The 144,179-nt window shown below is 42.7% G+C and overlaps 4 protein-coding genes across 7 annotated transcripts in view; 3 read left to right on the top strand and 1 right to left on the bottom strand.

Annotated features, from left to right (window-relative positions):
- The window catches only part of AGK (acylglycerol kinase), a 79,096-nt gene extending 35,763 nt beyond the window's left edge, over positions 1–43,333 (top strand). Inside the window, exons 6-16 of the mRNA XM_089527883.1 lie at positions 680–772; positions 2,962–2,994; positions 8,797–8,891; positions 10,236–10,305; positions 12,897–12,976; positions 15,798–15,855; positions 28,144–28,291; positions 28,610–28,707; positions 30,840–30,910; positions 39,978–40,062; positions 42,462–43,333. Coding sequence (XP_089384009.1) covers positions 680–772; positions 2,962–2,994; positions 8,797–8,891; positions 10,236–10,305; positions 12,897–12,976; positions 15,798–15,855; positions 28,144–28,291; positions 28,610–28,707; positions 30,840–30,910; positions 39,978–40,062; positions 42,462–42,596 — 966 coding nt within the window. The 3' untranslated portion in view covers positions 42,597–43,333. The remainder of the gene's footprint in view (positions 1–679; positions 773–2,961; positions 2,995–8,796; positions 8,892–10,235; positions 10,306–12,896; positions 12,977–15,797; positions 15,856–28,143; positions 28,292–28,609; positions 28,708–30,839; positions 30,911–39,977; positions 40,063–42,461) is intronic.
- Positions 43,334–45,892: 2,559 nt separating this feature from the next.
- On the bottom strand, positions 45,893–94,185 carry LOC149311771 (DENN domain-containing protein 11-like). 2 transcript variants are annotated; one of them, XM_089527881.1, is made up of 9 exons: positions 93,913–94,185; positions 61,339–61,438; positions 59,702–59,860; positions 58,516–58,663; positions 56,406–56,544; positions 54,329–54,460; positions 51,538–51,688; positions 51,120–51,188; positions 45,893–50,044 (listed from the first exon to the last, which is right to left on the bottom strand). In XM_089527881.1, the coding sequence occupies exons 1-9, from the start codon at positions 94,151–94,153 to the stop codon at positions 49,849–49,851; spliced, it is 1,335 nt and encodes a 444-aa protein (XP_089384007.1). In that variant the 5' UTR covers positions 94,154–94,185; the 3' UTR covers positions 45,893–49,848. The 2 variants fall into 2 exon arrangements, with proteins under 2 accessions (XP_089384007.1, XP_089384008.1); XM_089527882.1 differs by lacking the exon at positions 54,329–54,460.
- On the top strand, positions 72,712–131,003 carry WEE2 (WEE2 oocyte meiosis inhibiting kinase). 2 transcript variants are annotated; one of them, XM_089527880.1, is made up of 12 exons: positions 72,712–72,741; positions 99,539–99,900; positions 110,708–110,907; positions 113,447–113,498; positions 117,409–117,581; positions 119,121–119,242; positions 121,950–122,096; positions 123,356–123,457; positions 125,061–125,146; positions 126,239–126,409; positions 126,515–126,657; positions 128,598–131,003. In XM_089527880.1, exons 2-12 carry the CDS (start codon positions 99,544–99,546, stop codon positions 128,779–128,781), a joined length of 1,737 nt encoding a protein of 578 aa, XP_089384006.1. In that variant the 5' UTR covers positions 72,712–72,741; positions 99,539–99,543; the 3' UTR covers positions 128,782–131,003. The 2 variants fall into 2 exon arrangements, with proteins under 2 accessions (XP_089384006.1, XP_089384005.1); XM_089527879.1 differs by lacking the exon at positions 72,712–72,741 and adding an exon at positions 95,891–96,226.
- A 2,078-nt stretch (positions 131,004–133,081) lies between these two features.
- SSBP1 (single stranded DNA binding protein 1) lies at positions 133,082–143,100 on the top strand. 2 transcript variants are annotated; one of them, XM_089526709.1, is made up of 7 exons: positions 133,102–133,240; positions 134,439–134,509; positions 135,503–135,569; positions 135,730–135,870; positions 138,054–138,141; positions 139,911–139,999; positions 142,922–143,100. In XM_089526709.1, the coding sequence occupies exons 2-7, from the start codon at positions 134,486–134,488 to the stop codon at positions 142,963–142,965; spliced, it is 453 nt and encodes a 150-aa protein (XP_089382835.1). In that variant the 5' UTR covers positions 133,102–133,240; positions 134,439–134,485; the 3' UTR covers positions 142,966–143,100. The 2 variants fall into 2 exon arrangements, with proteins under 2 accessions (XP_089382834.1, XP_089382835.1); XM_089526708.1 differs by lacking the exon at positions 134,439–134,509 and having other exon boundaries at positions 133,082–133,240.
- Positions 143,101–144,179: the final 1,079 nt, after the last annotated feature.

The raw sequence follows: 144,179 nt of genomic DNA, 5'->3' as shown, positions 1-144,179 counted from the left end.
TTATTTCTGCAACCTTTTGAGGAAAAAGTGATTACATGTTTGAAATTAAATCATGTTAATTTAAAAGTAGTATGTACTATCTTTACAGTATCTTACCTGAGTATTAGAACCTTTTATAAAAATTTCTATGCATGATATTCTGTAAATGTAAACCAACTTGAAGCATTTCCTGTGGGATGGGGAGGATACCAATTTCAAAAATAAAATTACAGTCAGCCCTTCTTATACACTGATTTTTTATACACGGATTCAAGCATACACGGTTTGAAAATGTTCCAAAAAAGTATAAATTTCAAATATCAAACCTTGATTTTCCATTTTTTATAAGTGACACCATTTTGCTATGTCATTATATTTAATGGGACTTCAGCATACATGGATTTTGTTATACACGGGGGATCTTGGAACCAAACCCCAGCACATAACAAGGGTCCACTGTATACAAACTGCTGTATCGACTTAAGAGTACACACATGCAGCTAGAATGTTTGTCAGCCTTCAACTTGGTAACCTCCAAATCGGTTGGACAACAACTCAGGGTATACTGAGAGTTTTAGTCCAACACATCTGGAGATGATCAGGCTGAGAAATGCTGGCATATATGATTCCACCGACAAACCCTGGTCTGGCTAGGCTGTGCTAAACATATTGCTTTTCTGTGCCCTTTTTTGTATTTTAGACAGATTATGAAGGACAAGCAAAGAAATTGCTAGAACTGATGGAAAACACAGACATGATCATTATTGCAGGAGGAGATGGAACTGTACAAGAGGTACTGTGAAAGTTCTTATTTATGCCTTCATTCCAGCACCTAATGCACATTACAAGTAGAGAAATGTCCAATACAGAGGAATTTTCCAGGGATCCTATGTAAGCATTTATCTTCATAGTGGAGACATTTGTGTAAATAATCTCAAACCTCCAAAGTGCTGCTGTCTGAGCACACAAGATTTAGGTGCTAGAAGTCAAGAGTATAGTGTCTCAGGCATGTAAAGCTAGTTTTTGGATTGTTGTCAATCTCATAATGGTTGGTGGACCAATCATTGTACCAAAAATCTCCTTTCTATAGTAATTGTCCCTGTCAGCTTCTCTTCCATGCTTGCATCTGTTTTACACCATAATTTTCTCTGTATTACTAGCAGAATACATTTCTGAGTCCAAAGATGGTTTGGAAAAAGTGTTTCAGGACTGTTCCTCCATTCTAGCTTCAGATCATTTGTTTTCAAAGGTTACTCCTGCCATGTATGTTGTTCATGATGAATTACGGCCGTTTTCCTATTGAGAAGAGAGCTTGTTGTACAATAAATTACAACAGCACAAATGAGTGGCTTTTCCCTTGGTTGTGGCTAAGGCTCAGGAGCAGATGCAAATATGGCTGCATTCAGAAATTGTTGTTTTAACTGTTTCAAAACAGGATTTCATTGATACTTGCACAAATGTTTGGTTTTCCTGCCTTCTCTGCAACACCTTCTCTTGGAATACATATGTTATTTATTAATCTAGTTCTCTGGTAGCCTCATACCAGATTTATGAGAGAAGGAGCAACTTGTAAAACTGCATCTCATTTGAAAAGGAGCTTTAGCATTGTTGTTTGTTGTTAGTTTTATTTTTTTAGTTTAGGGAACTGGACATGGCGAGTATGCCCTGTTCCTGCTGGGCCTCATGGCAACTTTCAATATCATCAACCATGGTATCTGTGAACACACACCCAACTAAAGGTGGTGGCAGGTTTGGGTGTGCAACACCGGTACCCTGGTGAGATCAAACTCTTCTACCCAAAAACGCTCTGATGCTGAACGTAAAGTTCAAAAAGGGAGAAGTTTAATTTAAAGAACAAAAATAAAGGTTTTCTCCTCCCCAGCTCTAGATAAAAGATACTTTACAGACTTTCAGCAATCTTCAGGGTATCATCTTCAGGGTCTGATCTTGGTTTGATTTCCTCTCTCAATGGAGCTGGTGCAGGGTCTTTCAGCTCCTGAATTCTTTGACTTGAAGTAGGTAACTAATTTCTGGTAACTGATTTGGCTAACGTGTAAGAAATGCCCTTTCCGGCTGCCTGGGCCTGTTTGCCACCAAAAGACAGCTCTCTGCCTGCTCACAACAAAGACTGCGCCAAACTAAAAAGCCTCTAGCTAAAGCAGAGCATGCTGGGAAAGGGCAAACCAAACCTGGAAAAATGCAGGGGATCCTACAGCTCCTCCCACAACTAATACAATGAATTTTCCTACACTAAAATATTCTATGGCCTGAACCAACACGAAAGAAAATGCAGGGGGAGATTCAAATAGTCCTGGCAGGATATCACAGTATCCTTCTGGACCGCTTCTCTGAGATGCGATTGGGGGCACTGTTGTGCAGTGGTTCTGGTCTTTATTAGAAGGACAAACTTAGAAGATGGTGTTGGGGGAATCCTGTTTCACTCCCTGTCATGTGGAGTCCTACAAGGTTCTGTTTTGTCCTCCATGCTTTTTAACGTCTGCATGAAACCACTGTGATAATTCATTTGGAATTCTGGGGTGCAGTGTTATCAGTATGTGGCTAACACCCAACTCTCTCCCCTTTCCAACCAACTCCAATGAAGCTGTCTCTGTACTAAACCAATATTTGCTGTCAGTAATGGACTGGAGGTGGGCAAACAAACTGAAACTTAATCAAGACAAGACAGAGGTGCTCCTGGTCAGGAAAAAGACAAATCAGGGAATAGGAACTTTACCTATACTGGATCGGGTTACACTGCCCCTGAACTCTCAGGCTCACAGACTCAACTCTGAACTTGGATGACCCAGTTTCAACAGTGGCCAGAAGTGCACTAACCTGATAAACCATTTAAACTCATTTCCATCAGGGGTTGGAAATCAGAGCAAAAATGGTGTATCTTTGCTTTGAGAGTGAAGAAAAAATGTTAGTTTAGTTTTTGCTAACTTTTTCAGTGTTAGCTAATATGTTTTCTGCTTGTTTCAGGTCATAACTGGGCTTCTCCGACGGGCAGATGAGGTAGGATGTCGTCTTCTATTGCCTAACAAAGCCTAGGAATCCTGTAATCTTTACTGTCAACTGTAGTTGTGCTTTAGCTAAATTTTTAAGGCCCACAATCTTCTTGCAGTTTTGCCTGTCTGTCTTTGAGCCAGTTCTAAATGAGGTGGAAAACTGGTGACTAATTTATACCACTTTGTACTGCTAGTGATCATTTCTGAAATTGAATGCTTCTGAGTACAAAACTGTTTCCCTCCTCATAGAAGAGTCACACATAAGGGAGAAGACAAGACTAGAACCTTTCTCCCCAGGACACTAATTTTCTGTGTTTTGTGACAAGTGGAAGAGCATTCCTTCTTGTGATCCTCCATCTGCAGTGTGAAGTGCTTCATTCTAGGCATAGGTCTGCCACCCCATTGAAAACAATGTTTTGGAAATGGATTCCTAACTCATTTCTGAGACGTTCCATTTAAGTAAAAGTGGAGAGTCTAAATATAAAATATTTTGAGAAGCTCATGAATGTATATATATATTTGTAATCTCATGAATCAGTCAAAGATCTGAGGACATTGTTTGCAAGTAGAATTGTGCCTGCTATTTTGCTTCCTTGTGGGGAGACAAGATTATATTTCAGCATCAGTGAAAAGAATTAAATTTCTGTCAGATTTTAAGCTCAAATCAAAGCTGTCAAATCCCTATAGTAGAAAAGAAATTAGACAAAAGGAATAACATGCTGTGACAGCTTTGGAGCGAAATGGTAGATCATTATTGGGGCCTGCTATCTCTTCCCCCACCTTTGCAACAAACCAATTCAAGGGTGAACAAACAGAGTATCAGTGCTACAGCATTTTGTAGGCTAGCCTCTGTTCCATGTTTTAATGGCTGAAGTGGCTTGTTGTTGCTGTTGTTGTTATTGTTTGTGTCTTCAAGTTATTTCCAATTTATGGCAACCCTGCAGTTGCTTACAGGTGAACTAGCTATTACAGTAATGAATTCACACAGTCTTTGTGTCCTTCATATCTGGCCCTGTAGCCGGAAAGTCCCTTTGCATGCTTTGAGAGACCAAATGTGCCACCTCTGGGTCTTGCCTTTCAGTTTCCATGCAGCATTTAGTTTGCAGGTGCGAGCTTTTGGGAAGAGAGTGTGTTTGTTACCATCTGTTCAGTTATGTACCTCCATAAGTGTCATCTTTCGGCCTGTGAGGGAGTGAATAGGCTGGCCCAGCTCCATCAGGGCTAGCCTGAAGAAAGAGGCTCCTCCCTCCATAAGTGACATCTTCCGGCCTGTGAGGGAGAGAATAGGCTGGCCCAGCTCCATCAGGGCTAGCCTGATGATAGAGCGACCTCCCTCCATAACTGTCATCTTTCGGCCTGTGTGGGAGAGAATAGGCTGGCCCAGCTCCACCAGGGCTAGCCTGAAGATAGAGCGCCCTCCCTCCATAACTCATTCTTCAGCCAGTGAGGGAGAGAATAGGCTGGCCCAGCTCCACCAGGGCTAGCCTGAAGAAGAAGAGCCCTCCCTCCAGTCCTTCTGCCTTGGTCCAGGCCTCAGAGGGAAAGAAGAATGCTGGACCTGATCCCCTCCCTCCCTCACCATTCCCTTCTCCTTTTGTGTCGTGTCTTTTAGATTGTAAGCCTGAGGGCAGGGAACCGTCTATTATCCCCTCTGTTGTAAGCCGCCCAGATTCCCAGTGATTGGGCGGCATATAAATAAATCCTATTATTATTATTATTATTATTATTAATTTATTATTATTCAGAAACTTCATTTATTTCTCATTTTTCATTGGTAAGGTAATTTTTCATTATTAAGGGCTGCTAGCTGATGAGATAGGATTAAATGGTCCCATGATGATGATTCATTTGAATGTTCTAGCTCTACTCTGATTTAACACGTGTGACAAAATGTCACATGCTTGTGTACAGTTGGCCCTCTGTATCTGCGAGCAGATTGGAGCATCCGCAGATGGCCCTGCCCAATTATTGTCAATGGTGGCATGTGCATGCAGCCCTGCCAACAAGGCCACGCACACGTCAGCACCCATTGACAATAATGGAACATGAAATCCCATTTCACTGCCCTGGCTTTGGAAGGAGAATGGAGGCAGGCACAGCTCCATCTTGCCTTGCCCCAGAAGCAGAGTAAAGGCCCTCCCTCCATTCCAACTGCCACCACCCTGGCCTTGGAGGGAGAGAAAAACCGGCAGTATCTGCTGGACTTGATCCCCTTCCACACTGCCAATCCCTTCTTTTTTGTCATGTCTTTTTAGATTGTAAGCCTGAGGGGCAGGGAACTGTCTAATTAACAATTTGTAAGCCACTCTGAGAGTCTTTGTGGCAAAAGAGCTGGGTATAAATATATTCTAAATAAAATGAAATTATTATTGAGATCCATGGAGACAGCAATCCAGAACCACACTCCCGCCAATATGGAGGGCTGACTATAGTTTACATTAACTTAAAATGTCCTTCATGTGATTGTTCAACAGATGCAAATCCATACCCCAAAGGCTCGATGTGCAATATTAGCATAAACCTCAAGTATAATTAATCTCTCTACTTAGTCTGTATGCAAAGGGATCTTGTAGTAGCCTTGAGACTAACTGAAAGGAAGAAACTGGTAGCATGAACTTTCGTAGGCTTGAGTCTACTTCCTCAGATGCATGGAATGGAGTAAAAGGTCCAACCATCAGACTTATATAAGCAGGCTATGAGTGTGAATGGCAAAAGAAATGCAAAAAGTTTATGGCTATGGAGATAAAGTGACAGGTTAGTTTGTAGTCAGTAATGTAGATATAATTAGTATGTTTGTATGATAGTAGCCTAGCTGTTGTAAGACATGAGCTGATGAAAAAAGAAAATGACACGAGGAAAGGAGATTGAATAGAGGGAATAATAAAAGAAAAAGATATTCGTAAAAGTGATGCAGAAGAAATGGATTGGATTTGCTGACTCACAGTGCTGCATGCTGCAGTATTCTGCAGAAAACCAGGGAGTTGAGGTTGTATAGTCATGAACATTGACTTGCTGACACACTTAAGGGAGCATAGTGTACATGTGTCTGTCTGTCTGTCTGTGTGTCTGTGTTTGTTCTAGTAATGTGGCTTTAACTGTGCCCTCGTCAGAAGAAAAACACAAATAGCGACTTCCAGCCAACAGTTGGTAGCAAACAATCTATCGAGAGAACACAGAGCTGCAGCTAAACTGCTAAGTTCTGTCTTAGCCATGGAATCACTGTGTGCTGCTTTTTAAGCAAATCACTCCTGTTTCCTCAGTGTGCAGAATCATAATTAAAATGATTTTTCCTCTATTGGAAGGAAAGCTCCAACAACCAGAGGCAGTTTATCCACTGTAAAGTCGAAGGCTTTCATGGCCAGCATCCATAGTTTTTTGTGGCTTTTTCGGGCTATGTGGCCATGTTCCAGAAAAGTTTCTTCCTGACGTTTTGCCAGCATCTGTGGCTGGCATCTTCAGAGAAAGTTTATCCACTCTGCAGCATATTAGAGAGCATGAGGATTTCTTGCACAGAGTGGACAGGATTCTCCTGGTTGAGGAACACATAGGGTTGTCTCTGGGGATGAGGTCTTGTTCTCTATATACACATGAGATAGACAGTTGGAGAAGTGTGACATGTAGAAATAGAAGGACCAGGGATCATTCTGTGAGTTTGGAGTTGCACAATCAATTTCAGTGATGATGATGCAAGAACAGCAGAAGTGTCAGTCCTCAGAGAATGTGCTTGAGACCTTGGAAGGTTCAGTATATAAAATGGCTTCTGCCAAATCTCGTAGAAGGCATATAGTAGTGGTAGGGGACTCCCTGCTGAGGAGTACAGAATTAATAGTTTGTGGGCCTGACAAGATGTTTTGAGAGGTGTGCTGTCTTCCTGGGGCAAAAATCCAAAACGTAATAGGGAGGATGACAAGACTCCTCCAGCCCACTTACTGTTATCCCTTTCTTTTGGTTGAAATGGGAACCAATGATACTGCAAGGATTAGCCTTTAGAATATCACGAGGGATTATGAATCTCTGCATAGGAAGCCGAAGCGTCTGGATGCACAGGTAGTTATTTTGTCTGTCCTTCCAATGGAAGGGCACGGCCCAAAAAAGGAGAGAGAAATAGTGGAAGTGAACAACTGGCTCCACAGATGGTGCCTCCAGGAATGATTTGGCTTCCTAGACAATGGTGTGAGGTTTCATGGAGGTGGAATTCTAGCAAGGGTTGGGTTTCACCTCACAGCAGTGGGCAAAAATGTTTTTGCTAAGAGTCTGAAATATCTAATCAGGAGGGCTTTAAATCGAGTTATGTTGGGGCAGGAGACAGTATTCTTCAGGAAAGGAATTGATCACATGCTGGAGTTAATAGCCCAAATGTTATATAGAGAACAAGACAAATAGCACAAGAACAAAGCAGTGGGAGGAAAAAAACCTTTAAAAGGCAGATGGGGGAATGGCCCATGGTCTTAGACATCTCTATACTAATGCACAGAGCATCAAAAATAAACAGGATGAACTTGAACTCTTAGCACAGCAAAGGAAATCAGATATAACAGGCATCACTGAAACCTGGTGGGATGAGTCTCGTGATTGGAATGTAGTAATGGAAGAATATTAACTATGTAATAAAAGCAGACCAAACAGGAAGAGAGGTGGAGTAGCTTTATACCAGGAAAGATTCTAGAGCAGATTTTTAAACAGATACTCTGTAAGCACTTAGAAAGGAATGCCCTGATTACTAAAAGTTGCTTGGGTTTCTCAAAAACAAGTCATGCCAGATAATCTTTTTAAAATGGAATCAAATATATATATTTTGATAGAATTATAAGCTTGGTAGACGAAAGGAACCCTATGGATGTAATGTATCTTGATTTTAGTAATGTCTTTGAGAAGATCTCCCATGATATCCTTGCAAAAAAGCTAGTGTGACTGTCAGGTGGATTTGTAAGTGATTGACCGACTGAATTCAAAGAGAAGAAACAGTTAAGAGGTGATAGCCCTGTATAAATATTTGAAAGGGTGTTGTATTGAGAACGGAGCAAGCTTTTTTCGGCTGCTCCAGAGACTAGCACACAGAGCAATAGATTCAAGCTACAGGAAAAGAGATTTCACCTCAACTTTAGGAAAAAACTTACTGACAGTAAGAGGTGTTAGACAGTGGATTGTGATGCCTCAGAGAATGGAAGGGTCAAAGAAGGAGTTCTTTGGAGGTTTTTAAGCAGAGGCTGGATGGGTTTCTGATGGGAATGCTTTGATTGTGTTATTCCTGCATGGCAGGGGGTTGGACTGGATGGCTCTTGTAATCTCTTCCAACTCTATGATTCTAAAAATTTGTATTCTTTTGAAAAATAAGAGTGTTCATCCCATATTGCCTTGATGCTTTTGAATAGTCTTCTCATTGGCAACAGGTGTGTCTTCATTATTAATTTCTGTCCAAGTGAGAATTTTTTTACTTAGAGATAAGATGAAGCTTGAATGCCACCATGCTTTGGATGCCATCTCCATTCATTTAGTAGATGGCAGGTTGCTGACAGGATCCATATATTGCTTGGAGAAGAGGTGCCAGCCTCTGTGTGTGTAACAATGTGCCTAATGACTACAGAAGGCTGCTTTGTAGCCAGTTGGCACTTAGAAGAGTTGTCCGAAGAGCCTGATTTTCTGCATCATTATTTATTATGCTTCTCTTTCAGGAAGCGCTGCCTGCTTCATGCCAAAGTGTGCATGTCACAGCTGTGCTCCATCAAAAAGAAAAAAAGGGGGGAAGAGAGAAAAAACAAGCCTGAATTCAGCTGTTACTGATGTAATTTTCTTTTGCATTTGTTCCTAGGCAGCTTTCAGTAGGATTCCTATTGGATACATTCCCCTTGGAAAGACTAGCACCTTAAGTCACACTCTTTATCCTGGATGTGTAAACCAAGTCCAGTAAGTTTGCATTTTCACATCTGAACATATTAAAAGGAATAGGTTGATGCGTATGAGAAAACTAATATAGGATTGGTGGGAAGGCTAGCTGTTAATGTGATTTTTTAAAAAAGAAAAAACAAACAAACCCAAACCTATGTTCAGGTGCTTTGCTCTGAGATGCAATATATGCTATTGTTTTTAAAGATCTAGAATTATATTGAATATTTTGGCCTTCACAATCCTTTCTTCACAGTCCTTTCATCTTCATAGCAAATAGCTCTGTAAGATAAGTTGGGCTATGAGAGAGCTACTGCTTTGGGTCACCCTATAAGCTTTGTGGAAGTGGGGGTTTGAGCCTGAGTGCTCTAATCAGAGACTTACACCGCAATTCAGAGTTGAGGAACCTGAAGGGCTAGGCCAGATATTATGGTCCTGGTAGTTTCTCAGTTTCTAAGGTATCTCCGAAAGCCACTCCTTATTCTCCCTAACACTGGCTTCCCAGCTTTAGTACAGCTTTTTCCCACATGGGCAATGCCTCTCTTGAGGCTTAGGTACTGGCAGTAAGAACTTTAAGTAAAGATTTATTGGTATTTTTTGGTCTCACCTTTTTACTTTTGGCTCCAACTATTAGTTGAATGTAGCACCTGGGTACATCTGACAAAAAATTAGCTCTTGGGCTGAAAGAGATTCCTCATCCTTGCTTCTGCTCTTACTACACTAGTTCTCATTAAATGCTGGCCTGGCCTTTATATACATTCAAAACAGCATTGTGGCTTGCTTTTGTTTAAAACAATGAAGCCCAGGAGAACGTTTTCCAACAGATCACTTCCTATTATTATAAATAATATAAATTATTATTATTATTATTATTATTATTATTATTATTCTCCTCAGACTAAGGGAGTTCAGGGTGTGCAACCCTCCCAGCTTGGCCCACTGACCTCCAACAGTTGTCCACTGCTGGTATAATGCTTAGTCACCCACCCCCCCATCTAACCTATTGGATAGAGTTGTTAAGAGAATGAAAATGGGGTGAAGGGCATCTTGAGCTTCTTGGATGGAATGTAATACTAATACTATCCTTCCCCATTGTAGCACCCTCCAGATGCATTGGGCTACAATTTCATCACTCCCTTGGCCTGAGGAGAATAAGAAGAGTTGTATTACAGTACATTGGAAGGCTGCCATGTTGGGGAAAACTGCTTTATGCTCGTTTAGTCTAATGCTGTTAACTCTGACTGACTGTTGTGCTGTTCATGGTTGGTTTTTACTTGAGATACTTGAGACTGAACCTGGGGACTCTCTGCATGCAAACAATGTGCTCTTCTGCTGACTTATATGGTGCTTTCACTTTTTCTTCAGATGTATCACTGATGCTACCTTGTCCATACTGAGAGGAGAGACTATTCCACTTGATGTGTTACAGATCAAGGTACCAGCATGTCAGTAGCCACTCCTTCTGTCTGGAAAGGGCATTTGTGTTGCTACATGTCTGTTTTATTATTGTTTAATGGCATTCAGTTCAGATCAGTTCAGTTCACATGAGAGGCAGATTAACATACAACCCTCAGGCTGCATGGAAGACTGTTTTTATGGGACCCTTCTCTCCAGGACCACCCTTTTCTTCTGGCAAGAAAGAGTGAATTGCCTCTTCTGAAAGCCTCCAGTAAAGACAGTTCATTTTTTAAATTGGACACAGGGCTCTTTTTGCACTGTTAACATTTTTAAAAGACCCATTTTTCAACATCAGTAGATAACTTTTTACTAGTTCTAATTTTATTTCTCCCATTTTTTGGCAGTCGCTATGGGTCCTTGAGAGTCTGAGGGGCAGAAAATTAGCCCCCAAATTACTAAAGTTGCCCATTCATACTATAGAGATTTTTAATACTATAAAATAATTCTTGAGGGAGGAGGATGCCTATTGCAGGGTAGAGGAATGGAGAAAAAATAGAGTTTTAAACTGCAGCTATTACGAGTGAAATAGTATCATGTGTCATCAGGGAATACAGGTGCAAGATAAAATAGAGGTTACATTCACACAAAAGATCATTTGTCAGTTCTCTGTCTTTACTATGTGCCTTTTCTCCTGTTCACACATTGCTCTGTCCAGGAGCACATGTTTTACAGCTGTACATAGCCCTGCTTCTCCCCCTTTCTCAGACTGCTGCCTCAAACACATCTCATTTTAAGGAGTTGTGTTTGGGTATCTGAAGAGTTCTTGGCTCAGCTGCTTTTACAGTAAAAGTAGCCATCCTGAGAAGAAGAGCCTCTACTCCTTCAAAATTCCCTTTTATTCCAGCAGCAATGTAGCAGTCAAGGATGCAGAATGTCATTCATTGCTTTGATCTTCTGGTATTCAAATAATAATGTAACATCTGGTTAAAAAGATACAGCAAATCTAAGGAAGGGAAGTGTAGTACATTGGAGAAACCTACCTTATAGTGGGTCAAACCGCTGGTGCATCTAGTCTCGTATTGTTGACACTGACTAGCAGTCGCTGTCCAGGGTTTCAGACAAGAGTCTTTCCATACCCTGCCTTGTCCTAGGAATATGCAGCTATCTTGTGGAAACAACTCCACTGGCTGCCAATCCATTTCTTGGGGGGTGGGGTGGGGAATCAAAGTGCTGATGATGTCTTATAAAGCTGAATACAGATTGGATTCAAACTATCTGAACATTTCTATCTTCTTACATGAGGATGGCTAATTTCTAGGTGGATTGGAAGATGTCTTCCTTTCTTTCCCAGTATCCTTCAGCTGTACTTGGTGCTACATGAGGGAGCCTTCTAAGTGGCTGCTCCCAGACTATGGTATTCCCTCCCACAGGAGGGTCTGTTGTTCTGCTCACTTTTTACTGGCAGGGAGAGATCTTTTTATTTAAAAAGGCTTTCAAGGTTTTTGGTTGTGCAGAAAGGGTTTAATAGAGTCTTCTGGACTTTTATTATATATATTATATTATATTTTATTATATTATATTATATTTAGATTATTATTATTAGTAGTAGTAGTAGTAGTAGTACAATTAAAACATACAAAAATAATACATTAAACTAGAAATAAATTACTACAGTTATTAAAACAAATGACATATTAAAATATCAAATACTTTAAAAAGATAAAAATGTTTAAAATACATTAAAACAGTATAGTACCCCAGGCCATTCTTTAAAAGCTTTCTGTTTTGAAAGCCTGTCTGAAGAGGAAGGTCTTCACCTGTCGGCGGAAGGCCATCAAGGAAGGGGCCATTCTGCATTCCCTGGGCAGGGAGTTCCATAGTCTAGAGGCAGCCATGGAAAAGGCCCTCTCTTGTGTCTCCACCAACAGTGCTTGTGATGGTGTTCTCCTTCTTTGGAGGTTTTTAAACAGAGGCTGGATGGCCATCAGTTGGGAATGCTTTCATTGTGAGTTCCTGCATGGCAGGGGGTTGGGCTGGATGGTCCTTGAGGGCTATTCCAGCTCTATGATTCTGGTAATGTCAGGGATTGATCCCGGGACCTTGTGTGTACAGAATTCATGCTGTACCACTGAGCCGCAGCCCACAGTGGTGATGGTAATGGGCCTTGCAGTCCATCGACTTGTGAAGGGCCACCCATTCATAATCCCTGCATGGGTCCTTCTCCACAGAAGTATTAATTTGTAATTTCTACCTAATGGAGTTGGCAGCACATTGTTATTCAGCCTGCTGCTGAATATTTGATATCTTTCTGCCAGCAGAAAAATGCCTTTTTATATAGGGAGACCTTTGGTTTTTACCTTATTGCAGCAGCTGGAGTTTTTAATAGTGTGTTGTGTCTGTATTTTATTATGTTCTAAATATTTTTAAACTGTTTTTGTGTTTTACAACCTTTGTGTTAAATGTTTTTAAATTTTACTTTGTTTTAAAAGGTTATAAGTTGCCTGTAAAAGGAGAAAATAAATGTATATTTGATCCATTGCTATTGAGATCACCACAGATTAATGTAATGTAAAGGTTTGGCTGTTTTTGTATAATATTTAATTCATTTTGTTGTGTTTTGTTTTACAGGGGAACAAAGACCAGCCTGTGTTTGCAGTAACTGGTTTACGATGGGGATCTTACAGAGATGCCGGAGCAAAAGTCAGCAAGTAAAGGAACAGCTGTATTTGCTTTGCATTCTCTATGCTTTTGATTTTTATTTCTGACTGTGTTCTTCCCTCCAGTATGCTTTTGAGATGATCTAGAGCATTGTTTTTCCCGATATCTGATATGGGGCACAGCATTTCTTTGTCTATTAGGTCAAATTACTTTTTCTTTCCTGGCAACTCGTCAGGCATCAGCAGTCAATGGCTCAAGCAACAGTTTAGGGACCACCTGTTTAAGTAGCAGTGGCCTAGGGCATAGAGGCTGAAATCTTGGCTCATGTAAATGTAAGATTTCTTGGATGAAATCTTGGCTCATGTAAATACGTTCTCAGAGATTGAACAAGGTTGGTATACTATTCAAAATCCTTTTAGTCTGGTGTAAACCATTGTGCAAGCAGCTGTGCTTTCCGGAAGGCTCCTTACATGGAGTCCTTAAGAGGGAATACATAGAATAGGGAACGCATAGCCATGCTGCCTGTTGTATGATTGGCTGCACAACAGTGCAGTGCAGTAATTCCAGTGTACCATCCTGATCTAAGTTTATACTACACAGTGAGTGGGATGTTGGCTGCAGTATGCGAACTCCACATCATTGTCAGGCATATTTGGTTTGAAAACAGGGACTCTCAACATGATAGAGAGCTCCTCTGTAATTGTAACAGTGGCCATTTTTGTGTACCTGCTATAATTACAAAGGATCTCTCTGTCATGTTATGTTTGTCTATTTCCAAACCAATTATGTAGAATTGGTTTGGAAACACTGATGTAGAATTCATCTAAGCAATGGAAAGTCCTATTGAATTAATGTTATATGTTATGGATGCTGCAAGGAATAGCTTGTACATAATCCTCCACATACCTTATAGGCAATTCCCAATAACCTTTTCTGATTATTAAATTGTGTAGTCCATTTTACATTTATCTCTGATGCTGTTGGGTAGTCCTGAAGTTGGTGCATCCTGAAGAATGAGACCTCCTAGTGAGTTATTCCCAGATGCTCCCAATCCATGAGGATTGTTTTGGAGAGGATTGGGTTTCTTACCGTCACCAAAACCATTTTTGGCATTGTTCTGTAGTTCACAAGTTATCACCGAGAGTTGTAGTTGGGGAGTTTGAAAGACGGAGCAAGGAGGGGGATGATAAGGAGAAGGGACCAGAGAGGGCTAGCAAGAAATAGAAGTTCTACCTTTTAGAAAAAGTTTAACTAAATTGAACTCCTGACTATCACACAGGTAGATTGCAACTCGAAGTAGACAATAGAATTTGCTTCTGCAACAATAAGCATTCAGCTTGGGGCACACGCTTCTGTTCCTCGGAAGTAGCAAAAAATAAAGATAGAAGGCCTGACTCTGTAAAGGTGATATAAAATGGACAGTTGGCAAGGAAGTAGTGCATTTGGGAATAGATTAAAAGCTGTGATGCTAGACTGCTGTTAACTCCTAGTGAATTCGACAGCCACGAATTTAATGAGAAACACAGCAGAAATATATATCTTTGGTAGCACAGATGTAGAGCTAGTCATATTGTGTTGTGTGTTCCTGGGAATCGGGTGTCCCTCAAGGTGCAATACTGTCTCCAATGCTATTCAACATTTACATGAAGCTGCTGGGTGAGATCATCCAGAGACATGGGGCGGGGTGTTATCAGTACGCTGATGACACCCAAATTTGCTTCTCCATGTCTCGGACTGCTTCAGTGATCAAGGATGGCATCTCCCCTCTGAATGACTGTCTGAGGTCAGTAATGGATTGGATGAGGGAAAATAGACTTAAACTGAATCCAAATAAAACGGAAGTACTCACTATAGGCAATCCTAATCCAGGAATGGTGATCTGTTCTCCAGTTCTGGATGGGGTCACACTTCCCCTAAAGGACTGTGTTCGTAGCTTGGGGGTACTCCTGGACTTGTCGCTTCAGCTGTCATCTCAGGTGGATGCGACAGCCAGGAGTGCCTGTTATCAGCTTCAGCTGATACGCCAGCTACGACCCTTCCTGGAACAGGAAAACCTAGAAATGGTTGTACATTCACTGGTAACCTCTCGTCTCGATTTCTGTAATGCACTCTACATGGGGCAACCCTCATGCCACATTCAGAAGCTGCAACTGGTCCAAAATATGGCAGCCAGATTGGTTACAGGGAGTTCAAAATTTGATCCTATTACACCTATTTTAAAATCCCTACACTGGCTGCCTATTGGCTTCCGGGCACAGTATAAGGTGTTGGTCATTACCTATAAAGCCCTGCATGGCTTGGGTCCAGCTTACCTGAGGGAAGGCCTTCTCCCATCCAATCCTTCCCGCACTCTCAGGTCCTCTGGGAAGAATCTCTTGCAGTCTAAGAAAACCAGATTGGTAACAACTTCTCAGAGGACGTTTTCTGTTGCTGCTCCAAAAATCTGGAATGACTTGCCGGAGGAGATCCACCTTATAACATCTTTGGAGGCCTTTAAGAAGGCAATAAAAACGGATCTCTTCCTGCAGGCATTCCCAAGTTGACCTCCTCGGAATGTTCACTCTCCAGTTGGGAACTGTCGTTTTTTAATGGTATTTTAAGGTGGGAGGGAGATAGGGATTTGGATTTTATATGTTTTGCTATGTTTTTTACTTGTGGCTTGTTATGTTTATTTTTATTCTTATGTTTGTTGTTACCCACCTCGATCCAATACAGGGAGAGGCGGGATACAAATAATAATAATAATAATAATAATAATTATTATCTAATGTCTACAGGTTAGGGTGTAAGAAATAGCTTTGTTAGAAATTGCATTGAGTTACCTTTCCATGCTCCAAGTGTATTTTGTGTTTCTATTGCTTTCTTTTTCAGGTACTGGTATCTTGGACCTCTGAAAATCCAAGCAGCCCATTTCTTTAACACGTTGAAGGTAAAGAGATCTCCTGAGGGGTTACTGCCAATTTTCAGATATCTAAGTCTGTGATATCCACAGACTGATACAAACTCAGACAACGACAGCACTATACGTTTGTACTGAATGCAACAAGTGTTGCTGTTTGGATTCTGTGTAGCATATTTAAGTCAGTTTAGCAGGGTTGCAGAACCTCAGGCCCTGGGACTGAATCTGAAACTCCTGGCATTCTCTGGAAGGCTACTGCCTTTCTCCCATTACATTATTTCATGGTTTTCTAGCTTTTGTACAGTTTTTACTCTACTGTAAAAAAAAAAAAAGGCCTGTTCTGAATTATAGCTGGCTAAAACAGAATGATAGCATGCTAAAAACAGCTACACTCATTCCTGGAAGTGTCAGATGTGTCCATAACATATTCCTTGATTATATCCTGTTTTGAGTACTGTAACTCACTCCACTTGGGTCTGCTTTTGGAAACTTTGAAAACTGCACTGGGTCCAAAATTCTGCAGCTAGACTGCTGGCCTGAGCTGGTTGTAGGGAACATATAACTCATGTTGAAAGTTTCATTGGCTGCTGGTTCATTTCAAGGCACAAGCTCATGGTACCAGCTTCTTTGTTTAAGTGAGTGTCAAAGGTGCTGCAAGATCCTTTGGCATACTGATTTTCCAAACTAATACAGCTTTGTCTTTGAATTCTGTTTTTCAAACGGTTTACATTAATACTTTAATTTTTTAAAATTTCTTTTCTTACCAGCTTTTGTATTATTCATTGTTTTCAAAAGCCACACACCACTGCAGAGTGGCTTCTGAAAACCTCTCTTATATTAAATTTCGCCCTCTGGCTGAAAGATTATTCTTGATGTTGCAGAATAGACTTCAGAGTAGTTTCTTTTTAAACATATTCACAGCTGGTCTTCTCTGCAGGGTGGATGTGAGACTTGGATGTATATATTTACTTCTGGCAGAAACCCAGAACTTCTATTAAGCAGAATCCTGGAATGTAGCTGAAATAATATTGCAGTGGTAGAAATTGCTAGCTGGAAGAATACTAACAATGTTGTGGATGGTTAAGGAGCGGCAGTGATGCAGCTGAGACCCATTAGAGGCTACTCTGCTGCCTTCCTCTAGTGCAGGCCTCTCTCATGGTTTTTGTTATGCTAATGATTCACCCTGAGATTTATTCTGTTGACGTAAGTGGTGCCTATAAATAGAGCCTACAGGACTGTTGATAATCTGCTTCTTGCAGTCAGCCTACCTTCTGTAATAAAATGAGCAGAAAGGTTAATTGCTCTAGTTTGAAAGTTCCCAAGTACTGAAGGATTTGACATACATTAAAGGAGCTGCATTTTTTCCTCTGTGCATGCTGTTCTCCTGATTCATAGCAGATGCTAAGCATATAGCACTCTGCTTCACGTAACAGACGTATTACAAAGTTTGAATTCCTGGCGAGGCAGGCACTAGTATGGTCCATGGGTAACCTGGATGAAAGAGCACATGGTCCCTGAACACTTTGTAATTGCCAAGTGCCAACTCGGATTTAGATTGGCTAATTTAGAACCACTTGCCTGCATAGGAAAAAGCATTTTCCTTCCACTCCATTTCCCTAACAAGTGTGGAGTACTAATATGTTGTGAAACAGGGTAGTAACTTGCTTATTATGTATTACAGTGTTCGTTTATTATTCAGAACCATATACTGCATGACACTACTGGTAAACAACCTGTCTTTCTCAGTAGTGTTCTGTGGCATTGAGTTCCATGGGTAGTTATATGTGGCTGGCTATTAAATTATTAGTTTTTATTCCTTGACCTTCCTCCAAAGATCTCTCTTCCTGCTTGTGGCTTTGGCGAGTCAGCTGACCTTCTCTGTAACTTTTGCTGAGTATGATCTGCATTTGTTGGTGGGGTTGGTTTCTGCTGTGTTTAGAAACAGTCATATATACTTGAATATAAATCAACTTCATGTATAAGTCAAGTTTTGAGACCAAAATTATGGATTTTCCAGTGATGGAGAGGAGACATTCTGTATGATCGGTTATGTTCCTTTGATCTGCTGTGAGAGGCAGGAAGTAGCAATAGCAAGTACATTTCTATACCGCTTATCAGTTCACTTAAGCACTCCCTAAGCGGTTTACAAAGTGTAAGCTAATTGTCCCCAACAATCTGGGTACTCATTTTAGCAACCTCAGAAGGATGCAAGCCTGAGTCGAGCTTGAGCCCTTTTGCTGGTATTGAACTCACAACCTTATGGTTTTGAGTGAGTGGCTGCAGCACAGGCATTTAACCACTGCACCACCAGGGCTCAAGGACCTTTTAACTGGGCTACCACTAGAGGAAGTAACTCCTCTGCAACCCCAGTCTAGTTCCTGCCTCGCTCCGAGTAGGTTTCACTTACCTCTCTTGATATGAATTTCAATCTACAGTATTTACCCCTCATCCTATTCCTGCTCTTTGGGCACAGAGGGAGCAGACTATTTCCTCCCAGGACTCTTGACAGGCCAGAGATGTTGTCAAAATCCCTCAGGATCGCAACCACACAGGTTTCCAGCCAGGCCGATCCCCAGGCCTCTGGGGAGCTGTGCGCCATGGCTGCACACATAGAGGAGGGAGATCCCTCATCTCCAGCCATCACCGATCACACCCACAGCCGATGCTCCTGAGATTGGGAGCAAACGACAGAGGAGTGCTGTCCCCACACGGGGGTGAGTAATTTGGGGCAGATTTTTAACCCCAATTTTGAGGCCTTCCTTTCCTCCCTCATGCCCCTGCAATTCAACATGGCAGGGAAGGGTAGGCGGGCAGAGACCCTCGCAGAAAGTGTTCCCTCAGCCTTCCTGAACCTACAGGTGACAGACCAAGGGGCCCACGGAGATAGAGCTTCAAACAAGGCCGGGGAACACAGGCACAGAGAGTCTTCCTCTCCCCCTGCCTTCTTTCATGCATCAGCCTGGTTATCCCCGAGTGTGAGCTGGGCAAGTTCATCCCCAAACCTCCTGTACACAAACTCTGGGGGAAAGGGGGGGGGGGGGACTGGCAGCAGCCATTTTTCCCGAGGCAAAGCCTCAGACTAAAAGAAAGGCGACACCTACTGGCCACCAGGTTAGGTCAAAGAGGCGAAAGATATCAATTTCTTCCCACTCCTCCAATGAGGACGAAGGTGTTTTTTAACAATCTCAAGCAGACTCTGGAAGAGAAGATCTCCCAGGAGGAGGATGAAGCCCGTTTGATTACAACCATAGACTGTCCCATGTACTTGGTTCCACCCGAGGGAACTTTAGTGGCTACTGTTACCCTTTCAAAGACAGCTCTCTCTCATCATTGCCTGGTTCCACTTCCACAAACAGTAAAGAGGTTCTTTCAGTGGTGGACCTCCTCAGCCCTGCAGAGGGGTTGAGCAGTATAGTCAACACAAGTGATCCAACTGACGATGGATGCCAACTTAAGGGGATGGGGAGCCACCTGCAGGCCCCACTATGCCCCAGGAAGGTGGAACCATGAAGAGGCCATATACATCATCAGTTAGTTAGAGCTGAGGGCCATCTGCCTAGCCCTCCTTGTTGATGCAAACATGAGCGCGCAGAGTAAACTTGGAAGCCTGTGTGAAGACAAACAACTGTTAAGCTGCTGGAGCATGCCAGGAAAACAGCTGCTTGAAGAAAGGCAAACCAAAGCTTGGCTTATCTCAGAAGAGGCACTTTGTTTATTTGTTGCAAAGACACACGCGAGAACAATTTCCAACACCATCCACCAACTACAAACCCCACAAACTGTACAAACCGACATCTGGGCTTATATACACATTTGCCATGCGGCCACCTTGTCCAGCCTCTTCCTGTACAAGTTACGGTGAATCTTGGAATATCTTCCCCCTTGCAAAGATGACACAGTATATTTACACATTGCTACATGCTTCTGGCACACACTGCAACCTTGGACATCAGCTGCTGGTTTGAGTCCCAGCTGCAGCCAATTCCAGGCTTCTGCAAAGCGAATAACCATTTCCATTATGTTACATTTGAACATTTTCATACCACTCTATACATTAATACTCCTAGCCTTTCCAGAGCTGATCAAAAACAAAACAGTTCTCATCAGGACTGACAACATAACAGTGATGTCCCACATCAACCGACAGGGAGGTACCAGATCAAGGTCACTAATGAACAAAACATGGTTGCTCCTGAGACCAGGGAGAATGGCAGTTACATCTAGACATCTTTCAGCATATAACAAAAAGATTCGGACATGCACAAGTGGACCTCTTCACCTCTCCAGCGAAATCAAGTCCCAAGGTTCTTTTCCTGGTTTGTGCCTCACTCCTCTTGGCCCAGGGGCCTACTATACACATTTCCTCAAATGGCATTGATTCCAAAATGCATAAACAAACAAACAAAAAGAAAAATCCACCCTGATACTAGTGGCCCTCCCACTGGCCAAGAAGAGCACAAAGTCTCTCGTGACATCCTGATGCAGGGTCAGTTTTACCATCTAGAACCTGAGTGGCTCAACCTCCACATGTGGAAGCTGAACACTCCTGTTTCTTAAAAGATGGAATTCACCCTAAAGTTGTGGAAACCATTCTAAAATCCAGAGAGCTATCTACCACAAGGATTTATGAATACACCCACCATTCATTTGTCAAGTGATTCAATTCAAACAGGGTCAATCACAGTTCCATCTCAGTTTCAACTCTCCGCCTCATCCTTCAAGACGGCCTGGATAAGGGGCTCTGACCCAACACCCTTAAGAGACAGATATCAGCATTAGTATCCTCCCTTCCTCCAAGGAAGGCTGAAAGTATCTCCCCTCACCCTTAGCGTCCCTCATTAAACCTCCCACCATTCACCAATATCCAAACTGGGATCTCCACAAGGTCCTTTGGCCCTCATCGGAGATCCATTTGAGCCACTCAAAAGAGTAGACCTCAAATATTTGACGGAAAACCTTATTTTTGACAGCCATCACTTCGACTAGGAGAATCTCCAAGTTGGGAGCACTCTTGGTGAAGGAAGAATTATGTGTCTTCACACAAGATTCAGTTATCCTTTGCATGGACTTGTCTTGCAGTTTGCAGGAGACCGGACTTTATTGGACAGTTGTTTGGCAAGCTGTAAGCTACATTTCAGAGTCAGAGAGGCTGACTTCCCCACAGATACACATAAGGTAGCTTTTATTATCAGCTTGCTGTCTGGGCCTGCGAGCAAATGGTCAACCCCTTACCTCAACCAAGATAGCCCTATTTTAAGCAGCTTGCAGGACTTCTTGAAAGAGCTCCAAGCTACTTGGGGAGACCCAGTCAAGGCAGAGACTGCAGAACACCAACTTTTGAAACTGCAGCGGGGCCAGGGCTTGGTGGCTGACTACTCGGTGGCTCTTTGCCTCCTAGCCCGGGATGTGACCTGGGATGACAGTGCTTTGCAGGCGATATTTCGTCATGGCTTGGCTCCTGAAATCTTGGACGAACTGGCCCGCTCCAAGCCTTCTGAAACCTTGTCGGCACTGATAACCCAGGCCATCCGCATGGACTACCATCTTGCGGCTTGCCGACAGGCACAACAGGATGACTCTCCACCTTCCCTGTTGCCTGCACCAGTGACCCCTGATGCTCTTTTGGAGGCCGCTTCTCCCGGGCCAGTAGCCAGCTGGGAGGAGCACGGCCTTGGCTCAACGGAACCGAGAAGGAATGGCAGTGGAGAGAGGGCCTTTGTTTTTACTGTGGACTCTTGGGACATTTTGCCACAGTTTGCCCCGCCAAGGGCCGCTGAGTTCACCATCTGGGGGCATCTTTGGAACCCGCCTCCTCCACTTCGGTTTCCTGTAAGGACCCCCTGCTGGTGGCTGCCAACCTGCGGTTCCTGTCTATGGAAGTTTTGCCGGTGGGGGCCATGTTGGATTCGGGGGCCTCCAGTTGTTTCATGGACTTGGCTTTTGCCGTTGTCACGGCATCCCGATGGAGGCGCTGCTCAAGCCCAGGCCGGTGGAGACGATTGACGGGCGGCTTTTCCGGTCCGCCCCCGTGACCCATCAGACTGGTGCTCCACCTCGAGATCCAGGGCCATGTCGAGGAGCTTCGGTTCTTGTTGACGGCGGTCCCTCATTTTCCACTGGTGTTGGGCATGTCGTAGCTCTTGAGGCATGATCTGAACATTTCCTGGTCCTGGCGGGAAATCCTCTTTGGGTCAGAGTACTGCCAGGAGCACTGCTGGCCAAAGTGGATTCCAGCAGTGGTGGTGGTGGAGGCCCAGGAGGGCAAGGTGTTGCTGCCGGAGAAGTACTGGGACTTCGTGGACGTCTTCGACAAGAAGGAGGCGGACCGTCTTCCCCCACACCGGCCCTATGACTGTGCCTTCGATCTGGTGCCAGGGACCCCTATCCCAGCGGGGCGTCTCTACTCTCTCTCAGGGCCTGAGCTGGCAGCTCTGAGGGATTTTTTGGAGAAGAACCTGCAGTAGGGTTTCATCTGTCCCTCCAAGTCCCCTGCGGGTGCCCCAGTTCTATTTGTCCGCAAGAAGTGTGGGGAGTTGCGCCTCTGCAACAACTATCGGGCCCTGAATAAGATCACCGTCTGGAACCCCTTGCCGCTGATTCCGGAATTCTTGGAGTGGCTTCGCCATGCCAAGGTCTTCACCAAGCTGGATCTTCGTGGGGCCTACAACTTGGTGAGGATTCGGGCAGGGAAGATGGCCTTTCAGACTCGGTACGGGCATTATGAGTACACGGTCACGCCCTTTGGACTCTGTAACGCCCCCGCCGTCTTCCAGCACTTTGTAAATGATGTGTTCAGGGACTGTTTGGACAGTTTTGTCATCATTTACATGGACGATTTTTTGATTTATTCGCCAAGCCAGGCGGCCCATGACACCCATGTGCGGGCCATTCTCCAGTGCCTGAGGGTACACCACCTGTACGCCAAGCTGGAGAAGTGCGCCTTTGACCTTCAGGAGGTGGACTTTTGGGATACCGGGTCTCAGCGCAGGGCGTGGCCATGGACCAATCAAAGGTCGAGTCGGTGTTGTCCTAGCAGCCCCCTTGCAACAGAAAGGATGTTCAACGGTTCTTGGGGTTTGCGAACTTCTGTTGGAAGGTTATCGGCAACTACGCGGCCCTCTTGAGCCCCATCTCCCAACTGTTGCAGGGGAAGGGCCGTTTCAAGTGGTCAACAGCGGTGCAGACTTCTTTTGAGGCCCTGAAGGCGCGGTTCACGTCGGCCCCGATCCTGCAGCACCCGGATCCGCGCACACCCTTTGTTGTGGAGGCGGACACCTCGGACATGGCCATCGGGGCTGTGCTGCTTCAGCCCACGGGTCCCCGGGGAGATCTGCTGCCTTGCGCCTTCTACTCCCGGCAGGTCTCTCCTCCAGAGCTGAACTACACCATCTGGGAGAAGGAGCTGTTGGCAATCAAGGCGGCCTTTGAGACCTGGCAGCATCTGTTGGAGGGGGCAGAGCACCTCCAGGCAGCCAGGAAGCTGTCTCAGCGGCAACAGCGCTGGTCGTCCTTTTTTGCCCATTTCCACTTCCAGCTCCAGTATGTTCCCCAGTCCCGGAACCGGCAGGCGGACGCGCTCTCTCGGTAGCCAGAGTACGCCATGAACCCAGAGAGGGAGTTGCGGTCCACCATCCTACGCCTGGAGAGTTTCGCTGCTGCTCCAAGGGAGGCCGCACTGATGGACCAGATCTGAGAACTCCAGGGCCAGGATCTGTTTGTGGTGCAGCATTCGGAGGAAGGGCATGCCTCGCATTTCACCCTGTGTGATGGCCTGCTCTACCATGGGGGCCGCCTGTATGTGCCAGCAGGTCCGTGTCGGGAGGTGGTCTTGTGGCTGTGTCACGACTCCAAGCCGGTGGGGCACTTCAGCTTCTGTAAGACTCTGCACCTCCTCACTCGGAAATTTTGGTGGCCTCGAGTTCGGGAGGAGATGGCCAAGTATGTGGACACGTGCCCAATGTGTCATCAGGCAAAGGACCATCTGGGTCGGCCTGTGGGGTTGCTGATGGTGCTGCCGACGCCGTCAGGGCCCTGGAAGGTCGTGTCCATGGACTTTATCACGGACCTGCCTCTTTCTGCTGGCTGCACCACCATTTGGGAGGTGGTGGACCTGTTTTCGAAGATGGCTCACTTCGTGCCCTGCGCTGGCCTCCCCATGGCGAAGGAGACGGCTTGGATGTTCATGCAGCATGTCTTCCGGCTCCATGGCCTGCCCAAGGGTGTAATTTCAGATCGCAGCAGCCAGTTCACCGCCCGCTTCTGGACCAGCTTGCTCTGGCTCCTGGATGTCGCGCCCCACCTGTCCTCGGCGCATCACCCAGAGTCGGATGGTCAGATGGAGAGGACCAACGAGATCCTGGAGCAGTACCTCCGCTGCTATGCCAGCTACCGCCAGGACAACTGGGTCAACTTGCTCCCGCTGGCCGAGTTTGCCTACAACAACTCGGTCCATGCCTCGACCCAGCAGACGCCATTTTTCGCCACAGGGGGCTTTCATCCATGAGGGTTTCCAGCGGTGGTCCCAGTCTCAGAGGTTCCTGCAGCAGATCAGTGGCTCCAGGAGCTCCAGACGGCACAGTCCCTGCTGAAAGAGCAGCTCAAGGTGGCCAAGGAGGCCTATAAGAGGGGAGCAGATCGGCACCGTCAGGAGGGTCCTCCTTTGCAGGTGGGGGACTTGGTTTGGCTGTCCACGCGTCACCTGCCACTACAGCGGTCCTGTCGGAAGCTGGATGCTCAGTTTGTGGGGCCCTACAAGATCGTGTCCCAGGTGAATCCCGTGGCGTTTCAGCTCCAGCTTCCCTAGCCCTGGTGGATTCATCCTGTCTTCCATCACTCCCTGCTGCTCCCGACCTCCGATGTTCGGCCTGACGCTGGCCTGACACCCCTGCCCGATCCGGTCTTGGTAGATGGGGAGCAGGAGTTCAAGGTGGCCCAGATCTTGGACTCTCGTTGCTGTTAGGGGCGCCTCCAGTACCTGGTCGACTGGGTTGGCTATGGGCTGAAGAAGCGCTCCTGGGAGGACGCTTCAGACGTGCATGCTCCGCGTTTGGTTCGGGATTTCCATCGCCGCTTTTCGGTCAGGCCCCGTCCTCTGCAGTCGGAGGGAGAGCGTAATGGGAGGGGGAATGATGTCATGGCCAGCCAAGAGTCGGACTCAGAGGATGAGATGGAGGATGTAGCTCCTCTGGTGCAAGTGGAAATTGAGGCTACACCAGGTGCTAATCCTGCTCTGCCAGATCCCAGCTGCGACCTCCCAGCTCCAGAGGAGAAGGCTCAGCCAGGTCTTAGTGCTGGAGGGATTCCTCCTGAGGCTCAGCAGCCTCGTGGTGACTCTGAGGAAGAGCCAAGCTTGGAGGTGCCTTCCTTTAAGCAACGCGGGCTGAGAGTGCTTGCATGCGTTGGTCCAGGAGAATTGCTGAGAGACAATTGGCAAACAAGCCTCAGCTGGCATCCAGAAGAGGGTCTCCTACTTAACCCCCTGGGAGAGGCCTACTTGGTGCCAGAGTTTATTGCAGTATCCTTTTGTGCGATTACTGTCAGCACTGGCTCCTTGCTCCCTGGAACCCTGGTTTGCCTTGAACCCTTGACTTTGGAATGGACTGGACTCTTGTTACCTTCTGGCTGCCCTGACCTTGGACCGAACTGACTTCTGTGGACTCTGGAATCCTGATCTTGGCTTTGTTACTGGTGTGCTTCTTGTGGTCTAACGGAAAGGTCTGTAGCCTGCCTTTTAGCTCCTATTTTTGTTAAACAATCCTTATCAGCGTTTGTTTGGACTTGTGCTGGCTGTAGTCCAGGACAGGACTCAACGTTTATCCCCAAGGTCAATTCTATGTTCCAGAGATCTCAAGAGGTCATTCTTCCATCTTTTTGTCCAAATCCTAAGAAGGCCTTAGAAAAACTCTGGCACACCTTAAGCATACAGAGAGCCCTTCACATTTACATCAGCCGCACCAATCAATTTAGACTAAGTGACAGGCTGTTTGTATCTTTTCACCCAGCTTCTAAGGGCAAGAAGGTCTCTTCCACTACTCTCTCCAGATGGATCAGGCCCTATATCTCTACATGCTACCAAACTTCTGGTGATGCCTTATCTAGCACCATTTTTTCTCATTCCACATGTAGTAATGCTACCTTAGCTGCCCTCTCTACCTATGCTCCCCTTTCTGACATCTGTAGAACAACTACATGGTCATCGCCTCTACTTTTGTATGCCATTACCATTTGGATACCTACCAGTCTTTGGAGGCTTCATTCAGTAGATGCACACTTCATTCCATCATAAATCATTGATGTTCCTCAGTTCTCCCATCTAGGTGGGGAAAGCTTTGGTATACCCCATCAAATAGAATGTCTCCTCTCCATCACTGGAAAAATGAAAATTGAACATTGACTTACCGTGTGATGTTTGTTTTCAGCGATGGAGATAGAAACATCCTCCCCACCTCGAACTGAACATTAGCCTAACAAGCCTAGGCTCCTTGTTGGAACTAATTGTCTCATTTTTTTCTGACTATCTCTTTTATTCACACTTTTCTGCCCTGTTCTCCCATGTTCATATTGTTGTTGTTATTTAGTGTTATACAGTTGGTCCTTGGTATACGCAGGGGATCTGTTCTGGACCCCCCCCCCCCCCCGCATATACCAAAATCAGCGTATGCTCAAGTCCCATTGTCCCCAATGTGTGCCGCCACTGGGGACAAAAGTCCCTCCCCTCCCCTCCTGTTTCCCTCCCTCCCTCCCTGCTTATCTGCTCTGTCGCCGCAGAAGGGTCAGGTGGTGGCCTGGAGGCCTCTTGGTCTTTCCTGCGGTGGCAGCGGCAGTGAAGAGGTGGCGGCGGCTGGGGAGGGAAGAGGGAGGGAGGCGGGGAGGGAAGGTAGGGGGGAGGGGAGTGGAGGAGAGGGACTTTTGTCCCCAATGGCGGTGCGGGTGCATGCGCGCCGCTATTGGGGACAACTTATGGGTTTGCCATCCGCGGATGCTCAAATCCGCGCATGGCAAATCCGTGTAAAAGGCGGACCGACTGTACCAGTTTTTATTCATAGCTTAGCTGTAACAAGGACTGGAGTTGCAGAGGGCTTGTCCCCCTAGTGGCAGGCCAGTTAAAAGGTTCTACTTCCTGCCTCTCGGAGTGGATCAAAGGAGCATAACCCATCATATAGGATGTCTCCATCTCCATCACTGAAAACAAATATATCACAAAGTAAGTCAACGTTCATTTTTGATATGACGTGTGGATAAGTTGAGGGTAACCCTTAGGGGCATGTAACCAAGAATCTAAATGATGAAGCAAAGGAAAACTATGCATAACTGTTTGTGCCTACACTAAAGGCTGGATGGATAGGGAAAGGGGTCAGTGCTTCGAAGACATATTACACTCTTGCTTTTTACCAGGGGACGGTTCCTTTTTTTGATAAGAGTTAAAGTATAGTACTTACATTGACCCATGGATAAGTCAACCCAGGTTTTTGGGGTCTATTTTTTGACTAGAATTTCTAGACTTATACATGAGCATGTACAGTATGTGTTCATGCTCTGCCTTGTGATAATGACAAATTTTCTTCATGGTAATAATGGTTGGCAGGAGTAGGAAAACTGCAGACCACATGAAGCCCCAACCCTTCTCTTGTGCTCCCTGATTTCTCTTGAAATTCCCATATGCTCTTCAGATTTGGGGGAGATGGAAAATTACACCCCCCCCCCAAAAAAAAAGTTGAAATTAGGGCAGTTGCTACACCTAAATTTCTTCAGGAACAGTGAAATAGAAAACTGCCTTACATGTGTGAAAAGGCCATCAAACCCCTAGAAAATTTCAACCATGATATTCACTGGTGACTTCTGCCCAAAAATCAACTAGTGCAGTCTGTCACTGGGCTTTTACTAAGGAAAGATTGAACCCTGCTGTGTTTGCCCACTGTTGTTCTAAGAGCTGATTTATACATACAATAAATTAGGATCCCAGTTGTTGTCAGAAACCACCACCCTTTTCAAGGAAGAAGTAAGAAAAGTGTACCTTTTCAGGTAGAAGGGAGAGGGCCCTTGTTTTTCCCTTCACTCAATGCTTTCTGCCTTCTATCTGCTGGACATTTTTCTTTCATCTGGAAACAATACATGTCTCCTTCATTATAGAAGGAAGGGAGAAGCATCTGCCAACAGAACAATTAAGTAGTCCATCCTCTTGTTTATGACCTCCCTCCTGCCAGTTGTCCCTTCTGCTTTGCAACTGTGTAGTGGCAACCAGGATTTTCAGGTCTGTATTTGCTGTGACAAAACCCTTTCAGACAGGATATTTTGCTTTCTTTCTGGTCCATTTCCAAGGAGTGGCCTCAGAAGCATCTCGCCTCTCTTGCCTATTTGGGTCCAACACCAAGGCCCCCTGAAGAACCAGAGCAGAAGACTTCTAGACCTCCTTTATATGTCAGGCTTTACAAGAGGCTTGCACATTATTGGGCACCTGCCCCCACAGGTAAGCTGACATGCGACAAAGTTACCCTTTCAAAAATGATATATGTTAGAAGCACACATCCTTCTCATTGTATCCAGGTAGCATGGCCTTTAGAGATACATCAGCTGATTCAATAGAGTGCATATACTTCTCTTTTGCTTTGTGAATGTACTTTCTCCATCTCTGCTGCTATAGTTTTCATCTACAAGCATGTAATGTGAATTGATAGAAGCCTTGTGAAGTAATTAGGGGGAAAACCCATCTAGGCCTTTGGTAGTCTTACACAACACTGCCTTGTGTCACATTCATCTTAATGATATCTTCACTGTCTGATCTTAGAAACCCCCAAGGAGATGACCCCAGAGGTCTGGGAAGTAATGCAGCTGTCAGCCATTGAATTCTCTGTTACTACTCAGAACAGACATCTTGACTTAAAAGTAAGACTAGAGACATTAAAACGTTCAAATCCTTCCTATTTCATAATATCACTGCACTGTGAGTAGAATAATTGTACTTGCTTTAAGTATGTTAGGTCTTATATATTGGGTTGAAATTGAAAATGATAACAAACTATTACTGATGTGGGGGGTATGTGTGTGTGTTTTTCCTTTAAAAATTCACCAATTGAGAGTCTGTTTACCATATATCTTCTAAGTAGGACATGGTGAATTACACATGCTCACATACAGTATGCATACCAAAGACTGTGTGTCTGTTGTAATTCCATAAAACTAAAGGATTTATATTTCAGAGCAGAATTCTTTGAAGGAAGAAGGGAGATCAAAGTTCCTAGTTGTTTTGGTGTTGTTGTTGTTTTTTTAAATCTTGGAAGTGTGTGGAGAATGTCTGATCAATCAGATAATCAGAGGGGACTCTGCGTAAGATTTCCAGTGATGGGGGAGTTGGCCTTCAGTATCCCATACATGCCTTTCTCCTTTGTATGAGCAGAGCCATAATAAGTAATGCAAATCTTGTGTAACTGGCAGACCGCATTGTGTGAACTAAAATAGGCAATATACATACTTTGTTTACTTTGCTTACTTTGCAAAATATGTCCAGTCCAGCTTTTTATGTTACAACCATTTTGTTTGTTTAGCAGAATTTACATATCCTTATCTATGGTCTAGTCCACAGGAAAGGAACACATGCCACTGCATCTTCCGTCATTCATCCACATTGCATGTGCTAGCAGGAATGATGGGAGTTTCAGTCCAGCAACATGTGGAGGACCATACATTCTCCATCACTGCAGTTGCAAGAGCAATGGCTCTAACACCTAGTTCACCTCTTATATGTACTACATCCATTCTGTGAGTCTGTATTCCCATTCAGATGTGGTACCACATAGGAACTAAAGTTAGTAACTGTGTCCTGCATTGAGTAAATACACTTTCACATACATGCCCAAGTTTAAGTCAAATGCCATGTGAACAGTTTATGTTCAGTTATCAAATGACGTGATAGTACTTGCACTTGTCAACAAGGTCACAGAGATACTCTCTGGATCTCAGTGCTCTATTTGTATTTTAATCCCCCTTTAGAACCTGGGATGCCTGTGAGAAAAAAACCCATGTACATTGAGAATCATAGCTTAAAGTTCCATCCATGTAACACTATGCCACATTTGCCATCTTCCTGTCCTAGAGAACTTCCTCTTGTGCTCTTCCATCATAGCCATTTAGTGACCATTGGAGAGTGGGGCATGTTAGAGAGCACCTGGCTCTGACCTTATAGTGAGATACAGAATGACAACAGCATACTCTGGGACCCCAGAGGACCCTCAGAAAGTCCAGAAGGATGCCTCTGTCATTCTGCATCAGTCTATAGGGTCCTGCCAGATGATTTGCCAATGCTCTCCACCTGGCCCACACTGGTCACTAAAATACTGTGGAAGGAGGACATTCGGAGGAGGAAAGATGGTCTTGATGGGGTTGGGGCCATTGTACAATTGAGAGTGAATTCCTCCACAATGACCAGCAGGCATATGTTACAGAGGTCAGTAAGTGGGTGTCAACCTCTGTTCCAGCTATAGAGACAAGCCTTCTTGTGTTCACTGAGGTGCCCCTACAAGCAGAATGGAAGTACACTCTGGGCTATGCCATCATCTGAGGGCCAACAATTTCTGGGAGGTTGCACCCTCTAATTCTGAGGAAAAGATATCGGGGAAAGAGAAAACCAGCCTGGTCTCACCTGTCATGAAAGGGGCATGTAACATTAAATAATTCTAATTTCACACACATACACTTTAAAAACAAATAATCTTGCTTGTGAGGGTTTTGATCCTCTATATTTGGAAAGAGTCTGAAGGTATGTTCAAATAAAGATAAGGGATTTATGTCTCTGTGTGAGAATGTGCACTCTCTTTAGTTTTTAACCTGGCAGTGTGCTTAAAAAGCACATGCAAACAACTTTCCTGCCTCCCAAATATAATGATTTTCCCCAGGGAAGAGGAGAATCAGATAAAATTTAAAATACAGACAGAAGAGTGAACTTGTTTACTTTTTAGTGGAATATTTATAATGTGTTATGTGTGTTAGTGTTATTTTGTCTTCTTCCTAAACATTTTTAGCGTACTGAAGACTTCATGAATATTTGCATTGAACCTGATACCGTCAGTAAGGGAGACTACATAACAAGAGGGTGAGTACTAGACAATGTGTAAAATGTCTACCTTTTCATAGCCATGGCATTTGCTTGCTTGTTTATTTTTAGTTGGTAGGTAGCTTTTAATAAGGAGTGACAAGTTCTAAATTAGATTCTAGGTTTCACTATCATGCTGAAATCCAAAAAGAGGACTCAGCTAATGTAGTGCTCTTGCGGAAATAAACCTTCAAATGATTCCATTTGTTGTGTCATATATAGTCAGCCAAGACACTAAGGGAAAGGTTCTTGTTGGTTAATCCCAGTCTTTAATTTATGGTTTCCATGATCACTGTCAAAGTGCAGATAATCTCCCTGTTTCCTTGAATCTCTGTAAATCCCTTTTGCTGACATGCAGTGACATTATATATTACTATGCCTATATCTAGAGGACATTGGCATGCGCGCAGGGGGAATAGGGATTATTATTTTTCTAGGAAGAGGGATGCAGTGTGCATGTAGCTATCCAAGTTCTCTTGGGGGGGCGGGTAATCATGAAATCATAGAATTTGGGTTTTGGAAGAGTCTGCAAGGGCCATCAGGCCCAATCCTCTGTCATGGAGGAATACACAATTACAACACTCCTGAAAGGTGTCCATACAACCTTTGTTAAAGACCTCTATTCTGTTGCTGAACAGTTCATACAATTAAGAAGTTCTTACAAATGTTTAGATGGAATGTTATGGGTTTTTTGTTTGTTTGTTTGTTTGTTTGTTTGTAATTCTTTAGTTTCTTTAGACATCTTCCACTTTTCTTCCTTCTTGGGGGTTGTTTGCAGCTGTGCCTTCAACATCTCACCGTTAAGGAACTCCCATGCATCATTAACTCCCTTTCCTTTTAGCATTTCTGATCATGGGAGTTCACCCAGTATTTCCAAAGATTACTAAAATCTGCTTTCTTTAAATTCAGATTGAGTGACTACGTTTGGCTTCCTCTTTCATCTATATAATAAATCCTAAGAGGACACGGTCACTCCCACTTAAGGATCCCACTAGTTCTGTCTTATTGACTAGTTCATCTCTGTTGATTGGGTTCAAATCCAAAATAGCTATTCCCCTTGTTGCCTACTCCATATTCAATACAATGAAAATGTCTACAAGGCTGGTAAGCTCCTTAGCCCCTGACAATTGCCCCACCCCTGTTTTAGACCTTGTGTGTCTGCCCAATCACACAAGCAACCACCTGTTTTTGTAAATTGCAAACTGCCTGGGGAGCCATTATGGCTGAAAGAATGTTGGCAAATACAATTAGCAAGTAAATAAATGAGTGCAATTGACAGTTTAAAAAAAGAGAAGTAGAGTACAGTGGGGTATCAGATATTCACTTCAGTCTCCATAAATACCAGAATATCTAACATAACTAGGAGACTTTTGCTAATGGTTCCATATGTCTGCCACTGGAATGCATGTAATGAGTGCATTGGATTCTTCATACCTTATGTGAGTCTGCAGTGCTGGGAATATTGAATAGCAGAACTGCTTGCTGCAGTTTCAGCAGTTTCTTTTCTTTTCTATAAGAAACCAGCCAGTTGAAGCCTATTAAAGATAGAAGGACAGGCAGGGAAGCAGGAAGAAAGATGCAATGCAAAACTCTGGTGAAAAGATTAAATATAGAAATGGGCAGGGATTAGCCAGCCAGGGCATTTGGATATACTATATGTGCAAATGGATGCTGAAGAATACCAACAAAGGGCAGCTTCCCTTAGATTTTACAGGAAATGTATGCATTATGCACTCAAGTTTGTGTTTCCTTTCTCCAATTCCTAGTATATCTAGAGAGCTTACCAATTGCCTTATCAATTAGAAACCTTATTATGTTCTGACAGTGGCCTCTTGTCCTGAGTACAGGTTGTGCATCAGGATAATCAAATGTTGCATCACATCTACGTATTTCTTTAAGAGCAATGCCTGGTTTTTCATGATCAAAAGAAAAGCTTTGTTATAATCTATAAAGCACAGGGTGATTTTCTTGTGAAATTCTTTGATGTACACCATTAGTCAATATATGTTTGCAATATGGTCTTTGGTACTTCCTTTCCTTATCTGAACCCAGCATCGATATCTGGTATTCCTCAATCCATACATAGCATACATTTTTGTTGTAAAATTTAAAGCATTACTTTGCTTGCATAGGAAATTGATGCAGTGGTCCTATGATTACTACCATCCTCCCCTTGCCACCGGACTCCACCGAGAGCTGCTTTTGCTGCCGGGCAGCCCTTCCCGGGTTGTCGGAGGTGCGCAGCTGCGCACCGGCCCGGGGAGGCCGCCCACGGACTGTTTGTTTTGGATTCCATTCCTCGCTTGCATCTCGGCGGCGGCTCTGGTGAGCCAAATTTGGGACATCTGGGGGGGGGAAGGCAGAGAGAGGGGCGTGTTGGGGCAGCGGCACGCTTAAAGCCAGCCTGCCAGGTCTCCTCCTCCGTCACGCCTCCCCTTGCCACCGGACTCCACCGAGAGCTGCGTTTGCTGCCGGGCGGCCCTTCCCGGGTTGTCGGAGGTGCGCAGCTGCGCACCGGCCCGGGGAGGCTGCCCACGGACTGTTTGTTTTTGGACTCCGCAGCTCTGCAACTGCGCAGCTGCACATTCTTGCAGTGGCGCTTGGGGCAAGAGGGTTGTGCCCATGCCAGCCTTTGAAAAGAGGATGTCTGCTGTGTCATACCTCTGTTCTTCTTGTTGCTTGGTTAGGGGGAGGGGGAGGATATGGATGCAGGGAATGCTTTGGCTGGGGAGGGAGAGAGTAATGTCTGCACGAGTGGAGCTCCCATTGAGGTGGTGTGGGGCAGGGGGAGGTATGGCGGTAGGAGAGTGGACTTGCGTTACAGAGGAAGGCGAGATCAATGCGTCATATCTATCTCTCCTTCCTGTCCCTCTCCTAACCGAAAGGACCTGAGGGTCACTCCAACCGTGCCACAAACCCTGTCTCTGCTCCTGTGCAACGCCAGGTCAAGTAACAACAAGACCCACATCATCCACGATTTGCTGGAGATAGTAAGTGTGACCTGGCTTGCATTACCGAAACCTGGCTTGGGCCTGAGGAGGATGCTGTGTGGGCGCAGGCCCTCCCTGCCGGGTTTTCGGTGAAGGACCAGTCCAGGGTAGGTGGGCGGGGGGGGTGTTGTCTTGGTACATAAGAACACCTTGTCTCTCACCAGGAACCACATCCGTCAAACTTCTCTTATCGAGTGTATTTACTTGACCCTGAAGGCTAGGGACAGTCTAGGGATTTTGTTGGTGTATCGGCCACCCCGTGCGCTAACAGACTCCCTTAACGAGCTGACACAGTTGGTCTCGGAGCTGTTGCTGGAAACACCCAGGCTACTTGTCCTGGGTGATTTCAACATCCCCTTCGCGGCCAACTATGTTCCATCCGGTGCGGCTCGGGAATTCATGGATACCATGGCGGCCATGGGCCTGTCCCAGTTGATCTCGGGCCCAACGCATTTTGCGGGTAATACACTGGATTTGGTCTTTTGTATGGATGCGGAAAATCCGTGGGCGGAAATAACTAATATTTCCCCCCTGTCATGGACGGATCATTTCCTCGTGGAGGCAAAAATCAAGGCTCCTACCCAGATCCCCCCCCGGGGGTGGTGGACCTATTAGGATGGTCCACCCTCGAAGGCTGATGGAACCCAGAAGGTTCCAAGAAGCCTTAGAGGGGCACATGGTTGGATGTGACGGCGACTCTGTTGATGCCCTGACTGGTATCTGGGATACCGGTCTCTCTAGGGCTATACACAAGATCGCTCCCAAGCGCCCTCTCAGGCCTGCTTCCAAACGTAAGCCCTGGTATACAGAAGATCTCCGGGCGAGGAAGTGGGTGCTGCGACGGCTAGAGCATCACTGGCGGAAACACCTACGCTTAGCCGACAAGGTTCTCCTAGACCGCCATTTGGAGGACTACGGAGAGGCGATACGAGCAGCTAAGAATTCGTTCTATGGTGCTCGTGTCGCGTCCGTGGAGTCGCGTCCAGCAGAGTTGTTCAGGGTAGTCAGGGAGCTAACTCAGCTCCCTCCTGCCCCGAACCAGATCCTTGAACCTTCTAAGGCCTGCTGCAACCAGTTTAACAACTTCTTCGTGGATAAAACCTCTCGGATAAGCGAAGGTCTTAACGCCGGCATTAGGGCAGAACCTAGGGTAGAGGTATCCAGAGCCTCTGTGGACTCCATTAAACTGGATCAGTTTGAGTTGGTTAGTACCGATGATGTGGACAAGATCCTTAGAAGCGTTCGGAAGACAACCTGCTCTCTCGATCCCTGTCCCTCATGGCTAGCGGCTCAGGGGAGACCGGTGGTAACCTCGTTGTTACACCGGATTATAAATACATCCTTGAGGGAAGGGCAATTTCCATCCAGCTTAAAATTGGCCATTGTAAAACCGCTGTTAAAAAAGCCCTCCCTCGACCCCCTGATGCATAATAATTATCGGCCAGTTTCGCTACTGCCATTTTTGGGGAAGGTGATCGAGAGGGCGGTTGCAATCCAGCTTCAATCGATGTTGGATGAAACAGATTATCTGGACCCATTTCAAATCGGCTTCCGGGCGGGCTACGGGGTTGAGACGGCCATGGTCGCCTTGGTCGATGATCTCCGTCTGGGCATCGACAGGGGTAGCGTGTCCCTGTTGGTGCTCTTGGACATCTCAGCGGCATTCGATACCATAGACCATGGTATCCTTCTGGAGCGCCTGGCAGTGGTGGAAATCGGGGGCACTGCGCTCCAGGAGTTCCGATCCTACCTCTAAGGGAGGTTCCAGATGGTGCAGCTGGGAGACGTGTGCTCCGATAAGAGGGCCCTTGTATCTGGGGTCCCTCAAGGAGCCATTCTGTATCCCATGCTTTTCAACATTTACATGAAACCGCTGGGAGAGATCATCCAGAGATATGGGGTGCGGGGTTATCAGTACGCTGATGACACCCAAATAGTCTTCTCTATGTCTCCGACTGATGCAGTGACTGAGGATGGCGTCTCTCCTCTCGTGGCCTGTCTGGAGTCAGTAATGGGCTGGATGAGGGAAAACCGACTCAGTCTGAATCCAGAGAAAACGGAGGTACTCGTGATAGGTTCTCCTGGCCCGGGGATGGCGGTGGTTCCACCTGTCCTAAACGGGATCACGCTTCCCATGAAGGACTCTGTACACAGTCTGGGGGTGCTCCTTGACTCGTTGCTCCACCTTACATTTCAGGTGGATGCGATGGTCAGGACCACCTGTTATCAGCTTCGGCTGATTCGCCAGCTGCGTCTCTACCTGGGCCAGAGGGACCTTGAAACGGTAGTACATGCTCTGGTAACCTCTCAATTGGATTTCTGCAACGCGCTCTACATGGGGCACCCCTTGTACCATACCCGGAAGCTACAATTGGTACAGAATATGGCAGCCAGACTGGTCACTGGCATATCCAGGGCCAGCCACATAACACCAGTGCTTAAAGATCTGCACTGGCTGCCTATTCGCTTCCGGGCGCAATACAAGGTGTTGGTTATAACCTATAAAGCCCTAAATGGCTTGGGCCCAGGATACCTAGAGGACCGCCTCTCCCCATACAATCCGTCCTGCACACTCAGAACATCTGGGCAGCAGCTATTGAGAGTCCCTGGGGCAAGATTGGCCTCCACATCTAGGAGGACCTTCACCACCTCGGCCCCGACCCTCTGGAATTCGCTGTCCGGAGAGCTCCGCTCGGCCACCTCCCTAGCCCAGTTCAAGAAGGGATTAAAAACCTTCTTGTTCAAGCTAGCATTCCCAGATACAGGCTCCAGTTAGTCTTCCCACCCCCCCACCCCTCTGACAGCAGTGGCAAGCTGGCCAGAACTGGTTTTTAATTGTGATTTTAATTGTAATTGTTTTTTATTGTATGTATGTATTATGTATTATGTTTTGAATAATGTTGTACACCACCCTGATTGCAAGAAGGGCGGTATAAAAATAAAACTTTTATTTTATTATTATTATCCCTGAAGTCCACTTTCTTGGGGATTGGAATTGGAATGAGCTTTTCCACTCTGTGGAAATCATTTTATTTTCTATTATTTGTTGGCCTATTTTTGTTAAAATTTAAGTGGAAAAAAATGGGAGAACCTTTTGATATAGAATGAGTTAAATAGAATATGGGCCATAGCTTTATCTGAAAAAATTAACACACTAAGTAAAGGTTACAGAGAGGAGAAATAAAATAAATTTTATTTGAGGCCATATGAAAACCATTTATCAGTTATGTGTCAGAGTAACAGCAAATTAAACTACTGTTAGATCAGGTGAGATTTTGGATAAATGAATAACAGAAGATACGATTAACATTAATGAAAATAGACAATTAAATAGTGGTAATTTTTTAAGTAAGAGGGATGGACGGGGAAGTGCTTTGTACAAGTGTATGACTGGGCAGGGGGAGGAAGGGGGCAGATGAGAATAAAGGAAGTTTTTAGATTATTACTTATTGTTGTCTTACACTACAGTGCGCCCGCGCCATACGCGGACTTGAGCGTACATGCTCAAGCCCGCGCGCGCGGGGCAGCGTGTCCCATTCAATTGAATGGCCGCCTGTGCCTGTTGCGCCCCGCGCGCGCCCGCGCCACCGTGCACGAGTCCCATTGTTTCCAATGGGGCTCGAGCATAGGCGGAATTCGCCTTACGCGGAGGGATCCGGAGCGGATCCCCCGCGTAAGGCGAGGACGCACTGTATATGTATTGTACCTTTAATGAATTAAATTTAATTTTTTTGTGTTTTAAAAATTCATTGAAAGTCCATCCAGATGTTTTCCTTTCCTCACTACTTCAAGACGAGCCACTGTATAATGATATCAGCTCTTGGTTCTGTAAATTGTGATTGCATCCTTGGAATATTGATAATAAAACCAGTCATTACTTTACAATTAAAAACAACAATTCCATATCTTTCCCATTTTACTTTTCATTCTCATCTGTCCTCAACTGCTTAAGAGTTTCAACTGTCGTACAATGAGACTTTACTTTCTTTTTTACTTCATAAAAATCTTTTTGCATTCTTCCCTTACATTGTCTTGGGTTCATTCCAGAGTTCTTCTGGGTCCTAGTCAATTAAGCTTGATGGTGCAACTCTTTTTTTAAACATTATGTATAAATTTTACAGGGATGTTCTTCAGGTTATATTGTGACATGGTGATTGATTTAGTGCTCTTCTTTAGCTTTACTCTAATTTTTGATATTTGCAGTTCATAGTCTGTGTCACAATCTGTGCCTGGCCTTGATTTAGCAGAGAGAATAGAGCTTCTCCATGTTCTACTTCTAATTATGTGTAGTCTTTTTTATTCCTATGGTGGCCAACAAGTGACGTTCATGAATACAGTTGTCCTTTAGTTACCTAAAGAATGTAACAGAAAAGGCAGGAAATAGAGGACAACAACTTTTGTCAAATCACCATTATTATGAATCTGTACATAGGATCCACATAATGCTATCACCATTTGTCATGGCAATCTGGATGTGCAGTATAAAATAGGGATGTAAAATTTTCACAAATTTTGAAGGCTTGTTGGAGGGAGGATATTTTTTATTTTGTTTTTTTTTGGGAGGGAACTAGCATTTTTTGGAAAAGTTGAGAAATACTATTTTAGTAGCTTTTATACATTCAAAGTTAGGTTAAATAATAAATAATAATAATAAAAATTTTATTTGTATACCGCCCTTCCAACGATCAGGGCGGTGAACAACATAATAACACAGTATTACAATAACACAGGTTCTTACTTTAAGTCTCATAAAATTGCAATATGTGGAATATCAAAAGTACAGGTTATGTGTACAGTGATTACACATGGATTATACTTGTTTTAAAATGTGCTTTTATTACATATGGAACTACAAGGCTCTAAACTGTAAGGAACACCTGAATCCTTTGGTTTTGCCAGTAATGAGTAAGGGGGGAAGTGAAAAGAGAAGAAACCATCAGCAACAGCAAAATAAAGACTGGGAAAAGGAATTCAGGACCAGGAGTTGCAGCAATCTGATCCTTTATCTCCTGTTGAGTTACTGATTTCTCGTCTTCCTTTTTTTTTTTTTTTTTTAATGAGGAAGATTTGGGAAGATGAGGCATTTAGATATCCATATGGAAAATTGATTTCCATCCACTATGAATTTGTTACAGGGTTTATTTCTTCATACACTCTCATCCTAAATGTCTCATTTAGACACCTTATTTTCATGTATATTTATTAGAAAGACCTAAGTGCTACCTTTTACCATATTACATTTCAGGACAGTGAGCAAAAATATGATGTAATAAAGACCTGAAATTATCTAGGCCACAGACATATCTCCACTTAATTTGTGTTGCTTTGAACTATGTTTTTCTTTGGTCTTACCTTGATGTGCAAGAACATGTGATAGATTTCATTCAGCACCATCCCTCACACATTAATGCCCTCGCTGACCATTTGGACATCAGCGTGGTTATATGACTAGGCTTATACAGTGACTTCAGATGTGACACTGTCAACCTCAAGCTTTCTCTTTCTCTCCATGTTTCCTCTTGATCCTGCACTACCCTTGTACAGTGGTACCCCGGGATACGAATTCACAGCGTTACGAAATTTCCGGGGTACGAAAAAGTTACATTGGAAAAAACTGTTCCGGGTTACGAAAGATTTTTCGGGTTACGAAATTCATTTCGGCGCGAAATTCAAATGTGAAGCGCGGCTAGCGGCTTTCCAGCGCCTTTTCGGGTTGCGAAATGTATCGGGTTACGAACGGCGCCGCGGAACGAATTAAATTCGTAACCCGAGGTAGCACTGTATCTGAAACCCTATTGCTCAAAGCTGTTCAGAAAGGTTTTCCTGCACCTGCACTTCACTCACAGCACTTGAAATGCCTATAAACCACCATATGGGGCTGGTTTAACTGGATCACAGAGAAATTGCTAGAAACAGCTTCCTCCACAAGATGTAGCTGTAATCTGAAAGTTGCTTTGACCAGTCATGGCAGGTTTAACAACAGCCAAAAAAAAAATCACTCCAAACACCTTTTTTCTTATGTATTTAAGCAAAGCCTTCAGAATTTTCTCTGTTCCTCTGCATTTTGTTTTAAACAGAAGTCTAAAGATGCAGGAACCCCACATGTGTCCAGAAGGAAGCCAGTTTCTTCAGGCTAGTAGATGCATCTTGGAGCTTCCAGAGGTGAGAAATAAAAAGAGCCTATTTGCTCTTCATTTTTCTTAAAGGGCATTATGCATGCTGTACAGGGTTTTGTTCCTACCACCATGTAAAAGAGTGATTGTCTACTAAGTCTTTATTAGCTTTTTGGAAGGACTGGAAACCCTAGATTGCTTTATTTTTTGAGAAATAACGAAAGTTATGATTAGATTATTGGTTTTGAAAATTAGTAGAAGTTAAATGAACAAATGAAGTGAAACATCTACAGAGAGTGAGATCGAATTTTAGGAAATACCATGTAACTGCAAAAAAGACAACTGGAAGCCATTTTGTTGTTGTTGTTAAATATTGTACTGTGGGCCCTTGGTATTTGCTGACATTTGGTTCCAAAGTCCCCCATAGATACCAAAATCTGTGGATGCTCAAGTCCCATTAAATACAATGGCATAATAAAATGGTGTCCCTTATATAAAATGGCAAAATTGAGATTTGCTTTTTGGAATTTACACACACATACACATATATTTCAGTATTTTCAAGCCATTGATGATTGAATCTGTGGATAAAGAATCCATGGATCCTTTCTTTCAGTTCAATATCTAGTTTAATTCCTTTCAGATTTACTACTATTTACTATACGAATCCTTGGGTATGGAGAGCCAACTGGTTTCTTTTAGTGTGTCTTTTTGTATTTTATTATACAGATACTATATTTCATTTTGTGTCTCTTTGTGTGTTTTACTCAACTTTTAGCATATGTAGAATTTTAATAAAAATGTTTTTTTTAAAAAAATACAAGGATGGCTGCCCTTCTTTGAACTAGGAAGTAAATTGGAAGTTCCTAACTTCCTTCTTAGGAGAAGATCTCTCCTGGCCCTAAAATGGCCTAGGTGGAATGGTCAAAATGAAAGTGCCTCCCATTTCTCTTAGCAGGCATAGGACATTTTTTAAACTGACCTCCCATTTCATTCTGAAAATGATTTAGAGGGTGCTGGGAGGCAGCAGGAGCCTCACAGATGGCATGGAGTGAGGCACTTTACCCACTCCAGACCTGCACCATATTGTCATTGCTGTTTCTTTGTAAGAAACAACCTTTTTTTTTAAATTGGCACGTTTTTGTATTTGTCGGCTTCTCTTTCTAGATTAGTGTATACTGACTTAACTCTAGAGTTCCAAAGCAAATTAGCTATGTTCAGGTGCATGTGTGGGACTGCACAGAGAACATGAAGGTTAGAAAAAGCCAAAAACAATATTTTTGGGCAAAGCTTTAAATTGGTGGTCCTTTTTTTACATTTAATGTAAATTTTAATTATTTGATACTTTTAGACATTAGGATAAGGGTGCAAAGATATATTCTACAAACTGCTTCATCTTTTATATGGAACCTGTATAGACTACAGTATTTGAACATATCCATGGCTGCTTTGTATCCCATTTCTACTGCTGCTATAGTCTCACCTCTAAAGAATTAAGCAAACATTCTTTAGTGGACAGAGGTTAAATGGAGAGATTCAAGGATTGTTTAAGTCAGGTGTAATTAACCTTCAGCCCACCATGTTTTGTATTTCATCTCCCACAGTTTCTTATCGTTGGTCAAGTAAACGTTTAGAGGGCAACAGTACATCTGCATCTAGAATGATTAAACACTGTCCCTCCCCTAAGCCTGGAAAAAGAATTCAGTTCATTGGTTCAAGGTCTGCACAAAGAGCGGCAGAGGGGCCATGACAAAAATGAAACTATATCAATTGTGCTCTTAGAGTATGCAGACTGGATGGTGCCTCATGGGAAGTGGGAGGCACTGTAAATAGAGAGCGACCAATGAAGTAGCTTAGGCTGCCAAAAGGAGACTTTTTGTAGCAATTGGCTTTCTTATCCACATGAGGATAAATTAGTTCATGATAATATTGCTTGAAATATTCCACACAAGGCTTGAAAAAACAGATAGAGTAGTAGGCATTCCAAACACACTCAAAGTAATGGTTAGAGTGGTCATTGCAAACTGTGTATGTTGTTTGCCTTCAAGTCATTTTCAACTTACAGAGACCCTAAAGTCATAAGGGTTTTCTTTGCAAGTTTCGTCAGAAGTGGTTTGCCATTGCCATCCTCTGAGGCTGAAAGAGTGTGACTCACCCAATGGGTTTTCATGGCCAGGTTGGGATTCAAATCCTGGTCTTCCAGAGTTGTAGTCCAACACTCAAACTACTACACAGCACTGGCTCTCCATTGCAAACTATTAATTTCTTAAGAAATCTTTGGACATCTGACTGGAAACATACCAGAATGAGACATGAATATCAGCTGTTTTTGGTATGTTCCTGTACCACATAACTGTGGACAAACAGCAACTCAGACATAGCCTTAAGAAGCACATATGTTAATCTTTCCTATGTAACCAATTATTGTAAATTTTGATTTTTCTGCAGAATTCAGAGGGCTCATTGTCTATAGACAATGAGGAATATGAAGCAATGCCAGTGGAGGTGAATCTGTTACCCAGGAAACTCCAATTCTTCTGTGATGCCAGAAAAAAGGAGCAAATGCTTCATAGTACATCATAATCCTCTAAGATGTCAACTATTCCATTTTTTAAAACAATGTTCAACTCCTGATTGCCAGGAGTTACAATAAACTGCAGCCATCACCAGTGCCAAAGGAAGCAGATGTTTCTGAAAAAGGTGTTCATTGTACTATCAACTGAACTGTTCAGTGAATGGTCCCTGAAGATTCTGCTCTCTTCAACTATGATGAAAGCCTTGTGTGTAAGTAACTGGATTTCTGCATTTTAAATTCTCTGGCTTGGAGAGAAACAGGAGTTAGTCAAATTTCCTTCTGTTCTGGTATGGTCATTCCATGAAGGAAGAGTTATTCTCTGCTCCTGCTACATCTGTGACAGTTGTGTGTATTTCAAGAGAGTGAATAGTGACACTTAGGACTTCCCCCCCCCAATTTGTTTCCATTGCTAATTGGATTTTTAAAAATCGGGCATGACATGAAAGTGATGCACTGAGAATCCAAGGAGATGACAAAGCCTCTAATATGAATATGTCTTACCTAATCTGTTTCAGAAGCAACTTTGGTATTTCTGTATTCATTGTGATTGGCATTAATGTAAGTTACTCCTACTCTCCACTATAAAGTGAAGATGAAACACTCTAAATGCTAATTGTTATTATCTAAAACACAGGAAAGTCATGGTCTTCCTTTACTAATGTAAAATGCCTTAAAATATCTCTATTCTGGAACAAAATCTGGTTAAGGAATTATGCATGTCTCATAAAAGTTGTTTGAGAATAATCAGTCAGCACAAAGCATAAATGTGTTAAAAGTGAGTTTTAATAGAGTAAAAAACATCATCATTGTATGTACATAAGTCCCTCTTGGGCTGTATGGAGGGAGTGGCAATCCATAAACTCAGTACTCCTCTCTTACTGAAAAATAAAAAAAGCCACTCATACTATTTATACTTCTCAGGAAAGGTGCTTAGTCACAACTTGGTGAGAAGAGGCTAGCTGCCAATCATACCATATTCAACTTTACAAGTTTTCAGCAGAAACATGAAAATCAACACAGCCTGTGTTAGCCATATGGCAACACCAAGATAGCATCTATATACTCTTGAGCCTGCATCATCGACTGTTGAGGGATTCCACAACCATTTGTGCAACCAAGAATATATATATTCTTTTCCCTGGGGCAGAGAAAAAGCACTCTCATTGACACTCATAAGTATATTCAAGTTAATGTGACTGACATCTTGCCAGAAAATATTTCTATTATCAGCAGTATCTTTAGGCCTGAACCTGCTGTATTATGTGGGAGAGCTATGATGAAGCCTCCTCTTTTTAAAAACTTGCATACCTACTAGTGGTTCAAATTTATATTAGGGCAAGTCTTACACAGTGTTGCTAACCTTGATCCAGCTTAGGAGAAACGAGTACATGCTCCTTAATTTTACTTTTTAAAATAAAATAAAGCAGTGGTAGTAGGTCAAATCATAGGTCCCCATGTTTTGACACTTGGCGGCCTTTAGTTATCACTCACAGTAATAACTGGGTTCCTTTCTCTTACATAAGAGTCTGGGTTGAGGATGTGTGTGTGCATATAGCACATTCCATTTGTCCCACAGAAAGCACTGCAGTGAAGCTAGTAGCCTTATTAAAAGAGTGTATATCAAGCAGTTACTTAAAGTACATGTTTTGACTTGGTTCACAAATGTATGTTTATCATTTGACTTGCATGGATTAAGAGGGACATCACAGTCCAAATTTTCATACTGCCGAATGTGACAACTTGCAATAATCATCCAGCTGCTTCCATATCAAATGATCTACATCCATACGTGAACCATCCAGTGATAGGAACCATGCCTATTGTAAGAGTACACCATATCCACTATGGAGTATTGATGCTATGGTCAAGTATGTCTTTCTATATTAACGGAAGATGGGACAGTAGTTCACTGCTAAGGTGATATACCTTCTAGACACATAAAAATACCCAGTGAGCATCTACAGACTAGACTTGCACATCTTGTCCTGCCCAATTTATTATTTGTATCTGAAGAACAAACTTAATTCTCTTAATTTTCTATCCTTACATAGTCACAACTGCGCCATTCATGCAGAAGAGAGAAGTATGCATAGGCTTAGGGGGAACCCCAACATTTGCAGAAGTATGTTCAGAGGACATACAGAATATTTTAACACATGGCTAAAATTCTGTCCAGAAACACTCCCCACAGCAGTTCTTATTGCAAGGCCCATGTTTATCTTCCATTTAAATTCATGTACCACAGTTGAGGTTATAGGACCACCAGTAAAAATGATATTCTCAAGTGCTGAAACATATTTGTATTTGATTTTTTTGAAGCCAAAGAAAGTCTTTTCAAGTGTTTCTTAAATACACGACAGAAAGAAGAAAGTATTGATCCATTACTGAGCAATTTTAAATTTATGTTAGAACAAGGCTCACCAAGACGAAGAACAGCAGTGTGGCTTGGATCCTATGAATTTTCTTCAGCTGTCACAACATAAAAAGTTGAAACTGTATCCATAATTTGATTAGAAGAAAGTCTATCAAATTTCAGCTTTTAATGACATTTCTGCAACTGTTTATTCAAATGTTCCAGTGGCAATCTACGTTGTCTCAGGATGCCAAATTTTATTTACTACTTTACCTGACCCAGTGGCAAAGTTGCAGATGATAAAAGGACTACACATATTGTACATGGTTATAGGTTATCACATACCTGCACTCTTCTTTGGGAACAAAATCCTCTTGTACACAGAGAGGAAACAGAAGTAGCCACTTTCTGCTTACCCAGAGTGAGGAGGACCAGTGAAATAGCAGCCCCTAGCTATGGAAAGGCCACAGAAATAGTCTTTCTGAACCTCTGAAAAAAGAAGCATAGCAAGGAAAAGCAAGAAGGGACAGATTTTAGATTTACGAAGGTCTGCATATTCCTCTAGAGAATTTGTAATGTTTCAGACTAATGTTATTTCCCATTTGAGGCTTCTGCAACCTCCTACTATTGAAGAAGAATTTTTGCAAATGAACAGATTTGGCTTAGCCCAGGACTTGACAATCCCCCTTCAGGTTTAGAAGTGTTGTCTACTGCCCTTGAAGGTTAAAAAGAGTGGCTGTGGACAGAACCTGAAGAAATCCCAGAAGTCAATAAAAGAAAAGATAGTGAGCAGGATTTCTGTTACTTTGGATAAATTGCACACACCCCTGTACCAAATGGAAATTAAAATATTTAAAAATGTGTCTATGCAGTTTACAGTCTTTATTAATTTGGCTTTGATGCTTCAGTTTGTTGCAGCAAATGCTTTTCCACATGTCATATTGTCATAGATGCTAGCTTAAGACATGACTGTGACAGTTTTAGCAAATTATTTCTAACTTTACCATAGATATGATTCCCATCTAAGACCCATGCCAAGTATTCTAACCTGGCACTACAAGCATTCCTTAAATGTGCCTTTTAAAGACCCCAGTATTTGCTGTCACTGCTTCAAGACCTTCCTGTTGTAAACAATTTCTGTTGCTTACAAAGTGTAAGAAGAAGGAATAGACTCTTATGTGTGCACAAACACACACACACACACACACTGATTAATTCAAAGATTTAACCATGTTAGTCTGTAGAATCAGTATGTAGAGAGATCTTGTAGCACCTTTGAGACTAACTGAAAGAAAAGTTGGCAGCATGAGCTTTCGTAGACTTAAGTCTACTTCCTCAGATGCATTTCTTTCTTTCAGTTAGTCGCAGAGGTGCCACAAGATCTCTGTACATACACAATGATTAAGGGGGGAATCTTTCCTAAATAACAGGAAAGTTGCATGGACTGAATCCATGAAACTAAAATGGATATTATCAGATGGGAAAGAGGTCTATGCAGCATGTTTAAAGACAAGACAGGGACTACAAATGAACCTTATGAGCATACTTCGATGATAGCTTCAATAGGTCCTACCTAAATCTTTTAAAATGTGGTCATGCCTCTGCACCTTTAACAATGTGGCCATGCCTCTGCCACACAGAGATTAAAACATGGAGCTTTTTGTAGTATGAAACTATGCAAAAGTACTCTACCTGCTGTGTTTCAAGCAAATGTAAAAATACTAGTTCTGGGTGCCCAGAATCTGATAAACTACTATGAACTTATTTTTTCCCCAAAAGGGTACCTTACAACTCACTCCCAGGCCCTGCAGTGTTAGGTTTATAGGCAACCCAATTTGGGGTATAATATATAAATGCAAGCAAATGACAGAATGCTCCCCCCCCCCCCCCACACACACACCAAATGGTCTGACAAAGGGTCTCTAAAACCTGAGTTTCAAATTAAGGTTATGATCTACTCAACTCTAAGCATGATATTCCAATAGTGAATGTGTTGCTGCATCTTTGCAGTTTGAGAGAGATGTGGAACATAGGCCTGCCCTGTCCATAAATCACCATTACTGCAATGGGTCAAGAGGTGCAACCATAAGAGTTGCTTGAGAGAATCATTTGCTGCTTACTGCAGCAGTAAAATATTTCAATGCTTCTATTTCACAATATAAAATAAGTTACTCAAGTCCTTGCAGAAGATGAATCTCCCCTGCTGACCACCTAAATATGAGGTAGGAATGAAGGGTTAAGATAGAAACTGCCTTTCTTCCATATGGAAAAAAAGAGGAATGCCTTCACTGTTGTGGCCTGCAAATGGATTAACTGCATCATCCATCCATCCTACTTTTAGTACCTTTAATCGGTGTTCTTATTTTAAAAACAAAACACCAAGTACTCCCTACAATTAATTAGGGCAAAAGTCCACCTATGTACAAAGTAAGCAAAGCAAAAGAAATGATTCGAGAAGACTTATTTCTTCTGGTCATTTTTGATGGACATAGTGTGGAAGCCTTTCAGATGTTTTTAAACTTGTAACTTGCAGCATTCATCTAGCTAGGGCTGACATGAGCTGCAGTTCAACATCTGGAAGGACACAGTTGCCTACTTGCATTACATCCATCTCTCTTCCCTCTACAAGGTAAACAGTGACTTGATTGAAAAAACTGACAAGTTAATATGTGACAAAACAACTAAGCTGGGCAGTCTCAAATGTCTACGGAAAACAAAATGAAGGATGACATTTAACCAGACACAGATTTTGAATTTAACAAGGGCCAGCAAATATTAACCCAGTGACCTAATCAGGAGTGGGGACCTGTGACCCTCTAGATATTGTTGGACCTCCAGCCAACACGGGAGGTGGACAGAGATTATGGAATTTCTGGGACAACAGTATCCCTTCCATACTACTTTCAATTAAGTTCAACAGAGTTCTTCGCTTGTTCATTTATCTCAGCAATTCTGGAGTGTCATGAGGATTAAAGATCCCAGTCTATGTGAAATTGAAGGCATTTACAGCTGGCATCCATAGTTGGTTTTTGGTGGGGGGTTTGGGATATGTGGCTATGTTCTGGAAGAGTTTATTCCAGATGTTTCACCAACATCTGTGGTTGGCATTTTCAGAGAACACATTCTCTGAAGATACCAACCACAGATGCTGGCGAAACCTCGAGAATAAACTCTTCCAGAACACTGGCCACATAGCCTGAAAAACCCACAAAAGTCTATCCCAGACTGTCTCAGAACTCATAGATGAGAATAGCAAAAATGCCTAAATATGGGAGTGTGGCACATCTGTGCTTGCTTATCTCTAGCCCAGCCTTCCTCAGATGGGATGGATGATGTTGGCTGCAAATGATCAAAGTTGGAGGATGCCAATTTGGGAAAAGCTGTCCCAGCCTATGAATGGAGGCACTGACTACAAAGTAGCCATGAAAGGCCTTTAGCTCCTAGCCAAACACAGAACTGAGCAGTATTTGCCTATCATTATGGAAACAAGCAGTGAAACTACTACAAAAACCAAGCCACATGTAGCAACAGAACATCAATTGATGTACATTACTGCCTTTGACAGTTTAAACTGAACTCTTTTAACTGTAAAATGCTCTATTCATTAATAAATTATTTCACAGCTTTTAAAATCTTGTTCTCATAAATTGCAAATAAACCACAATATACAAGTCCAGTGCTTTGTGCAAGCAAAGCATGTACAAGTGTGCAGCATGATCACTCTTACCTACCTTCCTCAAAGATAACCCCCTCACTGTATAACAGGCTAAAGGAGATTTTCTATCATACCTCACTGTTGTCTTTTGCCTTTTCAACTAAATCCTACCACTGCTTCTCTAGTTAGAAGCTTACATGTCTTTCTATATAACCAAGCATACAAACTGCTTTGTACAGCCTGTTACTGAAGAAGTAACACAGGTCAACAAATAACAAAGTGATAGCTAGAGCCAACTATCTTCAGAGCTAGCTCAGTGAGACGCAATCCAAAGACTGAAATAACTATAAACTGCTGAGAGATTCTGCAAAGCACTACTGGAAGTAAAGGCTGAGGTCAAATGTGTTGGTTTTGAGCAGGAATAATTTCATTTTGGACCCTACTCCTCAATGAGAGGGTGACTGCAAGGATAAATGTAGCCTAGTGAGGTCTAGCCAGAAGCCATCTCTCCAAGTGGGGTCTTCTAAATAAGGTTGGGACTATGTGTTCTTCCAAATCCTGCTGAACTGCAACTCCCAGCAGTCCTATGCAATTCAGTGGTGATGAAAGCTGAAAGTTGTAGTTCGGCACCTGGGGACTCATGCTTCCACCAGGTGGGTGGAATTCAAGCATTTTAATATGCACAAGGCAAGTGGTAAGAGTCATGTAAAAGAACACAAATAGTAATGGGGTTGCTTCTGGCCAGTTTGAAGAAGTATAACCTATAACCAGGTAACCAGGTAATGAAGTCTTGTCTCAAAGCAGCATTATTTTTTTCATATTGGTCCCCAAGAGAATAAAGTGCTTTCTCCACCCACCCAAATTCTTAGCCAACACATCTGGGCTAGGCTCTCAAAAGCCACTTGTGCTGGGTTGTTCATGAGCAGGTGGGAAGGAGAGGAAGGAAAACCATCAGTTCTACAGAACTCAAAGTAGGAAAGCATGGTTGGGCAGTCTATCCTGGAGGACAAAAATCACATCTTAGTTATGGTATATCTGAAAATGATAGTTCACAGGAGAAATATATATATATAGATAAATAACACTTTCTTTAGAGAATTTTCTTAAATAAAAGGCAATCCTTCATGATACAAGTTGTGATGAGTTCCAGTAAAGCTGCCCTCCTGCATCCCATAGTCTTTGAAGTTGCTGCCATCCCCTCAAATGGAGAAATTGGTGTTCTCCTTTTCTTGCCCTTCCGGCATCCTCTGTTTTAAGTACAGCAAGGGTTATCAATGACCAGCATGACATCAATGCCATAGACTTCCAGTAGGTCCATGAGGAAGCTACGATCCCCTTGGGGGTCCAAGCCCATTCCCCGGGCATGATCAGCTGTCAGTGTCTTGTCCTGGCTGGCTGACACCTCCATCAGTGTCTGAAATATCCGGTTGTTCTGTTCCATGAAGAACCTTCAGAGAGAGAATATAAAAGACACAAGAAACCCAGAGGAGTTCTATGATCAGAAGCCACAGATTTAGATTTAACTAAATTACTTGGCGTTCTTGCCACTTAAAAAGTAACAGCCTTCATAGGCAGCTATACTATAATGGCAGTAGCCATCTGTAGCCTAAAAAACAAATGATCTAAATGCAAAATACATTCCTTAGGAGTTGCACATCTGGACAGTTTTGTATCTCTTTATCATGGCTTCAATTTTCCATTTTAACTGGGACTGCAGAGATAGCCTGGAGCATAGCTACATTATCATTTGATTGCCACTGTGCATTCCCCAATGTGCAATGGACAATAAGCAGGCACAGTCAATTGTGTAATGTCCAGATGTACAATAAGAGTGGTCTAGATCAACCACTGCATAATCCATGAGCACATTAGTGCCATGCAGGATCTGTGCCTATATGTATATATTACCACTTAATTAGCTTGCCTTTCAATCCCTCTGTTCACCATAACTATAGAATATCACTGAGACTGGCATTTCTAGACTTAGAATATCCATTTTTGGTGGCTTAAAATATTCACATCAAATCTTAAGCAGAGGTATAACAAATTCCCCCTATTGCTCTGCTCTTCACCTTGACCACTGAGCTGGAGTCCAAGCAATGCTGACAGGTGGTTTTGGCCTTCCACTCCTAGACTGGCATATTGCTGAAAAGGCACAATCAATCCTGAAAATATAGTTTTCCCAAGGGCTACTCGCAGAAGATCTTGAGGAAACTACATATCTCAGAGGCTACTTTGTTCTCTGTGTGTGCCAGCAGCATGGGTGGAAGAGAATTCACCACTGAAGCTCCAACAGCAGCAGCCAACCTATGTGAAGTGGGAAGAGGTGTGGGGATAAGGATGGCGTCTTGGGTTTTCACAAGAAAGGGCTCAATCTTAGTTCTGAAGGGCTCAGAAAGAAGCTAAATTGCTTCAGTGTTTTTGTTGTGATGAGACTATCTTGGCTAAATTGTGAGCCAATCTGATTCAAGCCCATCCCTAGGATGGAGTAATTCCTTAAAGATTCCTATATGAAGAACTCACAGGATGAAGAGGTCTTCTTCACAAGAGCTGCAATCCCCATCCACCTCCTGGGAGTACATCAGCATCTGTCTGGATGAGAAAAACATAGAGGTCCATCATATCAGGAAGGCAGATAGCTTTTCAAAGGACAACATGTACCAAATTGACTCAAGAAAACTAAGAGCCACTTCCTGGTCATTTGATCCGTACATCAGTGCTGCTAGGGGACATTAGGTTTAGACAGCAAACACTTTATTCTTGACACTTTGTGTATTTATAGCATTTATTTTCAGGCTCTTGAGCTTAAGAACAGTCTTCTCTGAAACCTTTGGAAGAAGAATGAAATGGTCTGAAGTTGGTAAATGCAGCTTTGCTTCCACACTCAAACTACCCATAAATGTAGTAAACATTTTCCCATGCTAGTCTTTGATGCTACTACCTCTGATCATTAAGCCGCCGGTATTTTTCTTTGTCTGCACTATTAATCTTCAGGAGTGGCTGCAGGTGCTCATGGTGTGTTTTCACATTCTGGTTATCCACATAGACATCGTAGAGATCCTGTTTTTCTTGAAAGATTTTCTCTGTCGTGCCTGCAGAAAATACAACAAGAAAATGGGTCTGAATCCAAGCCATTAACTGCACTTAATCCCACTGAATCGAAAAGTATGATCTGAACCCTGCCCATTTACGCAGAAAGTCTTTAAAGCAGACCACCCTTGTTCCTTTGTTTGCAATTAAAAATCCCAACCACCTTATACCTCAGCAGAGCCTTTGAATTCTGAAATTAGGCCAGACTACAGGTTGAGTCTCCCTTATCTGTAATTCTGAAATCTGAAATGCTCCAAAACCCAAAACTTTTTTAATGGCTGGCTGAGATAGTAACACCTTTGTTCAGTGTAGCCAAATTTTGTATCATGCACAAAGCTAATAAAACATGTATAAAATTACCTGTAGGCTATGTGTACAAGGTATATGTGAAACATAAATGAATGTTGTGTTTAGACTTAGGTCCCATCTTCAAGATATCTCATTATATACATATATGCCAATACAGGTATTCCAAGATAAAAAAAAACACACCAAAATCCAAAACACCTCTGGTTCTAAGCATTTTGGATAAGGGAGAGTCAACCTGTATTTCTACCAGCAAGCCACAGATCACTGGAACCTTGTAAATGACTGTCCTCTTAACTCATATACCCCTTTCCATCTTGCTTGCATGTTGCATGATGCTCTTCCAAAATGCATAAAAACAGTCCTTATCAAAGACCTTCCAAGAACCCTGCACGACAAGTCATCTATCAATCCTGAAACTCAGAAATGGCATCTTGCCTGCCTGTTTGCTTTGAACTATCCTGCAAGTTCACAGCTAAGCTAAACAGGGACTTTCTGGTTCTTTCTGTCCACAGAAGGTTTTGGTAAAGGTAAACAGCCCAGATCAAAGGACAAGACAGCTGTATCAGTCTGTCATTGAAGCACAAGGATGAAAAGCCTCAGTGGGTCCAGGGACCAAGAGCATTTCTCCACCTAGCACATGTGTATCTACCCAAATTCAGCACCAAATCACACAAAATCTTTGCAGCAAACTTTAAAAAGGAAACTGCTCAAATAGTTCAACGAAGTGAAGGCAGACAAGTCATGATGGAGACAAAGGGAAAGGAAAGCAGAAGCTGTATTTGGTGAAGGCCTGATGACAGAAAAGAGGGACATTATACTCTGCATTATAGGCTTCAGAAAGCTTCCATCTGACATCCACATAACCTTATAGCACCTTATATTGCATGGGCCCATTGTGTCCCTTGACATAATTTCATGACTCCTATGACCCTTTGCAAGCAAGCAATTTGATCTCCTGGCAAGAAGAATCTGCTTTCTTCCTATAGCTCACTTGGTGGAAGAGGAAAGGATGCTCACAGCCCTTCTGGGCTCTAGCCTTCTTCACTGCTAGCTTTGGCCTCATCCCGGACAGAAAGAGACTTTGCTCATCGGCACTTTTATATGTCTCAGAAGAATCAGAACTTTTGTTGACAGTGGCTTTGACAGTGAGAATGGACTTTCTGTCAGCTTCACTTTCACATATGTTTGTAAGTCCATTCTGTTTCTTTTTTAATTCACACCATAATTGTTTGGCAGGTGTGAACCAGAGTTCAAGAATTCTTCAGAAGCATCCATACTTACAAATGGTTGGGTGGTTTGTATGCTGCAAGTTTGGATGTTCCCTAGAAAAGGAACTAAATGCAGGGGGCACTAAGCATATAAAAACAGTTAGTGGCAAAGATTCATTTGATCCTTCTCATGCCACTGAACTTTATCGCACCATGGGCTGCTGGCATGGGACGAGAACGGAAGGGGCCAGGAACGAGTGGGGGACACATTTTACTGCACACAAAGTCCCTCACTCATTCTGTTCTGTTCCCCATCCATTCCAGAGGGGGCAATTTTTGAGAACTGTTCAAAACAATTCTCAAAAATCTCCTACTCTGGAGACGGATTGGGAACGGAAGGGAAGGGAACGGAACGAGTGAGAGACTTCCTGTGTGCAGTAAAATGTGTCCCCCACTCGTTCCGTTCCCTTCCAGGCCCCTTTTGTCCCGTTCTTGTCCTGTGCCTAGAGCCTGTACGATAAAGTTAACTGTCTTGTACATGCCATTGAGTTTTTGTTACTGTTGGGAAAACGTCTGACACAAAAAAATCCTGAAAGGGTTTATTGTCATGTGCCTTCAAGTTGCTTCTGAATTACGGCAAGCTTAAGATGAACCTATCATGGTGTTTTCTATGCAAGTTCTTCAAAGGGGTATGCTATGACCTTCATCTATTATTATTATTATTATTATTATTATTAACCTTTATAAAGCACTGTAAATTTACACAGCGCTGTACATACAATCTTTTAGTTAGACGGTTCCCTGCCCTCAGGCTTTCATCTGAGGCTGAGAGTGTGTGACTTGCCCAAGGGTCACCCAATGGGCCTTTCTACAGCCAAACAGAGATTCAAACACTGGTCTCCTGGATTCTTAGTCCAACACGCAAACTATTACACCATCCCATAAAACTTTTAGTATTTAATTTTGCTGATTGTATAAAGTGGACCATAGTTGCTTCGTGTTCAGTGCAAAACGTCTAAGACAACAATGGCAGCCGTTAGATTTTCGCCCAAATATTTGTCACTGCAGAAGCGAAGGATCCTAGGGACAAAAGACAACACACATATAGAACATCAGCATACTTACAGGCCACATAGGACACCTCTGTCTCCAGCATTTCAATATCAGCCACATTGACATAGAAGAAAGGCTTGGATTCAGGGACAGTCCCACCAATTCCAGGCAAGGAAACATTAGCAAGGCAACAGCAGCAATAAACTGCAGACATGGACAAAAATTTCATCAGAAGGATGGACAAAATAGCTTCCAATTCTAGCACCCACTTTCAAAAGTGAAGACGTAACAGTTTGAGAAAAATGGCTCCCTGTGAGGAAATATCAACATACAGAAGAAACAACCAAATCATCCTTATTGGATGACATGGCCTTATCTTGAATGATGTAATAAAAGGTTTGTTGATTGCCCAAAATAGTTCTCACACGCAGCAGTTTAGGACTAGGACCCTTAGCTTAGTAAGATAAAATGTACCACAGGAATGGTCATAATGTAGATAAGAATCTATTGATAAATTTTTGGGAAATGATTCAGCAAGGGTCATTGACTTCCAGATATATTAAAATAGCCATTTTAAGCCTAAAGAAAGAATTGGTAAGCTGAGGTATTATTTATTTTTATTTATTTATTTAAGGTTGCTTATGGACAATTCATAAAATACAGTCGGCCCTTCTTATACACGGATTCAAGCATACACGGTTTGAAAATGTTCCAAAAAAGTATAAATTTACCTTGATGTTCCATTTTTTATTAGGGACACCATTTTGCTATGTCATTATATTTAATGGGACTTGAGCATACACGGATTTTGTTATACACAGGGGATCTTGGAACCAAACCCTAGTGTCTAATAAGGGTCCACTGTACTACAGAATTAAAAGCCTACTAACAACTTAATAACAGATAAAACCAAGCAGCAGGTAAAATGGTATCAATTAAATATTCCAGAAATGTCCCCAAACCTGGATGAGTGTCAAAGTCCATTCAATTTATACCCAAGCAATTTATACCCAACATCTAAAGCTGCAATCCTAAACACAGTAATCTTGGGACAAGCCTTAAAAATGAGTTTATGTCTGGACAGACGTATGTAGGACCAAACTATATGTATGATACCTGTATTTCTGATAGCAAAGATGTATACTGATTTTACAGATCTGTGTGTGTGTGTGCGTGCACGCGCGCGCACGACCTATCACTTTATGGCAACCTCATGAATTTCATAGGGTTTCCTTAAGCAAGGAATACTCAGAGGTGGTTTTGCCAGTTCCTCTGAAATAAAGCATACAGCACCTGGTATTCATTGGCAGTCTCCCGTCCAAGTATTAAACAGGGCTGACTCTGCTTAGCTTTTGTGTCCCTTGACATAATTTCATGACTCCTATGACCCTTTGCAAGCAAGCACTTGTGCCTCATGTGTGGGGGCATGCTCCATATAAGCCAATGGGGCTTGAATATGTGTGAGCCTCCATTTTCATTGGGGGGAGGAGATCTGAAACAGATCCTTCACAAAAAGGAGGGCCAACTGTACTGCCTTGGGACTAAACACCATTAGACTCCTTCAGCAAAGGGATCTTGTAGCACCTTTGAGACTGCGCAAAAGAAATTGTAGCATAAACTTTCGTAGACTTGGTTTGTTACTTCAGATGCATGAAAACATAGACCAAATCTATGAAAGTTTATGCTACAACTTCTTTTGCACATGCATCTGAGGAAGTAGGCTCAAGACTACAAAAGCTCATGCTACCTATTTCTTTCTTTCCATTAGTCTCAAAACATGCTACAAGATCCCTTTGCATACTGTCTTCCAGACTAACCAGGCTATGTCTTGGAATTCTAGACTTACTAAAATTTTTACTGTAAGGGTGGAAACAGCCCTATCCGTCACCAAATAAAAGTCTTTTTTCCTCATTAGATAAACTGGGGCAAAAGTTTAGACAACTAAACTAAAACCTGACTAAAATTCAGCAAAGACACTAGGGAACTCAGGGAACTGTTTTGCAAATTGGATCTTGGCTATAAGCCACTAGGTGACCCTAAAATGCTTTCTAAACATCTCTTTGGTGACCCTTTAAACATTTGCAATTTACAACAGGACACAATGTGTTACTTTTGTCAGCATCTGCCACCTGTCCTATTCCAGCCTTACCTCTATAGCAGACCACACCAACAGGTGGTGGTGAAAATATCAAAATGCGTTTGCGAAGCAAGGCAAACTTCCAGAGAGTAAGGATCTGCTCGCCAAAGAACTTGATGAACTGAGACATGCAACCTGCAGGGTGTGTAATCTGCAACCGGAGAAAAACAAGGAAGGAAATGAGTGAGAAAACACAAACAAGATGGCTTTGATTTTGGCATCTGAGGGGGTGGTTGCTAAAACTAAACAAAAACTCCAAGAAGGGATGAGGAGAGCCCTGGAACTCCCCAAGTCACTACCAACTTCTCAGGATTATAGTAGAGAAGTCAAGTTGCTAACAGATTCTTTTCAAACTTGTTGTCCTTCAATAGGCAATGAATAATTGAATACATGTTAGCAAAAAAATTTTGAAGGATTTCCTGGATTTTTTTCATCTCTGCTATATTCTATCACATAGAGTATTATTTTGTAACAGGTCAGAGCCAGTGTGGTGTAATGGTTTGAGAACTGAATTATGACTTTAGAGACCAGGGTCCAAATCCCCACCTTGGACAAGTCATACTCTTTCAGCCTCAGATGAAGGGCATATCAAACCTCCTCAGAACAAATATTGTCAAGAAAACCCATGATAGGTTCACCATAAGTCAGAAACAACTTCAAGGAACACAACAAGAACAGGTATTAAGGAAGATAAGGACTCCTTTTCAACTTGTTTCCATTACTGAAGGAAGCTTATGTTACTGAGAAGGAGCAATTTCCACAGACTGTGTGGTCTATAAATGATACACAGTATTTCTTTCAGTATTAAATATATACCTTTGAGTACAGTGGGCCCTTAGTATCCTTTGGGGTTTGGTTCCAGGTACCCCGTGGATACCAAAATCCATAGATGTTCAAGTCCCATTAAATACAATGGCATAGTAAAATGGTGTCCCTTATATAAAATGGCAAAACCAAGGTTTGCTTATTGGAATTTATATTTGAAAAAAAATATTTTCAAGCCATGGTGGTTGAATCCAGGGATAAAAAAATGTGTGGATACATCGGGCTGGCTGAACTTCCAGATATTCATTCTATTTACATTTTAATTCATTACTTTGAATTTTGTCACATAGCTTTTAGTCTGTGGGAAGTGTGTGTGTTTGTGTGGGTGACAGAGAAGAATGTCCCTTATATAAAGAGTCCCTGAGTGAAATAAATTCGGGAATAGTTTCCAATGCATTTACTTCTTATGATGGCAGAAATACAAGATGCTCTAATCTATTCTCACCTCCCACTGCTGACAGAAACTAGAGCACATAAAGTATAGCCACTGCACACCATGCAAGTGGATCCTGAAGCTGCCAACAGACTGAATGCAGTAAATATATAAGACATGTGTATGGAGGATAAGCAGAGCTGGACTTTGTCAGTGTCTGGATGGGTTTCTGTGGACCCCAAGCATACTATTTGGGATGTTTTGGAAGAAGAGTAATATGCAAATATGACAAATGAAAGATGAAGGGATGTATGGCAGAAAGTTGGGTAGAACATGAGTGAGGGAAACTTTTGGCTTCAAATCTCCATTCAGCCATGAAGCTCAATCCCTTCCCAGACTCAAGCGGCCATCCAACTATCTGTTTTGAGGCAAGAAGTCCCAAATCAGCTTCATCTTGGCTATTAAACTCACCAAGCAATATGGCCTCTATGGAGCATCAGCACATTCTGAAATAGAGCACTATACCAGGAGGGTTTCATAAACAGTAGTCAAAACTAACAGGGGGAGAAGACTCTTCAGAATTTTATGAACTTATTATAAAAATGTGAAAAAAACCATTATAAAAATTATTCTTCCAACCCCCAGTGACTATTATAAGTTTTTCCACAGAGGAGCTTGAAGAACTGGAATATACACTAGACTTTGCACGAGCTATCTTATTTGTATACATGTATATGGTCATATGTTTATTATAAGGTGTTGGTGCAAACAGAATTTGATATAGGAAGTTTTATAGTGTCTTTATTGTCTGTAGTACATGGTACTTAGGGATATATAGTATTTGAATACTTTGTTATTCTTCCCCTGTTAGTTTTGACATCAGTACATTCTGCCACAAAACCATATAACCTGAATGTTCCTCACCTTCATCTCTGGGTACATGTATCTATGGATGGAAGGCAGCCAGTGGATGGGTTGTTGGGAAGCTGAGGTACCAGCAGGGAGAACACCTTTCTTATCATCATAAAATGCTTCTAAGTGAGAGTAATGCCCTGGCATCTCCAGCTGGTGCCTAAAAGACAAGCAATTAAGCAAGGCATGTTGTGAAAGTACCCACAGAATGGCCTTCTAGACATCAAACAGGATGAGTTTCCTAATCTGAATTATCAGCATATACTGTTCTCTCTCTGGGTTAAGAGAAACCTTTCTTCATAGTCCTCTTCATAGTCACCCAATTCCTTCCCCAGCTGACAGTCATAAGAAGACAGACACTGCAAAAGTGTTGATATTGAACACTGAACCACAAAGGAGAGCTGTTCAACACATCATCGAATCTTACAGTTTGAAGAGACCACAAGGGCCATCCAATCCAACCCCCTGCCCTGCAGGAATACACAACCACCACACTCTCAACAGATGGCTATCTATCCTTTTTTTCAAAAAACACGAAAGAAGGAGACTCTACCGCACTCCGATGCAGCATGTTCCACTGTCAAACAGCTCTTATCAGCAGGAAGTTCTTAATGTTTAGATAGAATCTCTTTTCCTGTAGTTTGACTCCATTGCTGCATGTCCTAATCTCTCGAGCAGCAGAAAACAAGTTTTCTCCATCTTCAATATGACATTTCTTCAAATATTTAAACATGTCTGTCTTGTCACTCCTTAACCTTCTCTTCTCCAGGCTAAATATACCAGCTCCCTAAGATGCTCCTCATAGGACATAGTTTCCATAACTTTCATCATTTTGGTTGCCCTTCTCTGGGCACACTGAGTATGCAATCACTTTTGGATGAGGACGGTGATGAATATTCCAAGATTTAAGCCCAAAGTGTGAGATGATCTCCTCATTCATCAAGGAAAACCATACAGGTGGAATGTTACCTGCACCACCAAATGGCTTCATTCAACCTCCATGTGTATATCTCATTTTGCATGCCACAAGAAAGTAACCATCCCTCAGGGGGGGAAATGGCAAAATAGGACATTCCTGACAAAGTATTGTATATCCAGAAAAACTACCCTGGCTTCCCCAGGTGTAATGAAAATTGCTTCCAAGACACATTACAAGAATAAACAATTCCAAACCATCAATGCTTCCCAAAGGACATACCTGACTTGATTCTCCAGGAAGTGCATATATCTGTATAACAGGGTGTATGAAGGAGAAAGAATACCCACAGACTTCATGCGGGCACCACGTTCTAACTCGCTCTCCACAGGCATGTTTGCAAAACAGGCCAAGCCAAAGCATAGCCCTTTTCGGAAGTAACTGGAAAAGAACACAAGATATGATCAAAATAACTAGGCAGATGAGAAAACAGAAATATACCAGGGCAGCAGGATGGGGCAATAAGAACCACAAAAAAGGAGAAGAGGTAGAAACAAAAGCTGGAAGAACTTTAGTCTCTGGCCATTAGGTTGAGAACATTCCCTCAATGAAGAAGCAAAACTGACTTGAAGTGCACAGGTGGTCCCCCCCTTGTGACTGAGCTGTGGGAGACGGCAGAGATTAGGGGATGTGTAATCAGGTACTTCTTAGAATGGTTTATGAGTCAGAGAGAGGATGGGATCCACAAGCTGGTTCAAATTCATGAGCCTAATATTCCTCATCCTGTTTTAAGTAACATGTTTCAAGCCATATATTGCTTTATAAGAAAATATAAGCACTGAATTGGATTCAGAATTGGATCAGAAACCAAGGAGAAATTTCAATATTGGTAAGATGTGTTTTTGGCAAACAATTCCAGTGAAATAGTACCAGCTATATTCTGTACTATCTTCAGTTATCAGATTAGACATTAAGGGCCGCCCAAAATACAACATTATAGGGTAGACTATCTGGAAAATTACCAAAGCATAGATAACGCTAGCTGCCACTCCGAGGCAGGCAATTAATATTCTTTGCAGATAACATTGATGCTAACATTTCACTTAATTACATTTAAAGAGGAAAGGGAAAATTTGCTTCATAAAATGATAAGTTAAAGAAATTTGCTCCATAAAGGAGTGATGGTCCCTGGACCAATACTGATCCTTGAGCCACTGGCTGCAGGTCCCTGGCAAGTTTCCAGGAAAGAAACAGTTGTAGCCAATGGGCACAAATTAGTGCCATACCCTGGCACAATGAAAAACAGTAATTGCCAGTCCCTTACATCAGAGAAGCACTGGGTTAGAGCATGCATTCCCAAAACTGGCTCTTGCTCCCTTAAGCACACTTAAAGGAACCCAATGGCATAGCTACATCATCCTTGTAAAAATGTGTTCAGTAAATTTATGTAAGCAGAACTATCAGTTTTGGTTGGTTTGGAGAAATTAAACTTCTCCCTATGAAAGTCAAATTCCAATGTTCTGCCACTCGATATACAATTACTACAAAATATAACATGGGAAACATTAAGAGAATTTGTCACTAAAGACATGAAGGATGTTTAACTTCCTCCCCAGTAGTATCAGTTTGTTATTTTTTCCTCCATTGGTTTGCCCTTTATTCATATGGGGATAAGATATAGTGGTAGCCTAATGTTCAAGAGAGGTGCAGTGTGTACCTGTATACAGAACACTGCCAAAGGCTCGTCACAAAATGCAAATCCTGCCCTTCGTAACACAGGGCAAGTTGGCTGGGCAATCATGACAAGAATCTTGCCCATTTAATCAGGTACAGTTTGTGCAGGCTCATTTCTGGACAACATAAGGCTACGCACAACTGTACACTTTGAACAGAACTTTGAGAACATTCTGTACACTTACATGAAATCTGACTGAATTTTGTGGGACCCACTGGCCATAGATTTGAATTCGACACCTTCCAGATCAATGTCTTGTGGCAAACACCATTCAACCATGTTACCTGGGGAGAAGAAGAGAGGAAAATGCAGCATGAAAAAACATGAACCAATACCAAGTCAACTGCCCAACCAGCAGATATCTGAATCAGTTATGGAAATGTACACACATTAGTTAACCTACTTTATTAGTTATTTATTCTCCTACCTCTGAGATCTCCAACACGGTAATCATGAGTGTGTCTAGTACATTTGTATACCGTTTTCAGTGCACTTAAGCACTCCTTAAGTAGTTTACAAAGTGTAAGCTAATTGCCCCAAACAATCTGGGTACTTGTTTTAGTGACCTCAGAAGGATGCAAGCCTCACTCACAACCTTATGGTTTGTGAGTGAGTGGCTGCAGTACAGGCATTTAACCACTGCGCCATCAGGCTCCTTAGATTTATTCTGATGACTGCTCAAGGACCCAAAGTAGTAGGCTCAGGCTTTGTTCAGTTTATTTCCTCCTTGCTTTTTTTCACAACTTAGCTATTTGCATAAATCACCTTCCTCTGTAACTGGAGACCCCTCCTTTATATTTCAGATGCCCAGAAAAGACTGTATAGCAGATTTGTGTGGGGTTTTTTTAAACATCAAATGAAGTCTTGGGGAGGCCTGGAATAGCACCCAGTTCCTGCTTAGAACATATATTTATGTATTCCCCACTCTAAGACCATGTTCCTTTACATCCACTAGAAGTTGTATGTTGGAACTCCACTGTCATATTATTTTATTTTGGTTAGTTTTATTTAGACATTGCTCACAGCATGAACAATGAAAATCGATAAAATTATATTTAGCTGTTGAAATCAAGTATTTCCTGTCATAGTCTTTCAGGAGTCTGAATACATCCTGAGGGTCTCTATGTCTACTTAAGAGATATGGCTAATTTTGGGAAAACAAATCCTAGTATTATTTCACTATTTTTGGTTTAATACAAGGGTGGGGAAAATGCAGCTCCTGGGCCCAACTTTTATGGCCCTACTTTTTATACAGCCCTGAAGTCCCCTCATCAGTCTCCTGAAGCCTTAATTTTTCAGGCAAAATTTGCATAGAATCATAGAGTTGGAAGTGACTGCTAGTCCAACTTCCTGCCATGCAAGACACAACTAGAACGCTCAGCTGATCTATCATGGCCATCCAACCACTGTTTGAAGAACTCCAAAGAAGAAAAATACACCATTCTCCAAGACAGTTGAACAGTTCTTACATTAACAAACTTCTTCCTAATGTTTAGGTGGAGTCGCTTTCCTTGTAATTTGAATTCACTGGTTCATGTTCTAGTCTCTGGAGAAGCAGAAAACAAGCTCACTCTCTTCAGATATTTAAAGAAAACTATGTCACTTCTCCATCTTCTCTTCTCCTAGCTAAACACACAGCTCCCTAAATTTTAACCCAGCTCAAACTTTTAAATATTAAATTTTGATCTTGCCCTCTGAGGTATTAGCTACTTGCTAATTAGCTTACTTGCTGTTCACCGCTATGATCTTTGGAATAGCGGTATATAAACAAAACAAATTATTATTATTATTATTATTATTATTATTATTATTATTATTGTAACATATAATTAAATACAGTTGGCCCTCTATTCGGAAGAGAACGAGCCTGTGGATGAGGAAGATGAGCCGGTAGACGAGAGCACTGACATGTTCTACGATTCGGAGACGGGAAAGTATTACATGTCAGTGCCGAAGGAGACCGCCTCCTGCAAGTTCACCCAGCTAAACCTGCATCCTGTGGCCCCTCGGAAGGAAAAGCCCCAGACTTCGCATGCGTCGTTGTCAAGATCTGACATTCTGTCGCGTCCCGCTGCTCGTCCTGAGACGGAGTTGCCTGCCCTCCAGATTCCGGCGCGTCCCGCGTCTCGAGTTCGGGCGCCTGACATCCAGCTCTCATCTGGCACTGACTCTGATGAGGAGCTTTTGTCGCCGGTGGGGGATCCTTCCGGCGAGGATGACACTTCCATCCAGGCGTCCCCTCAGCGGATGCACCACCCTGAGCCATCTTCTCCGACCGATGATGTGCGTTCGTTCAACGAGCACATCATCAAGATGGCCAGGGCCCTGGACACTGAGCTCTCCTTCCCCAATGAGCAGGCTCAGGATCCGGTGGAGTGCTGCGTTCATGGTCGAGTTCCTACGCTGCCTTCCATCCCGCTGTTGCCATCCCTCGAGACCATCGTCCGCAGGTCGTGGTATGCTCCTGCCTCCCTGGTGGGATCGTCCTGAAGGATTGACTCCCTCTACCGGATCATCCCTTCAAGCTGTTTGTGGCTGACCGACCATCTGAAGCCGAACTCAGTGATCGTAGAGGGGGCTCAACAGGGCTTCGTTCCCAAGCAGGCGACCTCGCCAGTGGATCAGGAGGCAAGAAGGTTGATGTCCTGGCCAAGAAGGCCTACTCTGCTGCAGCCCTCGCGGTTAAGGCCATCAACTACAACGCCTGCATGGGGGCCTACATCCAGACCCTCACGGAGGGGATCTCGCCGCTCGTCCCTGATGTCCCGGACGAGGTCCAGAGACGTCTCGTCGAGATCCGGGATGAAGCCCACTTCATCGGCAGCTGGCTCATCACCGCCTCCAGGAACATGGCAGACTGTGCGGGACGGGCCATGTCGGTGTCGATGGCTCTCCGCCGGCATGCATGACTTCGGGGGTCCGACCTCAACTCCAGCATGAGGGCGGCTATCGAGGACATGCCACTGGATGGGTCTGGCCTCTTCCACGCCGAGACCAACGAACGCCTGAACGGAAAGTTCAGGATGAAGGCGGCAGCGAGGAAGCACGGGATGTCGTCCTCCTCCATCTCACCCTTCAGGAAGAGGCAGCGTCCGTGGCAACCCCAAGGTCAGTCTCAAGGGACCTTCCAACAGGACCGTCAGCCCCAACAGCAGGGACCCCAGAGGCGCCGTTATCCTTCTCAGTCTTCCTCCTCCTCTGGCCGCCGAAACTTTCCTCCTTGGTACCGAAAGTCCCGCCGGCAGGATACCGACCAGGGGAAGAAGAGAGCCTGAAGGGTCGCTGCGCACTTCGTTCCTTCTTTTTTTTTTTTTTGACATCTTGAGGCCTTTTGCTACCACCTGGGCCTCCATAACAACGGACTCGTGGGTCCTTAACATCGTCCTCAGGGATTACGCCCTCAAGTTCCAAGAGCTCCCCCCAACTGGAGCCTTTATATCCACTTCCCCCTCGGACACCCTTCTCAACGAAGTGCGCACTTTGATGGACAAAGGGGCGATTTCCCCCTTACCGCCTGACTTATATTCTAGGGCGTTCTTCTCCAGGTACTTCACGGTACCGAAGGCAGATGGAGGCATCAGACCCATCTTAGACTTGAGGGAATTGAACTGCTTCCTAGATTACCATCGGTTCCGAATAGTAACCTTGGCCTAGAATCATAGAATTGGAAGAGACCGCAAGGGCCATCCAGTCCAACCCCCTGCCATGCAGGAAATCCAGATCAAAGCATCCCCGACAGATGGCCATCCAGCCTCCGTTTCAAGACCTCCAAGGAGGGAGACTCCACTACACTCCGAGGAAGTGTGTTCCACTGTCGAACAGTCCTTACTGTCAGGAAGTTCCTCCTAATGTTGAGGTGGAATCTCTTTTCCTGCAGCTTGCATCCATTGCTCCAGGTCCTAGTCTCTGGAGCAGCAGAAAACAAGCTTGCTCCCTCCTCAATATGACATCCTATCAATATTTAAACAGGGCTATCATATCACCTCTTAACCTTCTCTTCTCCAGGCTAAACATCTCCAGCTCCCTGAGTCGTTCCTCATAGGGCAAGGTTTCCAGACCTTTCACCATTTTAGTCGCCCTCCTTTGGACACGCTCCAGTTTCTCGATGTCCTTTTTGAATTGTGGCACCCAGAACTGGACACAATATTCCAGGTAGGGCCTGACCAGAGCAGAATATAGTGGCACTATTACTTCCCTGGATCTAGATACGATACTTCTATTGATGCAGCCTAAAATCGCATTGGCCTTGTTAGCTGCCGCATCGCATTGTTGACTCATATTCAACTTGTGGTCTACTTGGACTCCTAGATCCCTTTCACATGTTGTCTCTTTAAGCCAGGTGTCCCCCATCCTATATCTGTGCTTTTCATTTTTCCGCCCTAAGTGCAGTACCTTACATTTCTCCCTGTTGAAGTTCATTCTGTTAGCTGTGGCCCAGCTTTCTAGTCTATTCAGGTCATTTTGAATTTTGATCCTGTCCTCTGGAGTATTAGCTATTCCTCCTAATTTGGTGTCATCTGCAAATTTGATAAGTATTCCCCCAATTTTTTCCTCCAAGTCATTGATAAAGATGTTGAACAGTACTGGGCCCAGGACAGAGCCCTGTGGAACACCACTGGTTACTTCTCTCCAGGATGAAAAGGTGCCATTGTTGAGCACCCTTTGGGTTCGGCTGGTCAACCAATTACAAATCCACTTAACAGTTGCCTTGTCTAGCCCACATTTTACAAGCTTGTTTGCGAGAATGTCATGGGGAACTCTGTCAAAGGCCTTACTGAAATCAAGATATACTATATCCACAGCATTCCCTTCATCTACCAAGCTGGTAATTTTATCAAAGAAAGCGATTAGATTTGTCTGGCATCACTTGTTTCTCTGAAACCCATGCTGAGTTTTTGTGATTATGGCATTGCCATCTAGATGTTCACAGATTCTCTGTTTAATGATCTGCTCCAGAATCTTTCCTGGTATTGATGTCAGACTAACTGGACGATAATTGTTGGGATCCTCTTTCTTCCCCTTTTTGAAGATGGGGAGGTTTGCCATCCTCCAGTCTGCTGGGACTTCTCCTGTTCTCCAGGAGTTTTCAAAGATTATTGCCAATGGCTCCGATATTACATTTGCCAGTTCTTTTAATACCCTTGGATGTAGCTCATCTGGTCCTGGAGACTTAAATTCATTTAGGTTAAACAGGTATTCCTGTACTATCTCTTTACTTATTTTGTGCTGAATTTCCCCTATTCTGTCCTCTGCTCCATTATCCTCAGGTTGAGCACCCTTTGCCTTTTCTGAGAAGACTGAGGCAAAGAAAGTGTTGAGTAATTCTGCCTTTTCTCTGTCTTCTGTTAGCATTTTGCCATCTTCTCCACGCAGTGGCCCTACCGTTTCCTTCTTCTTCCTTTTGCTGCGGACATATCCAAAAAAGCCCTTTTTGTTGTTCTTAACCTCTCTAGCAAGCCTGAGTTCATTCTGTGCTTTGGCTTTTCTGACCTTATCTCTACACTTGCTAGCTATTTGTTTGAATTCCTCTTTGGTGATTTCCCCATTTTTCCATTTCTTATACATGTTCCGTTTAAACTTTAGCTGAGCTGAAAGTTCCTTTGTCATCCATCCTGGGTTCTTGCGACACCTCCCATTTTTCTTTCTCACTGGAACTGCCTCTGCTCCACCAGGGCCTATGGTTCGTGACGGTCGACCTGAAGGACGCTTACTTCCACATCGGAATTCGGGAGTCCCACAGGAGATTCCTCGCCTTCGCCGTCGGCTCCACCGCGTACCGCTACAACATCCTCCCCTTTGGCCTTGCCACGGCCCTGAGGGTCTTCACAAAGTGCATGGCGCCAGTGGTGGCATACCTTCACCAGAAGGGCTACAGAGTCTTCCCGTACCTGGACGACTGGTTGTTTGCCGCCGACTCACAGCAGGAGCTCCGAAAGGCAGTCTCATTCGCCTTGCACCTTTTGGATTCCCTCGGACTGGTTGTCAACGAGGAGAAGTCTCACTTCACAACGACCAGGCAGGCCAAGTTCATCGTAGCCATCCTCGACTCCAAAAAGATTCTCCGCCTTTCTCCCTCCAGACCGTTTCCAGGCGTTGGTGGCATCGCTGAGGCCTTGCATCTCCCACAGAAGGGTGAGAGCCAGGGATGTCCAAGTAGCTCTGGGCCACATGGCGTTGACGACGTTCATGACACCGTGGGCAAGGCTTCACCTCCAACCACTGCAGTCCTGGCTCCTCTCAGTCTTCTCTCCGATGGAGGACCCTCCGTCCAAGTGGCTCACGGTACCGAGACCGGTGGCCGCTTCCCTGAGATGGTGGCTGGACTGCCGCAATGTCTGCGTCGGGATGCCCTTCCATCAACCTCAGCCTCAGTTGACTTTGACGACCGATGCTTCCCTAGAAGGCTGGGGCGCCCACCTGCTCGACCTGGTCGTCAAGGACAAGTGGTCGGCCCAGGACAAGCACTTCCACATCAATGCTTTGGAAATGCTCGCAGTCGAAAAGGCCTTGAGGGCATTTGAATCCGCTGTCGCAGGCAAGGTGGTCCTCCTGAGGACGGACAACACCACCGTGATGTATTACATCAACAAACAGGGAGGCACCAGATCCAGGACTCTGCTCGAGATCACTCTCTGCATTTGGGACTTGTGCGTCCAGAGACAGGTGCTCCTCCAGGCGATTCACCTTCCAGGAGAGGACAACGAGTTGGCGGACCACCTAAGCAGATCCCCTTCGGTGTGCCACAAGTGGAGGCTTCATCCGGAGACGGTCAGCGACCTGTTCGATCGGTGGGGAATCCCCCAAGTTGACCTCTTCGCGACCGAATGGAACAGCCACTGTCCCCAGTTCTGCTCCAGGAGGCGAATGGACGGATCCCTCGGAGACGCGTTCGCCTTCCTTTGGACGGGAGAGCTGCTCTACGCCTTTCCTCCCTTCCCTCTTGTCATCAGGGTGGTGTCCAAGATGACAACAGACTGTTCGGATGAGATCCTAATCACTCCGTGGTGGCCGAGACAGCCCTGGTTGACATCCCTTCTCCACCTCTCCAAGAGATGCTTCCTCCGCCTTGACTTCCGTCCGGACCTGCTGTCGATCCAGGACAGCCGGATTCTGCACCCGGACATCGAGAGCCTGCCGCTTGTGGCCTGGAGAATCCAGCCCTAGCCTCACTACCGAACGCGGTGAGGACTGTGATCCTGGCGGCGCAGAAGCCATCCACCCAGCGGTCCTATGCCCTGAAGTGGAGGAGGTTTAGCCTCTTCCTTGATCGAAAGGGCTTGTCTCCTGCGCAGATGTCCACTCCAGTGGTGCTGGAGTTTTTGATGGTACTGTTGGATGAGGGGTTGTGCCTCGCATCCATCAAGTGCTACCTCTCTGCCATTTGTTCCAGGTACCAATTTGAGAGTAGAGCTTCCTTCTTTAGGGACCCCTTGGTGAAGGGGTTCCTGAAGGGATGTGCCAACCTGCACCTTCCTGTGTCGGTACCGGCCCCAGCTTGGAGCTTAGAGGCAGTGCTGACCGCGCTACAATCCAAGCCCTTTGAACCGATGGCCACAGCAGACTTGAGACTACTGACTTGGAAAACCGCCTTTCTTGTGGCCATCACCTCTGCCTGCCGTGCGGGCGAACTCTGTGCCTTGCGGAGGGACCAGCCCTTTCTGAGGCTTCACAAGGACAAGGTGGTCCTCCGGACAGACATTACTTTCTTGCCTAAGGTTGTGTCTGCTTTCCACATGTGCCAGGACATTGTGTTGCCTACTCTCGCTTCCAATCCGACTTCGGATGCGGAGCGAAGCCTGCACTCTCTTGATGTCAGGAGAGCGCTGGCGTTTTACCTGGACAGAACTCTAGTCGGTCCGAGAGACTTTTTCAATGCTACTCAGAACCGAAGAAGGGGTTGCCCGTGTCTGCGCAGAGGTTTTCCAAATGGGTGGCTGGTACCATCCACCTCTGCTATGAACTGTTGGGCAAACCTCTCCCTGGCAGGGTTTGGTCCCACTCCACAAGAGCAGTGTCAGCATCCTCTGCATTCCTGTCGGGTATTCCCTTGGAGGATGTCTGTAAGGCTGCTGTCTGGTCCCAGCCATTGACTTTTATAAAGCACTACAGGCTGGACACCAGAGCTATCCGAGACGCAGCTTTCGGGAGGGATGTGTTGGTTTCAGGGTTGCATTGATTGCACTACTGATGATTTGTGTTTTCAGCATTGATGTACATAATGCCACTGTTTTACATTCTGTTGAATGTTGATTTGCACAATTCCAATGGGACTGGTCTTGCATGACCTTTTATCCCCTTCTCAGGTTTTGCAATGTTATTGCTGTGTTGAGTTTTTGTGCATGAACAAAAGACTGACTCTTTTTATGGTTCAAGGTGTTTATTGTTGCAATAAATATACCCTTGGTTTACCATACCTTTGGTTTCAGGACACTCCCTCCGCCACTTACCTAAGCTTGTCAGTCTAAACCCATTTGTATGATTCGCAGAGACCACGAAGAAGAAGGACAGGTTGCTTACCTGTAACGGTATTTCTTCGAGTGGTCATCTGCAAATACATACAAATCCCACCCGTCCATCCCCTCAGTGTCCTGCTCTTATTGGCTCTTTCCATCGCCTGCTTGGTGGAAAAATTGCGGAACTGGGGAAAGAGCGGGAAGGCAGGGGCTTTATAGCGGGTGGGCGGAGTTACCGCCAGAAAGTTTCTATATGTTGCAAAGTAAACTTTGTCCAGTGATTCCAGAAGTTTCCGAACAGCACTGCGCAGGCGCAGTGAAACCCATTTGTATGTATTCGCAGATGACCACTCGAAGAAATACCGTTACAGGTAAGCAACCTGTCCTTCTCTTTCTACTTCCAAATGGTGACAGGAAGAGTCAAAATGTCACATCTGATTGCCATTTTGAAAGAGAAATGGAGAGAAAACAGAATATTTTGGTGCACTCGGGGGTGATGTGGTCTGAAGAGGTTATAATATAAACTGTACTAATAACTTTTCACACACAGTGCCAGTCTGGAGGTGGGGGAAAAGAGCAATCATAGTCCTCCCCCCACCCCCATACACACACCAAGTACTGTCTGAATCCTCAGCATGCACCTTCTTCAGGTTAAAATCTCATGATTTCACTGCAGATGTCAGGCAACTTAAATCAGCCACTGTGTGTTAGATCTTCCTTTTGCCAAATCAGCATCAGCGTCTGAAAGACAGCAGATAGCTGAACATTTTTGAATGACCTAACTGAGGATCTCTCCAGGCTCTACAACAGGGTGCTGTATTTACATATCAATCCTATCCCTCTGTACTCACAAATAAGTATCAAGAAGTTTAGTCAATGATATTTATTTACATATGTAAGGCAAGGGATTATTTTAAAATTCAAATAGGCTTCTAGTTTGAGATTGATTGTAGTTAAAGGGGTTTTAAACAGATTGCAATGTATGATTTCTTTTCACTGATGTGTTTTTATGCTTTAACCACTTACCCATCTCTGTCTGCAATATTTTAAGCTGCCTCGAGTATTGTTTTTGAACAGAAAGGTAGGATGTACACTTTTGCAGTTTTAGGCCTAAATCCATTTTCTAGATCATACATGAGTAGAATCATATATGAGTAGAATCATTAATCAATGAATCAGTTGACCTTACATAAAGGTGTGTTTACTTAGTTCTCACTGAGTCAAGAGACCCACTCTAGTTGGGATTAACAATTAGATTTAGGCTTTCACCTTTTTCTGGAAGCTGCATCTCAATAAGACCAGAGAGAATCCTGGCATCCCCATTGCTATTCATCCTATTTGTAATCTCATCTTCCTTCCAACTAATTCAGGATATCATTCATTAGGTTATTCCATTTTATTATCACAACAGCCTTGTGCTGTAGGGTAGCTTGAAAGAGAACAACTGGCCCAAAGTTATCCAACAAGCTTTGTTGCTATGAAGAACAGAGGTGAGGAAAGATCTGAACAGAGATCTCCTTGGTCTAACTTCAGCACTCTAATTCAGCCTTTCCTAATCTGCCATCTGCCCAATTTATCTCATCATCCCCAACCAGCAGCAAAAGTATGTTGGCTGGAAAGAATAAAAATAATAATTCAACATGTCTGGAAGGCACCACATTGGGGGAAAGCTATTCTAACCACTACATACTAGTTCATCTAGAGAAAAAAAAAAACTACACACACATAAAAAAAGAAACACCAGAAACTTCTAAGTATTGCATGAAGAATGCAACATAAGAGATTGAGAAAGCTAAACTGCCACACTTCCTGCTTTGTGCATCTTAATTATATAGGCCTATTTATGCAATTATTTAACTTGGCAACAAGGATCCAGAAATTATTTTAATCTGTGACTGTTTAACACATCCAAGGAAGGTTGCATGGAAATGCTGGCTTCTTTGACTCTGATCTCTTTCATTATGGGTTAAATGATGAAAACAACAAGTTGATTGCCACATCCAGAAACAGGGCATGCTAGATTCATCATCTCATGCATAACACCTTGTGTCAAGTCAAATCATTTGCTCATTTAGTCCAGTACAGGGATTCAGCTTTGGTCATGCAGTCTACACCCAAGCAATCGGCCTTCTCCAAAAGTCTACAGATATTTTGGAACTGATGATCAGTTAATCTGTCTCACTTTCTCACTTTGCAACTCCATCAAAAAAAAAATGTATTGATGTACATTTTACAGTGGAGTGGTGTTCTAAAAGGGATGCTTCTTACAATAAGTCTGTTATTGTACCTATGACTCTGTTATAGGTAAAGTATTACGTTTGTATAAATTTGTATTAAGTGGAAATAAATAATTCATCTTCCTTATACCTAATCTGTCCGTCAAGTTTTCTGGAACTGCTTGTATAAAATTTTGCTGCTTAAACTCAGGCATTTGAGAGCAAATCCCACAACATCTTATCCTTCAAAGGTCTGAAGGTTTAATCTGTGATATTAGCCAAATGTCTGGGGAAACAGACAGCTAGAAAAAGAACATAAGGAAGCTGCTTTATGCACAATTACACCATTGGACCAGAAGTTCCCAAATGTTGGTCCTACAAATGTTTTGGAATTCAGTTCCCAGAAGCCTCAGCCAGCCTGGCCAACAGTGAAGAATTCTGGGAGCCAAAGTCCAAAACACTTGAAGGACCAAAGTTTAGGAACCGCTGCATCCATTCTCTAACTTCCAGAATCTGCAGGCATGGCCAGTGCATTTTCCAGGCTTAGCATTTGAATTAGTCTTGTTTGCACTGACTATCAATGTTTATTCTGGCCATGTGAGCAGGTTAGGAGATGCCATTTGCTATTTAGCATTGGGCAGCAACATATCTTAGGCCAGCATTACTAGGACCCCCCTGTTCTAGAATTTCCTACTTCTGCACCCATGCTTGATCTGGTTTCCCTGTTCTGGGTGGATGTCAATGACACATCATTGTGATTTTCATAAATCCTTCCAGTGTAGCTTGTTTAATTTGATTTAATGTCTTTATTATTTCTCCACCTTTCTCTAGACATGGAACCCAAGGCAACTCAAGGATATTGGAGGAAATTTAGATGACTCAGGCCCAGCTCAGATCGTAACATTTTGGAACTCCTTGGTATGACAAGCTAGTTGGCATTCTCTTTTACTGCATTTTGCCATTATGGTGAAGAAAATATCACACATAATTACTAAGGAAAGTTAATTACTAAGGAAAGTTAAAGGAAAAAGGTGAAAAGGCAGGCTTACTGATGAATATTAAGAAAACAAAAATAATGACCACAGAAGATCTACCATACATAAATTTCCTCAATAATGAAGAAATCCAAACAGTCAAAGATTCCCCTGCTTGGATCAAATATTGATCAGAACAGAGACTTCATTATGGTGAAGACTTTCCTGTTCAAGCAGGCATTTGCGTCTCAAGTATCATGTAATTTTTATTCTATTTTAAAACTGTATTTTATTGCTGTTAGTCAGGCCTGAATGATCTATGAATACTATATCACTCAGGGCATCAGTTTTTATATAAAGTAATATATTAAATACTGCTGCCTATTTTGCTCAAGAATTAGTGTGACGTAGTGATCTGAGTGTTGGACTAGGACTCTGGAAGTCCAGGGTTCAAATCCCTGCTCTGCTATGGAAATCCTCTGGGTGACTTAGGGCAAGTCACACTGTCTTAGCCTCAATGTAAAGCAATGGCAAACCCTCTCTGAATAAATCTTGCCAAGAAAATCCCATGATACAGTGACCCTAAATTGGAAATGACATGAAGACACTCAACAACAGGAAAAAGAAATACAGTGCCACTAGCCTTAGGGTGTATCCATACTCCACAGACATAGCAGTTTAATACCACTTTAACTGGCATGGTTTTATTTTTCTATTGAATCCTGACTTTTTAGTATCATAAAGTATTTGGATTTCTTTACTGCACTCTCCTGAACTACAGTACTAGACCTCTCTAGTAGAGATTTCTAGGTGCCTCACCAAGTGCCTCGCCTACAAATCTCAAGATTCCCTAGAATGGAGCAATGGCACTTAAAAGTGGCGTATAAGCCCTGTTACCATCAGGACACATTGGCATGGGAGGGATCCAGTCTGCCAAGAGTCTAAGCAACAGCTATGCTTGTCCTGGACACACTATATCCAAAATAATGTAGTGCACTACTGATGGGCTGGTGGCGTTTTCTTTATTTTAAACTAGGTTTAAATCTTAAACACAATGGTGTTATTGTGCATTTTCATAAGCTATGGATATCCTCACTGGATGTTAAGCCTACAGCCCCTACAGACTGTCCTCTTTGCAGTGCTGCTTTCAGATCTGCATGGCAGCTTTAACAAGGGGGTATAAAATGTTTCAACAATAAATGCATCTGGTATAGCACTATAATCTTAGGAGGACCTCAAAGAGGAAATAGCAGTTTACTGGCAGCTCTGAAGAGAAATTTCAGCATAGGGAGAGCTTGTTTGCCAGGATGAAATGGCTCGGGGCACTGTTTTGCTTCCAAAATTTTGTTTAAGTAAAACAGACTAAGAACAGGATATAAAAACAGGCTGGGACTATGGGGATGTAAACCAGAGTGTGGTGACTACCTGATATATCGCCTGCTTGCATTTTATGTATATCACTGATTGGCAGCAAATTTGGACATGATCTTGATGGGGGTGGCATGATGAACTGAATGATATCCACAGATGCCTTTATTTTCCATAAACTACAGAAAACAGAGTGCCAAAGTAAGCAAGAAATGTAACATTAATGCACCTGATTGGGATGTTTTAGTCCTCTGAGTCACTTTCTGTGTGCATAATGCACACAGAAATATACTTACAATGGTTACATTCTATAACAATTTAAGATATGCAGATGACACCATGCTACTAACAGAAAATATCAGACATAATTACTAAGGAAAGTTAAAGGAACAAGTTAATTACTAAGGAAAGTTAAAGGAAACAGTGAAAAGGCAGACTTACTGATGAATATTAAGAAAACAAAAATAATGACCACAAAAGATCTACATAAATTTCCTCAATAATGAAGAAATCCAAACAGTCAAAGGTTCCCCTGCTTGGATCAAATATTGGTCAGAACAGAGACTGCAGTCAAGAAATCAGAAAAAGACTAGGAATGGGAACAGCAGCTATGAAAGAATTAGACAAGTTCCAAAAATGTAAAGATAAACAACCGAGCCACTGAAATCCACAAACATCTGGAAAATTTCAACCAGAAAGAAGAAACCCTTAAAGTGAACAAAATTTGGCTACCAGTCCTGAAGAATAGCAAAATGAGGATTCAGCAAATGCAAATGGGAAACCACTTAGAGTCAGGGGCTTTCCCAGCAGATAATGATCACCAATTAGCAGACACTAATCCTCTTTTGCATTAGCCTCCCAGCCTGAGGCCTGCCATCAGCAACAGAACAATACACATGCAAATCACTCCTGCATTCCCAGGCTCACACAGTGTGTGTATGTATATACACACACATACACCCAACTTTTTCCAGGCAAGTATTCTCTGAAGATGCCAGCCACAGATGCTGGTGAAACGTCAGGAAAAAACTCTTCTAGAACATGGCCACATAGCCCAAAAAAACCCACAAAAAACTGAGCACTAAAATTATAATTGTCCAAAACATTGTATTCCCCATCACCATGCACAGATGTGAGAGCTGGATAGTAAAAAGAATGAATAGTAAGAAAATAAACTCATTTGAGATGTGCTGAAGAAGAGTGCTGAGGATACCGGGGATGGTCATGAAAAGTAACAAATGGGTCCTAGAACACATCAAGCCTGACTTCTCCCCAGAAGCCAAGATGATGAAACTGAAGCTGTCATACACCATGAGAAGGTATGATTCATTAGAAAAGACAGCCCCCCTTATCCATGGATTTTTCATCCACAGATTCAAGCATCCATGGCTTGAAAATGTTTTTAAAATGTAGAAATCCCCAAAAGCAAACCTTGATTTTGCCATTTTATATAAGGGACATCATTTGACTATGATTTTATGATTCTATGACTATGCCATTGTATTTAATGAGACTTGAGCATCCATGGATTTTGGTATTCACAGGAAGTTCTGAAACCAAACCCAGCAGATACTGAGGGCCCACTGTAATGCTAAGAAAGTTAGAAGGCAGTAGAAAGAGAGAAAAACCACATGCCAGATTGTTGGACTCAATTAGGGAGATCACGAGCCTGAATCTGCAGGACCTAAGCAGAACAATGGAGGATAGAAGGTCTTGGAGATACCTCATTGGGTTCGACTCAAGGGCAGTGAACAACAACAGCATGACATTTTCACCTGAGCATTTGTAAACAAACGTCAAGATCCTACATTAGCCTGGTCGAGCATATACTTCTGCCCCTCTTTCCCTTTCATCCCAGTACAACTGGCCTTATTCATGTTTTAGTGCACCCACACAGCCAGTTAAGTGGCCAAGGAAAGATGGGGAGCACCTAGGCAGTGTTCAACTGTGCTTCCACTTCTGGGAAAAGAGAAGACAGCCTCCTCTAAATATTCAGGAAAATTAATCCAAGGGCTGTCCAAACACCCATCTTCCCCAGCCACTCATTTCCCACGGGAGCGAACTCAGGCATGGACAAGGTCAGTTGTCCTGGGGGGTGGGGGATTATCACTATATAAAGAGGCACTGAACACCTCCTTTTACAGCAGCCTGCATATATAGACATCACAGGATGTTGCACGTGTATGTGCCACCAGCAGGATTCCAGGCACCATCCCCAAATTTCAGCCACCTGTCATCTACAGTTTTTTCTTATAAACAAGCAAACATATATTTGGGGCAAAAGACAGTCCCAACGGATTAAATGATTTTGCTACTGGAATACTTTTTTTGTTATTATTATTATTATTAACCTTTATTTATAAAGCGCTGTAAATTTACACAGCGCTGTACATACAATCTTTTTAATTTTGTCAGTGTCAACATCACGTACTGGGATTAAAATTACTCCTCCAGTGCTATTTTTCAGCAAACCCTCATGCAGCAAAATCTGTTGGTCAGGAGGTGGGGTCCATTGAGGAGTTCTCCATGGAGGAGACACAGGAGTTCAGTGGCATCAGAAAATACTGCACATTTTTTTTAAAAAAACATATTTTATTCTATTTTTGCCTTTATTCTACCTTGTGTTTTTTGGCAATGAGCATTTGAGTGGAAAACATTTGATCCTGCATACACTCTTCTGAACATGATACATTTTAATACTCAGCAACACAAATGAATTCTCATTCGTGTCAGAAAATATCACACAACTCACACAGTGAAAGACAGGGAGGGTATCCTTGTGCATAAGGATTAATCATTCCCATTTGATAAGTCCCATGGTTTCATTGGTATGTAATTAGTTGGCAGGATTCCTAAACCTATTAAGCAATAGAGCCTGCTGGCAATCTTTACATTCATATTACAGGATTTTCTTCACAAAATAAACTTTTAAAACATATAAACTTTTCTTCATCCTGAGGTTTGGAAACCTTTATTTTAAATTCAGACATGTAGTTAAGCACTGACCTGGTTGCCATGAGTAATAAGGAATTGAATGCAAGTGAAGGATGGATGGACAGACAGAGAGACAGACAGAATTGCCAAATGCCTTATCACCTGCCCCTGGTCATACCTGGCTTCTTTCATTACCTTTAGGTTTCTCTACCACTGTTAAACTTGTTGGCAATGTTTGGGCTGATGATGCCTCTCTCAGAGCTGCCTCTGCTGTAAACCAAGTGAGACTTACTTCTGAATAAACCATCTGCACATTTATTCTGTCCATAAGTAGACAAATAAATAAAACATTCTGTAGGCTAGCTAATTTTGTAAACTTATTTACAAGGCTGTTTGGATTTAAAATTATAGGTAGGGTTTTCCAGGCTTCATGCTTTTCTAATACATTAAAGTTTCTGGATAACACTTCAAATTTCTGATCTACAGCAGGCCCACAAAAGTGCCTGGTATAATAGATTTGCTAGTCTTTATGATATCACAGGATTTTTTGTTGGTTTTGATGTCCTATTTGGCTAATGGAACAGACTGCCATGACTGTTGTTGTTTGCCATCAAGTTGTTTCTGACTTAAGGCAAAACTGTCAAAGGGTTTTCTTGGTAAGATTTGTTCAGAGGGGATTTGCCCTTGCCTTCATCTGAGGCTGAGAGAGTATGACATGATTAGTCTTTCAGAATTAAAGATATTGCTGCATTGGACATAGTAAATTGCACACACTTATTATTATTATTATTATTACATTGTTGCTATCATCATCATCATTTGTTGTTGTTGTAAACTGTCCTCGAGTCAATCTCAACCTATGGTGACCCTGTGAATGAAACATCTCCAAGACCCCGTTCTCCACTACTCTGCTTAGTTTCTGCATATTCATATCCATTACCTCCATAATAGAGCCCAACTATCTAGCATGTGGCCATCCTCTCTTTCTACTCCTCTCCACCTTTCCTAGCATTATTGTTTTTTCCAATGAGTCATGCCTTCTCATGATGTGTCCAAAGTACAACAGCCTCAGTTTTGTCATCCTGGCTTGATGTCATCTAGGATCTATTTGTTTGTCTTTTTGGCTGTCCAAAAGACTGTATTTTTGGCTTATTACTATTACAGTCACCCCTTCTTATCCACATAGTCAAGCATCCATGGTTTGAAAATATGTTTAAAATTTATAAATTCCAAAAAACAAACCTTCATTTTGCCATTTTATATAAGGGGTACCATTTTGCTATCCCACAGTATATGGTGGGACTTGAGTATCCACAGATTTTGTTATCCACGGGGGTCCTGGAACCAAATCCAAGAGATACCAATGGCCCATTGTACTATTACTATTATTATAAACATGCCAGCAACTACAAAAGTCTGGTATCCAAGCCTGTAAAACTCTGGATCAGAGCTTTAAAAATTATTATTTAAAAAACCATTTCCTTTTTGGACTACAACTCCCAGAATCCCCCAACTGTGCAGTCATGCTAGCTTGGATCTTCTAGAACTTTCCATAGTTCATGAAAGAAGCAGGCTTTCAGTTTTCTTTCATCATCTCTTTCCTTCTCCACCACCTCATCTCTGCATGAAGTCACTCCTTTGTTTGCTCTAGCCATTTGCCTGACTGATTCCTATCTCAATCCCTCCCCCTTTTCTTGCCACGTCACCCATTTCACCCTCACGACAAGGAGGAACGGGGCGAAGCAGGTGGCCTGCCAGGCAAAATGCAGGGGATTTTGGCTAATGGATTTAAGCAGATGGCCAGCCTCCTCAGGGGAGGCATTGTCTTGCCAAATCATACAGTATATTCAGTTGGCAAATCGGAAGAGCTGCAGAGTGTCTCGTAGGCTAGTGGTTTAATTAGAAGCTTGCTGGTCTTCAGCTTTGTTTACTTGGATGCTGACTTAGCTGACAGAAATAAAAGTAAAGGGTTCTTTGAGATTTTGTCAGAACCTCGTCCCATTCCACAAACACCGCACATTAAAAGAACAAACCTGAGAGCATAAACTGAATTAATAGTGCAAGCTAAAGAAGATTTGCTGAATATGTTAACACTTTTGCAAATCCACTGATTCAACAGGTTTACCCTGTTTAAAACTAACAATTAGATGTACGTCTTAAGGTCTGAGTAGACAGAGGGAAAAGCTGGAGTTTCCCAGTTTGCAGGAAGAACCCAATGACCACACCACTGGCTACTACAACAGGTTGAATGCCCATGGGCAGTCTGCACCCCCCTTCATCTGAAAGGACAGACCTGCCAAAGTGGAGCATTTGCAAGTACAAGCTGAACCATGTGATTCCCCCTCCCTTCTGCCTGGAACATAAGCGCAGGGAGATGTCAATAGCAGCCACCAGTCATCTCCCTCATCTCACCTACCTGCCAGACTATTTGATATCCTGTGCAACATACAACTGCCCACTTAGTCCCACAAATGATCAACCACCCATATGGCACATCAGTGCACCCTGCAACAGATTTGCACAGCATGACCATGGAGGTCCTGGCCTACATGCCCTGTTTCCCCACTTCTTCCATGGCTCCTGTTGGACCGACCAGTTTGTTCATGCTATGATTAAATCCACTGTATTGTTGGCAACACCCTGCACTGGACATCATTTTAACTCATGGGCTGTGTAATGGGTTGATGGTGAGATCAGTCAATGGTGCAGCTAACCATTCATATACATGTGCTGTTGATTCACAGAGGCATGCCAAAAATATTATGGGCAGCTATGCTGCTAGCAACCGGCTGGCATCTTCCCCTGTCTCCGCAATGGTGTGCAGTCCATATGCTGGTGTGATAGTTTGTACTTTCTTGCTTGAACCAGAGCAAAACAGAGTGGGGGGGGGGGATTGTTCCAATGTTTAGTCCAGGAGCATGGCTTCATCCCAGTTTCCTCCCGTGTTGACCAAGTGCATCGTTTAAGGTAGGTTTCAAAAGACTGCAAAACCATATTTTATGACTTGTGCAGATAGTCCCTTAGTGCTCTATGCTTACCCAACTGTAACATTTCAAACGTAATGCCAACACACCATTTGACATTCTTTGATTGGGCACTGGGCTATCATATTCTGTCCTCTTCACATACACAGTGATTAGTGACATCTTGTTTGAGTTTGTAACAAACCATCATTTGCCATTTCATTTAACAAGCAAGCAATACAGTTGTCCCTCCATATTCGCTAGGGTTAGGGGAACAAGACCCCCGCGAATATGGAAAAACCGCAAATAACAAAAACACTGTTTTTACCTGAGAGGACACCTCTCTAGGAATCTCTAGGTCCTCCAGTGCAACTCTGTGGTCAATGTCCAACATACACTGACCATAGAATGGCTCTGGAGTAGCTACAAATGGTCTTTCAGTGCAACTTTTAGTTAAAGTTGAGCACAGAGTTGCACTGGAGGACCTAGACAGTCCTAGAGAGAACATATTAATGAAATCCGTGAATAATCAAATCCGCAAATATCAAAGCCGCAAATATGGAGGGATGACTGTAGTTTGAACCTACCTGCAGAATATAATTGGAAAACATTCATTGCAATATGTGAAGTGAGGGCAGAGATGAGGAATGCATGTCCTCCACATACAGTTGGCCTGCACTTCCCAGCATCCTTCAACACCAGCCCTGCTAACAAGGGCAGAAGGAAGCTCCGATCCTACAACATCTGGAGAATCACACATTCCCCACACTCCCCATCCCAGCTTTGGTAGTTCTTATTAAACCAATACAAATCCATAATGTATGTATGTCAGTGCATTAGTAGCAGAAGTCAGATATAGGTAGAAACACAGTGATAGACCTTTCTGCTCTCTTCTCATATACATTGTTGATATGTACCTTTAAGTCATTTCCAATTTATGGTAACCCTAAGGCAAACCTATCATGGGATTTTCTTGGTAAGATTTGTTCAGAGGAGTTTTGCCTTTGTTTCCCTCTGAGGGTGCGAGAATGTGACTTCCCCAAGGTCACCCATTGGGTTTCCATGGCCATGAAGGGATTTGAATCCTGGTCTCCAAAGTCACTGTTGAATACTCAAACCACTACACCACACTGGCTCTCACATATATGACAGAACAGCAAATTCCTGAACTGCCCAGTTGAATTCTCCCTGATATAGCTTTGGCCTCTCTCTTGCACAATTTTTCTGAATACACTGAGCACAGTGGCAAAACTAGAAATGTTCTGAAGAATACAACAATGGAGTACCATGTGCCTCATTGAGAAGAGGCAACCATAAATTACTCCTACAGTACTTACACAACTATATTCCATGCAGTGCTCATAATACTGTAAGGCTGGCTATTGTAATATCATACTATAGACCAGCCTTCCTTAATTTTGTGCTTTTCAAACATACTAGTCTAAAACCTCCATCATCCACAACCAATAGGGCTATCAGTGGAGGATGGGAACGGATGGCCATCACATCTGGAGGGCACCAAATGTATAAAGGCTGCTATAGACACTGAGACTTTGGGGAATGAATTACACTTCCTCAGATTGAATACTGGGGAACAAAGCCCTACTCCAAGTTCTCAATTTAATGAAATCAATAAAGAACATGAGAAATGTAAAATTGCACTTTTTTGTACACAACACATTATGTTAGATTTTTTGTTTCTCACACCCCATAAAATAAACAAATGGCGCAGAATGTTGCCCTGCCTAAGAGATAAGCAAAGGCCCAGTCAAGCTAGCTTTCTTTGAAAAGCTTAATACAGCATAGTTGTGAAGCACATGAATGCTCCCTCATGGAGTGAGTAATTTGTGACATCGGCAGGACTTTCCATTAATCCAGAAAAAGAGAACTTGATTTAACTACTACATCTGTGGTCAGGGAGAAATTAGCAAGGAAACATAGACCGCAACTTCCACTGGAAATGTAATGAATTGGGCTGGGTGGGGGATAAGTTAATACTATCATTAGCCTCCTCTTAGATAGGAAGAAGAAAAAGAGACAGAGAGGATATAAGAAAACAATGCACAGCACTGAATTTAAATTACTGTATTTTCTGGTGTACAAGACTACTTTTTAACCCAGGAAAATCTTCTCAAAAGTCGGGGGTCGTCTTATACACAGGGTGTCATCTTATAGGGCAGGTGCTGAAACTTCTGAGCCGGACTGGAGAATCTGCAATTGCCGCATGTGGTGGAGGGAGCTCAAAAACGGCCGCAGCCACATCCCCACCGTATGCGACGATTGTATGAAAGCAGCTACCACTCTAATAGTCTTGGACACAGGGAGGGCTGGGCAGGCAGGGAGAGCTGACCAATCCAAGCAGGCTTTGTATACAACAAGGTTTCCTGCTAAGTAACTGCATGTCATTTGAATTAAAATTACCATACTGAAATCAAATCTGATGTTTTTTTAATTTTTATTTGGTGTGTGTTGGAAGAGGGGTAGTCTTATATGGTGAGTATATCTCAAACTCTATATTTTAACTGGAAAGGTTGGGGGGTCATCTTATATGCCCAATCGTCTTATACGCCGGAAAATACAGTACTTCTCCTTCATGAGACTGTGTCTGTGGCATTTCAGCTGTCCTTTTGTTGTTACATTTTTATCTAGAACCAGTATCTTTTTATTGTTTATATATACATATATGTGTGTGTGTTTCTTTTTAAAATGTTTTTATATTTGCAAATTTGGATAACTCTGCACCGAAACTACTTGAGCAATTAGGCAGGAGAGAATGCCATACAAGTATAACACAAGCATTCTAACTGGTGTTGCTTATGCATGGATACTATATCCCTAATTACACTCTACTTGAATCTGGCACCCCTAGCGAGCCTGTCTATATTCATTATCAAGGAGAAAAGAGTTCTCAAGTGTCCCGTCTTTCAAGGACTCTCTTATTCTGCAATTTTGCAGAACTGCAAAAAGCCTAACAAAACACATACAGAAAAGAAAGAGGAGGGAGTTCCCAAGATAGTTCCAAAGGCCTTTGTGGCGTCTCCAAACTTTCTAATTTCAAATCCCACACTATTTCTTCCTGTTATCTTTGCTGTTCCAATTCTACTACCTTACCTTGTTGTTGTCGTGTGCCTTTATGTTGTTTCTGACTTATGGCAACCCTAAGACAAACCTATCATAGGGTTTTCTAGGCAGGTTTCTTCAGAGGTGTTTTACCATTGCTATCCTCTGAGGCTGGGAGACTGTGATTTGCCAGGATTCAAAGCACAGTCTCCCAGTTTCCTAGTCCAACCCTCAAATCCTTACACCATGCTGGCCCCTCACATCACTCTGGCCAGTTGGAAGTTGACTTATACGTGAGTGAATACACGCACACAAAAGGAGCCATTCACCTTTTTCCTTTGCTGGTCGGAAAACATTTTATTGCAAACTCATGCTTTACTGTTAAGACTTTGGCATACCATGGTTCCCCAACCTTGCACTGTCCAGCTGTTGGACTATAGCCCCCATCATTCCCAGCCATCACCCCTAAAAAAATTCTTGGACTTCATTCCCCGCTGGGTCTAAGCTCAGGTAAGTATAATGCAGCCTTGTTTATTCCCTATTGGCCATCTCTCCAATCTCCCTCTACTGTATATATGATCTTAGATATCTACAATAGTGGTTCTTAAGCTTTGGTCCTCCAGGGGGTTTGGATTTCAGTTCCCAGAATCCTCAACCATCTGGTCCAGTGGCCAAGGATTTTGGAGCTAAAGTTGAAAACATCTGAAGGACCTAAGTTTGAGAATCACTCATGTATAAACCCTTCCTTTACACATCCTGATACTCTTGTCTATATTGCTTATAAACCCTGAATTCCCTCCCTCCAGGCTTGCTGCATGGTATTTACATTATGCAGACCCCAAACACCAAATCAGGTCTGGGATGTTTTCACGTGGTCCCTTTGAGCATCTCTGCCAAATCGTTCAGTGAGCATGAGTCGCTCTGAGGTCAGTGATGGTGCTAGCTGGCTTGTGGGGACCACATGGAAAGGCAGCCACCCATCATTTGCTGAAAAACCACAGCGAGCAAGGGAGCCAGAAAACTCCAGGGACAGCAAATGTAGACAAGCCCTTGGTTTCTTCTTCTCCTTCTTTTTTACTTCTTCCTAGGGCTGACCTCAAGAGAAAGAAGGTAATCTTTAGGCTCTCCCTCATGCAGCTTTTAAGCCTGCCCAGCTTCCTACTCAGCATTGGTTTAAGTCCCTGTCTCCCTTTCCACAAACCTCTCTCCACGGGGATATGATACTCAACTCAGCACATGTGTTTCCTAATCTAACGCTCAAACCCTTACACCGTGCTGGCCTTTCACACCACACTGGCCACCTTAACGTAGAGTTGGCATAAGTTGGAAATGACTTGAAAAAACACACACACACACCACCAACAACAACAACAACAAGCCATCCACCCTTTCTCCTTTGTTGGCCAGAAAACCTTTTGGGTACTACCAGGATCTTTTCTATTAAGATTTAGGCATACCACGGTGCAGCCTTCTGGAATTTCTTAGACTGAACTCTCATCTCTCATCGTGGTAAATAGTGTGGAATACTGTGAACTGAAGTCTCACCACATCCAGAGGGCTACAGATTCCCCCTCTCTGCTTTAGACCTTGCAAGGCTACAGGGGCTCCATTAAGTACAAGGAGCAGGGACTGCCTACTGTGAAGCTGGCCTTTAGAGAAAACAGAACCTATTTTATCAGCTCCAGAACTCAGTACTTAACTGACCCTAGGTTTAAGGGAGGACTGGGAAAAATACCATAGGTGTCCCCCCTCCCTTCTTCTATTGAGTCCTAATGGACTTACTTGGCTGCAGCGGCAGTGCTCAGCTAGTTCTAACCACCCTCTTAATTCTCCCATAATAAAGTCATAATTCTCTTAATTCGTAATGGACAGTGATTCCCAAACTTTGGTCCTCCAGATGTTTTAGACTTATAATAAATAATAAAATAAAACTTTTATTTATATCCCACTCTTCTGTAGCAAGACAATCAGAGTGGCTCACACTAAAACGTTCACATACAATATAATACATAAAATTACAATATCCCCCCTTAAAAAAGAATCAAATATATTAAATATATTACAATATAATATATATAATATATATTGTTTTCCTTGCCAGTGCTCTTATCCTCCCAGAATTCCTAACTGTTGGCCAAGTCAGCTAGGGCTTCTGGGTAGGGTTGCCATAAGTGAGGACCTCCAAACCGGGACAAATGTAGGACAAATGCAGGACAACATTTTCAAATGTAGGATACATTTTTTAAAAACGGAGGACACGCAAAAAAATTGAGGCTTTTTTAGAAATGTTAATATAAATGCATGTTTCTTAGGCATGATCAAAATGGAGGACATTTTGACATTATTCGTAGACAGATCGCAGAAATGTACTTCCCTTTCTGGCCACCCCCCTCTCCCCATTCCAAACAGCACATTTGAGCATTGAACATGGCTTTATTTTAACATTGCCTCTTGCATATTTCAGAGGCTTATTCCACAACCAAACCCTTTGGTCAAGGGACTTTGGTTTTTCTTCATTTTGATTTGTTTTGTCTGTATTCCACCCCACTAAATAAAGGAGACATGAAATGGAGTTAATGGGTACAAGTTGTTAAACAAAAAAGTCTTGTGAGACTCTGTAGGCAAGAGGTGCACCATGTTAAGAACTGCATTAAGCACACTTAGGCTGCTGCCACACTGCTTTCACTCTCATCACTCCATCCTATGGAATCCTGGGATTTGTAGTTTGTTGTGGTGCCAAGGCTGGGCTTTGAAATCTCAGGCATAAGAGAGGCAAAAGGCTTGGGCTGCATCTACACTGGAGAAATAATCTGGTTTGAGACCACTTTAACTGTCTTGGCTGAATGCTATGGAATTCTGGGAATAGTGGTTTGTTCCAGCACCACAGCAGAATGGCAGTTAACCCCTGGACCAAGGTGACCAATGCCCTCACCCCAAAATGTAGGGCACCCAAGCAAAAAAATGTAGGACATGGCCAAAAATAAAAGCTAAAAACACCCATGTAATTATAAATCCATGCTTCTTAGCCATGATCCAAATGGAGGACATTTTGAAATTTGACAGAAGAAGGCATATCCTGGAAAAGGAGGAGGATGCCTGGTCACCTTGTTTCTGGTCCAAAATACACTGCAGAAATAAAACAATGCTGGACTGAAATGCCCAGAGTTCCTCACCAAAGCTGCATCCACACTGAGGAAATAATCCAGTTTGAGAGTGACTTAACTGTCCTGGGTGCTGGGGAATGCTGGGAATTGTAGTACATTGTGGCCCCAGAGCTATCTCTGACAGGGAGTCCCATAACCCTCCAAACGTAGTTGAACTGCAGTGCCCAGAATTCCTCCCCAGGTGCATCCACACTGAGGAAATGGTCCAGTTTGAGACTGCTCAGTGCTGGGGAATCCTGGGAATTGTAGTCTATTGTGGCCTCAGAGCCATCACTGACAGAGAAGTCTCAATGTCTCCCAAACACTAGCATTCCTAGGATTCCCTAGCACTGAGTTAAAGCAGTCTCAAAGTGGGTTATTATTCCTGCAGTGTGTGTGAGAGATATAAAAGCTAGGGACTGGATTCATTTGGAGGATCTCTGTGTCCAAAATACACTGCTTGGACTGCCAGGGCCCAGTGCTATGGAATCCTGGGAATTGTAGTTTATTGTGGCACCAGAGCTCTCTGACAGAGAAGGTCAAATGCCTCACAGACACCAGAATTCCAGAGCATTGAGCTTTGGCAGTTAAAGGGGTCTCAAAGTGCAGAGGGGGGGGGGGGGGGAGAGAAAAGCCAAGGAGTGTGAATGAGAAGCTCACCTCAGCTGGAGGAGGAGGAGGAGGAGGAGGAGGAGGAGGAGGAGGAGGAGGAGGGAGGGAGCCAAGGGAAGTGGCCAGGACCATCAGCCTCCTCTCTTCCACCGCAGACTGCTGGCAAGAGGCTCTGCCACCAGGCAACGCCTCCTCTGTGGACCATTCAGCTTCCTTTTGTCAAAAGAGCTCTGGTGCCACAAGAAACTACAATGCCCAGAATCCTATAGCACTGAGCCATGGATGTTTAAGGGGGGGGGTCAAACTATTTCTGCAGCCTTTTGCTACCCCAAAGCCTTCTATTATTTACCAGCAACTTGCAAGGCAAAATCTCTTCCTTCACCAAGCCATTGAAAACCAACCCAAATGGAGGGCTGATTTCGTCTTTCCCATTGGTCAGCTTCGGGAGAAATTTGCATATTACAAGGAAAGGTGTTTAGGGCCTCAAAAACGATCCTGTGATAAAGAATTACAACAATACTGAGTGGTATACATTTAAAAGATGAGGCATTTAGACTCCCAGGGAAACATGAACCATTTATGGCCTTTTTTTTTTCCTCACTGTAACCTGGAAAGTAAGGCCTCTTGCAAGACATATATACCAAGTGGGCTGGCAATAGCTCTGAGTGGCAGATGTCTTGAAGACCTGCTCTCTAGGCTAAGCCAGGCAGGGAGGCGGGGAGGGTGGCACACAGCCATGGGGAGGGGTGGAGCTGCCTCCAGGGCCTTGCTGGGGAGGGGAGGTCCTGGGGGAGGGGCTAAACCGGGAAAGTCCCGCCCCCAGGCGGGATATGGCAACCCTACTTCTGGGAGGTGAAACCTGAAACACCTGGAGGACCAACATTTGGAAAATCAATCAGCTTAGGATTGGCATCAGTGGTGGATTCTACCAGGACCTTGGCAACTGCCCATGGACACCAGGTACTAGCCTTGGCTCAGGCTCAGGTCAATTTAAGTTATCACCCTAAAATCTAGGAAGTGTGGTAGGAAGGAGAAGAGCCAGAGACAACCACTAATTACAACTGGCTAATAAGCCAATCCAAAATTGGAAGACCCAAGTCTGTTTCTTTATAAGTAATCCTTGTACTTAACCCCTTTCTAGTCACCACAGGTGACCAAAAAGTCAGTGCAGGTGAGTGAGAAGGCTGGTAGAGGAAAGACAAGGAATGATGTCCTTTTTCAGATACCCCGATTGGTTTCTGTGTAAGTTAAGGAAGAAGGAAAACCCCTTTCTTTGCCACCTGTACGTGGCTGGTTTGGTGAGGAAGAGAAGAATTGATCTGCCCCCCTCCCTACATTGCTTTTAGGAAAATAGATAGAAGCCAGCATTCCAATGTGGGGCATGCAAGATGGGGTTTCCCCTCTTCCACAGCCTGTCCAGAAATACGGGATGCAAGCCTGAGGGCAAGCAAGTAGCTCCTCTTTTTGCCGGCTTGTAATTTTTGTTGACTTATTTACCAGGCTGTTGAAAATGCCAAGCCCAATGAATATATATGAAATCACCCTGTGAGTACTTTCAGGAGAGCAAAAGGCAGCCTGACTTAGCTATTTTGTCACTGAAGTTTTGTGCCTTATGAAAGTGCATCTCTGCCTTACCCCACCCTCCAAAAAGCAGCCGCTCAAATACTGCCACACAGCAGTTCCCAAGAAAGGTGATGCAACATTTTAAAGGCAAACAAAGAGTCATCATACACCTATTCAGTACAGATATCATAAGAAAACTTGACAGACTTTGCACCATGTGGCTAATAATTTGCAGGGGCATATAAGAAGCCTAGAAGATAAGGGCTCTTAAAGTAAAGCACTCCTTTATCAAGTTTCAGGAAATGACAAAGTCATCTAATAGTTTCTTAAACTAGGAGAACCTGAATTGTAACCAAGTCAGATGTCTACAATGACTTGGGCAAAGGGATGGTGAACATTACTGGCCCTTTGAAAATTGCTGGACTACAAATCCCATCATTCCTCACCACTGGCTATGTTGGCTAGGACTGATAAGACCTGTGGTCCAAGAACATTTGGAGGCTCATAAATTGTGAACATGTTTGGAAAGAAAGGTGGTCTATAACAAATTTGTTCAAGGTAAGCAAGTTATGTGTGAATGTTACACTGTTATCCTGGAAACAGAACTGGTTGACATGCAACCCAGCCCTTTGAGTTCATCAGAACTGACATCCATACAAGTGTATACAGGACTACAGGTTCAGAATAACCACTGAATTCAGTAAGGCCTAAAAGGTTATATTTCAAAATACTGCAACCAATGGACACACAGCTTTCCAAATAATTTGTTGCAACTCGGCATCCAGCTCTGTTGCAAACCTGTAACGTATTAATGCAATGGGTTTGTGGGCAAAGAGTAAAGGAAACCACATGAGAAAAGGGAAGTTATCAGATGCTGGGAAGAATAGGAAACACTCAGAAAGAATTACATCACCGAACCATTGCAATGAAAACTCTACTGAGGGAATGCCTATAAATTTTGTAGCCTATGACCTCCTTTAGCTCCACAGAGCATAGTTAATAGTAAGGAAATGTGGGAGATGTAGTTCATAAATATCCAGCAGACCAAAAGTTCCCCATTCCTGCCTTACTTAGTTCTACTTGCCCTTACGAAAAAGAAAGAAAGAAAAAGTTGGGTACAATTCTCATCCAGAGGCTATTTTCAACACTAACCCTTACTCCAGGAACTGAAATCCCACAGGAGCAACTACTATGCCAATTCACCAGCCTAGTAACCACAACAACCAATCCTTGCAGTTATAATTAAAGAGCTGGACATGAAAGGTGGGCGGAATATGTAATAATGCCACCCAACTCTTGATTTAACTCTTTTCAGTGCCTAGAGAAGCTATTCCTAATTCACCAGGTTTGAAAGGAAGGTTTGTCTTCAATGCTCTTAATCAGCTACATTGATATGATTCCCACTATGATCCTGCTAATGTTCCTGAATCAAGTTCATCGGATGATCCCATGATCTACCATTTACAGAAAAGAGAGCAAGGAAAATGTGCTTCGGGTTTATCATAAATAAAATCCCATATCACACAAGCATATGGAACTGCCAACAGTTGAATGGCGGAAATATACAGGAAGGGTATGACTGCTTCACAGTTTCCATACATATCCCATCTTTCTGAACAGGGATGAGAATCGTGCAGCTGTCCAGATGCTGTTGGACTGCAACTCCATAGCCCTAGCCAGCAACTGAAGTCCCAGTAGCCCCTGTGAGAGTTGAAGTTCAGCAACATGGTGCAGGGGAGACATGCACATGAAATGCAGCAAGTTTTCCTCAGTACCTAGAGAAGCTATTCACAGGATATGTCTGGGCAAAGGTGTGACATTTCTGGAAATATAGTCATGGGGTAAGGACAACAAAACCAGTATGATCTCCCTTTAGATATTTAACATCACTTTATTACTTTAGGAATATAAAATGCATTATGCACAACTTGGGTTATCATGCAATTATCATTGCAATTCCTGGTTTTAGATATATAAAAGTACTGTTCATTCAGAAAATAATTAAAAATTGGATTTACTTTTTAAAGGGTGCTGGTTTGGGGAATTTTGTTTGTTTGGTTTTTACAAATGGAACTACAAAGTTCTGAATTACAAGAAACACGTGAACAATAAGGAACTTCTTTGGTTTTGCCAAATCAATACTATTAAAGCAGACAAAATTACTTTGTCTCTTCTAATCCTCCATAGTGCCAACTAGACAGAAAGCATTCATTCCTATCTTGAAGAATTAAAAAAATATATGAAGAAAACTAAGACCAGGAATTGAAATGATGTGAGTTACTATACACTCTTACCAACACTCTACTTGGTACATAGGTTTTAGAAATAACATGGGGGGGGGGGGGGAATAAGCATGTGAACACTTTGTTTTAGTATTTTATTCATCATTCTTAAAGAAAATATTGCATAATTCTTTTTTCCCAATTTTCGAGGGGGAAGGGGAGGATCCAGAAAACAATCCCCCCCCAAATATTTCCTTCCTCTCCCCCCAAGCCTTTGCATCTTTAGAGTAGGGAGCTTTGAATGAGATGAGAAGCCTAGAACTCCCATAATTTTTTTTCACCTTGCATTTCTGAAGAAATGTGCTTTTCCCAGGACGCTTTTATCGCTCAAACTTGTTTCCATCTTTGTGGAAAGATCCTGTTACTTCTGCTAGGAAAGAGCTCCTAGTGGTCCTCCGGGTGTTTTGAACTTCAACTCCCAGAAGCTCCAGCCACCTTAGTGAACAGTCAAGAATTCTGGGAGCTGAAGTCCAAAACACCCAGAAGACCAAAGTTGGGAACCACTAGGCTAAGCTAAGCCATTCATAAGCAACAATAAACCCTATGCCACAATAAATGTAGAATTTTGGAGGGTGCTGCAGTGACTGCAATTCTTGGACACATTTTCCAAGGAAAGCCACCTATACTTGTGAGAGAAAGGCATAGAGGAGGACCAGGGTAGTACCTGGAGTGTCGGTTTGTGAATTAGGACAATGCTTCTCAAAGTAATGTGCCCTGGAGAGGCGCATCATGCTGGTCCATCACCAGCTCCTCTTTGCCGCCAATCTGCTGAGAGTTTCCAGGGAAGAAACAGTCGTAGCCAAAGGCCAGAAATACAGTACCAGTCCACAGCACACTAGGAAAAACAAACTGCCAGTTTCCCCACATCCAATAGCATGAGCAGCACTGAATTATGAGACCCCAGTCCAAGTCCAGACTGAACCACGAAATACACTGTGTGACCTTGTCTGTCTGTCTGTGCCTGACTTCCCTCACAGGGTTATTTCATGATGAAGAACCACATACGTTGCCCCCTCCACATTTGGTGGAGTTAGGGGAGCTGGACTCCTGTGAAAATGGGAAAACTATGGGGGGGCGGGAACCACATACAGTGGTCAAACCCAAGAGAACACTTTTCTAGGAATTTCAGCAAAACCATGTGGTTAACATCTGCCAAAAGTTTCATTTCATTTCATTATTTCTGCCTAAGTGCAGTAGCTTACACTTCTCCCTGTGGAAATTCGTTTTGTGAGTTTTGGCCCAGCTTCAAAACAACCCTCTCAAATATAGCCATAGGTCAAAAGCAGTCTTATCCTAAAACAGGATCAAGCATCTGTGGCTCCCCAGATTTTTTATTAATTTATTTTTGTTTGTTTGAACTGCAATTCTCACAAATCCACTCACACCAAAGGCTATGCTGATGGGAGCTGCAGTCTAACACTTTCTGTGGTTCCCAATCTTTGGTCTGCCATATGTTTTGGACTTCAGATCCCCAAAAGCCCCAGCCAACCTGGCCAACTGTGAAGAAATATGGGAACTGCAGTCCAAAATATCTAGAGGACCCAAGTTGTGCAGTTCAGATGCAGCCAGTGAAGGAGAGGAGAAAAGAATGAATACAAACACCAGATATTCTGGGGAAGGAGAAGTACAATAAAAGTTATCAATTCAGTATCATTTCTATTGTTTTTAAGCGCTTTTGTCCTTTTAACTGCATTTTATTCTTTTAATAAGTAATGTGTTTTAATACTGTATCAGTTTAATTCTAGTTTAAGGTCCACTTTTGTATGTTTTTAATTGCATTTTTTTAAGTTGTATGTCCCTTTGAGTTCCAATTTTGGGGGGAAGGGGGAGGGATATAAATATAATAATAATAATAACAACAACAACAACAACAACAACAACAACAGCCATTGACCCAGAGGTTCATGGCTGTCCACTCCATCATAAGAAGAGTGGGAAGAAAAGTGACCTAATACAGAATGTAGATGCCATTAGTAAACCTTCCCCAATCTGACACCCACCAGATGGGCTGGACTATAACTTCTATCAGACCCAGGCATCACTTGATGATGGAAGACGCACTGCAATAAATCTCAAAGGCACCAGACTGGGATAGGCTACCACTCCTAATCCTCCTCCTCCATCTTCTGGGTTAAACCCAAAAACAAATAAAAGGAGAAACAGGTGTAAATCCTCTTTCCAGAGGGAGGATGTCTTGTTTACACTGAGGCACCTTTGGGCATCAGGAGACAATAGGCAGATGGTGACACAGCCCTCTTTACTCCAATATTCCTTCTTAGACCCCTTCTGGAAGCTAGCATGGAGAGAAAATACCAGGTTAAATGGCACCCCTGGAAACTTGATCCCTGATTCTGACCAACTGCGGTGTGAAACGGGGGGGGGGGCACTCTGCACATGGTCAGAGGGACTCTGGCTGCATCCACAATGCAGAAATAATCCAGTTTCGCACCACTTTAACCGTCATAACTCAATGCCATGGAATTCTGGGGACTGTCCTTTCTTGTGGCACTAGAGCTCTCTGACAGAGAAGGCTTAAGTGTTTCACAAAACTACAGTCCCCAGAATTCCATAGTATTGAGATATGGCAGTTAAAGAGGTGTCAAACTGCATTATTTCTTCAGTGTGGACTAGACCTATGCCACTGAACTCTATTCAGAGGAGTGAGTGTGGCACCAGAGCACTCCCAGAATCCCCTACCATGCGCAAAGCCATGACTGTCAAAGTGGTGCCAACCCAGATTATCTCTGCAGTGTGGACGCAGCCACAGTCCAAGACACACTGCAGAAATGACCCAGTTTGAGGCTGCTTTAACTGCCCTGGCTGAATGCTAGGGAATTCTGGGAGACATTAAACACACTGAGGAAATAACCCAGTTTTGAGACCGCTTCAATAGCCTGCTAGGGAATTCTGGGAAATGTAGTTGTATGAGACATTTAGAGAGCTCTAGTGCCACAGTAAACACACTGAGGAAATAGTCCAGTTTGAGACCGCTTTAACGTCCCTGCTAAGTGCTAAGGAATCCTGGGAACTGTAGTTCATTGTGGCACCAGAACTCTCTGACAGAGAAGGCTAAATGTCTCACAGAACTACACTTCCCAGAATCCCCCACCAAGGCAGTCATTTCTGCAGTGGATGCAGCCACGGTGCATTTGCCTTCATCGTTGTTGTTATTGTTTCGAAAAGGACTTACCCGTCCTGGGGTCGAAAGTGACCACAAAGACGGCCACAATCTGGTCCTCCTCCACCTGCTCTGGACCTTCTCCTTGGAGCTGCTGCTGCTGCTGCTGCTGCCCGGGGCCCAGGGCCTCCCCTTGGCGGCCTCCTCCGCTTCCCGCCCATGGAGGGCCCGAGGAGCAGGAGCCCTCAGGGAGAGAGACGCCGGGGCCCTCGGCCCAAACCAAGAGCGGCGCCTCGTCGCCTTGCTCCCCCATGGCCCCCCAGGCAGACCCAGACGACCGGAGAGGCAGGCGGGCGGGCGGGCGGGCCTTCCTCCTTCCTCCTCCTCCGCCTCTGCCTCACAGACGCCGCCCAGATTGGGCCTCAGCCTCGGCTGCTTCTGGCCCTGGTTGAAGGCTGTATCCAGACTGGAAAAGTAACCCGCTTTGGTACCGCTTTAACTCTGTCTAGCTCAAGTGCTATGGAATTCTGGGAGTTGGAGTTTGTTGTGGGGCCCAGAGCGGCTCCTTGCCCATAGGGATACTTTCTCTATGGGCAAGTATTCCCCAATGATTCCCTATGGGCAAGGATTCCCCAATGATCCCCTATGGGCAAGTATTCCCCAATGATTCCCTATGGGCAAGGATTCCCCAATGATCCCCTATGGGCAAGTATTCCCCAATGATCCCCTATGGGCAAGGATTCCCCAATGATCCCCTATGGGCAAGGATTCCCCAATGTATCGCTATGGGCAAGTATTCCCCAATGATCCCCTATGGGCAAGTATTCCCCAATGATCCCCTATGGGCAAGGATTCCCCAATGATTCCCTATGGGCAAGTATTCCCCAATGATCCCCTATGGGCAAGGATTCCCCAATGTATCGCTATGGGCAAGTATTCCCCAATGATCCCCTATGGGCAAGGATTCCCCAATGATTCCCTATGGGCAAGTATTCCCCAATGATCCCCTATGGGCAAGGATTCCCCAATGTATCGCTATGGGCAAGTATTCCCCAATGATTCCCTATAGGCAAGGATTCCCCAATGATCCCCTATGGGCAAGGATTCCCCAATGTATCGCTATGGGCAAGTATTCCCCAATGATCCCCTATGGGCAAGGATTCCCCAATGATTCCCTATGGGCAAGTATTCCCCAATGATCCCCTATGGGCAAGGATTCCCCAATGTATCGCTATGGGCAAGTATTCCCCAATGATTCCCTATAGGCAAGGATTCCCCAATGATCCCCTATGGGCAAGGATTCCCCAATGTATCGCTATGGGCAAGTATTCCCCAATGATTCCCTATAGGCAAGGATTCCCCAATGATCCCCTATGGGCAAGGATTCCCCAATGTATCGCTATGGGCAAGTATTCCCCAATGATCCCCTATGGGCAAGGATTCCCCAATGATTCCCTATGGGCAAGTATTCCCCAATGATCCCCTATGGGCAAGGATTCCCCAATGTATCGCTATGGGCAAGTATTCCCCAATGATTCCCTATAGGCAAGGATTCCCCAATGATCCCCTATGGGCAAGGATTCCCTAATAATTCCCTATGGGCAAGGATTCCCCAGACCTTGAAATTAGGCACAGAAGCAGTAGCTAGCACAAGGTCAACCTCATCTTAATACAGTTTTGAATCCAAAACACACTGCAGAAATAATCCAGTTTGAGAGCACTTTAACTGCCCAGGCTTAACGTTAGGAATTGTGGGAACTGTAGTTTTATGAGGCATTTAGACGCCTCTGTCAGAGTATGTGGGTTTAACAGAGCTTTGCAGTGGCTCTGTTCCTGCCTCTTGGGCAGATTCCAGATGGTGATGCTGGGGGGCAGCTGCTCTTCTAAAAAAGAGCTGACATCTGGCGTCCCTCCGGGAGCCATCCTGTCCCCCATGCTGTTTAACATTTACATGAACCCACTGGGAGAGATCATCCGGAGACATGGGGCGCGGTGTTATCAGTACGCTGATGACACCCAAATATGTTTCTCTGTGCTTCCAACTGTTGCAGTGACTAAGGATGGCATGTCTCCTCTGAATGCCTGTCTTGAGTCGGTAATGGGCTGGATCAGGGAAAATAAACTCAAGTTGAATCCAGAGAAAACGGAAGTACTTGCGATAGGTAACCCTGGTCTAGGGAAGGAACTATGTCAACCAGTCCTGGACGGGGTCACACTTCCCCTAAAGGACAAAGTTCGCAGTTTGGGAGTACTCCTGGATCTGTCTCTACAGTTGTCATCTCAAATAAATGTGACGGTCAGTAGTGCTTGGTACCAACTTCAGTCGATACGCCAACTGCGTCCCTACCTGGACCGAAAGGACCTTGAAGCAGTAGTACATGCTCTGGTAATCTCTCGTCTTGGTTTCTGTAATGTGCTGTACATGGGGCTACCCTTGTACCAAGTTCAGAAGCTTAAATTAGTTCAAAATACGACAGCCAGACTGGTCACCGGTTCATCAAGGTTCGACCACATAACTCCATTTTTAAAAGATCTTCACTGGCTGCTGATTAGCTTCTGGGTGTAATACAAGGTCTTGGTTATTACCTTTAAAGCCCTACATGGCTTGGGCCCAAGAACGCCTCTCCCTACATAATCCGCCCCGCACTCTTAGAACATCGGGGAAGAATTTGTTGGAATTACACACAACCTGACTAATTTCTAATTTCCAGAAAGCCTTTACGGCAGCTGCTCCAAAACTCTGGAACAGTCTCCCAGAAGAGATTCGTCTCACTACCTCCTTGGAGGCTTTTAAGAGGACAGCTAAAACAGATTTCTTCCGGCAAGCTTACCCACCTGATCTCTTATAAGACATATTCTTCTACCCCTTTGACCTAGATTGAAACATCTCTCTCTTCTTTCGCTTTGATAGTATCATTTTTAATTGTTATCTATTTTTATATTCTATTGTACTATATTGTTGTTTTTATTGTTGTGATTTGTATTTGAATATTGTATTGGGTAATCCTGCCTCAATCCACCTGGGAGAGGCGGGAAAATACAAATAAAAATGTATTATTATTATTAGAAGAGCAGTGTAGCCCTGGAGACGTTTGATTGCAGCTCTTAACATTCACCACCAATGGTTCTCCTGAGAATTGCAGTCCAACATTTGCAGGGTCATACAATCCTACCCTCAGTGGGCAAGATCACCTGGCAAAACAAGGCTTCTGAGTAAAGATGTAAGACTGGACTGCAAATCTTGGAATCTACTGCAGTGTTTACTCATAATGGTGCATAATGTTGAACCCTAGCAGCATGATCTGTGCATATATTCTTGCAAAGGAGCAAGTTCAGAGTAAACCAAGGTACTAGGAACAAAGTACCTTTAAGATCATGAGTATTCTACTCAGCAGCAATTATTATATTTATATATTTCTCTGTTTTCCCAAAACGCACTAGTTGGGTTAAGAATGGTAGGAATGTTTCCACCAAACATTTTTCAACTAACTGTACTAGTTCCCATACCAAAGCCTGTCAATTGAAACAAAGAAAACCCTGCTCTGCTCCATAGATATACCTATCAGTAGAGGTTTCTCCAGCAGTTTCTTTTCTTCTAATTATTTACAATTAATTTAAGCATCTCCATTAAGAAATGCCCTGTTTTCAGTGCATAATGTGAGTGCAATTTATCCAACTGAGCATCATATTTTTGACTGTCTTTTTCTTAACTGCATTTTGTGTCCAACTGCATGTTTTTAAAAAGTCTGTACAGCTTGGCAAAATGTGACACTAGAGCTACCCTTTAAAAAAGAATTTACCACCTCCACCACCTTCTTCTCACTTCCAGCCATACTTCACATGCCTTCTTCCTCCAAAGCCAATCCATACCACCACTCAGAGAGGCAGATTGCAAGGCAAGTGAAAAAAAGTATTCTGTTTCCTCATTTTATTGCTTTGCATGTTCAGTGAGGGAGGGCTGGTGATGGAGGAGCAGATGTGGGCATAAGTTTTTGCAGGATAGACCATGCTAAAAGTATGGCTAAGCAGGAAGTAACTCTTCTTAAGTGCATTTGCAAAAAACACTCCCTCCATTAGATCCACGCTGGTGGTTTTAACAGGAAGAAGATAGCAAGAAATGGTCAGGGGTAATTCTAAACAAATGATGACTATACTTTTAACTATTGCCTTTTAATACTAGTGCATCATCCATCTGAGTGGTTATAAATTCTGTGGGTCATTCAGCAAAAAAACAACCTCTTTCCATGTGGTTTGGCAGAGAATGTTTGCTAGCTGGCTAAAGGGCTTTGCACCTGCATGCAGCATAGGCCCCTTTCTTCTGGGGTTTAGGGGTCCATGTAAAGGAGTTATTATGTAGAGACTTTCTCTTTTCTAGCTTGTATATGGTCTGACTGATGTCAGCTCTTGTGTGAGACCAGCTGTGGCCTGAATGATTTATTCCTAATGAATATAAAGTCTCTGTGCAGTCTTCTCCTGTTGCTCTTTGCTTGGAAAAGAGATTCACTCAGTTTAATAGGGCTTTCCCACCAAGTAAGCATACATAGAAAGTCAGTTTTACCATAACAACCAAAACATAACAACAGTTCATCCAGTTTAACCTGTGGATAAATTGGACGCACATTATGCATTGAAAGCAGGACATTTCTGAAATAACAGAGATGCTCAAATTAACTGTAACTTGTTCTTGAGACACCAGGGCCAATATTTTCCCTGATGTGGAGATTTTTCCAAAAATAGTTTTCTAATGACTGTTGTTAATAGCAAAAATAATTCTGGGAATAGTGAGTGTTGTCTTCTCACACTTGTGGGGAAAAGACTGTTCAAAATAGATCTTATTGTGCAATATGTAAAAGTTGAAAGCCATTTTTTAACATCTAGTGTGTGTGCTGTGTCTTCAAGCTGTTTATGGTTTATAGTGATCCTAAGGCCATAAAGGGTTTTCTTGGCAAGATTTGTTCAGAGGTGGTTTGCCACTGCCTTCCCCTGAGGCTGAGAGAGTGTGACTTGCTCAAGGTCACCCAGTGGGTTTCGTAACCAAGCTGGGAATCAAACCCTGGTTTCCAGAGTCATAATCCAACACTATCTAATGTAAGACAAATCAGGGTTATGAAAACCAGCAATTAGGGAAGCTGTGTGATACATGCTTTTAAGAATCAGATTGGTTAGGAAGAGCTAGTATTTAGAAAGCAGGTTTGGTATAATATCCAGAGACACATAACTGAGAAGGATATTGTCAAGGCCTTTGTAATTTGGAAGCACTGAATCTTGGTTTTTGGGGAAAAGGCAAAAGATATACTATGTTAGTAAGGCCTTGCATCTACATTGCATAACCTTCAACATTTCACAAATGAAACCTGGAACCAAGGAACATCAGAGTGTGATCAAGATAGTAAAGATAATAAGAACAGACATTCCAGGAGAGGATACAGCATTTTGCTTATGTTTGAGACTACTAGGAAGCAAAGATGCTGTCTCCCCGCCCCCCCAACCCTATTGAGTAAATGTTTGGTAACCTACTTTGACGTTCTGAACTCATATTGCAATAACTGAAGTAAGCTGAGGACAAAGGGAGAGGAGACTGAAACTGGAACATTGGCAAAGTGGTACCACCAAGAATTCATTGGGGGTCAGTTTCTTGCCAAATTGGGACACTTGAAGGGTATGTCATTGTATGCTTTTTTTTTTTTTTTCTTTGTAGCTGCCATGGATGACTGGAATAGCAGTAACAAACTCATCCAGAGGCTGGATTTTTCAAGCTGTGGAGAAGACACAGAGTTGGAAGAGGACAATAGCATGCAAGAGGAAGAACTGAGACACGTCACCCCAAGGAAAAGCTGGGAGTCTCAGAGCTGGCGATCAAACTGTCCTGTTCCTGTTACACCACAGCGACAACTAGATGATTTCTCCCAGGATCTTTCAAAGTCTTCGGCAAGTCCTGTCAGAAAAGCCAAGGAATCTCGGAGAAAGAACATCACACCTTTGGAAGATTACCCTGAGACTCCTTTGCACTATGTCACATGGCAAAAGCTGCAGCTCTGTGATACCCCCAACACCCCAAAGGTAAAATGGTGGCAGCAACAATAGTGCATGAAATCCTGCAGTAGTCCTACCTAGAGTAGATCCATTGAAATGAAGTGAATTTAAATTTGCTGTGACTTAATTTGTTTCCATGGGTCTATTGTAAGTAAAATTGATATTGGATTTAGTCCAAAATATTTGTGCTTTCCTTTTATGTTTCAAGTATCCAAAGCATGCCCTGTAATATAATGTTCAATCTTGAGCTTCAGTATGCTTGAAATGTTTCTAATGTGAAACTTTCTTAGACTTTGTGGTTATTTCCTACTCCTCTATCTCTGATTCAATCTCCTGTCCTTATGGCTTCGAACCCTAGAGGTAGAAACTCTTGGGCCTGTTACAGACTGCCAAAATAAAGCTGCTTCGGGTCTCTTTGGAGGTATGCTATTTAAATGATGCATGGGTCCTAAGAGTCCGGAGGTCGCGCCAAAGCCACACTCCATTCCTAAGCACTGGAGTGCAGCTTTGGAGCAGCTTCCGGATTCTTAGGATGCATGCATCATTTAAACAGCATACCTCCAAAGAGACCCGAAGCAGCTTTATTTTGGCAGTCTGTAACAGGCCTTGGTTCCTTAAAAAAGCTTTCACTGTATCATTAGGCACACTGTGTTAGCAGCTTCAAGCAGCAGATCCAGGGAGTGAAACACAAAGAGATAGGGCAGAGGTTCCCAACCTTCCTAATGCCGCGACCCTTTAATACAGTTTCTCATGTTGTGGTGACTCAAACCCATGAAATTATTTTTGTTGCTACTTCATAACTGTAATTACTGTAAATAGGTGTTTTCCGGTGGTCTTAGGCAAACTCCATGAAAGGGTCATTTGACCCCCAAAGAGGACCTGACCCACAGGTTGGGAACCGCTCAGATAGGGAGACGTCTTTGTGTTTTTTGTTTTTTGCCTCAGGCATCAAAAACAACTTGTCTGGCCTTTGGTAGTATACACCTTGACTTATTTGGGCAGGGGCTGGGGTGGCATTGCTGTTTACCTGATACAGTAAAATATCTTCGGCCAGTCTTGCAGAAAGTAAGCAATAGTGTGCCCAGGCTGGGTGCTGCAGGATGAATCAAAGTCTCTCTTCAGATTAAGATGTCAAATTGGTTGCATCTACAATTCCATTAGGAAGGTCTGTTACATACCTTCCAACATTTCATGGATGGCCAAGCAAGATCAGAGTGTGGTCAAGATGTTGTTGTTGTTATCTGCTATCAAGTCAAGTATGACTTATGGTGGTCTTAAGGAAAGACCTCCAAGTCATCCTGTCAAATCTTGCAAACTCAGGGCCATGCCTTCCTTGATTGAGTCTAGTGGTCAAGATGGCAAAAGTTGTTAATGATGAACAACACACCAGCTAGGAGACGCTGCAGCAGTTTGTTTTTGACTGAGTTTACAGGGAAGGGTAAGATTCTGCCCCTCATCTCCTTTTATGTTTCAAGCATCCCTATTGATTTAATTGAATGTAAATTATTTTTGCACTTTGAACTTAGTTTGCAACAATTGGAATAAATTCAGAACAAAGGGAGAGAATGGGGAGAGGAGAGAGAAATTGAGATGTTTTAAAAGAAGCAGAAAAAGTGGCATGAGAATTGTTTATTTTTATTTTTAAAAAATTGTTATATAGTCAAGGAGGATTTGGAGTACATAGGAGAAGCTGGCCTGGGAACATTGTTAGAGGGGGCCCTTTAATTTTCCACATTTTCTTTTCCCTTTTCCTTAAGGGGTTTGTGGGTACTTCTGCTCAGAGGAAGTGAGTCAGAGACTTGCTCTGAAAGGAGCTAGTCTACATAACTATAAGGCCAGTGAACTGAACTCAAGGACAGAGTTTGGGGACAAAGGCCAAGCCACCAGGGGGGCTTTACACTTGTGTTTAGCAGGGAAACCCACAGTTTTGCTCAGAGTTTCCTTAAGACTTCTCAATATGGACACTGAAGGCCCTGCTGCAGTCACCTGCAACACCTGTGGGATGTTTGTCTTCTTGCCTAGGGATATGGGGAACTTTACCTGCCCCAAGTGCAAGTTGGTAGCCCTCTTAGAAGAGAAAGTACAGCAGCTGGAGGCCCAGCATCATAGGGAGGAAGAGGTTGTCCTGAACAGAACGGACCAGATGGTCCTGGACAGGAAACACACAAAGGAAGTTGCTGGGGAAGAGGAGGTCACTTCACACACAACAGAAGTAGATAGTTGGAAGAAGGTCACACACAAAAGTAGGGAAACCAGGGAACATTCTGTAAGCTTACAGCTACAGAATCGATTTAAATCTCTCTCTACTATCAAGGATGATGAGGAACAACAGCAGGGACAGACCTCAGGGACAGAGCAGGGGACCCAGAGAGCTCCACCAAAGGGAATGGCCGCTGCTAAGCCTCAGAGGAGGCGTGTAGTGGTCATCGGGGACTCTTTGCTGAGAGGCACTGAACCAGTGGTTTGTGGGCCTGACAAGATGTCTCGGGAGGTGTGCTGTCTCCCTGGGGCAAAGATCCGTGATGTGACAGAGAGGCTGACAAGACTGGTCAAGCCTATTGACCATTACCCCTTTTTTTGGTTCATGTGGGAACCAATGATACTGCAAGGCATTGCCTTCAGAATATCATAAGGGATTATGAGGCTTTGGGTAGGAAGTTGAAAGAGGTGGATGCACAGGTTGTCATCTCCTCTCTTCTCCCAGTCAAAGGGCATGGTCCAGGAAGAGAGAAGAAAATAGCGGATGTAAATAACTGGCTCTGTAGATGGTGCCGCCAAGAACGATTTGGATTCTTGGACCATGGGCTGCGGTTCCATAAGGAGGGACTTCTGGCAAGGGATTTTTGCCAATAGCCTCAAGAATTTGATCAGGAGGGCTTTAAACTGAGTTATGTGGGGGAGGGAGACAGTATTCTGGAAGGCAAAAAGGCTGGAGAAGATAGTCAAACTGACAGAGAGGGAACAAGACAAACAGTGCAAGGACCCAACAGTGGGAGGCAAAAGAACTTGCACAGGCAGCAAGTAAAGGGAACACATGGTCTTGGATGCCTCTACACTAATGCACAGAGCATGGGAAATAAGCACGATGAACTTCAACTCCTAGTACAACAAAGCAAATATGATATAATAGGCATCACTGAAACCTGGTGGGATGAGTCTCATGATTGGAATGTGGAAATAGAGGGGTATAACCTTTTCAAGAGAAACAGGCCAAACAGGAAAGGAGGAGGAATAGCCCTATATGTCAGAGATATTTACACCAGTGAAGAGATCCAGGACATCAATCCTGGAAACCAGGTGGAGAGCATCTGGATAAAAATTAAAGGGCAAGGAAACAACAAGGATGTTATGGTGGGAGTCTACTACAGACCCCCAAGTCAGACGGAGGAATTGGATGATGCCTTTCTAGAACAGATGACCACACACTCAGAAAGGAGAGATGTAGTAGTGATGGGTGACTTCAACTACCCTGATATTTGTTGGAAGTCAAACTCAGCCAGATCCTCAAGGTCTAGTAAATTCCTCACTTGCCTTGGAGACAATTTCATGGTCCAAAAGGTGGAAGAGGCAACAAGGGGGTCAGCTATTTTAGATCTGATCCTAACCAACAAGGATGACTTGGTTAATGAAGTGCAAGTGGTGGGATCTTTAGGTGGAAGTGACCATGTTCTCCTGGAGTTTGTTATACAATGGAGAGGAGAAGCCAGTCATAGTCAGACACTCATTCTAGACTTTAGGAGAGCGGATTTCAGTAAACTTAGAGAAGTATTGAGGGCGATTCCATGGTCAGAAATACTAAAAGATAAAGGAGTTCAGGACGGATGGGACTTTCTCAAAAGGGAGATACCGAAGGCACAATTTCAAACAGTTCCAGTGAGAAAGAAAAACGGGAGGTGTCTCAAGAAACCAGGATGGATGACTAAGGAACTTTCAACCGAGCTAAGTTTGAAACGGAACATGTATAAGAAATGGAAAAAGGGGGAAATCACAAAAAAGGAATTCAAAGAAATATCAGGCATGTGTAGGGGTAAAGTCAGAAAAGCTAAAGCGCAGAATGAACTCAGGCTTGCTAGAGAGGTTAAGAACAATAAAAAGGGCTTTTTTGGATATGTCCGCAGCAAGACGAAGAAGAAGGAAACGGTAGGGCCACTGCGTGGAGAAGATGGCAAAATGCTAACAGGAGATAGAGAAAAGGCAGAATTACTCAACACCTTCTTTGCCTCAGTCTTCTCAGAAAAGGCAAAGGGTGCTCAACCTGAGGATAATGGAGCAGAGGACACAATAGGGGAATTTCAGCACAGAATAAGTAAAGAGATAGTAGAGGAACACCTTGTTAATCTAAATGAATTTAAGTCTCCAGGACCAGATGAACTCCATCCAAGGGTATTAAAAGAACTGGCAAAAGTAATATCGGAGCCATTGGCAATCATATTTGAAAACTCCTGGAGAACAGGAGAGATCCCAGCAGACTGGCGAAGGGCAAACGTTGTCCCCATCTTCAAAAAGGGAAAAAAAGAGGATCCCAACAATTATCGTCCAGTTAGTCTGACATCAGTTCTAGGAAAGATTCTGGAGCAGATCATTAAACAGAGAGTCTGTGAACATCTAGAAGGCAATGCCATAATCACAAAAAGTCAACATGGGTTTCAGAGAAAGAAGTTATGCCAGACAAATCTAATCTCTTTCTTTGATAAAATTACCAGCTTGGTAGATGAAGGGAATGCTGTGGATATAGTATATCTTGATTTCAGTAAGGCCTTTGATAGGGTTCCCCATGACATTCTCGCAAACAAGCTTGTAAAATGTGGGCTGGACAAGGCAACTGTTACATGGATTTGTAACTGGTTGACCGGCCGAACACAAAGGGTGCTCAACAATGGCACCTTTTCATCCTGGAGAGAAGTAACCAGTGGTGTTCCACAGGGCTCTGTCCTGGGCCCAGTACTGTTCAACATCTTTATCAATGACTTGGAGGAAAAAATTGGGGGAATACTTATCAAATTTGCAGATGACACCAAATTAGGAGGAATAGCTAATACTCCAGAGGACAGGATCAAGATCCAAAATGACCTGAATAGATTAGAAAGCTGGGCCACAGCTAACAGAATGAACTTCAACAGGGAGAAATGTAAGGTACTGCACTTAGGGCGAAAAAATGAAATGCACAGATATAGGATGGGGGACACCTGGCTTAAGGAGACAACATGTGAAAGGGATCTAGGAGTCCAAGTAGACCACAAGCTGAACATGAGTCAACAGTGCGATGCGGCAGCTAACAAGGCCAGTGCGATTTTAGGCTGCATCAATAGAAGTATCGTATCTAGATCCAGGGAAGTAATAGTGCCACTATATTCTGCTCTGGTCAGGCCCCACCTGGAATACTGTGTCCAGTTCTGGGCGCCACAATTCAAAAAGGACATTGAGAAACTGGAGCGTGTCCAAAGGAGGGCGACTAAAATGGTGAAAGGTCTGGAAACCTTGCCCTATGAGGAACGACTCAGGGAGCTGGGGATGTTTAGCCTGGAGAAGAGAAGGTTAAGAGGTGATATGATAGCCCTGTTTAAATATGTGAAAGGATGTCATATTGAGGAGGGAGCAAGCTTGTTTTCTGCTGCTCCAGAGACTAGGACCCGGAGCAATGGATGCAAGCTGCAGGAAAAGAGATTCCACCTCAACATTAGGAGGAATTTCCTGACAGTAAGGGCTGTTCGACAGTGGAACAAACTCCCTCGAAGTGTAGTGGAGTCTCCCTCCTTGGAGGTCTTCAAACGGAGGCTGGATGGCCATCTGTCGGGGATGCTTTGATCTGGATTTCCTGCATGGCAGGGGGTTGGACTGGATGGCCCTTGCGGTCTCTTCCAACTCTATGATTCTATGATTCTATGATTCTAGGACTGTCCCTGCCAAATTAGGACAGTTGGAGAGTATGCTGTTATAACATTATGTCTCTACAGCACCAATCAATGAATGATTACCTTATCCTAGGGAGGATGAAGGGTGCTTCAGATTCCTTGATGTAAGCCTGTGCAGTCATATTTGAACAGTTGACATTGACTGGGATCTCATTGCTGATCACCAGAATTTCTTGGTTGCTCCTCCTAGCATTACCACCCTCTCACTTCTCTTCACTTGACAAGGGAGGGATGAAAAATGCCATATATACTCAACTATATGTCAACTTCATGTATAAGTTGAGGGCAACTTTTTGGGGCCAAAATTATGGATTTTGCTATGACCTGTGGATAAGTAAGGGAAAAATTTAGGAGCATGTAACAAAGGATCTAAAGGACGAAGCAGAGCAAAACAATGCCAAAGAACTTGCAAAATTCTAGCAGGCATGAGAGAGTAGAGCTGGGGGGGGGGGGGTCAGTGCTTCCAGGACAGATTACACTTTTGCCTTTCACCAGGGGTTCGTACCTTTTTAAATAATAAGAGTTAAAATATAGTACTTACATTGGCTTCTGGATAAGTCTACTCAGGTTTTTTGGTTCAAATTTTTAAATTAAAGTTGTGGACTTATACATGAGTATATATAGTATTCTGATTATACAGGTTAGTTTTTCTGAAAGAGCAATTTCCCAGACGTGGTCCAGCCAACATCAATATTTTGTAGATGTGCATGATATAATCCAGTCTTGAACAAACAGAACATTCTCCCAATTTTTTATTTTTTTTTGTTTTTGTTTTCATGGAGGAGGAGTTGTGATTCATTTAATGATCATGCTTAGTACCACTAGGAGTGTGTCTAGTACACAATTATAACATTTATGCATCACTTTAACTGTCATTTCTCCATTCTATAGAATCTTGGGATTTGTGGGTTGATGAGGCACATGGATTTCTTTGCTAGAGAGGTCTACTGCTTTTAATTTAGGGGACTATGGCAAAGAAATCAAAGAACTTCATGAAACTTAAAAGCCAGGATTTAATAGAATAAAGCCATGGCAGTTAAAGTGATGTAAAACTGCTACATTTCTGGAGTGTAAATACACAGGTTAGTGGCACTATTTTTCTTTTTTCCTGTTTGTGAGTGCCTTCATGTTATTTCCAATTTAGGTTCCCCTTATGAGGTTTTCTTGGCAACATTTGCTCAAAGGGATTACCATTGGCTTCCTCTGAAACTGAGAAAATGTGACTTGCCCAAGGTCATCCAGTGGATTTTCATGGCTGAGCAGGGACTCTCAGCCTGGACTTCCAGAATCCTCCCAATCCAACACTCAGATCACCACATCATGTCCTTTTTCTTACTGTACCCAAGGAAAGTTTGATTTTTCCATGGAATTCACATTGCAAGACCTTACTTCCAACATTCAATGTAGTATATCCAAAATTATTGTATTCAGGTTATGGAAGGAGAGAGGGGGGAATCTTTTTCATTCCCTGAGAGGGCTCTGGTCAAGGTGACTATGAGCAGCTGAAGCAGCTGCCTCAGATGATAAGATACTGGGGTATGGGGATTGGCAGAAAGATGTTGGAGGACATGCCTTTCCATGCATTCCCTCAGCTATTGCATTCAGGTGTATTGGAAGATGCTGTCCCATCACTGGTGTAGAGATATGATTCAGCTGCTAGTCTTTTACCAGCTTCTGTATGTGGAATGAGAGTGGGATGCCATCTTCTCCTTTGGTTTGGACAACAAAATATCTTGGAAGGTCTTGATCCTTGAGGATTTCCCGTTGGCTTAACTCTTCCACTCCTGTCACTATTGTCCATTTACTTGCTCTATGGGCCCAAGCCATACAACTGCACAGTTGAGAACAGTCACCTTTTTTTGGACTACAACTCCTAGAATCCCACAGCCAGTTTTGGCTAACAGAACACTAGGACTTGTAGTCCCCCAAAATAAGTTTTCTCGTAAGGTGATCTGAGGTTGCTGCCACACCTCTTCAGTTTTGCTTCTATGCAATGGAATGACAGGTGAATTTCTGAATGCTAGGAAAATATGTTTAAGTTTTCTGTTGAGCACATTGGTACAATATGCATTTTCCCTCCTAACCATCAAAACCATCAAAGCAGCATTGCAGGAATAGCTTTTCTTCAAAGCAGCTTCTGTCACTTTCTCGTCCCAGGCTCAGATGTAGAGTCTCTGCAGGCTATAAAGACACAATCCTGATTGATTCTTTAATTGTGTTTTTGCTCTTTTAAAATTTGAAATGGAGCAATTTAGAAAATCCCCTTCATCTTCCCGCTTGTTAAGATGGATGTCTGGGAGGACTCCACCGGCATCTGCAGCTCCATATTGGGCTTTGCTGCCAAAAATATCTTGCTGTGAGAGTACCATAGCTAAAGGAAGAACTTATTTTGACTCTCTGATTTTAAAAAAATCTTTGTGGCTGACAGTGATCCTTCTTGACAAGGAAATCAAGGCTGCTGATTGACTTTTGACATTCCAGTTGCAATTTGTATAGAATTGTCCATTTTGTAACAGAGACGACAGCTTGATGGGAAGGTCCTTGCTTGAAGAAGATCCCAGGTTTAACCCTGAGCACATAGCAACTGGTAGGGAAAGCAAGGCCAGCCTTAGACAAGAGGTCAGAATTGTGCAGACGTCCAGATGTTATCGGACTGCAAGTCCCAACAGCTCTAGCTAGCAAGCCCATGGTGAGAATTGATGCGGCAGCTAACAAGGCCAATGTGATTTTAGGCTGCATCAATAGAAGTATAGTGTCTAGATCAAGGGAAGTAATAGTGCCACTATATTCTGCTCTTGTCAGGCCCCACCTGGAATATTGTGTCCAGTTCTGGGTGCCACAATTCAAGAAGGACATTGAGAAACTGGAGCGTGTCCAAAGGAGGGTGACTAAAATGGTGAAGGGTCTGGAAACCATGCCCTATGAGGAACGCCTTAGGGAGCTGGGTATGTTTAGCCTGGAGAAAAGAAGGTTAAGAAGTGATATGATAGCCCTGTTTAAATATTTGAAGGGATGTCATATTGAGGAGGGAGCAAGCTTGTTTTCTGCTGCTCCAGAGACTAGGACCCGGAGCAATGGATGCAAGCTGCAGGAAAAGAGATTCCACCTCAACAGTAAGGGCTGTTTGACAGTGGAACACACTTCCTCGGAGTGTAGTGGAGTCTCCCCCTCCTTGGAGGTCTTCAAACGGAGGCTGGATGGCCATCTGTCAGGGATGCTTTGATCTGGATTTCCTGCATGGCAGGGGGTTGGACTGGATGGCCCTTGCGGTCTCTTCCAGCTCTATGATTCTATGAGAAATCCTAGAAGTCCAGTGGCATCTGGAGGGCAGCACTTTGCTTACCCTCTAATTTAGCTGGAGTGAAGCAGTGATGTAATGATAAGTTTTAAAGTTCACATTCACATTGTCGCACTTCCTGTAGAGACGCCCCAAGAAGAGCCCCAAAATGCAGGCAACTGTCTTTATTTGTCTTGCTAAACAGGTTCTACAAGTTTTCATCAGGTCTTTCATAAAGCCGGTGGATCTTGTCCAGACCCAAGCCATCCTAGAATACTTTGGATCACAATATTACCATGTTGATGAGAAAATCCATTTCTTCTCCTGTTTCTGTGGGGAGTTTAAATAAACTCAGAGGGAACAGGACAGTCCACAGAGGTGGCTGGTGATGTCATATTCCTCACTCATCAACAAGTCCTGGGACATCAATACTATGAGCCCTGAGTCTGCAGTGCCACTGCTCTACTCCCTGCTATACAGGATTGGTTTCTGAAAATAAGCAATGTCACTTCATCTAGACTGTGATTACATTGACGCATTAAGCAGCAGTGAATGGTAAAGCGCAGTCCAGATTAGAAGTCTTGTATGTAAAGAGGCCACTGCATGCTAGAGAGCTAACCTGTTAATATTGTTGAAGATCCAGGTTCAAGTTCCTACTGAACTGTTAAACCTGGCAGGTTAAATTAACTGTTTCACACACTCAGCCTACCTTACAAGGTTGTTCTGAGGCTAAAGTAGGGAGGGAAAGAGCGATGTGTGACACCTTCATTTCCTTGGAAAAAAGACAAGATAGACATGTAATGAATACATGAATAATAATTAACATGGAAGACCTCATGCCAGGAAAAAGTGTTCATTAGAGTCTTCACCCTAAAATGAAGCCTTCTCTTTGAAGGGGAATACCTGTAGGGCCATCAGTTGTTTTCTGGTTTTCAGTTTATTGGCTTTATTCTCTTTCATAAGCTTTCCAAAGGCTTGCTAAGATCTTACTTTTTGAAAAGAGAACACTAGATCACATGGTCTGTGTGTACTTTACAATGTGCTAGCATTTTGAATTCATAGCGTACATGACAAAGCATATGAGGCTGTTATTACTGATGTTGGAACACAAGTATTTATTTTAAAAAGAAGGCAAACCAGTTCCAGTTGCATTAAAGCCATTGCATATGCATTGGATGACTAATGTAAGCTTGGTTAGCCTTAATTGCATAACACTGAAAAGAAATGCCTAACCTGTTTTCCTTTAAGTCTCCATTACTTTTTCCTTTGGTGTCATGTCATCTTTATACAGTCCCTGCTTCAGGTTTACAGTATAATTTTGTGAATATGTAAATTATTATTGGAACCTTTCTGGTTGGTGGATAAAATATACATCGCCCGTCCTTTCTCACAGACTTGAATATTTACAGAGGGGCAACCTCCATTATTCGCAATGGTGCTTGAGAATTCTATGGGGCTTGGATATCTGCGAGTCTCCATTTTAGTGGGGAGATACAGAACATACCCCCACAAAAACGGAGGGCTGACTGTATAAATGTTTTCAATAAATATTTATAGTTGTAAAGGGTTTTTTTCTTCGAAGATCAGGCAGTTGCACAAAACAGGTGGTTTAAAACATTCTTTGATTTTCTTCTGTTTTCTCTAGAGCCTCCTGAGCAAGACAGCTTTCCCTTCACCTGTGGGAAAATTCTCCCCCAAAGGGATGAGAAATTTGCGGTTCAACTCATGCACAGATGCCGAGGAATCTCCCTCAACGTCTTTAGTTAACATTAATCCTTTTACACCTGATTCATATAGACAGATGATTTTCCATCCCTGTGGAAAGAGGAAAGCTAGAGGAGAGCTGTGAGTGTTGTCTTGTTTATAATATTTTATCTCACTTAGAATACAAAATGGAATAGTAGAGTAGCAATTTTGTAGTTAAACTAGATACAATGAAGATATGACCCTGTTTTCCATCACACAGTGGGATTTTATCAGAGATGCATGTTTCATCAATCAGACTTGCAAATTAAGTTTGTGCTTACCATGCAATAGTTAACCCAGAGAAAAATATATAAAGTGCAAGATACAGAGGGGAGGAAAATGGTATCATGTATCAAACAGATGTCTTTCACAACTTGGTCAAAAAGCATGTTAAGTCTAGTAATCTGGTGATTTCCAAAACTATTTTCCAAGCAGTTTATGGAAAGCTTAATGGGGTTTGTCAATGAGGCATTTAGTAATAGGGGCCATTCTCCTCCTGGCTGTTTGCCTGCTGCTTCTGATCCTGCACAGCTAGGGGAGAGCACTAACTGGCAAAGATGCAGTCCTATAGAGTTATGGAGAGGCTGAACAGGGCTATCCAGTAGGGCTCACATACAGATTGTGCTTTATATTTAATAGTATATTTCCTCCAAGGAACTCGGGGTGGCTCTTCTGCATTTTAATCTTACAGCAACCCTCTTAGATTAAGAAATGATGTCTAGCTCAAGTTTCATGACTGAGTGAGAATCTGAATTGAATATGAATTTAGATGTTCTCTGTCCTAGTAAAACATTCTAATCACTTCACTATGGTGGAACTCTCTCTGTTTGATATGCTTTCAGTGTAGGTTTCCTGTATCAAGCAGAGATTGGACTATAAGGCCCTCCAATTTTTCACAAAGGCCTTTATGAACAATTCCTTATGGAAAGTTTCTGCTAAGGTCAGAATCTCTGCAAACCATTCTCTTAACCAAAGATAGCTCCTTTGCCTTGACTACAGGAATGCCTAGTAAGTGCTGAATTGATCAGTAACAGCAGATTTGGCCTTGCTCTTTGGAAATATTAGGAGTTGTAGTTTGACACATCTGAAGGATACCAGGATGGGGGAAGGAGCTTAAGGTGGGATTCAGGAAGAGCCCTGCATAGTTTCTATTCCCCAGTATTTAAAAAAGGCAGGAAAAAGAAGATTCCCCTAGTAATAGCTGGAGAAGTGAAAGTATGCTGGTGACAGGAATCAAGCTAGAGCACTGACTGTGAGAGTCAGTATTATCCAGTAGTCAGAGTACTGAACTGGGACTTGGCAAATCAAGGTTCTAGTCCTACCAAGCCATGAAACTTCCTGTGTGTTCTTTTGCCAGCATCTCTCTCTCTCTCTCTCTCTCTCTCTCTCTCTCTCTCTCTCTCTCTCTCTCTCTCAGCTTTACTTACAAGAGTGAAGTGAATAGAGAATCATGAAGGATACTTTGAACTCAATGAAAGAAAAATGGGATATAAATCTAATAAATAAAACTATAATGGAACATTCTGTCTTCTGACATACCATGAAAAAAAATCAAATTGAGCCTCTTTTGATCCAATCAGCAACTCTCATTATCAGCACTGCACCAGAACTTGAGCTGGAGTGCCAAAGGACAACCGAGAACTCCCCTGAATGGTAGAAATGTGTCAGGACATTGCTGGGAGCTGTGGTGTTTCTTACTGTAAATATTTTTGGTAGTGGTGGGAGAACGTTTTGATGCCCCAATGACATTTCTGTTACTACTATCCTGGACTGTTTTCTGACAGTTCCTTGCACTCACAGCAACATTTTATTCCCTCCCTAAATTGTGTTTCTTTTTCATTCCAAGACATATCAGTCCAAAAAAGTCCTCTTGTCTCTTCCTCCCCCCACCTTATTTTGTTTAAATTAAGAGTTATACTGCATTAGTGAAATAGCACTATAATACTATATCTCTGCAATAAATAAATAAATAAAACATTCAGAGGAAAAATTTGTCCTTGAGGGAACCACCTCAACAAACCATTCTCTGTTTTGTTTTGTTTTATTTTATTTTTTAAAAAATCAACTTTGGAAGAGCCCTAGTGAATATTCAGGAGATCACTACAAACAGCCCTCAACAAGAATGGAAAGAGTGGTTGCAGAGGCAACAACAGCCAGCAAAATCCAAGGATATATATTTAAACCAAGGTTTAGAAGAACCTTGGGAAACTGTTTTGTTGTTGTTCCAAATGCAGGAGAAATTTCTTTATCTGCATACATAAAGAAGAAAAGGTGCTTGCTGTTTGAAGTGATCTTTGCAGGTCTGTTTCCAATTGTGTGAACTTTTTCTTCCAGGTCATCTTCGAGTTTAAGCTTTCACAGCCTGAGAATGAGATTTCCTTTGTTTATTGGAAATTGGAATAGATCCCAAACTAGAATATGAATCTCCCAAGTTAAAGGCTGTCGCCTTTGTGGTCCTAGAGTGAATTTTATTGTGGTTTCTGTTCATTTTACATGCAGACATGCCTGTATAAATATTTTATAAAGCTTGAGTAGTTCCTGAAGCTAATGCTTAAATATTTAAATGTGAAACTGAAGGCTTGTGGACTATCTGTGAGTGCTAGGAGACCACTTCATGAGATTAATATTATTGTTTTAGGGATGATCCCAGGCAAAAAGGGGGCCCGATGGAGTTGGGCTTGCCAGCCAAGGTGAGTAACGTGTTTGCACAAGTACATAAATGCCATTAGTTCTATGTGTGAAAGAGAGAACAGCTTGCTAACATACAGCAGCAGATGAAGAAAATATTTGTAGTTGTGTGCCTTTAAGTCATTTCCGAGTTATGGTGACCCTAAGGCAACCCAATCATGTGGTTTTCTGGGGCTGAATGTATGTGACTTGCCCAAGGTCACCCAAAAGAAAGTGTTATTGGAACATAGTCATAAGAGCTTATTTCCTTCTTTAATTTTTAAATGTTGGGGGAAAAAAATCATTAAATGTATTTTAAGAACAGTCGAAGGCTTTCATGGCCGGCATCCATAGTTTTTTGTGGCCACATAGCCCGAAAAACCCACAAAAAACTATTTTAAGAAAACATTGTCAGATGAGGGCCATTGAAATGAAACAAGAGTACAATGAGAGAACTCATTGCAGTATTACATAATTGCTTGTAAGGCTTCAAGCTGCAGAACCAAAACACATCTGCAGTCCTATTTAAATACAGAGCTTGGAAAAAATTCTTTGTTCTGCATTCTGGAATGCAGTTCCCAAAATCCCACGGCCACTGTGACAATTGTGCTGGGTAAGTTCTGGGAGATATAGATAGTTGATATACTCTACTTTAAATTGAAGAGGGACACCAATTTTCAGCCTATGAGAATTATTCTCTTTTTTGCATATTTCATACTGTCTTGAAATCTAAACATATATTGGTAAGTACTCCTTCTCTACTTCAAGTAATATTTGAATATCGGCAGTTTCTGACTATCTTGATGCTGTTGAACTGCAATTCACATCACCTCAAGATCAGAAGAGCAAATGGTGTGGAATAATGGGAGTGAAGGCCAAACAATACCTGGAGGACCAGTCTTGTAGAAAACTTCTTCCCAGGTCTAAGTGTGATATAGCTTCACATGACAAGTTAATAATGGATGGGGGAAGGTTAAGGCATTTAGGCCAAGCTGATGGCTGCTACTGTAGGTTACTGCTTGATGGCTTGCTTTCTCTTGTTTTTATTCTGATAGTCTGAAGTATTACTTTTAGCAATCAATATCTTTCCACATGCAGTTCTTATTGACTGGGTTCACACACAGTGGTAAACTGGATTCTGGCTTGTTGCTGTACCTAAACCCATCTCCAGTTTCTTAGCCAGACATCAACCACAATTAAAAGCCATTTCCTCCAAAAATATTGGAAACAAATGCAAGTTGAAATGAAACAAATACTAGACATAAAATTGAAGTTAGATCCCACAATTTACTTATTGTGTATGATTAATGAAGAGATAGAAAAAATATGGAAAAATATCTTTTATATGATAGTAGCAGGCAGGACAATATTTGCAAAAAAAATGGAAGCATAAAGAAAAACCAACTATAAAAGAATCGTTACTCAAACTATATGAATTTGTGGAAATAGACAAACTGACCTCCCTATTAAGAGATGAAACACAAAAGAAAAATGAGAATGAATGGCTAACATTACATAAATACTTCAGACTGAAATGGGAGTCTATCAGAATAGAAAGAAATGATTCGACAGAAAATAGATAGAAATAAAAATACAAAAGAAAAAAGTCTATGAAAAGTAACAATAATAACAGAGAGGCATATGTTTGTAATATTGTTTATTTTTTTTTGTATGAGTGAATAGAATTTTTTTAATAATGATAATTTTTTTAAAAAAGGAGTTCCCATTTCCCCCCAGAAATAGGAGGATTTGTTTGATCATCTGCAGGACAATTCATAACTAAAGCAACAAACTGTGGCTGAGCATGATTAGGGTTTCCAGTTCAAAAATGTGTCAGGTGCTGAGATTTCCAGGTCTAAATATTCCATAGAAGCATACATTTGGAAGGGACCACAGATGTCATCTACTCTAGGTCCCTTCCAGATTAGAGTACACAACTAAAGCGCTCCAGAGAGATGGCCATCCAATCTCTGTTAAAAGAGACCACCAAAGAAAGAGAATCCACCACTCCCCAAGGCATTATTTTCCACTGTTGAACAGCTCTTACTGTCAAGAAGGTCTTCCTAATGTTTCAGTGGAACCTCTTTTCTTGTACAGTGCGCCCACTGAAAGCCGCAGGGGGAGAAGGGCCGAATGGGGCGTACATCCATGGCATGTGCACGCCGCCGTGCCACCATGTGCATGAGCCCCATTCAGTTTGAATTCTGAACCAATGTAGGCAGGAGAATACATGCTTGCTGTATATTCTATTATTAATGGTTCTTAACCTTTGGTCCTCCTAATGTTTTGGACTTCAACTCCCAGAAGTCCCAGCCAGTGTGGACAGTGCTCAGGAATTATGTCAGTTGAAGTCCAAAACATCTGGTATACCAAAGTCTGAAAACTATTCTTCTACATGACATGTCTTCAGATATTCAGATTCTTACGACTGTGAGCAATACAACTCTTCCCTTTTTGTGAAGTCGAAGGCTTTCATGGCTGGCATCCATGGTTTTTATGGGTTTTTCGGGCTATGTGGCCATGTTCTAGAAATTTTCCTTCCTGACGTTTCGCCAGCGGGAGATATAAATAAAATTTATTATTATTATTTAAATATTCTTACCATATCACTCCCCAGCCTTCTGTTCTCCAAGTAAAACATGCCCATTTCTCTGAACCGTTCTTCATAGGATTTGGTTTCTTGACCACATACAGATATGTTTACATTGTCACTTCCATTCAGAATCATAATAATAATTTCAGAATAAGACAGAAATGTGGTCAGATTTAGGGGCGAAGATATGAGAAAGTGACACAGATTAGGAATGACTGCTTTGCCCATCTCTGCAATAGGTAAGCTCTGAACCACATCAGAATTCCAGTGTCTGTATCTGTTCTTTGCCATGTCAACCTGAGTCTGTGAAAAGCTATTGTGGCATGTTCAGGAGAAGGAGTCCTGTAAGACAGCAAGAAAGCTAGTGTAGCTAAACCTTTCTAATGATTGTAGCTTTGTATATGGAGGGGTTTATGTCTGTGTGAGGTCAAACACCACCACCCCACTGGCATCCAGCAGTGGTACAGTACTAGTGGGATTAGATAATCCCTCCTGCTTTTTCTGCACATGTTGATTGACTCTAAATGCTTTTGTCTTATCATTATTACCATTGACTGTTTTGGCTACCAGGGGAGAAATTAAGCAATCACAAAGCTTCTAATTGAAAATCTAATGAAGACAAAGCTTTTTACATGGGGTTTTGGGAGGGGAGGAGAGGGAAGCAGAGAACCTTACTGAGTGTTAGATAAATATCTCCTGCAGTGCTGCCTGTTCCTATGTTCTGGTGTACAAATCTCTCATCTGGCTCCCTTCCCCTTGAGTCAGTGCTAAGCACAATTACTACTGTTTACAAGATGGATTTTCATTTTCCAGTAGGAATTGTTAAAGTGATAAAGCAGCATTGCCCTCTTCTGGTGAGAGTCCAAACTGATTCTAAAGTGTAGTACCTTTCGCTGAGAAAAGATGGGAACAACGAGAAACGAAGCAGTCATATTCTACCTGGTGTTGGACTGAGAATCCTACCACCCCACCCTGCATTGATTTTGGCATGCAGACTGGGGATGGTGGGAGTTTACATCTGGAGGGCACCGGGTTCGAGAAGACTGAACAAGTGCATAGATAATGGCATGGGTGAACATACATAATTTTTAACCGTGACTTGTGTATTGTTATCTTGGTTAATATTGCTACTTTCTTCTTTTAAAGACTAATATTTTACTGACATAAAAATAATTTTTCCAGAAAAGAAAAATGAGGTAATGCATTGTGTGTGTGTGTATGTATGTTTTAAAAATATAAGACAGTACTGGAGGAACCTAAATTGAGATATTGCATCATGGTGGCTTTTCCTTGGAGGACAATTTGTCTTCTTTGGGCTTTTTTTCCTTATCCACCTGTAGAGATTTCTTTTGCGTGAAAGCAACATGGTTTCTCGTTACAAGAAGGAATTCCTGGAGCTGGAGAAAATTGGTGTAGGGGAATTTGGTTCGGTGTACAAATGCATCAAAAGGCTGGATGGGTGTGTTTATGCCATCAAACGCTCAAAGAGACCACTTGCTGGATCCTCAGATGAGTAAGTGAAACCACCCCCATGTGCTTGTGTCCTGCATGTATACATATGCAGCTGGGATGGGTTATGACAATATGTCTTTCTAATGTTCATTTAGAGGCAATGCTTGCATTTCAGTTCTTTGTACTACATTGCACATTCACTAAAAAGGCTTTTTTTCTGCTGTGTAGATTAGTAATACTTAGATATTGAAAACAAAAAGAGCAAAGGTAGAGAAAGTGGGTAGGGAGGTTTTTCTCCAAGTTCCCCAATACTGTACTAAAACTAGAGATATCTAGTGAAGATGCATTCAAGGACTGCTTCTTCACACATCACAATGGGCCCTTTCACACTATGCAATTGTAGCATTGTGATTCTACTTTAACATCTGTGGTTCTATCCTACAGAATCCAGGGCTTTGTAATTTAGAGAGAGCTATTGAGAATTCTTAGACAGAGAGATTCAGTGCCTCACCAAACTACAAACCCCAGTTTTCCGTAAGATGAAACCCAGTTAGTTAAAGTGGAATCATAGCTCTATAACTGTGTGATGTGAACATATCCATAGGCATGGTACAGACCACCTCAAAGATGTGGCCCTTTTCGCACTGGATTGGGGCCAGGGCAACCTCACCAGTAGCCCTGCGGCACCAATCAAGCGTTTTGCCAGGCCAAAGAGAAGTGGCAAACTACTGCTTCTCTTTGGCTGGAAAAGGGATGCCCTTGTGCCTTAGGTGCCAATGGCACCCCGACGCTAAAGAGGTGAAAGGGGCGGCTGCCACAGCCCATTTCTCCTCTGCATTGTTGGCGCGGCTATTTGGCTGCCACACCAACTATGTGGGGGCCCAAAGGAGCACCGTTTCAGAGCTCCTTTCCGCACCTCTGCCAGGTTGCCGTAAACGGCCTGGGGCGGTGCAGACACATCACATGTGTGCCACGTCATTTTGGTGCGTGCTCCCTAACCCTAGTATTGCCGGGAGTACGCCGCTTTATGGCATTGTGTACCAGCCCATAGTTAAAGCAATGGAATCTACTATCACAAGATATAATCATTGCCACAGTTTTAGAAAGAGAGCTGATATTGGTGCCTATAAATCACGATACAATAAAACCGAAATCCACAAAACAGTGATACTTTTACTGGGCCAACCAAAATGCACAAAATAAATGTTGCAAGCTTTTGAAGTTTCACTGAATCACTGAATGATATTCTATCCAAAATTAGAAGTAGCAGGAGAAAAAAACTGGCCCTTTCCAGATACTACTTCACTGTTAATGAAGTAATACTCCTTAAAAACAGCTTCATCAGGGGTCCTTTCATTCTACACAGTTATAGCACTATAATTCCACTTTAACTGCATTCAAGCTCTCCAGCTGAGAATTCTAAATATCTTTCCCTAAGTGCAAATTCCAGGTTTCCATAGGGTAGAACCACATTTAAAATGGAATCTTAGTTTATTCCTTGACGGGACCTTGGGACTATTAAGGAAGTTTACAGCAGTCTGTCTGGCCCCATTAATCTTCTTTCCATGTTTTATTTTATTTTTTGTCTCTTTCTCTACAGGCAAATGGCTTTGCGGGAAGTGTATGCCCATGCAGTGCTTGGCCATCATCCCCATGTGGTGCGCTACTATTCAGCGTGGGCAGAAGATGATCACATGATCATTCAGAATGAGCACTGCAATGGTAAGGAGATGTTCCACCCTTCTAATCTTTGCTCAGCTCCAAAGTACCTGAAATTCAAACGCCATAGAAATGTTGTGCATTCTTTCATTTAGTTAATCATGTATAACAAATGTCCATAGAGAGGGAATCTGCAGTAGAGGAATACAACTGATACCAGAACAAAGCTTGGGAAAATATCTGGCCATGCTGGCTGGACAGTTCTGAAAATTGTAGTCCTAAACATAACTTCTCCAACCTCTGCACCTGATTTCTTATCTAAGTCCATATAAATGGAAAGTAAAGGGAACTAAATGAAGCTGTGAAACTGAGTACTTGGCCTATCAAAGGGCCCGTTCACACTACATAATTATAGTACTATTATTCTACTTCAGCTGTCATGGTTCTATCCTATGGAATCCTGGGATTTGTAGTGTATTTGCAGGAGGAGTATTTAGCATTGTCAGCCAGAGCACTCTAGTCCTCACCAGACTACCATTCGTAGGATTGTGTAGGATGGAACCATGGAAGTTAAAGTGGAATAATAGTACTATAATTCTGTAGTGTAAATGGGCCCGAAGACTGGGGGTAGGAGGGCAGAAGGTTGATTGGGATCTACTGGCAAGTCTTTGGGTAGTTTTCAGTAGATCAGCAGGGGTTTTCAGCTTGTTTTGAAAACCATGCTTTTTAATTCTAAATTAAGTTTCTGAAAGCATGAAAGCTAGGGACAGACGTGCGTGAGAGAAAGAGTTGTCATGAAAGCTCCCATTTCCCAGGCTGAGCATATGCTCAGAGGTGCCTCATTTTATAATTCTTGAGCTGCTATTTTTACCTGGTTCTCGTTAAAGGACTTGGAGTTCGGTTGAAAAATAAAGTAGATCCAGCAAGCCTAAAGTCTACCCTTGCTAAAAGGCTGTACTTAAGGGCCAGTAAATATAAGTATCATCATTCTAAGAGGTTTGTGGGTTTTGTCAACTCCATACATGCTCATGAGCAGGGATTGGCACCCAATTGGGTCTTCCTTTTGTATACATTTGACTTCAGATATTAAGATATCATCCTGAGACCCTAAATTCAAAACGTTTGGGGTCCTTTTATTCAGGCCCATATTGTTTTTGTTTTCTAGAGTCACTCATTAGCTTGTGTGGGGTCTTTTCCTATCAAAGCTTAGAAGGTCACTTTCTTGAACTGCAACTCCCCCACCCCCAAATCCAAGCTGCAAAGTTCTGTTGTAGTCTAAGAAAGTAACTTTTACCAAGCCCCTGTTCCCATGAGAGTAGAACAGCATGACTGCCAATACCTCAAAATTCCATTTGATGCTGCCGAAAAAACAGATGCCTGCCTAAAATCTAATAGGGTGTGCAAATGTGATTATACTCGATGCTGTTATGAGAGCATTGTGAATGGAATGGGTGCTAACTGATGCTGGAATATGGAGTAGTCAAGGCTGCTTATACTATTCAGCAGAGTGAGGCAACTGCTTCAGGCAGCAGCTGCCAGAGCACAGCAAAGAACAGTCCCATAGCCTTACTTTTCTGGAGAAGAGAGGGAGTGTGTGTGTGACATAACTGTTCCAGCTTGCAACTGAGCTTCTGATCTTAGGTGCACTGGTGAAGATGACTCTCCTGTCCTTGGTGCTGAAGTAAAATTCCATCTGGCATATGGAATGGGGCTGGCTGGAAGGGTATTTTTGTTCCAGGCAGCAAACTGTCTTGGGGCAGACCAGGTCTTGTTATGGAAAAAAGCCATGTGATACATCATGGTAGCATGATGTGCACCTCTCAATCATAAAATATGAAACAGATATAGATTTAGACTGATCTGTGCCCATAAATATATATAATATACAGTATGTATGTGTGTGTGTGTGTGTGTGTATCTCAGATACATGCACAAATGTGTGTGTTTGTATGTATAATATTTTACCAATATTATATTTGTAATCTGTCTATCTATCATCTATCTATCTATCCATCCATCCATCCATCCATCCATCTATCTATATTAGATATAGAGGTTTGGCTGCTTGGCCATGGAAATCCACTGGGTGATCCTTGGGCAAGTCATACTCTCTCAGCTTCAGAGGAAGGCCATGGCAAATCTCTTCTGACTAATTCTTGCCAAGAAAACTCTGTGATAGGATTGCTTTAAGGTCACCATAAGTCAGAAATGACTTGAAGGCACACAATAAAAACATACATTATAAGTAGCAAAAATAAAACATAAAATATATGAAATATGACTAGAATTAAGAATAAAACAAATGGGTGTTTGATTTAGTATACTCTGAAAGCCAGGACTGGCTGTAAGTCCCTATTAAGTAAGTTTCCTATACCAGTGCTTCTCAATTTTTGGTTCTCCAGATGTTATGAACTCCGGCTCCCAAAAGTCCCAGCTAGCATGGCCAATACTCAAGAAGCATCTTGAGCACCAAAGTTTGAGAAACAGTATGCTATGTGATGAGTCTGATACATCATGTACATAATAGCCTCTTGAGACATGGAGCCTGAAATCTTAAAAAAAAAAACCCTACAATTAATTAACTTTCCCTGTTCCTCCCTCCTCCACTCAAGTGCCCTTGCGTTATGACAGCTGGCAGCATTAGGCTACCATTTAAGTGTTGATAAGCAAATTGGTATCTTAAATGTAAGATGGAATAAGCTACTTCAGAAGGAATGGACAGTGTAGGGCATTGCAGCCATGGCAGTATGATAACACTTATTTTCTGCAGGTGGGAGCCTTCAAGATGTTCTTCTGGAGAACTTGAAGACAGAGGATTATTTCAAAGAATCTGAGCTGAAAGAGATCTTGCTGCAAGTCTCCATGGGGCTGAAATATATTCACTCTTCTGGCCTGGTTCACATGGATATCAAGCCCAGTAAGCCTGTTTATTCCATAATGCACTGGGCATCAAATAGTTGTGGTTGGCACTTAGGAAAAGTGAGCTGAGTACACAGGAGCAAAGGAGATTTTTACCATCCTGGTACAGTCCTCTGAAAAGTTTCCACTGCATCCCCATTGAAGTTGCATTGCAACAGCATCAATACAGTGCTAAACTCAATTAGGGCTGCAGAACTATTGCTTCTAAATTATAAGGAAACACAAGCCTCCCTTCTAATTGAGCCATTTTACTGATGGCTTATTTCCACAACATGTAGAAAGCTGAAGCTAGTCTTTATGGAGTATGTTTAGCTTAGAGAAAAGAAAATGGAGGTGGGTACATGAGAGAACTCTTGAAATCCACAAAGACTGTCACATAAAATAGGATGAAGACTGGTTCTGTGTTGGCCAAGGGTGATAGAGGTTCTGGACTTCAGTTGCCAGAAGCTCAGTTTTGATTGACTGTCAGGAGAAATGCCTTGGCAATAAGAGCAGGTAGGAATAAAAGAATCTGTATTACACTTAATTGGACTATTGGTCCACATAGCTCAATACTGTCAACGCTTGACAGGCAGAAGTTTCTGAAGGTTTCTGACTCCTTTAGACTTTGCTTGCAAAGGCTGGAGATTGAATCTGGGACCTTCTGCATACAAAGTGTGTGTTCTTCCACTAAGCTACAGCTGCTCCCTAAAATTCAGCCATTTAGCTGCATTGATATGGAGGGCTCTTCCTTTTTAAAAGCCTTGAAGGACAATATGGCTAGCCATCTAGCTTTGGGTTTCCTCAGATAAATAGATTAGATTAGAGCATGGGAAGGTTACTTTTTTGGACTACATCTCTCAGAATCTCATAACAAGAGAATTCTTCAAGTTGTCATCTAAAAGAACACAATTTTTTCATATTCTGAGCTTGACTAGGTATATAAATGGCTACTTCAACAATGTGATTTTGTGAAACCTAACAAAACAGAGCCTATAGTATTCTGATTACTAGAGAGTCCTTTCATACTTCCCTTGAGTTTGGGGTCATGAAGTTAAAGCTATAAAATCAGCCAAAGCTCTAGTAGAAACCAAATTCATTGCCTACATGATAGGATCTTTCACAGTCCCCCATTTTCCTTTAGAGGAAAAACTGTCAAGTGTTGCTCAGCAATGTGCAGATACATGCTTGTGGAATGCAAGCTTTATTGATTGTTGCTAATATAATTGATGTGAGAACATTGCAAACTTCATTATTCTTGTTTCTTATTGGTTTCAGGCAATATTTTTATATGTCACAAGCTGATTGCGCTCACGGGGGAGGAGGAGAGTGACAGTGAAGATGATGGGTTTTCCTCTTCTAGTGTGGTATATAAAATTGGTGCGTAGCTTAAATATGGCTATGCTTCTGGAGAATGTGGCATGGAGTGGTTTCCAACTCCAAGTTTTTTTTTAATGTCTCTTGAGCTAGAGTCATTCCCCTTCTCTCTTACATATTTTCCTCTCTACTGTAGGACCTACTTACTCCAAAGTCTATACATGGGACCTGCTCAACAGATGGTCGCGATAATGGATTTGGTGGGAGGTTGCAGTATGGTGTGATGGTTGTGAACAGTGTAGAAAATACTGTAGGTTCAGTAAAAATCACTGCAGGATGCAAGTGCATAACTGGATGTGAGCTTTCTACTTGAAGGTCACGTTTCCATATCCTACAACATAATTTTTTTAGAGGAGTCCAGTGGATCGGACCAAGGCCTATAATATTCTGATTTCTAGAGAGCCCTTTCATACTTCCCTTGAGTTTGGGGCCATGACAGTTAAAGCTATAAAATCAGCCAAAGTTCTAGTAGAAACAAATTCATTGCCTACATGATAGGATCTTTCACAGTCCCCCATTTTCCTTTAGAGGAAAAGCTGTCAAGTAGTGGGTTGGGCCGGGGTCTTGTGGGACTTGTTTTTATTGTTTTATATTGTATAAACTCTACTGTTACTGACCTCGATCCTCAAAGTGGAAGAGGCGGGATATAAATAAATATTTTATCATTATTATTATTAGGCCTCTTTGGGCCAGTATATAACTATACCACAGTAGCCAACTCAGTTTCTATGGAAAGCCCACCAGCAGAACATGAGCATGAAATCCTCCTGGTCATGTTTTCCAGCAGCTGTTACTTTGACACATACTGCCTGGTACTGACAGTAATATATGATTTAGTCATTAACTGTATATTCTACCAGGCACTGTGTTTATAGTTTTTTGTGGATTTTTCTGGCTATATGGCCATGTTCTATCAGAGTTTCTTTTTCTTTTTCTTTTTTCCTATCAGAGTTTCTTTCTGACGTTTCGCCAGCATCTGTGGCTGGCATCTTCAGAGAATGTTTTGCCTGGAAAAATTGGGTGTATATATCTTTCCAGGCAAAGCATTCTCTGAAGATGCCAGCCACAGATGCTGGCGAAACGTCAGAAAGAAACTCTGATAGAACATGGCCACATAGCCCGAAAAACCCACAAAAAGCTATGGATGCCTGCCATGAAAGCCTTCGACTTTACACTGTGTTTATGTTTATAGTTTGGTCTGTTAAACACTGTATACACACATGTGCATGCATGCGTGCACATGTATGTATCTTGCACATCCTGGAGATTGGTAACTTCATTGCAGCTAGTCTTTGCACTGGTGCACATCGTAGGTATTCAATGCATAGCTATTATGACCAATTTGTCTCTTCGGACATCCTTCTGGTAACAGGCCTACCCATCCTTAGCTAGGCACACTGGCAAAGACTTTCCATTCAAATAGGTCTTCAGTAACTGACTAACTGATATGTTCAAATCATATCAGTTAATAAATTTTAATATTTTAATTTTGTTTATTCTTTTATTTGTTACTGTTGGAGTTATGAAGATTTTTAGTTTAAGCTTTAATACTAATACTAATTTGCATTTACATTTGTAAACTAGCTCACCAGTTTCTCTCTCTTAGGAGACCTTGGACATGTGACATCCATAGCTACTCCACAAGTGGAGGAAGGAGATTGCCGCTTCTTGGCCAATGAAATCTTGCAAGAGGTAAGAACATAAGAGCCCTGATGGTTCAGTCTGTTGCATAGTGCACCATCATATTTCCCACAGTGGCCAACTGGATACTTCTTGGAAGTCCAAAGGGAAGATGCAAGGACTCAGTGTTGACTTACCAACAGTGGCATCACTTGGGATGGTGTCACCCAGTGTGGTAACATATGGTGTCACCTGGTAGAATTTTTTTTACCTCCAAATCACAGATTTGCAATATGTTTTGTTTTCTTTTCCATGCCCTCTTCTGGCCCTTGTCTGCCTTAGGCATATCTGATGCCATCCCCCACCCCAACTGCAACTGGTTAAAAAAAGAGACATAAATGGGCAGGCCCAATCTACACCAACCCATTTCCTCTGATTCAGGAGGGTGCGGCCTACCCCCACTCAAGGTAGATCTGGCTATTCCCTCACTATTGATCTCAAGGCTGGGCACCTCATTCTACCTGAAGCATTTGGCCACATACAGCCATTTGATTTTGGAGTAACTTCATGAGTGGGGCTCAGCCAGGTGGCAAAGGAGAAGGAGAAGAAAAAAATCTCTTTATCCTCAGAACTGTCACTGCCTCCTCAGCCAAGCCCTACTCACAAAGTTGCTCCAAAGTCAAGTGGGTCTACATGGCCAAAGACTTCAGCCAGAATGAGGTGCCCAGCCACAAGATCAATGGTGAGAGTATAGAGCAGATCTGCTTGGGTGAGGGTAGACTGGGTCCTCCTGGGTCAGAGGAAGTGGGTTGGTGTAGAAAGTCATTTTGGTGTCACCCCCTCTGATGGTGTCACCCAGTGCAGTCCACTCAGATCTGCTGCTTACCAAATTCCTGTTGATTTAATGGATCTACTCTAGTGGGGACTACCAGTTGGATGCATACCACAGTATTCTAGACCTAGATTTTTAATGATAAAAACATTTATATTCATGCTCTATTGTATTATAGGATGAAGGCTTCTAAAGCCTACACCAGCTTGGAACTCTTGAGGTGTCTACACCTCATTCCTAGGTAGCATATTTAAACTGGACCTGATGTAACCTGGATGCATTACTTCTTTGTAGTGTAAAACCTCTAGTTTTTCTTGTTACTTCCTCCACAGCAGTACTGCTATCTGCCCAAGGCGGACATCTTTGCTCTTGCATTAACCATTGCTCTAGCAGCAGGTTGTGACCAATTACCTGCCAATGGTACTATGTGGCACGACATCCGCAAAGGCAACCTTCCAGTAATCCCTCAGCAGCTGTCACATGGCTTTACAGAACTGCTCAAGGTGAGCTTTCTTTTGGGGAGTGTGAGAAGAGTATTAGTTCTTTCACCAGTAATATGAAACCTACCCCTTTCTCACTCACTTCTACTTGTTTTGTTTTGATCTCAGCTTATGATCCATCCTGATCCAATTAAGAGACCATCAGCCACTACACTAACCAAACACCCTGTCCTCCGGCCTTCTATTGGGAAAGCTGCCCAACTTCAAAAGCAACTAAATGTGGAGAGATTCAAAACTGCTATGCTGGAAAGGTAAAGTCCTTCAATAGGGTTAAGCCAAGATGTTGTGGGGCCTGATAAGAACCAGCAAATGAATATCCGGCAGCCAAACCAAAGTGTATGTAGCATCTAACAATTCTGAAGTTATTTTGGCACACAATAAGACAGAAAATCCTACAAGAGCCTCTACATGCCCCAATAGTAAAATAATTACTGTATATATTTCACTATGATGTGTATAAATCAAATTAGAGATTTTGATATGACCTATAGATAAGTCAAAGGTATCCCTTCCTTCCCCTTCACAGTCTGGCTGTCCCTTTGGGGGACCTCCAGAGGACACCCGGGCTGAGGAAGGGGAGGAAGCAAACATTTGCCATCCCAGCCATTCCTCAGCCTGGCTGTTCCCTTGGAGGACGTCCAGAGGACACCTGGGCTGAGGAAATGGAGGACGCAAATGTTTGCCTCCCAAGCCCTTCCTTAGCCCGGCTGGCCCTTAGGGAGACAGCCAGGCTGCGGAAGAGGTTTGAGGGGCAAGGCTATTACCATATTGCCCCATATATGTTAAACCCATTTTTGGGGGGTCAATTTTTGGGTATAAATTTATCGATTTATAGTCAAGTATATATGGTAATAGCATCCTGTGCTTTCATGTTAATCTGCTTTTTGAAGCTGCCACATCAGTCAGCCTCTGAGGCTGGATAAGTTATTTTTTTTCTTCCAAACTGTCCAGATTTTTCTTCCCAAATTGTCCAGGTAAGTTATCTGTTAAGTAACTTTTTCAAGTTCTATTCTAATTAATAATGAGGGAAGCTCTGGCTTTACTCCTAAACAGCAAAGGAGGATTTTGCAAATAAGGGCACTGGACTCTTTCCTGGGAGGAAAATGAATTATAAATGCAATTAAGATTTTAAGATTAGCTATATCTCTCCCCCACCCCCCATGACTATCATCTTGCCCCCATTATAGAATTTGACATTCAGTGTTTCCATAGTTGTCTTCTGATACCATTGGCCAAAGAAGAAATGCTTCTTCTCTATAGCACACTACACAAGCTGATTGTCCCATTTTAATTTGACACCTTAATGTCCTGCTGTTTTAAAGTGAGGAGCATCTGTGAACTAGTCAAGTCTGGCCAGGCCAAGCCAGAGAAATGAGACCTTTTCTTTCTTTCTTTCTTTCTTTCTTTCTTTCTCTCTCTCTCTCTCTCTCTCTCTCTCTCTCTCTGTTTTTCTTTTCTTTTCCTCTGGACTCAACAGACATGGCTGCAGTTGCTTTTGTCTTCAATTTATATCTTTTTCTTTCTCTTGCCAAGGGACCCCAAAAGATTCATAAGGTAGACACGCAGCAATTGCTCTCAGAGGATGAACAAAATAATTAATCCCTGGCCATGCTGACTGTGGAATTCTGGAAGCTGTAGTCCAAATAAGTAATTTTTCCAATGTCTGTACCCTCCACTAAAAATACATAAGACTGTTGGGAAGAACAGGGAGAGGCTTCATCCTCCAGTTTAATGTGTCTGTCTCCTTCCCTTCAAAGGTGGGCCTGAAACTCATGTATGAGTGCTAGTATTAGCTGCTAGGATAATGCTGCTTTTTTTTTTTAGCTTTAGGCTATTTTTGGAAAGGGTAGGAAGGGTGTGTCAGTTGCCTGTTTCTTTGGGAATCAAAATTAACTCGCTACTGCTACTGGTTCTTCAGCTGTACTGCTAGCTGCATGCCAAGGAGTTGAATAGACTTTGCTTCTGCATATGTACTTGTATTCTGGTGACAAACGTCACCATACTGTAAAATGCAATCATACTTGTGCACATGTTCAAATCTCCTTCATCTTGATCCTATGAAACCTTCTCACTTCTGATTTGCTAAACCTGAATGCCTGTTGGGAAAACCATAACTCTGAGAAATATTCCTTCCAGTCCTTTGCACTCTGTTGGGGTCATTTTGTTAATGGCTGTCTCTTCTCTTTCTTAGGGAGCTGAGGGCAGCCCGCCTAGCTCAGACCTTCAAAAAGGACCAGGCCATCAAAAAAGACCTGTCTTTGGGATGTGCCAGGCATCAAGAAACTGGAGCCAATTCAAAGCATAAGAACAACAAGAAACGCCTGGTGGGAGGGAAAAATGCTCGGTCATTCAGCTTTACTGCTGGTGGCTACTGAAGACAGTTATTCAGATTTCTCAGGTTACAGAAGCATGTCCTAGCGAAAAACCAGCATAGTTGGCTTTTATTTTTTCCATCATGACTGCAAGTATGATGATGCTGAATCTCAGCCTCTGATCCATCATATTTCAACATTATCATCTGTTTTCAAACCTAGTCTGTCTGTCCCTTTTGCCCTTTGGACCTGACAATCATAGCTGGTTTTATGCTGAGGCTAGTAAAACCATGAGAACATGAGGTACAGGAATATCATGTCAGCTTCTTCAGACATAACATCTCTTAAAACTAATGGGTGTATTTTCTCCATAGGATAGTCAGAAGAACATATAACTTTATTTCCTTTCTTTCATTTTTATATTTGCCTATTTTAAGGTCTTTTTGTGTTAATCTCTTTATAAAAAAGATTGGAAATAGCTGTGTATTTAAAGAGGATACATCTTAAGCAGTTGGCATCTTCCCACAGTTGGGGATGAGACTATTGTATATGAAGCTATGCCATCATTCTAACCTTTCAGTCTCTTAAGGACCAGAGAAACTTACTAGTGGTGAACTACAGCTCTCATTGACTCTAGCCAGCATTGACTTTATGTTGAAGGATCATGGGGGCTGCAGTCCTGAAATATCTGGACTACAGTTACAGTAACTCAGTCCCCCAGACAAGAGCAAAATATATTTAATATTGAGAATTCTAAAAAACAAGACCTTTGAAATTAAGAAGTAGTTCTTTTGACAACAGGTGTTGAGGAAAATGTCTCTCTTTCCTTGTGCAACAGTAGGTAAGGTACAGCCTGGCTGGGACATGGAGGACTTTATTCTTAAACAGTGATGAGTTGAGTGGCTGACATACCTAATGAATAAAGGCTTGTAAGCGTCTGGAGTGGGGTGGATTTTTAAGCACACTGGAATGGAGGTTGAAATGCTTTTTGAAATGCCTTCATTTTCTGGGGAGTACATTTTGTAAAGTGTTCATAATAAAATAAAGTAAACCTTATGCCCCTGTTATAGTGTTAGCTTCTGATATTGTTTCATGAACCAGTCCAACAGTTCAATTGGTTTCTCTATTTCTTAGACCTGAGTATTGGGGCAATATTTTTAGTGGGGGCTTCCAACATTTCCATCAACTGTATGAGTTCCCCAGACTTCCCTGAACATGGTTTTAGTCCTAGCTGTTGGGCACCATAAACTTTTTTTATTGTTGTTTTTCATGTTTTTCTTTAAAAAAAGAAAAGAAAAGAAAGCATATATTTTGAATAAAACTTTAGTCTTATTTATTTAACCATGTATGTGTGGGGGAATTTCTTTAAGATCATACAAGGATTATGTCTTTAGTCCCTATCTTGAATAATTTGAGGCTGATTTTATAAATATATGTACCTCCTTCTCAACTGGCTAATCTCCAGATGTGTTGGCTTCCAGCTTTCATAATCTCCAGCCAGTGTGGTCATGCTGTGTGGGGATGATGGGAATTGGAAACCAGCACATCTGGAGGGTAGACAGATCTGATCTAAATGGCAAGATTGCTCCATAATGGAGGCTATGAGGTGAACATGCCTTCAGTCTTAGTCCTCCAGGAGTATTGCAAGTGGTACAGTTATCATAGTAGGTACCAAAGGTGGGTGTGATTAAAAAGTACATCAAATATTTTAACAATCAAAAGTCCAGCAAAAGTATAGTTACATCTTAATTTGGGGTATTTATAAAACCAGTACAAATGGACTGGATATAAATAATGTTTAGAAATTGGATGTGATTGAAGGAGCTAGTGCTCCTTCAGGAATAAACCTGAGTTTAGAGAAGAGACTTGGACTACAGCTCCCCAAATCCTTCAACCGCCATGGCCACTGTAGTAAAAAACAAAACAAAACCCACACAGTCACTTTTTCCAGCTTCTGGTGCACTGCAGGTACAAATTTTTTTATGTCCCAGAATCACGTCTGGTCAAAGACATTTTATCTTTTTTCAGCAACCTCTTTGATATTAAAAACTGAAGTTCTAGGGACATAATGAAATGAGGGAAACGTGAGATTCTACAAGGATGGCTGAAAAGCCAGTAGTCAAGATTCTGCTAATGGGTCTTTCAGATGTGTTTTTCTTTTCTTTAGCGTTACTACTTGAATAAGTTCACTTGTGATTTCTGGTTTTGTTGTTCATACTATTTTTTTTAAATTGAAACCGCAGCTCTGTGAGTTCTGTTGCTTACTTGTGTCAGCACTGCGAATAAAGATGGATTTGATAATTCAGATGTATTTGAAACGAGATTTATTCCCATTTATCCTGGGTCTATTCACATGGGTTATTCACACAGCCGACGATGCAAATATTTTAGGAAAACCCAGGGAAAAAACCAAGATCCATTATCCTAGGTTAAGTGGCAGGGTTTGGCAGACCTTCCCACAAGCTTAAACAGATGCATTTGAAATTCATCTGAACACAGATTCAGTCCAGATTGTACCAGGATTATTTTCACTCTGAATAATCCCAAAGGGAGATTTAGGAAGCAAGTGTAAAGGCAGGGTTACTGCAGAGAATTGCTTATTGCCATGTATGGATGTGAGAGGTGGACAGTGAGGAAAGCGGATAAGAAAATCAATTCTTTTGAGAGGTGGTGCTAGAGAAGAGTGCTGAGGATACCACGGACAACAAGAAAGACAGATAAATGGGTCCTAGAACAGATCCTGAGCTCTCCCTGAAAGCCAAGATGATGAAACTGAGGTTATCATACTTTGGCCACATCATGAGAAGGCAGGAATCATTGGACAAGACAACAACACAAAGAAAAGTTGAGGGCAGGTGAAAGAGAGGAAGACCACACACCAAATGGATGGACTCTATTAAGGAGATCATGGCTATTGCAGGACCTGGGCAGAGCAGTGGAGGATAGGGAGTCTTGGAGATGTCTCATCCATGGGTTCATGATGACTTGAAAATAATTTGAAGGTGGTTAACAACAACAACGAGATTCTGTATACCTGTTTTGATCTTCAGCCCCTAACCTCTCGCAGCAAAATAAAGGGTGAGAGATTGTGGGATTGAAGCCGCGATTTACAGTCCAAAATATTTGGTGGGGTCCAAACAGTCCACCCCTCCAACTGATATTCCTTACCCAGGTCCAAAACACAGTGCAGAAATAATCCAGCCTGAGACTGCTTTAATTACCCTGGAGCAGTACTAGGGAATCCTGTGAATTGTAGTTTATTGTGGCACCAGAGCTCTCTGACAGAGAAGGCTAAATGTCTCACCAAGGTACAGTTCCCAGGATTCCCTAGCATTAAGCCCAAGGCAGTTACAGCAGTCTCAATCTGGATTATTTCTGCAGTGCGTTTGGACCAAAACTATCTTGAACTGGATTATGTCTGCAGTGTGCCTGGACACATAGGTTCAGAACACACTCCAGAAATAACCTAGTTTGAGACCGCTTTGAGTGCTATGAAATCCTGGGAATTGCAGTTTATGGTGTGTTGTTATATTGTTTTAATGTATTTTAAGCATTTTTTTTAACGTACTTGATTTTAGCATGAAATTTGTTTTAATTATTGTAGCAATTTAATTCTACTTTAATATATTATTTTTGTGTGTTTTTAACTGTATTGCATTTTTTAATGTTGTAAGCCGCCCTGAGACCCAGCCCTGGGAGAAGGGCGGGATGTAAATAAATATAATATAATTTCCCCAATCTTTCCTATTTTAAATTTTGTCTATTTTAAATTAATTTGTAATTTGTAATTATAGTGCTGGTGTCTTAGTTAAGGTAAGGGATAAGGGATATGTAATTTTAAATTGTGTGTATGCCTATATTTGTTTATATATACATATGCATATATATATTTGTAACCTGCCTTGATCCTTTTGGACAGGCGGGATATAAATGAATTCTATTATTATTATTATTATTTATCATGGCGCCAGAGCTCTCTGACAGAGAAGGCTAATAAATGCCTCACAAAGCTACAGTTCCCATGATTCCCTAGCATTGAGCCCAGGGCAGTTTTAAGCCAGTGGTGCTCAGACTGTGCTCTTAAGGGAATCTTGGACTTCAACTCCCAGAATCCCACACTATTGGCCAACATGGCTGAGGCTTCTGGGAGCTGAAGTCCAAACTCTCTTAAAGGGTACAATTTGGGGAAACCACTGCTTTAAGAGGCCTCAGACTGGATTATTTCTGCAATGTGTTTTGGACCATAGTCCAAAAGTGACTGAAAAGTAACTCAAAAACCACTACGTGTGTGTGAGTGTGAGTGTGAGTGTGTGTTTTCCCCACCGGAAGTTTGAACTGAGGCGCCATTACTAGCATCACTCTCACAGCGGTGCCGCTCTAGTCACCGCGTCTCTATGGCGGCCCTCTATCTGGTTTTCCTATTGGGAAGAGAAGAGACTGAAGCCCACGTTCTGGAGGACCGGAAGTGCCCGCAGGGAGAAGGACCAGGAGGCTGCTGCTTGCAGTCTGAGCGTCTCTATAAGTGAGGAAGCACTGCAGCGAAGAGCGAGCCTTTTGCAACCATTCTTCCACGCGAAAGCTCAGCTTTTCAGGGGCGGGAAGCAGGGAAGCGCAGGGTATTGTTTATAGCTGCACCTGCACTGCAGGAATGATCCGGTTTTGACACCGCTTTAGCTGCCATGGCTCAATGCTGTGCTATGGAATTCTGGGATTTGTAGTTCTGTGAGATGTTTAGTTGTGACCTAAGTTTCTGCAGACTAGGGGTGTATCCACACAGCAGAAATAAGAGAGCCTTTAAGGGCTGAAGAGCGGGGTATAAATACCGTAAATAAATAAATGAATGAATGAATAAAGTGGTTTGACACCACCTTAGCTGCCGTGACTCAATGTTATGGAATTCTGGGATTTGTAGTATTCTGAGATGTTTAGCTGCAACATACGCTTTGGGGGTGTATCTACACCTCAGAAATAAAGTGCTTTGACACCGCTTTAGCTGCCATGGCTCAGTGCTGTGCTATGGAGTTCTGGGATTTGTAGTTCTGTGAGATGTTTAGTTGTAACCTAAGTTTTGGGCTGTGTATCCACACCTCAGAAATAAAGAGGTTTGACACCACTTTAGCTGCCATGACTCAATGCTGTGCTATGGAATTTTGGGATTTGTAATCTTGTGAGATGTTTTAGCCTTCCCTGTCAGAGAGCTCTGGTGCCACCACAAACTACAGTTCCCAGAATTCCCTAGCATTAAGTTATGCCAGTTAAAGTGGTGTCAAACCAGGTTATTTCTGCAGTGTAGATACAGCCTATTTTATTTCATTTCAGCGCTGCCTTTCTCCCAGAAAGGGACCCAAGGCGGCTCACAAATGAAGTAGCATTAGTTGTTGTTGTGTGCCTTCGGGTTGCTTCTGACTTACGGCAAACCTGATATAGGGTTTTCTTGACAAGATTGGTCCAGAGGAGGTTTGCCATTCGCTTAAACCTTTTTCTGCTTCTAGCTAAGGCTTGGGAGAAGGATTCTAACCTCTTAGGAATCAGAGAACCTATACGCAAGTGTGGAAATCAACATACAATGGAATGAAGTATACTGACACCTGCTTTATCTGTTTCTGTCCCTGTGGTTTCTTTCTGCTTCCGCATTTCTTTCCTGTTAAATATAACAAAGAAATGAAACTGATGTGTAATTTAACAACTTGGTGACTGACTTTCTTAACATTTTCTTTCAGAGAAAGCCAGGAAAGCACCTAAGCAGGAGTCTTTAAAAATAGCCAAAATGTTGCGCAGGCCGCTACTGCAGGTAAAAACCCATTTTCTTTTGTAGCTGTTCTGACAGTGGAATAAGGAATTGAGATGGCGTATGGATTGTTGGAGGCTTGTTTTGGGGCTACGTTTTTTCCTCCTTTAAGGAAGTGGGGAAAATGGGCTTAAGCATCTAAGTAGAATGGAAGAAAATAGCCACTCTTGGAGGTTACAATCTAACACTAAATGAGAAAAAGGAACTGGGACTTGGTGGAATCGAATCAAAATGAGGGATTAACCTTGGGTTCAAAGAGGTAAATACAACTTGTAGAAAACCCTTTCCTGTCATAGAGTTATGTTGCTGTCTATTTCTGGACTTGAGTTCAGGATCGTCTTTCTGTTTGGATATATATTTTTTTAAATTGATCTTCATTCTGTCAGTGTGATTGTTGTGGGGTTGGGTACATTGTGGCTGTTCAAAGACACCCATCTAATAATTAAATTTTGAAATCCCCCTTTTTAAATGGCGTGTGTGCTTCATTTTTAACTTCATTGTTGTTTTTTCAGTGGTATTTTAATGTTATCATTGGTGTTTTAAGTTGCTTTATATTAATTTTTAATGTGAAGTTTAAGGCTTTCTCCGTTGGCATCCATAGTTGTTTTGTGGGTTTTTCGGGCCGTGAGGCCATGTTCTAGAAGAGTTTATTACTGACGTTTCACCAGCAGCTGTGGCTGGCATCTTCAGAGAATGCTAGATGGCCATCTGTCAGGAGTGCTGTGATTGTGAGTTCCTGCATGGCAGGGGGTTGGACTGGATGGCCCTTGTAATCTCTTCCAACTCTGTGATTCTATGATTCTGTGATTGACCTCAGATCTTTTAAATGCTTGGCAGCATGCCTCAGGAGAAGGCAGTGGCAAACCTCTGAACAGATCTTGCCAAGAAAACCCCATGATAACTCAGAAACTACTTGAAAGCACACAGTGTGCGCACACAACACTCCTGCAAGTGAGGCCTGTCTGACTGTTTTTGCCCTTTGTTCTCTTTCTCTAGGTGATGCGACAGTTTGTGAGACATGAGTCTGAATCGACGACGACGACGCCATTAGTTCTTGAAAGATGTAAGTAGCTTTTCTTGAGCTAAGTTGGGTGGCTCCTAAGCATAACACAAAGTCATGTCTGTCTAGTTAACTGTCTTTACTCTTGCCAAGAATGTGTCAGTTTTGGCCTTATGGGCATCTGACTTACCTCATGCTAATACATTTTCCTGTTTTCTCTTAGCACTGAACCGAATCCAGCTGCTTGGCCGCGTTGGACAGGATCCTGTCATGAGGCAAGCAGAAGGGAAAAATCCAGTCACAATTTTCAGCCTTGCAACCAATGAGATGTGGCGATCAGGGGAAAGTGAAGTCTTTCAAGGAGGTGAGCATGTGCAGTTGTTGGGGACATAATAGTGTAGAAAGTCTGAGGACTGTTCTGCCATTAAATTTAATTGGGAAATGTCTCATCTCCTTCACTGCTCCATAGTTTAATCAAAGTATGTTATAACTACAGTTTAAAAGGGTTTGTTTGTGTTGTTGTTGTTTTTTGGACTATAGCCCCCAAATTCTCTGACCAGCATCGCCTCTGACTGTGCTGGTTAAGGGATTTTGGGAGTGCCGTCTCCAAAAGTAACATTTCCAGACTGTGATTGTGACAATAGTGACAGTCCCTAATATGCATCATACATTGCTCTCTGACGAGATGCTTTATTTATTTAGAGTATTTATACCCTGCTCTTCAGCCACAAAGGCTCTCAGAACGGCTTATAATTATTATTTTTAATTAGATGGTTCCCTGCCTTCAGGCTTAAAACACTGTCCTGCTTCCACCATTTACACACTCTCTCTAAGTGTATAAAGGCTAGGGTCCCAAGTGGCTTACTTTTGTTCATTCAGTATATTAGGTAGCTTGTTTATCTTTGTCTATAATGTCAAGAATTCATTCAGACAAAGACTTCAGTGATAACAAATAAACAGTAACTTTATTGAATAACATTTAGTAACAAAGTAGCTTAGGTAAAATAGTTCAACTTAGTGTGGTTACTTTAAAATAACAGTTGCAGGCTTCTCACGGTTTACTCTTTACTGACTCAAGTGCGCTTCCTTATCTAGTCAGACTCCTTATCTGACCATACTAAGGCCCTTTGTCTCTCTTCCCAGTTTCTCCTACTGGTTTGTCAGAATAACTCTGACTTCCTGTAAGGCACAGTCAGATTCTCTATCTGACCATCTCTCAAGAACTCTCATTCAATTCAAACCTCCCCCAAACTTAAACTCAAAGCCACTCACTCCTACTTTTATATCTTCCCCTCCCTCACAGTCTGCCTGAACTGTGATTGGTTGTCAGGAATCCAAATCTGCCCAATGAGTCCATCACACCCCCATATCCCATTTATTCCCTCAAGTCCAGAAGACATGAACAAGAGAGGTTTCTGTTCCATTGGGTTTGGATTGGAATTGGGAGCATAGGTGTGAGTAGTCTCTGACATCTCAGGAGGCTCCTATATTTTTAGTTTCTTTTAGTTTCTCCTGCTACCCTTTCTAGTGATTATAATCCATAATATTAAAAGCTTTATTTTTCTGACTCTCCCTTCTCCATCAACCCTTTCTTGGCCTTCAGAAGGCCTTTGGTTCATTCCCCTCATTTCCACTTCCATGACCTCCTTCATGTTGTGTATGTGATGAGACCAAGATAGGCTCATTGATATCTCTTTTTTGGAGTCATTATTCATCTCCTTCTTCCATCGCCTGACCTACTCTGTGTTCATCAGCCATTTGAGCCTGAGGTCCAAAACACACATCGGAAATAATCCAGTTTGAGACTGCTTTAACTGCCCTGGCTCAGTGCTAGGGAATCCTGGGAATTGTAGTTTATTGTGGCACCAGACAGACAAAACTAAATGTCTAACAAAACTACAGTTCCCAGAATTCCCTAGCACTGAGCCAGGCAGTTAAAACAATCTCAAACTGGATTATTTCTCCAGTGTATTTTAGACCTGAGTTGCTGAAACATGTTTTGGCCCAAAGCTAATTCACCTTTTTATGCTGTACTGTGTCAGTGTGAAGTCAGTGTCTACAAGCAAAGTTCTCCTACCCAAATAAAGAAGGATTACACTAGGAGTGTTTTATGTTAAGCCCCATCAGCTCTTGACCAGTGTGTATAGTGGCTCTGCTGCTTAGCTTTGCCCCCTGTCCTGCCTGTCAACTCTTGTGTTGATTGTGTGTTCCAGTGACCACCCTTTTGTCAGCTGTATGAGCCCACAGTACCATCACACATTTAAATAATGGCATTTGGGTGGCCCCATCCTTTCCATTCCCTTGAATATGAGGTATTTAAACCTAAATGTAGGGGACAAAGTGCCTTCCAGGTGGTCCTGAACAGCAGTCCCCATTATCCTTCAACATTGGCTGTGCTGGCTAGGGCTGATGAAAGTTGCAGTCCACCAGCACCTATAGAGAGACAAGTTCCTGATCTTTTATAACACTTGCTTGTGAGAAGGTTTGAATTTATGGGTGGTTTGGATTTGTTTCTTTGTTTTGTAACCTGGGTTTTATCTAACCAAGGTGACATCTCACAGAAGACAACATGGCACCGAATCTCTGTGTTCAGGCCAGGGCTGAGAGATGTAGCATATCAGTATGTGAAGAAGGGGTGAGTTGAACTGGAGCATACTTATAGTGAAGAATCCTGAATAATCAGACCCTTCATAAAAACAAAACCATACTGTTAATATTATTTGTATTAGATAACTTCCAGTATAGCAAGGGTGGGCAGCCTGTGCCTCCAGATGTTGCAGGGCTATAACTCCCAACTGCCCCCAGCTGTTTCAACCAGGCCAAGGGACACAGTTCACCAATGGTAGGAAGGCCATAGGTTCCCCACTGTTATATACTTTGTTTAAGGTAACCTCTATTTAAAACAAAAAAAATATCTGCTGAAATGTAGGAAAATTAGTAGAGTGTAGGAGGGATTGCATCTGTTGCCATGGATGGTATTGCTGCCCTCTCTTTATGCTAGAAATAGACTTGCCTGGGTATTTGGAACAGTTTCAGTTATTTATCTTTCAGTGGAAGCAGGTAGAATGGGCTTCCTTTAGACCAAGGAATCATGTGGTCTTCCATGGGGATGATGATGGACATCAACCTCCAGCAGTGGTGATTCAAGCTGTGAGTTCAGCAACAACATATGGAAGTTTGTATGATCCTCAGACCTGCTCTAGCTGTATTAGATAGCCCAGCTGCTTCTTCCAAAGAAAAGGACTAGAGCAGGCATCAGCAGCAAAATTGCTACAACTTCAGAAGGATGGCACATACTGATACCCAAAGATCAGTCTGGGTGAAAGTCAAGAGTGGCAATAGATAAAAGATAGATAGAACAGGTTTTGCCCAGCTTCTGTAGAGGCCAGTACTTATCTATTGCATGGCTTGCTTTGGTCCACTGCTCTTCAAGTGTCTGAATAGGAATGGTTGGTTAATTTGTGGCCTCCTTAGGTATACATATTCCTATTTGGCTCAGGTGATAGGACCGAGGTATTATGGTGCTGCTGTTTACATCATTTAGGTAGACTAAACATGAATTATTTCTTCAGACTTCTGAAAATTGCAAGTACCTGATTATGACCTGTCAATAATATCTGATATGACCTGCCAATAAAACCTGATATAGAAATACATCTCAGCCATAATAATAGGAACAGAAAGTGAAGCGAGGACTATTCTTTGAGACATTAGTGAAGATTACTTTTCTCCTATTATGGGAAGTACAGACGCCTCAAAACTGGTGGCCTAACAAGCCAGAAAGTCCCCAGTTCCAAACTTACCTTGGCCATAAACACTCTGAATTTTAGGAAAGTCACTCTCAACCTCATTAATTTTGAATGAGATGAGGGAATATGGATTTTTACCTAGTTTGAAGGGCTATGTCAAGGATCACTGAAATATGTCAAGTGTTTTTAATGTGTGTGGGTAGGCAACAGCACCCTCGACTATGGATTCCATAATAGTTTACCATTGTCCTTGTTAGCTGAGATTTATGGGAATTGTAATTAAAAGTGTAATCTACAGTGTACCAGCCTGGCTACCTGAATCATTGTTAAGTCAGGAAATAGACAGCTCCCCCCTCCTATCCTGAGACATGCAATACGATATACCTGGTGCTTGTTGTTCCTAATGGAACACCTGCTAACAACAATTAAACGCTAGATAGGAGCCCAAAGGTTCTGTTTCGGGTGCCAGACCTGATGAGACCGAGTGTCCTTTGTCTACCAGTTTTAGATCCTTCTTGTCTCTCTAAAACGTCTGTGATTAATGAATTAATTGATGAGCAGTGTCTGTTAAAGCACTGATTTAATGGTAAGGAGTGAACCTCAGAATTAAAAGTGAATGTTAACAATTAATCTTCCCATTTTTGGCTCCTGACAGTGCTCGGATCTATGTGGAAGGGAAGATAGACTATGGTGAATACATGGATAAGAACAATGTGAGACGGCAAGCCACAACAATCATTGCAGGTAAAAAAAGTGGACAGGTTTGCCCAAATATTCATATTTCTTTTTCCTTTGGACTGTTTGATGGATTTAATCAAAACAGAGTATTATCTTCACTATCTTGGCTGTTCCACTTGGTGGCACTGCTGGGTCCTGCTCATGGAAAGAACTAAGAAAGACTTGGAGAGAAAATAAAATGCACATTAACTGAGGTTTTCAAATAAGTTGATCTAGTCTGTGGTCATTGAGACCCTTAATGAAAGTGTGCATTGTAGCTTTTATTTCCTGTCATTGAGCAGCAGATTCCTCACATGCAAGTAGATGCATATAAATAAAAAAATGTATATTTGAAAATGTGCATAAACACTTGATCTTCTCACAATATATGCAAGAAATATATATATTACTTAAAAACTGAAGGGATATATTAGTAAAATTACATGGTAGAAATCAGTCAGATTTCCATGAGGGAATTTTTAAAAGTCTTGCAAGCAGAAAATAGAATCTTCTATCAGTAGGATTTTGAGTAATGCACCAAAAGATGAAATTGTCAGATTCTCACATCCTTAAATGAGCAGACTTCCTAATGCTGCCTCCTCCAACCCATAATCCTTGGTCAATATCTTGGAAGACAACTCCCATAATTCCCAACCATCATAGTTATGATGGTTGAAGATGGTGGGAGTTGTACCTTCCAGATGTTTTGACCTACCAGTTTGGGGAAGGCTGTCATAACAGGCACTGTTACAAACTTTAGCCAGCAAGCCGTAGGTCAGTTTCTCTGCTGGCAGAGACTAATCAGAGTTTTTCAGTGCAAGTGAGCTTTGCCTGAAAGCTCAAAATATAACCAGAAATACTAGAATGTCTGGCTATGCCACTGATTACAGGTTTCCTCCCAATTTCCTGCATTCTCTGTCCACCCAGCTTTTTTCAAGGGAGCCTTTAAGGAGGGAGTAGTTAAGAAAAGGATAAGGAGGGAATCAGACAAAAATAAATTCCCTTTAAAAAAGACTGGAGTGTTGAAACCAGTATTATGCTCATTAAAGCAATCTTTCCCCAATCTGGTGCCTTTGACTAGGCTAGTTGGGGGATCATGGGAGTTGCAGACCAACATTTTTATTTTATTTATTTCTATGCTGCCTTTCTCCCAGAAGGGACCCAAGGTGGCACACAAACAAAAACACATAAAAAACCTCACATAAAAACAATATAAAATTACAAACATTAAACCCACAATAAAAACACAATACCCACCTCCATATAACAGCATCCCATATAAAAAACCATCCCATGATCACACATTAAAAGTCTGCCTGAATAAAGCTGTTTTTACTTGCCGACAGAAGGCAAGCAAGGAGGGGGCCAGCCTTGCTTCCTGTAGAAGGTCATTCCACAGGGCAGGAGCAGCCACCAAGAAGGCTCTCTCTTGTGTCCTCACCAGGCAATCCTGTGATGGGGATGGAACTCCTGGAGATCTTAGGCCCGGGCTCTGGTAGGTTCATATGGGGAGATACATATCCTGAGAGCACCAGGTTGGAGAAGGCTGCTACAAATTTTTGGGCAAGCTCTTTTGTTTTAACTGGTCCTGGCTGTTAAACAAAACAAGTTGTGTGTGTTACATTTAGGCTTGACTGCCAATGTTTGTAGCAGTCCTACGATGGAGGTGCAGGATGAGTAATGTGGACAGCTTGCATGATTCCTCTAATAGCAGCTGAGACCAAGGAGCAATAATGGCCATTTCTCATTTTTGAACCTATCAGATCTAGTAGTTACAGTGTTCTGCCTCCAACCTTAATTGGAACATCTAGGCCCCTTGAGAAGGCAAAGAGCAGAAGTAAAAGAGAAACACAGTAGTCTTTATGTCAGCAGTGTTGGAGATCTATGGTATTAATAGCATTCTTTCTGATATGCCAAATATTGCAGTTGTCTGCTGCTACATAGCCATATATGTTATAGTGACTTTAAGTGCAAGCCTGAAAAGAACAGTCAATTGTTCCAGGCAAGAGGCTAAGCTTTGAACCTCTGGATGTTTTGGACTGCAGCCACCATAATCCTTTATTGGCCAAACCTGCTTGGCATTTCTAGGAGTAGAAACCCCAAACATCAGGAGGGTCAAAAATTCTCCACTACTAGTCTAACAACTTGAACCTACACAGGGTTATGTGTGGCTCAGCCCCATGATTTCAGCAGCTTTAGCCAGATCTCACCTTGCACCAAACAGCTGGCAAGTGTTTTAGATTTGTTGAATTTATATTCTCTCTTTCTGGTTAAAAAAAATATTGTGGCCAACAATAATAACTCCCAAATGAAACAAACATAACTCAAACTGGAAAGAAATTCAGATCACACATTTTAATGTATTGAGAGCTGAGAGATAGCTATATTAGATCCTTATAAACTGAAGGTTGTACTTATAATGTCTGAGACTGGAAGACACAAATTAGGAAAGCCTTAATGCTCTTTGAGTCTCAGGTGGCCTGTGGGAGCCAGGGGTGGGGGGGAATATAGCTTGTTAGTAGAACACTAGGTTCCAGGTTCTTTTCTGGTATCTCTGGATACAAGTGCAATTAAGGCTAGGAAAGGACCCTCTCCCTTGAAGCCTAGGCAAACACTGTCAGCCAGAGTAGGCAGTACTGAAGAGGCAGTATGGTGCAGCAGTTAAGGACATTGTATGGGGATTTGGGAGATCCAGGTTGAAGGTTTCACTCTCTGTTAAAACTCACTTGAGCTAGTCATAAACACTGAGTCTGTCCTTCAAACAGTTGTATTTGGAAAGAGGAGTGATGGAGAGCCATGTACCCTTTCGGGGAAATGCCAAAGATAAATGTAACAATATAAATCATGCTCAGATGCTCATCATAATGGGAGTTAGCATCTTATTACACATATGTTCAAACATGCAGCTTTTCAAAGTTGTTTCTCTCTCTCTCTCTTTTTGCCTTCCAGATAACATTATTTTCCTCAGTGACCTTATTAAAGAAAAAGAATGAAGTGACCAGCTTTTGTACAAGCTTCAGATATACCTTCTTATTTTTGTAGCATTTTTCCTAATTCTGCAATCATGTTTCAGCCAATTGTTTCCTTGCTCTGATTAAAAATAAAGTTTTGTACAAAATCTAAAGGCACATATGCATATTCTGTATTTATTTTGGGATCCCTTCCACCTTTCTTCCCCACCCATACCCCATTCACACTTTAGACACCTGCAGAAGGGGGAGGTCAGCAAGGAGAGAAAATATGACTTGTTTTTCACTTCTCTAACATCTGTTTCTGGATTTATATGAGGGTTGTGGCCATGTAAGTTGTCATACTCTGTCGTATTAGTGGTCCAACTAGAACTGATTGATTGAATCAATTTCTGAATAGTAAGTCAGCACTTACATAAAACCCATTGTTTCAGTGGTTCTACTTTAGCAGTTGCAGTTTCATTTAGGCTTTGGATAGCTCCTATCAGGCTAGATGATAGTTGAACTCATGGACTGATAGTATGATTTGGTATAAGGGGGTTTCTTGCCTTCTTGCAACACTTACTCCTCATCAGAGAACCCCTCACACAGCATAGCCAAAAAAGTTGCTTTCGCAACCCGTGTATCCAATTGCTTTCAAGTCTTATGGACTGAGTGAGTGGGGATTCAGGGAGCTGCAGTCCAAAACAATTTTCCAGCCTCTGCTCTTGAATAAGGGTCTATCAGATTATTATTCTGCCCATCACACAGCTTGATAACTGAGATCTATTGATCATTGCATTTGATGCTGTGATTGGCTGTGCTCTCTGAGGTGCTGCTATCTGGTGTCCTTTAAATGGAGTTGTAGCAAGTGAACTAATGATCTTCAGCCCTGTGTTGTCTTCTTCCTTTGGTAAAGTGTGATAGACATGATGACTGCAGCCCACATTTGTCCCCAAACTGCATTCCTCTAGTAGCACATTGAGATTCATGACCTTTTATCTTCCAGTAAGTTTTCTGCTCAATATTTATTCATGGATTAATTGTGCCATCCTTTCCTCATTGCCCCATGGGCTTCTTCGCTTTCCCCTGACTCTTGTCAGAAGTACAGCTGCACCGACAAAATGATACACCTTTAAAGCTTGGGTGAGCACCTGTGGAGGAACCACACAGGTTGTTGCGGTGACAGTGGCTATGTGGAACAAAAACACTGGCAGTGTGATTCAAAGCAACAATGTGATTCAAACTGCAAAGCATTC

The sequence above is a fragment of the Sceloporus occidentalis genome, unplaced genomic scaffold (genome assembly GCF_023333645.1).
Source record: "Sceloporus occidentalis isolate IW3139 unplaced genomic scaffold, rSceOcc1.0.p SCAF_5, whole genome shotgun sequence".
Lineage (NCBI taxonomy): Eukaryota > Metazoa > Chordata > Lepidosauria > Squamata > Phrynosomatidae > Sceloporus > Sceloporus occidentalis.
This window is presented reverse-complemented; position numbering and strand designations above follow the sequence as displayed.

Excerpts from the sequence above, each read along its gene's own strand:
- WEE2 (XM_089527880.1), top strand. The coding sequence starts at position 99,544 with ATGGATGACTGGAATAGCAGTAACAAACTCATCCAGAGGCTGGATTTT. Across the intron at positions 117,582-119,120 it reads CTTGCTGGATCCTCAGATGA|GCAAATGGCTTTGCGGGAAG; the intron begins GTAAGTGAAACC and ends CTTTCTCTACAG. Across the intron at positions 123,458-125,060 it reads TAGTGTGGTATATAAAATTG|GAGACCTTGGACATGTGACA; the intron begins GTGCGTAGCTTA and ends TCTCTCTCTTAG.
- SSBP1 (XM_089526709.1), top strand. The coding sequence starts at position 134,486 with ATGTTGCGCAGGCCGCTACTGCAG. Across the intron at positions 134,510-135,502 it reads TGCGCAGGCCGCTACTGCAG|GTGATGCGACAGTTTGTGAG; the intron begins GTAAAAACCCAT and ends CTCTTTCTCTAG. Across the intron at positions 135,871-138,053 it reads AAGTGAAGTCTTTCAAGGAG|GTGACATCTCACAGAAGACA; the intron begins GTGAGCATGTGC and ends TATCTAACCAAG.
- LOC149311771 (XM_089527881.1), bottom strand. The coding sequence starts at position 94,153 with ATGGGGGAGCAAGGCGACGAGGCGCCGCTCTTGGTTTGGGCCGAGGGC. Across the intron at positions 51,689-54,328 it reads AGAGGTGTCCTATGTGGCCT|GCACGACAGAGAAAATCTTT; the intron begins GTAAGTATGCTG and ends TATTTTCTGCAG. Across the intron at positions 50,045-51,119 it reads GAAGAAGACCTCTTCATCCT|GTTCTTCATGGAACAGAACA; the intron begins GTGAGTTCTTCA and ends CTCTCTCTGAAG.